Here is a 144,179-nt window from a genome sequence, read left to right as displayed (position 1 = left end):
CTTTCGGGAGAAAGGATGATTGTGTGGCAATCAAGTGCAAGACACTGGCCTCCACGTGTGGAGACTGTGGCAATCAAGGCGATTATAAACAGAGTTAACGAGGCCCCTTCTCCTTCCCGACATGAAGAGCCTGGGGAAGACACGTGATGCCAGCCTGCAAGCAGAAACCCTTGACTCTGCCTCACGCGGCGAGGCGGCACAGGGCCACAGGGCCACGGCGTCACGAGGCCACGGAGCCACGGGTTGCAAGCTGTAAGCTAAAGAGACGCACCTGAAAAGGCTGGCGTCCGAGCCACTGGCAAGGCCGTTTGTCCCGGGTCTTCAGACTCTTCAGGTCCCGTATTCTGAGCAGGATGGCTATGGGGAATGGTGCTTGCTGTCAAGCCTGGAGAACTGAGTTCAATTCCAGGGGCGCATGTCAAAGACAGAATTGAGGGCAGGCTGGAGAGATGGCTCAGAGGTTAAGAGCACTGACTGCTCTTCCAGAGGTCCCGAGTTCAATTCCCAGCAACCACATGGTGGCTCACGACCATCTGTGATGAGATCTGGTGCCCTCTTCTGGCCTGCAGATAAGACACTGTATAATAAACAAACAAACAAACAAATAAATAAATAGCTTTAAAAAAAAAAAGACAGAATTGATCTCCAAAAATTATCTTCTGACTTCTATGTGTGCCCATACTCAATACACTGTCCAAGTTTGCATTCTGTCGATGTGATATCACCAAAAGGAGTTGGGAGGAAAGGGTTCATTTGGCCTACACATCCCCATCACACTTGATCACTGAGGGAAGTCAAGGCAGGAACCGAAGCAGAGGCCGAATGCTGCTTCCTGGTTGGCTGCTCACGGCTTACTCGGTTTACATCCATCGTTGGCCAGGCTCAGCCCTGTTCCTGGGTTTTCTGGTACACCATAAGCTATGCAGAAGCATCTTTACTGGAATTCATTCGCTGGATTGGCAGCTCTCTCAACTTGCTCTTGCACACTAATTAGGTGTCACATTCGTCTTTTTAACAAATGGGTCCAAAGTCTAATGCAATTCTAAATTTGGAAGGATTTTCAACAAGATAGAAAATTCTAACTTTTAAAATGCCTAGATCAAGATGGGTGCATTTTTGACATGGCGTAGACTTCAGATACATAAGCACTTCAGACCAGACCTCCCTGAGAAAGCGACGGCTTAAGTGTTCGTTTGTTTTTCTTTCTTTCCTTTCTTGGTTTCCCCAAGAAGGAAAGGGTTTCTCTGTGTAGCCCTGGCTGTCCTGGAACTCACTCTATAGACCAGGCTGGCCTTGAACTCAGAGATCCACCTGCCTCCGCCCCCCGAGTGCTGGGATTGAAGGTGTGCAGGTGTGTGCCACTGCTGCCTGGCTAAGTGTTTGTTTTTCTAAAAATAACTATCAATGGCTAAGCGGTGGAACCTGCTTAGATGTCCATCAAAAGGTGACTGGGTAAAGACAATGTGATGCAGGGCTATGGAATTCCATACAACCGTGAAGGGCTCAGCCCTAAATGGGACATCTCTATCACAACCCCTCCCCTTAATACTCAGGGATCATCTCAGAAAATGGAGGTGCAAGACTGTAAGAGCCAGAGCCAGAGGAGGGTTACCTCAACAGTTTGTCTGGCACGGTGGTGCTGTCATGCACATGAACTCACAGTAGCTGTGACTGCAATACATAAAGTCAGGTCAGCCAAAATGCCAGTGGAGATACAAGAGGGCTTCACAAAAACCACCCGTAGCTGAGGCATTATAGGCAATGGACGGCTGCGGGGGGAGGGGGGGCGGGGGGGGGCATCAGTTTTCTTTGAATGTGGCCCCCGAGAGGCCTGTGCACATATTGGCAGCAATAACTGGACTTGGTGGGCTTAAAAAAGACGCCACAGGAGCTGGAGGGATGGTTCAGCAGCTAAGAGTGCTTTGCTCTTTCTGAGGACCCGAGTTCAGCTCCCAGCACTCACATGCTGGCTCACAAAAAGAGAGGACATGAAGTTGGAAGGGGGAAATGGTAGGGAGGATATAATGGGTATTTTTAAAAGAAGAATGAAGTGCTTTCGAGATGGCTCAGCAGTTAAGAGCATTGGTTGCTCTTCCAGAGGACCCAGGTTCAATTCCCAGCACCCATGTGGCAGCTCACACGTACTTCAGTTTCAGGGGGTCCAACACCCTCTTCCAGCCTTCTCTGTCATCAGGCACGCACATGGTGCACAGACATACATGCAGGCAAAACACCCACATACATACATAGATCTTTATTTTTTTTTAATGAAATGACATTTATAGGACAATGTATGGAACTAGGGATATTACACTGAGTGTAATAAGCCAAACTAGCCAGGTGGTGGTGGCACACGCCTTTAATCCCAGCACTTGGGAGGCAGAGGCAGGTAGATTTCAGTGAGTTCGAGGCCAGCCTGGTCTACAAAGCGAGTTCCAGGACAGCCAGGACTGTCACACAGAGAAACCCTGTCCTGAAAAAAAAAAAAAAAAAAAACAAAATAAATAAATAATCAAGCCGGGCGGTGGTGGCACACACCTTTAGTCCCAGCACTCGGGAGGCAGAGCCAGGCGAATCTTTGTGAGTTCAAGTCAAGCCTGGTCTACAAAGTGAGATCCAGGACAGGCTCCAAAGCTACACAGAGAAACCCTGTCTTGAAAACTGCCCCCCCCCAAAAAATAAAATAAATAATAAAAAAAAACAAATAAATAAATAAGCCAGACTCAGAAAGACAAATACCTCGTGTCTTCTCTCACATGAGGAACCTTGATTTAAAATTCTCTCTCTCTCTCTCTCTCTCTCTCTCTCTCTCTCTCTCTCTCTGTGTGTGTGTGTGTGTGTGTGTGTGTGTGTGTGTGTGTGTGTGTCCCAGATGAACCTTAAGGGTGCTGGCAGGAAAAGAAGAGAGAGAGAGAGAGAGAGAGAGAGAGAGAGAGAGAGAGAGAGAGAGAGAGAGAGAGAGAGAGAGGAAATGTGTAGACCATGGAAGACATGTGACGAAGGGACACGGGGACAACTGGTAGACCAGCCAGAGGGTAGCAGGGGCTGTGGATAAGAGCAGTGTACATAAGAAAGTATCATAATGAGCCCATTGTTTCAGATGGTAACTTCAAAATAAATTTAAAAAAAGAAAGAAAAATAAGTCAAAAGAACCATTAAGAAGCAGAGCAGTGATGGTGCACACCTTTAATCCCAGCACTTGGGAGGCAGAGGCAGGTGGATCTCTGTGAGTTCATGGCCAGCCTGGTCTACAGAGCGGGTTCCAGGAAAGGCACCAAAGCTACACAGAGAAACACCTGTCTCAGGGGGGAAAAAAGAAAAGAAAAAGAACCATTAAGGTAACCTATTCCTTGGTAAAGTGCATTCTCTGCAAACGCATGGCACAGCTTTCCACTTCACAAGGGTTCTAATTGGCTCTAGCGTGGCACAGACGAGGCCACTGTGAGCCTCACTACTCACAGTCCCCGTGTGGAAATTTTAAAAGCCACACTTTATGCCTGGCCTCCCTTTCCAGATAGAGCTTATCCACATAAGCCTGAGGCGGCTGTTTTAACTGCTGTTCAGAAAGACATTTGTACCTAGTTAGAAGTGGCCATAGAATCATGCAGATTTACCTTGAACCACTTCCCCTGGGGGTTTCCAACTACAGTACAGGAAGTCCTCCTGACTTGAAGCTGCCATGTGGAGAGGGTACAAATGGCAGGGAGAACCAACCTTGAGAGCCGACTGCGCCATCCCAGATGTCCAGCCTTTCCCGACTACCCTTCCGATGACAGCAGTGTCCTGGACACCCAAACCGGAAGAGCCTAGCTGAACAGCTTGCTCACCCACCACAACTGAGGGATAATACATAACGGTTTTATCAACTAAGCGTCAAGGAAATTTGCCAGGCGACAATAGATATGACATATAAAATTAAGTCATTTCATTGTCACAGTAACCCAAAGGGTTGCTGTCAATCTCTTTTCTAAAATAAGGAGATGTTGGCTGTGGTGGTGCACACCTTTGATCACAGCACTTGGGAGGCAGAGGCAGGTGGGTCCACCTGAGCTACCTAGTGAGACCCTATCATTAAAAAATTTAAAAAAATAAAACGAGGAGACCTGAGGCCAGGGATAGCAGTATGGGTGAGTGGGTGTGCTGCGCAAATCTGGCAGCCTAATTTCGGTCCCCGGAACTCACAAACGTGCAAGAAGAAAGCTTGGACTATTCCACAAGGCTGTCCTCTGACTGCCACACTGCTCCTTAGCACACATATTTGCACACCCAGAAATAACAAAACTTTAAAAATGAGATTAGAAACTGCACAAGCAAGGCCCAGAGCTAGGCAGACAGGAAACACAGGACCATCAGCTCAGGTCTGTGGTCTCTTAGGTCTTATGCCCTGGGCTGAGACGTGTATGACTCCTTAGCAAAATATGTCTGGCTTGACAAATATTGACACATTGAGATGAGAACTAGAGACGTGGACAGAGCCATGGAAATGTGTTTGCATGCATGCTGGCCAGGGCGGTGAAGCTGAGCCAGGCTGAAAGTCTACCTAGCATGGCCAAGGCATAGGCTCCTGCCCTCGGCACTCAACAACTAAGTAAAATAATCATTCCAAATATGAAAATAGAGATTTTGACGTGTAGCTGTCTGCTAGTCTGTGCCTCGTGCCATTCAGTAAAGTATGGGCCAATGGTGAGGGGATGCAGGGAGGTGGTAACAGGAGAATGGACCTTGTGGGCAGCACCATGTTAGAGGACTTCGCAACACTTCTGGAGACATGTTGATGGCAGGTCCTGGGTGTCACCGGTGCTGAAGAGAACAGAAGTGACAGGGGACGCAGGCGAAGATTCTCGTGGCTGCTGCTGTGCCTGTATTTGCCACACCTACTTTCCTGGGTCTACCTAATGATTATGAAAGCTACCCCAAATCCTCTAAGCCCTTTGTTCCTTTTTTTAAATGTATTTATTGTGTTGGGGCACAGGGTATTGAACCTAGAGCCTCAAGCATCCTGGGCAAGTACCATACCACGACACAGCACTATCAACCTTTTAGATTTTTATTAATCCATTCATTCACCCATTCAGTTTTGAGATAGAATCTTAACCCAGGCTGGCCTCAAACGCACTGTGTAGGCAAGGATGACCTTTAAATTCTGATCGTCCTGCCTGCACCTCCCTAGCACTGGGATTCTAGGTGGACAGCGTATTCGGCCAGCATCTCACTTAGAGCTCTGTCTTCTAGGCTATTACAGTAAGTCGACTGTCACCATGACCTCATTTCCACATACCCTTCACGGCCACAGAATTCCCAGCATAAGTGTGATGATGTCGCTACCCTGCTCAATGGTCTCATTTGTTACCCACTTACGGTAAGGCTCAAATGGTTCTGGGAGGCTGTCACAGCTCCTTCTTTTTACTGCCTTACCCCAAATTCCTTCTCTCCTGAGATGTGAACACTGCCTCGTTTGTTTATTTATTTATTCATTTTAAGATGATGGCCTTGGGGCAAGCACCTGACTGGCCAGGCCATTCAACAGTCCATTCTAGAAACTTCAACTCAGGTCTGACAAATCAGTTCGTCTCTGTCTAGACGGTTGCAGTGTCCAACATCAGAAATGGTCGGTGACCACATTTTCCTCCCTACTGAGCCAGGAAAATGGAGAAAGTTCAGTGTGGGGTTCAGAAAGTCAAGGTCAATCTCAGCTCCCCTCTAAGTCCAAGGAGACGAGTCAGACTGAGTTTGACTCTGTCTGAGTTGCTTTCCCCCTTTTTTCTTCTTTTTAGTTTTTATTCTTTAGGCAGGCTCTCATGTAGTCTAGGCTGGCCTTGAACTCACTAGGTAGCCAACGATGACACTGAACTCCTGATCCTCCTGCCCCCGCCTCCAGAGGGCTGCAGTTCCAGATACCCTACCGTGCCTGTTGGGTGTGGGGCTGGGACTCTACCCCAGGGCTTTGAGCAGATTAGGCAAGCATTCTGCCGAGTACATCCCAGGCCTGCTTTAGACTGTGTGATACCTGTCCCCAAGAGTCCCCAACCACCGTACGGAACCCAACTCCCCCGAGCCATCGCCCCTTCTTTCCCTTGAGTTAGAGAACACCTCGCGTGGACCTCAGGCCACCCAGACAGACGTCCTTGCCGCTGTGATGCTCCAACACTGCTCCACTCCTGCACACCGTCCTCTGGTATGTGCTTATCCCATCAATCACTTACCCCCCTGGGACGGCGTCCTGCTTACCTATGCTGAAGTGCTTTCTGAAAATATCTCTTGCCTTCAGGGAGACTGAACTTTTGCTAGACCTTGCAGCCAAGTTAATACTATGCCTGGAGGCCATTTAAGACTGTGTGCTTTGCCTGCTGACCTACTGTGTGCTCATACTGTTTAAGCTGCCTTTAGAACAATGTGACCAATCCGTTTTTTTTTTTAAAAGATTTGTTTATTTATTATGTACACAGTGCTTTGACTGCATGTATGCCTGCACACTCTTAAGAGAGCACCAGATCTCACTATAGATGGTTCTGAGCTTCCATGTGGTTGCTGGGAATTGAACTCGGGACCTCTGAAAGATCAGCCAGTGCTCTTAACCTCTGAGCCATCTCTCCAGCCCAATGTAACCAATCTTAATATGCTTTGGATTTTCCATGCAATCAGCTTTTACAACCTAAGCTACATGCATAGTTTTACTCTTAAAAATTATGTACTAGTCCATGAGCCAGGATAGTGTGGTGTGTGTGTTTATCATTTACTGAAGGCAGGCAACAGGTTGAAAGCAACCCTAAACAAAATGAATATCCATCATATGTTGGAAGCAACATGTGATATGGGTTGATAAGATGTGTGAGGTTTTGAGTGTTACTGTGGGTCAGCTGAGGTCAGTAGTTTCTTCCCATGTAGACCTTTGAAGAGTTCTGTCAAGAAGCCCTCATTCCTTACCCATGCTATGTTTCCTGTACTGTTCAGTAAATACAGAGCAAAGCCCTTTGCTAGGACAGGTATAACACACAGCAGCACAGGCAGGCAATGGGGGCAGATCAGACACACAACACATGGGCTACAGGCCGGTCAGAAACCACAAACTCCAGACGGAAGACACAGGGAGAGAACTGGGGAATTCACATTTGGGCTCACTCTTGGTCAAATTATGTGTATGCAGGTGCTTGTAGAGTCCAGAAGAGGGTATCATATCTCCTGGAGCTGTAGTTATAGGTGGCTGTGAGGTACCCAACATGGGGTCCTCAGGAAAAACAAGCACTCTTAACCACTGAGCCATCTCTCCAGTCCTTCACCTACATTTTAAGCTCTTCAAAGACAGTTCTATTTGTTTATGTAGCTCCACAGCCTACCGCCACTGGGGAACACATAATAGGAATTTGGTAAACAACGGATAGACGAGATTATTTCAATAAACCAAGTGAATCAACATGTGCCAGCTCTAGCAAATCTAGACGGCCATGGCCAGTTGATGACCCAGAAGACCCAAATTAAGTCCCCAGTGCCCATGTTGCATGCCTCACAACCACCTCTAACTACAGCTCCAGGTGATCTGGTAGTGTCTTCTTGACTCCACAAACACCTGCATACATGTCTGAAGGACATGGCCAACTGATGAACCCAGTATCTGATGAAGACAGCTGTCTCTGTATATAGTTCAGCAGTTAAACACAAGAGTAACTTAGGTAATACAACTGACCAATGGGAAGCAGTATCCACTTAAAAGCCATACTGCACTCTCCAGAGGGGTCCAGGTTACAATCTTGTGCCTGAAACACACTCTTCTTTCTCCATCTCTAGTACCTGTGTCCACTCTGCTAGAAACACACCAGTTGTAGCTGGAGTTATCTCCAGTCCCCCCGGGCCTGCAGCCACTCAGACCCAAATAAACACACAGACGCTTATTTTATTTAAACTGTTCGGCCATTAGCTCAGGCCTACCACTGACTAGCTCTTACACTTAAACTCAGCCCATTTCTATTAATCTGTATGTCACCACGTGTTCCATGGCTTTACCTGTTGCCTTTACATGCTGCTCCCTGGACAGCAGGCTGGCATCTCCTCCTCCGCCTTCTGTTCCCACAATTCTCTCCTCTGCTTGTCCTGCCTCTACTTCCTGCCTGGCTACTGGCCAATCAGCATTTTCTTTATACAGAGCGATATCCACAGCAACCAGTCATTTTTAGAGCATGTGCTGTGTGCAGTGAGTAGTCTTGAGAATTCCTTGTTTTAGACTTTGGACTTGTTTTTTGTCATCAACATCAACTTCATTGGTTGAGAATACCTAATCAAAAAAATTCCCAATCCAAAATGATCTAAAATCTGAAAGTTTCTAGATGAAATAAATATCAGATTTGGGATTTTCAAATTAAGGAATCACAGGGCATATATATTTTCTAAGAACTACAGCAGACAGGGGAGGAGGTATGTTCTTTAATTTTATATTCAACCCAGAAAACAAAGGAAACAAAACAGCATTTCTTTGTGGCAAAGATGGTTTATTGTACTTCATGGGAGAAATGTAAGAGGGACACTGGTTCATAGCAAAACTACTGAACTTGTCGAGGAAATATGAAAGAGCAGTACAGACAATCAAGCAATGTGGAGGTGACCACAACAGATTCTAAAGTAGTTTGCTTTGGTGTTCTCAAATTAAGATCTTAATAAAACATCTGATACTTCTGAATAAATGTCAGTTAAAATAAATTCACAGAAGTACAAAATGTGTGATTTGTGCTTAAAAAATTAATAACTAGATGTCAGTTCACCATCATTTTGGAAGTGATGTCAACAGTCAGTAAGTGCTTTATAAACACTTTGGCTAAAGGCCTAATCTTGCTCACCTGATAAGTATCTTTTTAAAATAAAGAATTAAAAACTAAAGTGGTTTTTAATTAATTAATTAAAAACTAAAGTGATAAGTCATTACAAATAAGATACAAATGTTTTAATTAATAAATACTAAAGTGGAAAAAAAAAACGATGCTTTTCACAGAATTGTAAAAAAATGCTCATTTACTCCTTATAAAAGAAATAGCCTGCTAGGCAGTGGTGGCGCACGCCTTTAATCTCAGCACTAGGGAGGCAGAGGAAGGTGGATCTCTGTGAGTTCGAGGTCAGCCTGGTCTACAGAGCAAGTTCCAGGACAGGCTCCAAAAAAGCTACACAGTAAAACCCTGTCTTGAAATTCCAGCCCCGCCCCCCCCCCCCAAAAAAAAGAGAAACAGTCTGTTACTTTAAAAAGAAAAGTAATGCATTAATAGTACTGAAGAAACAGAGCTGAGAACAGTAAGGAGCAAAGCAGAGCTGGGCTGGGAAAGCCTATCTGTCCCTCCCCAGTTGTACAAAGTGTTGCAAACAATGAACAGAGGCTCCCTTCTGTAAAACACTTGTCCAGCCGCCAGTTACTACAGCCATTATGTTTCTCCAGAAAAATAGTTCACAAGTCAGCGTTAGTTTAGTCATTAATCCTAGTGTGATTGAGAAAAATGTATTAGGCTAGTTCTGGTGACACAAGCCTTTAATCCCAGCAGTTGGAGGATGAGGCAGGTGGATGGATATCTGTAAGTCTGAGGCCATCTTGGTCCCAGGCCAGTCAGGCCTATAAAGTGAGACCCCCCCCCCGTATTTAAAAAGAAGAAAAAGAAAAATCTCTCTAAATGCAAATAAAGCCAACTTGGGCCCTAATATTTAAAATTGTGCAATCATTTCTTCAAAGTTTTATCTTCATTTAGTTTTTATTAAGTAGAAAAAGTTTGCATTTGTAACTGAATTTTCCAATTGGGACCTTCAGAACAATGAAACAAAAATCTGAAACTAGGTCAGAGTACCTTTATTTCCCACATTCTGAAAATATTTATGTAAAATCTATTTTGGCATAATTTTCTCTAAAACTGCCCAGGGCTGCAAGCTGTCAAAATGAGGATGTGCACGCTTAGGCTAAACATGCCTTACACTCCATTCTGCAAACAGCTTCATATGCAAACGTGCTATTTTCTTTGTGCAAAGTCTTAAATTCAAACTAAAAGTATTTAGGGCAAAAAAAAATTTTAAACTATTTCTTTCACCACTGAGGGACAGGCAAGATATTTTTCAATATTGAATTCATTTTTTCATACCAAGGAACAGTTTGTGGCCATAAAATTCAAACATTTAGAAAAACTGACCCAACAACACTATTACAGGAATACATGTAGGCTCAGCAACTCGAGGCGTGCTCTCAGCTCTCCGCCATATGGATGCTGACTGAATCCAGCCCCGGGTCAGCCAACTGTCTAGGAGCAGGGGACAGGGGGCACCAGGACCCAGCTTGGTAAAGATCTGATATTTCAATTAAAAGTCATGGCTAAAATAAACTCCCGTCAGAACTGTCTGGATTCCTCTGATTGGTTTTTAGTGCTTAGATGCCAAGGAAAAATAAAAGCACCTTAGTAGCTCGTCATTTGCCTTTAGCTCTACGCAGCATTTCTTCGATGGTCCAGGGACACTTGGGCCGCCTTCACCGGGCTGCACCGGAAAGACGGCCTGGCTCATCCCGCTGTACACGGGCCCTCTCCCCGCATTGTCATGGTGACAGACTTGTTAAGAGGATGCAGAATACAAAAGGCAGCATAGCAATGCCAAGAACAGGACGCTCCGTTGTATTTCAGATTTAATCTTACAGACTTAATTACACTTATCAGAAGCGTCCCTCCGGTCAGCCCCGGGACGCGATACCTGCGACCTAGCACCAGCACGGCACCGCTGGCTTTGTTTCCGGTTTCAGGCTAATTCTGTTATCAGGTGGTTGGCTGAGCATCAACGGCTTGTGGCTCTTCAGCTTATGAGCCAGTGTCATAAATATAGCTTCTACGTGGTCATTATCATTGGGATTTTTAGCAGAGGTCTCAAACAAAGGCATACTGTGTGTGTCAGCAAACTTCTGTGCCAAGTCTGTGGGCACCTGAATGGCGCTTCTCAAGTCACATTTGTTTCCAACCAGAATGCGAGGTATGTCGCTTGCCAGCAGGTGTTGTTTGCATTCCTCGATCCAAGATGGCAGGCTGTGGAAGCTGGCCATGTTGGTCATGTCATACACGAAGACGACAGCATGCACATTCCTGTAGTAGTGCTGAACCATGCTCTTCCTGAACCGTTCTTGTCCTGCAGTGTCCCACAGCTGGATCTGGAGCGTGGCAAACAGAAAGCAAAGTCCACAAGTTCAGTCCAATGACACACGTATCAAGCAACTTAACCACCTCTACCTGCTCCCTAACAGCGTGACACCTGGGAGCTTGGCTTTTCTGAGTGGGGTCTAGACTTCACCAGGCTAGTCCAGTCACCACGTGACTACTAAGTATGACTATAAAAATCTGAGCAGGTAAGGTCTTAAAAATGATTTTTTTTGAAGAAAATTGAGGGAAAGGGATACAACACATAAAACACCCAGAATCTTCATAGCCTGGAGACAGGAAAGGCAAATGCTGAGTCCAATGTACTAAGTGAGTGGTTTTACATTTCTTATCCTGCATGCACACACATGCCATGATGAGTCCACGCAGGCCAGGTCAACTCAGCAGTCGGTTCTCCACTGACACTTGGTAGGATGCAGGGACCAAGTACTCCCAGCCACCAGGCCATCCATCTAGCCCTCAGTATTGACTTTGAAATCTGTCAGCTCTTTAAATTCAAATTTCTTCATCTTATCCTTTTTTTTTCTTTCTTTTTTCCCTTTGATATAGGGCTTTACTGTGTAGTTCTGATGGCCTAGAACTCTCTATGTAGACAGAGCTGGTCTCAAACTCACAGAGATCTGCCCATCTCCAACTCTGGAGCTCTGAGATTAGAAGCATACATCACCATGGCCAGCCTCTCCATTTTCTTAATAGCCTTCCTTTTTCCTAATTAATATAAGTCTAATTTTATTCAGAGTAGAAATATAAGTACTTACAAATCGTGATTTTTTCTGATTTTCTGGTATTTAGGGGACCCAGTGGCAGAATTTGAACCACTAACATGAAGGCACTCCAGGAAAGCTACTGTCTTTAGGATTGAAAACCCAGGGCCTGGGGAGAGGATAAAGTGTTTGCTGTATGTGGTAGCTTGAATGTAATGGCCCCCATTAGCTAACTGGGAGTGGCACTATTAGGAGGTGTGGCTTTCTTGGAGTGGGTATGGCCTTGTAGGAGGAAGTGTGTCACTGTAGGAACGGACTTTGAGGTTCCCTATGCTCAGGATACTGCCCAGTATCACAGTCCACTTCCTGTTGCCTTCTGATCAAGATACAGCCAGAACCAAGTCTGCCTGCACACCGCCATGCTCCCCTCCATGATGATGGACTGACCCTCTGAACTGCAAGCCTCCACCTCAATTAAACGCTTTCTTTTATAAGAGTTGCCGTGGTCATGGTGTCTCTTCACGGCACAGAAACCCTAACTAAGACACTGAAATTTGAGACCCTGAGTTCTGTCTCCAGTACTCACAACAGCCAGGTGCATCAGTCACACCTCTAGCCCCAGCAATGGGGGGTGAGGACAGGAGGATCTCTGGGGTGTGCAGGCCAGCCGGACGAGCTGGACTGTTCAGTCGCCAGTGAGAACCCTGTCCCAGAACTAAGGTAGAGAGCCCTGGGGAAGAATGCTAGCCTCCATGCATGCCTGCACACACGATCCTGAACAGACACAGGGAGAACATTGAGAACACGTCATGTGTCACAGCTCACTCTGCCCCTTGTTGCCCGACAACAGGCATTTATAAGAGTGAGAACAGCCTCACGAGGAAAGCACAGTACAGAGTTAAACATAAGCTTGGCATCCTACTGTCGAGCTGGGAACCCGGCTTCAGCTCCTCTCCCTCCCCCTCTCCGTCTCTCTCTCTCTCCCGGGACCCCACCCTCAGAAAACCCACCAAACAGCGGCTCCTCCCCTGGAGCTGCTCAAGACCAAGCCTACAAGGCATCTAAGCTCTGGTGCATAGTTGTGCCACGTGATTCCTCTTCCTCCCTGCTGTCTGTGGTACTGTGACTCGGAAGACTAGGGCAGAAGTAGCTGGAGTCTGAGAAAAGCCTGGGCAACTGAGAATACGCTGTCCTTAAACTTAAAGATCCAGAGGCTGGAGAGCCAGCTCAGCAGATAAGAGCATTTGCTGCTCTTAGAGAGGACCAGGGTTTGGTTCACAGCACCTCTATGTTGGCTCACAATGGTGTGCAACTCCAGTTCCAGGAACCCAACCTCCTCTCTGGCACCTTGGTGGGCACCAGGCACACACATGGTGCATACACACTCACCTACATAAAATAAAGATAAATGAAAGCTTTCTTTAAAATCCTAAGAGAAGATGTTGTCTCACTCTCACGACCTCTGCTCCTGGAGTTCTCACCTCCAGTTACCACGCCTTGCCTTGGTGGGCCCTCTTTATCAACAAAAGCCAGTTACTGAAACCTTTAGCTTCAGAGTCAAAAGTCACATAGGATTTTGTTCTTTGTCACCTGCCTTTTCATTAGCTTTCTTTGTCACTTGAATTTGGGAATTCCAGGGTAACCTACCAATGCCCTGTCTGCATAACCGAACACTCAGCTCCTACCCCTACTACAGGGATTGCCAGGCCAGATCCTGCCCTAACAGGGAAGTCAGACACACGATACGATAAAGATGATGATGGTGTGATGGAGGGCTAAGGGGATTTCCACAGAAGGAAGCAGAAAGGCTGGGATTCTAGGAGAAGCTGAAAACCAATCTTGCGTGGAAATACAGGAAGGAGGGAGGCTCTTCAAGGCAACAGTGAGAAACCAGCAAATGACTGGGCTGAACTACGGGAAGATGAAGGAAGAGGGCGGCATGCATCCACCAGAGGAAGGCTTGTGGAAACTGTTTTTAAATGAGATCAACGGAGCTGCCATCAAAGCTCAAAGGCAGGTCTGAACTGTTTCCCAGTACTAAGGATGAAACTCACTGTCCTGACCATGCCCGACAAGTCCGCCATCACTGAGCTTTACACATCTCTCTCCCCTCAAAGGGAGGCTTGAGGGAAAAACTGCAGCTAGGGTTTTGACGAGAGGAGTAACAGGAAAACTGCAGGAGGAAGCTGGCTGGATGTAGGGAGGGAAGGATGAGGATTACATGAGGATGACCTGGAAGATTCCGAATTTCATGTCATTTTCATTTACCATGAAATCTCATTCTTAGACTCATTTTCTCCAACCACCCAAAAACACAGCTGGGGTACAGCTTGGAGCCGTGAGCACTGGCTTGTGTAGCACGTGACGAGGCAGCCCCGCGTTCAAGCCCAGCACAGAGAACAACACAAAACTCATTCTTAGACTGCATGTCCCACAAAAACAGGAAGTAGAGCAGTGGACTGTCACAGCTTGCTGCTCCTTACACCGTACTAGCATTCTTTGTGCTTAATATATTTGATCTAGGGGGAGGAGACATCTTGGCTGTTTTTCCTTAGTTAATATTAACATCATTCTCTCTTCTCCCGATATAACAGGAGAGTCACCGACATGTTTAAGTAGTGACTGCTGATCCCTGATGGAAGACTGGATTAAATCTCAAAATGACTGTTGAGAGAGGCACCCAGCTAGACAGTCAAGGGGGAGCATATGGATCAAGACTGGGACAGTCGATCTGAAAGTCAAATGCATTTTTATTTAAGGAACTCATTTTTATTCAGCTGCCAAAATCCTGTGAACAAGATTTTCCTCTTTCAAGTTTATGCATATAGCACTCAGAAATCAATTAGCAAGTACAGCCTTCTGGGGTTTTGTTTTCTTTCTTTGGTGTGTGTATGTTTAGACAGGCTCTCACTATGGCGCTCTGGCTGGCCTGGAATTAGAAAGGAAGGCTCTTTAAAGCTACCAGACGGCTGGTGGCCGTGGCCACGCTGGCCGAATAGCCTGAGGAGTCCTTTTCAGACAGATCTATGAATGCTGGGAGCGGAGGGGTGCTATCATACCTGACTCAGCCTTCTGAGACGAGGAGGCCTGCAATCCCCTGCAGTCAGGCCAGTCCTGAATTTAAGACCACCCTCCTGACTCAACTTCACATTATGTAGCTCCGGCAGGCCTGTAACTCACATAATCTACCTATCTCTGCTTCCAGAGTGCTGAGAACAAAGGCATGAGCCACCACACCCAGCTTGAGGAAAGGTTTTCAAAGATTTAATATACACAGGGATGGGGACAGAGCTTAGGCCACAGAATGCTTGCCCATTGTACACACAGCCCTGGATTCAGTCCCCAGCACTGCATAAACCATGTGTGCTTGCCTGTAATCCCAGCATCCAGGAGGTAAAGACAGGAGGTTCACAAGTTCAAGGTCAGGTAGCGGAGATGAGGCCCCATCTCAAAATACACAGGAGCAAAGAGCAATTGAGAGAGACATCTAACATCAACCTCAGGCCTCTACACACACACACACACACACACACACACACACACACACACACACACACACACACACTTTAAGGTTATCCTTGAATATATAGACTTTGAAGTCAGCTTTGGGTACATGAGACCCTAGGACGACTGTGGCTTATAATAAATTTCGGTTTTACTCAATCATTGAAAAAAAAAATAGCCAAACGAATGGAAACACATGAACTATGAACCAAAGGCTGAGGGGCCCCCAGCTGGATCAGGCCCTCTGAATAGGTGAGACAGTTGATTGGCTTGATCTGTTTGGGAGGCATCTAGGCAGTGGGACTGAGTCCTGTGCTCATTGCATGAGTTGGCTGTTTGAAACCTGGGGCTTATGCAGGGTCGCTTGGCTCGGCTTGGGAGGAGGGGACTGGACCTGCCTGGACTGAGTCTACCAGGTTGATCGCAGTCCTCGGGGAGGCTTTTCCCTGGAGGAGGTGGGAATGGGGGGGAGGCTGGGGGTAAGGGGAGGGGGTGGGAGGGGGAAAACAGGGGAACCCGTGGCTGATATGTAGAACTGAATGGTATTGTAAAATAAAATAAAAGGAAAAAAATAAAGGCATACAGGGCTGGAGAGACAGCTCAGAGGTTAAGAATACTGGCTGCTCTCCCGAAGAACCAAAGTTTGATTCCCAGCACCCACATGGTGGCTTAAAACCATCTGTAATTCCAGTTCCAGGAGAACCCAATGCCTCTGTGGGTACTGCATACACACGGTCCACAGACATACACACAGGTTGCACCAGTACACCTAATATAAAAAATATTTTTAAGTGCCAGGGATGTAGCTTAGTTGTGGAAGTGGTAGAGCACTCACCTAACAGGCAGGGTTTGGATCCCAGCCCTAATACCACCACTACTGCCACCAATACACACTTCTCCAGAAGAGGACACCAAGGTGACCTGTCAGATGAACTGAACAGGTTGACAAGATGAAGAGGGTGTGTATATATGTGCGTGTGCATGTGTGTATGTGTTTGAGACAGAGTCTCATTGTTCCCTGGCTGTCCTGGAACTTGCTGTATAGATGAGGCTGACCTCAAACTCAGATCTGCCTGCCTCTGCCTCCTGAGTGCTAGGATTAAAGATGGACACCACCACACCCACTACGGCTCCATAACTTTGTGAGATTTTTTTTTTTTTTTCAGGAAAGATAGTACATTATTTTAAGCCAATGATTGACTTACAAACAGATCCTAGAGGTAAGGGACTATTCCTTACACCCGCAGATTTTCTTTTTTCTTACTTTTTTTTGGTCTTGTGTTTTTGTTTTTTAAGATAGGGTTTCTGTGTAGTCCTGGATATCCTGGAACTCATTATGTCAGTGGTTCTCAGCTTTCCTAATGCTGTGACCCTTTAATACAGTTCTTCATGTTGTGCTGACCCCCAGCCATAGAATTATTTTCATTGCTACTTCATAACTGTAAATTACTTCAAAAACTGTAAATAGGAATCATAATGTAAGTATCTTTGTTTTCCCATAGTCTTAGGTGACCCCCATGAAAGGGTCATTCAACATCCCCCAAAGGGATTTCAACCCACAGGTTAAAAACCACTACACTCTGTAGACCAGGCTGGCCTTGAACTCAAGAGATCTATCTACCTCTCCCTCCCAAGTGCTGGGATTAAAGGCAAAAGTAGGTGGATCTCAGTGAGTTCAAGACCAGCCTGGTCTACACAGAGGGTTCCAGAACAGCCAGGGCTACACAGAACGACTGTCTCAGGGGTGGAGATGGCTCAGCAGTTAAGAGCAGTGGCTGGTGGCGCACGTCTTTAATCACAGCACTCAGGAGGTAGAGGCAGGCGATCTCTGTGAGTTCGAGGCCAGCCTAGTCTACAAATCGAGTTCTAGGACAGCCAGGGCTGTTTCACAGAGAAACTCTGTCTTAAAACAAACAAAAAGAGCACTGGCTGCCCTTCTACAGGACCCAGGTTCGATTCCCAGCACCCAATTCAAACATACATACAGGCAAAACACCAATGCACAAGAAACAAAAATAAATTTTAATTTAAAAGACTCTTAAAATTAAATAAACAGATAAATATAATTAAAAAAAAAAAACCAGAAAAGCAAATACCTTAGTCTGTTTTCTGTTGCTATAACAAAACTTTCGAAGGTTGACTAATTTAGAGAATAGAGGCTTATTCGGTTCACAGCTTTATAGGTGGACAAGCCACTCCCAAGAACCCAGTAATCCATAAATGGGATTAATTCACTAACTTATGAATGAACTAATCCCTTAACCAGTCAACAGATTAATCTAATTAATCTATGAAGGGATTAACCCATTTGTAAGTCCAAAGGACCCAATCACCTCCCAAATGTCTCACCTCCAAGTCTCATTACTTTAGGAACTTGGGAATTAAGATAACTTAGGAGACAAATTTAAGCCACACCACAGCCTGAAGCTTTTCATCGGCTCACACTTGCACCTGAGTTAGCTGGGCTCCAAAGTCTGAGCAACTTCCCACAATTGCTCACCCCATGCTTGCACATGCACACACCAGACGCCTCATCTTTTCTACCATCACCAGCGTCTACACCTGACCCAGTTTAGCTTGAAAAAAAGTTGGCCTTCCACCCATCTAGCTCTTCTTGCAGTGTACACAAATCTCTTTCCTCAGCTTCTGCTAGGGATCAAACACTGGGCCTTGGGCATCCCAGTAAGCACCCTATCACTGGGCTGTGTATACCCTAGTCCCATAGACCTCCCTTTACTTTACAGTACCGTGTACCCAAACCACCAGGACTGGCAGCGCTTGCCAAGCTACACTTGACCCTCAGCACCTGCAACCCCAGCCGCAGGGAAGCAGAAACAGGAGGATCCTCGGGGCTTGCTAGTCAGATAGTCTCATGGAATCAGGGAGCTCCAGATTCATTGGGACACTGCCTTAAAAACATAAGATAGAGAGCAACTTCGCAAAGCTGACATGAACATCTAGAGTCTGGACTAGTCTGGACTTACCACCACCACCACCACCCCGCCCCTGCCCACACGAGCGCGCACGCACACACACACACACACACACACACACACACACACACACTTATGCACACATGTGCACCCACACACATAAATGAAAATGGAAAAGTCAAGGGGCATAGAGAAGGTGGTCCCCTAACTCAGATGATTGCCCCTTATCTTTACTGGGGGTGAAAATTCTTTGAGGGCAGGGAGGGTGCGGTGAGTGAAGAAACGGAAACTTCATGCCTCAAGAACAGAAAGGGAAGAGGAGCAAATCAAAGCTGTTCCAAGGAGACTGAGGTAGAAGACCGCCAACATAGGCCAAAGGAAAAGCAGCTGCTGAAGGAAGTCAGGGTAGTTCCTGGGTTTCGTGTGGGGATTTTGATTTGTTTGTTGTGTATTTTGAGATGCGGTCTCGCTGAAGTCTCCCTAGCTATCCTCGGACTCACTATACAGAACTCCCAGAAACCCACTTTCCTCTATCTCCCAGAATTCTAGGATTAAAGGCATGGGTGGGCCTCCCCCACCTCCATTTCACAGGTTTTAAGGGACGGTATTAAGTAAACCTAGTGATTTTGCAATAGAGTGTGGAGGTTCACAGCATCAGGCGGCCCCCGACTTGTCAAGAATCTTTATTCTGCAATTCCAGGAGTCCAACCCTTCAAATCCCAATCCCGGCTGTCTTGGCCTTCCCTACTATGATGACAGCATCTGATGTCTCAGAAGCCACCTGGGAGAGGGTCTGTGCTTGCATGAAGAGATAGGATTTTGGCAACCACTTAAGATCCACTGCATATATAAAGCTTCAATGGGAAAATAGATTTTTTTTTTCTAAACAAATTGGTTATCATACAGAAACCGCCTCAAACGCAACAGGCTTTATTTCCACAATACTTAGCATTTATGCAATGCTCTTCGAAATAACTGAGTTTTCTATGCTAAAGAAATTTCTGGGTTTGTTTCCTTCGGTCATATTCCCCAGACTCCCAGCACATAACTCTCAGGCAATTGGGGGGGAGGGGGATGACTGCCCCCTACACCATTGACACTCCAAGTGTGATCCACAGGCTCGTTACAAGTGCGTCATATGGGAGCTTACCAACTCATAACGCGCTGTTTTGAAAAGCAAGATGCCCAAGGTAAAGTTGGTGCACGTTAGAGATGCGGGGCGGGGAAACACTGCCTCCGAAGTTTGCTACATACAGACGCGCTTTCCACACCAGCGTGGGGAGCAGACGGGGCCCCCGCACACTCCCGCCCAGAGCCCGGGGTGCGGTGCACACCCCTGCAAAGCCGGGGCAGCCCTCCGCAGCCACACACCCCCTCCCCCATCGGCGCACCTTGATCCGCTCGCCATCGATCTCCACGGCTCGCTCTCGGAAGTCCACCCCGATGGTGGCCTCGGTGCGGTCGGGGAAGCGGCCGGCGCAGAAGCGGTAAGTCAGGCACGTCTTGCCCACGTTCGAGTCGCCGATCACGATGATCTTGAAGATGCGGGAGCGGGCGGGAGGCAGACACCCGGGCGCCCCTGACACCGCACAGCTGGACGAGAAGCTGACCTCCAGGGACGACTCCATGTCCGAAGCCATCCTCCCGACTCCCTCCGAGCTGAGGCGGCGGGAGGAGACAAGCCTCGGGAACGGCGTCCCCGCAGCGACAGCGTTCCCCGGCGGCACCCCACAACGCCCGGCTCCCCAGGGCCCGCAGGCCCCGCAGCGCGCCTGCGCGAGCCCCGCCCGCCCCTGCCCTCCCAGGTGTGGCGCCCGGCTCCGGCCTTCTCCGGCCCGCCGGCGCGGTGTACCTGCAAAGGCCGGCCGGCGCTCCCTGGCTGGACTGCAGCACGGAAGGTCCGCCTGGGGGACCTCTGTCTGCGGCACTCCCGACCTGGACCGGCCCTGCCACGTCCGATGTGCCGGGGACTCTGGAGGAAGCGGCGCAGCTCCTCAGGGGCGGGGAGAGAGACAGCAGAGAGGAAGGAGGTGCGGCCCCGATGCTGTCTCGCGAGAGGCGGCGGTGCGGTGGTGGCGGCCACCGGGCAGGGCGGGCAGCCGGGTCGGAGCAGTGGGGGCCAGGGCATCGGCTGCGCTCACCAAGTCCTCCAGCCTTTGCGGAGCGGGACCGAGTGGGCAGGGGAGTGCGAGGATGCTCGGCCTTGCCTTTCCCGGCGCCGCCATGGCCCCTTGAGGTTATCCTCGGATCTTGTCGCCCAAGCCTTGTTTGCTTTAAATACCCCCGATCGCATAGAGCAGATCACCGTGGGACTCTTGGGAAACCCAAACCCTTTACGCAGCTAGGCGTGCGGGTCCTGGAACGCCTGCTAGCGGGAGCTGAGGCAGAAGGATGTAAAGTCGGAGTCCTCAGAGGAGGGAGCCTAGTTTTTAATCCGAGCACTCAAAAGGCAGAGACAGGAGAATCTCGATGAGTTCAAGGCCAGCCTGGGTTACATCGCGAGCTCCGGGACAGCCAAGACTTTTAACAGGTCCCCACACCTTAGCACAGGATAGAAGTACCATTCAGACCTTAGAACCCAGCACTTAGGCAGCAACATCTGCCGAGAGAGAGAGAGAGAGAGAGAGGGAGGGAGGGAGGGAGGGAGGGAGGGAGGGAGGGAGGGAGGGAGGGAGGGAGGGAGGGAGGGAGAGAGAGAGAGAGAGAGAGAGAGAGAGAGAGAGAGAGAGAGAGAGAGAGAGAGAGAGAGAGAACAAAGACCTAATCCATCAACATTCATAGTTCTGGGACAGTTCCTAATCTAATGACCTTGCTTTTTGGCTTCTGTGGTCCTGCTTCTGGCTAACTATTCTTGTTAATTGAAGTATGTCAACCAATGTGATTTTGTGTGTGTGTGTGTGTGTGTGTGTGTGTGTGTGTGTGTGTGTGTGTGTGTGTGTGAGAGAGAGAGAGAGAGAGAGAGAGAGAGAGAGAGAGAGAGAGAGAGAGAGAGAGAATTAAAAACTCATCCTGAGAAAGGCTGGGGACTGCACTTGGTCCGAAATAAATATTGCTAGAACCCATGTCCAATTGGTCTTCTCGAATGGATGCCTCACAACTAGAGTATAGAGACCCTCTCTTCAAAAAACAAACAGGGTTAGGGATGTAGCTCATTTGATAAAGTGCTTTTCTTGCATATAGGAAACCCAGTTCAAATCCCAGCACCATAAAAAACAGGTGTACTCAAAAAGTTGACAATCTAGCTTGTCCTGGTGGCAGAAAAACAGATTACTCGGAAGTAGAAAGGAATTACCCAATGATAAAAGGCTGAATTTAGTAGAATGAGTAAACTTGTTTAAAACTAATAAATTGGACCTAAAATATATAGGGAAAAATTTGTAAAATACAGGGCTAGCCTTGGCTCTGAGATTCTGCCTCACCAAGTGAGATGGCATACACCTTTAATCCCAGCAGGTGGATCTTGAGTTCGAGGCCAGTCTGGTCTACAGAGCTAGTTGCAAGACTGGCTACCAGGAGAAAGCCTGTTTTGGAAAAACAAACAAAAAACAACAACAACAAAAACCAGAGAGATCCTATCTTAAAAACAAAAACCACCCACACAGAGAATAAACAATGCAAACAAGTATAAATCAATAAAATGACTTGTTTGTTTGTTTGTTTGTTTGTGACAAGGTCTTTCTGTAGTCCTGGCACTCTGCATAGACTAGGCTAGCTTCGAACTCACAGAGACCCCCCTGTCTCTACCTCCCCAGTGCTGGGATGAAAAGTGGGCACTACTACGCCCAGCTCAATTTGTTTAAAAAAACATTGGTTTGGCCTGGTCCAGGTGGCATAGACCTTTGCTTTAATCCCTGCACTTGGGAGGCAGAGGCAGGAGGATCTATGTGAATTTGAGACTCTCCTCATCTACATAGAGTTCTAGGACATTCAGGTCTATACAGATGCTGCCTTTAAACCCAAAACAAACTGTTTTCTTCACATCTTTGTCAATTTGGTGACTCTTTCCCTTCTTCCCTTCTTTCTCCTTTTCATGTGTATGTACCTGATGAGTATGTAATACATGTCTGCATAGGAGGTGGGCACATGTATACCTACTCTTTCTCACCTTATTCTGTGAGGCAGACTCTCTTAGTCAAATGCAGAACTCACCCATATAGCTAGTCTTGGTAGCTAACTTGCTCTGGGAATCCCGTCTCCATCTTCCAAAGTAAGAGTTACAGGGGGGCTGCCATGCCCGCTCTGCATTGCCCTGAGTTCTGGGGATCCAAATTCGGAGCCTCTTACTTGCTCAGCAAGCACTTTAACCACTGAGCCATCTCCTCATGCCCTGCCCCCAAAAACGGTCTCATGTTGTAGCTAAAGCTGGCCGAGAACTTACTATATACCCCAAACTAGTTCTGAACTTGTGAGAATTCTATCTCAGCCCCCTGAGTACTAGGGCTACAGATGTGAACACTATGCCTAGCTGAATGTTTCCATTGGCTTCAAACATGTTACAGAAGTTGAGTGTTCTAGCATATGCCTATAATCTCAGTTCTGAGAAGGCTGGGGTAGGAGGATTGAGTTCAAGGCCTGCTTGGGCTATGCAATGTTAGAGGTTACATGTAGATTTTTTAGAGTCAAGAACTCTGAAGGATATGTTAACTTTGTAAGTTAACACGTTTTGAGTGCCAATTGATGAACAGGAGACATGAGACCCTTGGGTGAGAAAGGAGGGGCACCTATAACAAGAGGCAGAGTGTCAGCATGTATGCCTCATTCCCAGCATGACGCCATGAGGCCCTGGAGGATGCCTGACCCATGTAAGTCATGACATTACAGGACAATAGCCTGCAGGAAAATGGTCTTCATAAGTGGCAGACGAATCTGCCCAACTTTATCCTGAAGAGTGATAGTGCCTCCCCCACCCCCCATCCTGGAGAGCAAACAAAACTCCTCTTGGAACAAGAAGAGGTAATTATCTTCAGCATACAAAGATGATTGCTATACAAATATCCCTGGGAAAGACAGCCCAGGAAAAAAGCTGTTGATCCCTTTGCCTGAACCTGCAGACGTGAGAGAACAACGAGGATTAACCTTCACTAAATGGTTAATGCTTCATGTTCAGGGTTGGCATCCTTGTTCATTTGAGAACTGAGATTTTTGTCATCCTTTGTATGCTCAGTAATTTGGGGTTACATCCTGGACATTTTGAACATTCTGTTTGGAGGCTTGGATCCTATTTAAATTCTATTGGAAATGTAGATCTGGATATGGTAGTGCATGCCTTAATCCCAGAATTTAGGATAGTGAGGCAGGCATTTCTTTGGGCCACCAACCAGCTCCCAAATAAGGACATGGAGACTTGTTATTATGAATACTCAGCTTTAGCTTAGGCTTGTCCCACTAGCTCTTTCAAGTTAATTTAACCTGTTTCTTTTCATCTACATTTTTGCCTCAGGGCTTTTTTCCCTACCTTTCATTCTGTATGTACTGTTTTCCTGCTTTCTTCATATCTGACTGGCTGGCCCCTGCCATCTCTCTGGTGTCTCCTTTCTTCCTTTCTTTCTACTCCAAGCCTAAATTCCTCCTCTTACTTACTCTCCCTGCCCGGAAGTTCCACCTATACCTCCTCCCTCGCTATTGGCCATTCAGCTTTTTATTAGACCCATCAGGTACCTTAGGAAGGCAAGGTAAAATAGCAACACATCTTTACATAATTAAACAAATATTCTGCAACAGAAAATCATGAATTTGAGGTCAGCCTCCCTGCTATCATGACCATCATGGATTAACCCTCTGAAAATGTAAATATAAGCAAGCCCCCAATTAAATGCTTTATTTTATAAGTTGTCTTGGTCATGGTGTTTCATCAGGGCAACAGAACAATAACTAAGACAGAAGCCTTCTCTCTCTCTCTCTCTCTCTGGAAATAAGCTTACATTTAACATAATGAATATCTTTTCCCTTGGGTGAGAATGAGTGGACACCAACGCTTTGATAAAAACAAAAAATCTCAGAATCTTTTTTTTTTTTTTTTTTGAGACAGGGTTTCTCTGTGTAGCTTTGCGCGTTTCCTGGAACTCACTTGGTAGACCAGGCTGGCCTCGAACTCACAGAGATCCACCTGGCTCTGCCTCCCGAGTGCTGGGATTAAAGGCGTGCGCCACCACTGCCCGGCCAGAATCTCTTAATTTCACAGCACTTCTGTTTGGCAACTATATGTGCTTTAAGGAAACATCTGGCCCTTGTGGGAACTGAGGCATGAGGAAGTGATACAAATACTGTTTATAACAGTGTTGGTCTTGCACATGTCATATACAGTCTCAGACAGGAAAGGTTGACAGGAAAGTGGCAGGATATGAAGGTGTCATAGGCAGAAGCAAATCCTGTAGGATCCCAGTTTAGCTAACTTGATGGATGATGCCAAGGACGATGATGGAGAAGACAAGAGAGCATGTTCTCAGCTCCTTTCTCGATGGTTTATACTAAAAGCCTTTTTTCTTGAAGAAGAAGAAGGAGGAGGAGGAGGAGGAGGAGGGGAAGAAGAAGAGAAGAAGAAGAAGAAGAAGAAGAAGAAGAAGAAGAAGAAGAAGAAGAAGAAGAAGAAGAAGAAGAAGAAGAAGAAGAAGAAGAAGAAAAGAAAAGAAGAAGAAAAGAAGAACCTGGGCTTTGCCTAGGCATTCCAATTCTGGAAACACTCCTGAATGTGCAACTAGATAAAATAGCAAAGGGTTTTTTGATTCATATATGCAACTAGATAAAGTAGCAAAGACTTTTTTTTAATCATATCTGCAATGCCAAGACGGTGGTAGAACACATGCTTAACATATAAAAGGCATGGGGTTCAACACATTGTGTTAAAAAAGAAAAATCTGATAAAGTTTGTCAGCCAGGTTAGGTGGCACATAGCTGGGAACCCAGGTCCTTGGAAGGGTAAGGCAGGAAGATCCCAAGTTCAAAGTCAACCTGCTGAATTTAGCAAGATCTGCTCTAAAATAAATGAACAGTATACCTAAGAGTGTCCACATGATAACAATATACCTAATGTGTCTACATGATGTCAAATTTAAAAAAATGTGTGTGTGTGTGTGTGTGAAGAAAATGTCAAATGCCAACACAGAGCCAGGATGTACTCAGTGGTAAAGCATTTGCTCCACAAGGCCCTGTATTTGATCCCCAATACTGAAGAAAATGCCTTAAAAATGTCAACCGTCTTAGAAAAACGTTTATGAATGACTAAACTCGTTTTTTCCCTACAGTGGATTTGGAGAGTGAAAAAAGTGATTTCTCCAAAATAGGACGATGGGGTGGCCACCAAGCTCTTCACTCACACCCTCTGGTGGCTACACAGGTTAGATGTTCTATTTTTCCCATTGCCATCTTTAGTAACACTATAGAATTGCAAAGTAATACCGGGCTGAATGATAGAGCACGTGATCCACATGTGTGAGACACAGAATTCTCTCTAGTACCAGAAATATTTTTTTTTAAGTCAATAAGTAATTCAAGACACTTACTCGGCTGGGGATGTAGTTCAGTCAGTCCAGTGCCTACAGAACATGTCCAAAGCCCTGAGTTCGATTCCTAATCCCAGCCCTTGGGAGGTGGAGTCAGTCAGATCAGACATACAAGACCATCCTCTGAACTCTAGCCTTTCCTGCACCAAGCCCCTTCTCATACTTCCTTCTGGCTGAACCTTCCTTTCCTCTTTACAATTCACATTCTTCCATGTGTTTAACTACAATTTGAGCTACAAATTATTCCTCCTGGGATATTTTGTTTGATTATATTTTTTCATTTATTTTACATCTTGACCGCTGTTCCCCCCTCCTCTCCCCACACCCATCTACTCCTGTTTCTGTTCAGAAAGGGGCAGCTGGGCAGTGGTGGCACACGCCTTTAATCCCAGCACTAGGGAGACAGAGCCAGGCAGATCTCTGGGAGTTCGAGGCCAGCCTGGTCTACAGAGCGAGATCATAAAAGTGTGTACCACCACTGCCTGGCGACCTATAAATTTTTAGTACAGTGTTTGAAAGATTAAAGTCAGTCTATAACCTGATTCTAACTCACCTACAAGCTGTTATAACTCCATTATACTGCTGTGGTACTAAACCCCCGAGGGTTTCTACTAGTACTTGACAGCTGAGTCACAGGATCAAAGAAAATTACCTTACTAAGGAGGACCTTCTGTGAAGACAGATCGGAAGTGTAACTTCCAGGTGTGCCAAGGTGAGGAACAAAAGGCATAAACCCCAGAAAGGCAAGAAATATCGTCAATCCCACCACTTGTCCAATAACTATTAACCAGCAGAAAACACTCCAAATATAACTGAGGCTGGCTGACAATATTGTCTTCTTTTTATTAACTAAAAATACTGGCTAGATTTGAGAATCCTACCCAGAATGTGTTCAACACCCTCAAAAAGTAAGTTTATTTGCTGACTCTGGACCCTGTCAACCTCCTTACCAAACACTCTACTACAAAAATTCCTGTCACTACTAAGACTTGTAACAAGGATTCATTTATTTATAGTAAACGCAATCTTGTAGGAAAAACAAATGGTCAGATTCAGTTGTTTTCAGGAAGAACTAGATCTACCTACTTAAAAGCTCAAGGACTTGCTCGGCATCCACTTAAAATGCTGCTAGGGAAAGTTTAAAGATGTTTAATGAAGTCAATGGACGGTTAGCCATTTCTTTGTTCTCTACTCGTATCTCGGAATAGTTAACAGGCTTGAAGTATCAGAAGCGTGGATGGGAAAGCAATTAGAAGGCTCTTAACAGAGTTAAAATTCTGGGCTCATTTCCTTAGTGTAAGAGAGGTCACAATGTCTGTACTTCCAGTTTTTCTTGTTTTTAGAGACAGCACTTCTCTGTGTACTCTTGGCTGTCCTGGAACTCATTCTGTAGATCAGGATATCCTCAAACAAGAGATCCACCTGCTTTTGCTTCCTCCGTGCTAGGATTAAAGGCATACACACATTTGACTGAGACAGTACCTCTTAACTTTGCATGTACTTTAAAATCTCTAGGAAACATCAGGGTCAGGCAGCTATCGATACTGATTAATACTAATTGCAGATCATTTTAATCATTTCCTAGTAGGCCTGGGAAACAACAGGTGTTTTCAGATTTCTCCTGGAACTTGAATACAGAACCAGTGTTAAGCTTATATTTTCAAGGGCTGAGCTGTCTCCTCCACAGAGAAAGGCACTGGTGGACTGGAGCTGATGGCTATCATTGACTCTGATTCCATAGTTGGAGAAGCCAGAAGATTAAAGATGCTAGGCCATTAAGTCTAGGGATGTAGTATGTCTGTCACCAATGTCCCTATATTGTTTTAAAGATTAAAAATTGAGTGGCATCCTTTGTCATAAGTCAGTTCCAACAGGCATGGCAGTATGTAGGAAGAGCCTGCTAAAGATACAAGATGAGCCCATTCACTGCCAACCAATATCACAACCGACAGTGGAGAAAATTAGGCATGGTACTTCCAGCACCTGTGTCCTACAAAAAAAAATGACACAACCATTTCTGACAAACTACAAAAAAGAGCAAAGATTACATGTGGGGAAATATAGTGATAACATCAATAAATATGTATCTGTAATATTTTGGGATGATTACTTATGGCCAACAGGTAGGACCAAGATGAATTTTCTATAACCACAGACCAGGGATAGGAAATTTGAGATTTTGCAGATGACCTAAGTTCACAGTCATTGCTACTTCCTACATTCTGTGGGGCAATGACATTCACACACCACTCTCAACAAGGGTACATTGCTTTCATCCCTCTATCTTTTAAGAGTTCACAGATTACAGACAGGAGATGACTAAGGGGGTAAAGGCACTTGCCACCAAGCCTGATGATCTGATTTCAGATCCTGGGACCCACATGGTAGGAGAAGAGAACTAACTCCTGCAAATTGTCCTCTGATCTCCAAGTTCATACTCAATATACAATAAAAACAAATTTAAAAATGGACATACAAGAATTTGAGCCAAAGCATGTCATGTAACTTCATGCTACAATTGGACATTTCACTCACACAGTTCTAGCAGGTAAGCTGAAAATGCTATGTTCAATGGAGTGCTTAAAACTTTTTCAACTATATAAAAACAAACAAGTGAAGCAGTTGGCTTATTCCTAGGTCCTTTTTAAAGAACTTCTGAATAAGTAATGCCAAATAAATGTTCCTAAATATGTCTATTTCTTACTTTTTTAAAAACTAAGTTAACCAATAGAAGAGTTACTAGTATTTGGTATTCCAGAATCCAGGGGATAGTCTCTTTATCATCTACTTTAACTGGCAACTTTTTCATTTTAAAAGACACAAAGCAGCAATATGATTACTTGAGGGCAGCTAAGTACAGCTCCTAAGAAAAGCCAGTTTTGGAAGAACAATGCAGCCAATTACAAAGGAAACAGGTGGCAAACTGATTCAGGAGCAAACAATGGAAAGCCCAGAGACAGCACAGAGGGTCCCTGTGCCCGTCATGTACAGGTAAACATAGGAGACAAGCACTATTAGTTGAAATCAACTCGAGATCTATAACACTCAAAATCACCTCACTTCTTGTTACTCCTAAATGAGAAGACAAGCTTGTCCTCAGAAGAGGCCAGACATCTTTACATTACAATGTGATTTCCAACATGTAGAAATATGCCATCTGCATGAAATACAGGTTCTTGGACCAGAGACCAGGGCCTCACTTATGGGCCAGTGAAATGTCCCAGCAGGGGAAGGTGCCATGCAGCCTGGTAACCTGGGTTTGATCCCTGAAACACATTTAAGGGTGGAAGGTGAGATTCCTATGCAAGTTGTCCAGCCTCCACACATGCTCTCACACAAGTGTGCCCCCCCCCTCATCATTTTAAGCCTTCATAGTTAGGCATGGTGTTTAATCCCAGCACTTAGGAGGCAGACCTCTATGTTTGAGGCAAGCAATGGTACACAGTGAGATACTGTCTCAAAAATTATGCAGAGCTCAGAATGGTTTTGCTATACTGCTAGTTAACACCCTTACATTTGGTATAAGCAGCCCTGAAACAAAGGCTGGTTTAGGTACATAGAGCACTGAGGTTGTAACATCAGTAAGTTCTAATTCATATTGTACCAAACTTCTTTCTTCTAGCTACTATACCAAAATGATGGTGCCTCAGAGTCAACTGCATGAACAAGCTCGAGACGTTTAGACTCTTTCCTTCTATAGCTTTTCCCTATGCTTTCTTTCTTTCTAGACTGGCCCTCAACTCCATCTCCCAAGTGCTGGGATTACAGGCATGCACCCTCAAACACAGCACCCTTTGCTTGTTTTTAGTATTACCAGGAGTATGTCTTCATGGAAGCAGTTGTTTTACTACATGAACTACAGTATACATAAAAGATATTCTTTGTTAAACACAGCATTCTCCAGAATCTCCTACACACTACAAAGACATATTCATCTTTCCATATTCATCTCAGCTGTAGAACAGAAAAGTGAAACTTGATAAATAACCTTTTCCAAACTTTTTATTGCTATAAATTGTAATTTCCAACCAGCAAAAACTGAAACCATTTCTGCTTCCTGTGGTGTGACACAGCTATCTCATAGGGTTTGTCTTAGACTTAACAACTGGTTCAGCAAAGCTTAGACAACAGCAAAATGGTATTAAGAATCTTTCAATTAAAAGACCAGGAGCATGAGGCAGAAAAGGAAGACTCCTTCCATCAAGAAGGTTGGTCTGAATTCTCTCAATATCATTATCTTCAGAACTCAAGGATAATAATTATCTAAAAGAAATGCCTACCATGTTCAACACTCTGTGTTTAAGCTTTCCCCCAAAGGATGCTGCTATGCATGGCAATGGGAATAGTCTTACCAACTGATCAGAAGGATTTCTCTGTTTGTTACAACCCACCTGACTCAGGACCATGGTTCTCTGAGCTCTTCATACAGTCACAGCTTTCATTCCGCAGCTCAGAGCAGTAGAGCATCCAATACAATCATGGTGAAAAAACAGGGCCTGTAGGACCCAGAAAGCTTTCCAGTGACATCGGCACTACTTTTAGTCATGCTATTAGAGATCATTTTATTGTTGTGCATAATAAATACAGAAAAAAATAGTGAAAATGTATGACTCAACTATCTAATTAAAGCTAAGTAAACTAAGCTAGTCAGAGTTTAGCTTTTCAATGAGAAATGACAATAGTGAATATAAAGAAAAACAAAAGGATCTTTACTTTCCTATATTAATTAATACAGGCCGAGGGAACCCCTTCTTATTAAAAGGGTTGATAACACCAGTTCTTAGCAATAAACATAAGGCACTTGTTTAGATTACAACATCACACTGCATTTTTCCATCTTGTTTATCTAACCCTGTTTTCCCCCACAGTATCACTGGAAATTAACTGAATATGGATGGGGTAAATGTGAAATGATCCAGTTGATATACTCAAGAGAGTACAGTACAATGTTTTAGGTGAACCCAGTCAAGGTTCTTTGACACCAGACAATGTATACACTATCAAGTAAACCTGAAAGAAAATAAACAATTTATTCAATAGTTCCAGTAAAATTGGGGTGGAATACAATATACATGATAGGAATTTAGCTCCTCTCGGGTGGCATCTGCATTAGTTCTGAGTACTTCTGAGTATTCATCCTAAGACAATCTACATCGTTTGAACATTGCCAAGACAGATAGATTTCATTGTGATATACAGTTGAGTTTAGACAAGTCCACACATACACGCCTACTATATGGCTGGTGCTTCCTCCAACACTGAATTAGTGGCAGAGGTAGCACTAGTGTTTTTCCATACAATAAGAGCCTCAGTTGCCACTCACAGGAGAAATTTGTTTAAAGTTTATTTTATTTTATTTTATTTTTTTTGCCATCTGTTAAGATGTTCCTGAGACAGGGCCTGTTAAAGCAAAGCACTGGAGTTCAGACTGTAATTATCTTTGTATCACTAACGTTAGACTGGGATGTGGAATGCAGATCATGTACTATGAAATAAAAGAATTTGATCTTCTGAAAATTCCCTTTAGCGTATGAACTATCTATAACTAAAATACTACAAAAGTTCAATTTTATATACACTTAATTCATTTTACTTAAACTTAATTGCTCAGACCTTGCAAACATAAAGAGAATATTGAGCCTGAGGCTAGTTCTCAGTGTACAGGTTTGACGTGTTTAAGGCTCGTTTTCCCAATCAAAATAGTCGTGTTTAGTTTTCCTTTCAAATGATTACATTCATAGGACCTGCCACAATCCTAGCCCTCAGTGAAATCTGAACAAAGGAGCAGCATTCTACTTCATTCTGGAACTTTCCTGACACCATCCTCTAGCCCACTCTAAAAAGCTCCCCTCTGTACTAGCCCTACAGTGCATTGCATTGCCTCTGGCTTGCAACCTCTGTTTCCACCTGTGTATTTCACAGAAGCCCAACTCGGATTAGTGGAAATATTCACACAACTGTTTTTCAAAACAATTTATTGCATCATATTTGGTACCTTATGTTTGACAACAAAAGAAGAAATTACATTTGTAACTGCAGGAGAAAGAAGCTGGTCTGTTATTGAAAAAAAATCTTGGGCCCTTTAAAAATTACAAAGTCTTGGGCTTGCCTGAAACAACTGAGCAAGAAATATATTCTTAGAAATGAAGGGCTTCAAGTATTACAAACCTGTGACACTGTGGAAAAGTTCCAGAGGTATCTAAACTGCAGCACTTTTTTCTGCATATCGTGAACAAGGCCTGCTGAGGTTTTTAGCTATTAGTCTCTTGATCAGTCATAGAATGGTAGTCAGGAGTTCTGCTCTTTAACTTCAAGCCATGGTAGATTTTCTTTTTTTCACTCTCGGGTGAAAATTTCATGCTTGCTAATTAGTTGGTGCCACATCACAGTGCATTTGGTTCTTGCATTACAGTTTTAACAAGTTTGGCCAAAACAATGCTAAAGGTTTGCATTGTTATTTTAGTTCTTCAAGTTTTAGTTAAAAATTGAGATTGTTCCAACTGGTTCCTTCGGTTAAAAACTGTGGTACAAGAACACCAAACTGATCATGTACAGCAAATTTTGGAAACACAACACGCGTACTGAACACCTTCTAGGTTTCATATAATCTGCTTGGTAGCTATGCGTCCCAGGCTCTACAACGTCAAGCATCTGTTGTAGATGGCTCTGTACATATTGATTCACATTGCATACTTCCTATGGTCAAGAATCAACCCCGTAACAAAATCAGTCAGATGCTAAAGCCCCAACAACTCTTTGTGCTCAGTGAAAGAATCCAGTGCTAAAACAGCATTTATGCTGTCTGAGATATAGTAAAATCTCACAAGACAAATTTAAAGTAATATTTCTGCCACACACCTGCTATGTTAGCTGTAATAGCCTCCAGATTTTATATAAATTAGTTTAAAAACATGGGCAGGGAAGATAGGAGTAGGATATGGAATTTTTTAAACCCTTCAATTTTAGCAGCTTTTAATTTTTAAGAAACTGAACCTATATCCTGTAATGTTAGATATTTTATATATAGTTTTCAGCAGGATAAAAAACGTAAAAGACTATTTGAAGGCAAGAACATTTACTCCTCTCATTCTGTGTAAGTTAGAGCAATGCAGCAGGTGCGTGACAAAAATATTATATACTAATATGGTCCAAAGTCATTCCATTTGCTTGTTTAACGATGTTCAAATCTCATTGGCCAGTTCTTCAGTTTCTGCAGAGCTATCTCCATTAACTGTGATCTTCATATCCTCTTCATATCCAGGGGGCATGAAAGCCAAAGCATAAGGGAAAAGCTTATGACAATTTGCTCTATAAGCTTCAGCAGCGTCTTTACAGTCTCCTAGGCTACCATCACACAAGGCTTCCAACACCTCCATGCAGGTCTAAAGAAAAGAAAAGGTCATGTTAGAACTCAACACAAACCAGATCTTACCATGAGATACTTCAACCATTTCCAAAATAAGAATAAAACAGATATTTAAGGAAAACAAAAGCATTTCGTCCTGCTTATAAATCCCATTAGGATGGTCTTTAAGGCCTAAGTCAACCATTTCTTCAGAAATGGAGGGTTTATACCAAAATTAAACAAAAAGAAGTGTATGTTCATTTGATGAGATACATAAGGGATTAAAAAAGTACTGTTTTTTTTGTTTGTTTGTTTGGGGGAAGGGCTTTGAGAAAGGGTTTCTCTGTGTAGCCCTGGCTATCCTAGAACTCACTCTGTAGACCAGGTTAGCCTCGAACTCACAGACATTTGCCTGCCTCACAAGTGCTGAGATCAAAGGTGTGCACCACCACCGCCCAGCTAAAAGTAGTATTTTTAAAGGGGTACTTTGAACAATCACACACCTTATGAAGTAACATTGCCTCAGCCTAGTTTGGCCCTATGTATAAACATTAAACTTACAATGTCAATGCTGATTTCTGCATGTAGGACATGTTCTTTCCTTCTTTTAGGGAAGGAATGAGCAAGCAAAATCAAATACTGGCCTGGACATGGTGGCCCATATTTAATCCCAGCACTTGTGAGGCAGAAGCCGGTGGACCTTTATGAGTTCAAGGCCAGTCTGGTCTATGTTACATAGTGAGTTCTAGTCCAGCCAAGGCTACTCTCAACAAACAAACAAAACCAAAATCAAGTCCTGTTATTAAACTTCAAATTCACATTAAGGAATCATGAGGCTGGAGAATGGCTCAGCAGTTGAGAGCACTTGTTGCTTTTGCAGAGGCCTCATAAGAGTTTGGTACTCAGCATCCACATGGTGGTTCACAACCATCTCTAATGAGTTCTAAGAGATCCAATGCCCTCTTCTGACCTCCAAGAGCACCAAGCATGCATATGGTGCATATCCATACATGCAGGCAAAACACTCAGACACAAAAATATTTTTTTAAAAAGCGCAATCCTTGTTGCAGAGAAATCCTACCTTAACCCTCCCCCACAAAATAAATAAAAATAAAAAAGAGCAATCTTAAGGAATGTCCCAGAATTAAGTAAGCAAAAAAAAGTCTAGTAAAGTGATTAGAAAAACAGGTTCTCTCTTTCACACACACACACACACACACACACACACACACACACACACACACACACACACCTTTCAATATCTTCTATATTTGTATCTGCATTTTAAAATGTTTCATGTTATGTGCATTCCTCACATTTTTTAAAAAGATTTATTTATTCCTTGTGTATACAGTGTTCTGCCTGCATGTATGTCTGCAGGCCAGAAGAGGGCACCAGATCTCATTACAGATGGTTGTGAGCCACTATGTGGTTGCTGGGAATTGAACTCAGGATCTTTGGAAGAGCAACCAGTGCTCTTAACTGCTGAGCCACATTTCCAGCTGCCTCACATTTTCTTTTCAGTTAGACAACACTATTTAGTTTCCATATACATAGCACTCCAAAAAATCCTGCCAAGATACAAAATACACTACATTCACACTCCACCCCAATGGTGCATTACTTGACAACCTCGGGTTCCACGACTTTCACTCTTAAGCCGGATTGATGGATGGCTCAATGGTTCCAGCTGACTTTTCATGTAACAAGACGAATGTCCTGTAAATGCCTGAAACTCCAAACTCATGGGATCTGACACCATCTTCTGGAAGGCACACTTTCACAAATGCATACACACACATACAAATAAATCTTTAAAAGAAAAGATATATTGCCTTCATTTGTATTGAATAAACACATTAAGCTACTTTTCAGCAAGCACTCTTTCTTTAGCCAGGGCCTTACTCTGTAGACTAGGCTGGCCTCTAACTCAAAGAAATCTACCTGTCTCTGCCTCCTAAGTGCTGGGATTAACAGCCTGGGCAACACCAAGTACTCTCTTTATTGGACCAATCATAATACAATGTAGCTATCTTTTCTTTATAGTTTAAATTAGAATTAACATGATCATATTCTCATAATGTTACTCTAAAAATTATTTTGTTTTTTAATTTAGTCTATGCTAAGAACATCTTATGTTTTGTTTTTTTCAAGACAGGGTCTCACCATGCAGCTCTGGCTGTCCTGGAACTCACTATGTAGGCCAGGCTGATCTTGAATTCATGGAGATCTGCCTGCCTCTGCCTCAGCCTCCTGTATGCTGCTGGGATTAAAGTCGTGCACCACTACATTTGGTTCTAAGTACATTGTAAATCTGTCAGAATCCTCGGTGAGACTAGTGGTTGCAAGATATATAGGTATCCCAAAATATAACTGAAATCCAAAAATAACCATGTTTTTAACTTTCAAAAGATTTATTTACTTTTAAATAAATGAATGGGTGTATGGATGTTTTATCTTTATGTGTGCTCAGTGTCCATGGAAGCCAGAAGAGGGTTTTAGATCCTCTAGAACTAATGTTACATTTCTGAACTGCTATGTGAGTGCTGGGAATTGAATCTCGTTATCCTGGAAGAACATCCAGTGCTCTTAACTGCTGAGCTATCTCTCTAGCCTGAGTACATGTAATTTCATCATAACATATTTCTAAATAAAGTTATTTCAAGTTATATACATGAAACTAGTTACTAAGTACCAACTAACCTGGTATACTTGTGTACAAGAACACAAAGACAAACATACGCACACAGCCCCTCAACACCTTTAGAGAGAAGTGGAAGAGAAGGTAAGTTTCTCTTAGAGAGTGATTGCTTAAAATCAGTAAGTAGACCCCATTACCTGAAGGTTTCTGTTGGTGAGGGACCCATCAAGTGTTGTTGCCAGCTCTACTGCTCGTTTCTGACTAGAGGAATCTAAATAATACACCATTTTGGCAGCTAAATGGAAGAAAGAGGTCTTAGTTTAGAAACCTTGAACGAGTCTGGGCATCTATTTATTCAGATATAAAACAGAAGGTATGGTCAAGCAATGCAACACGATATAGCCATGGCAGACACTGTTATTGCAACACCTCCCTGAGGGTTGGATGGTCTAAAGTAGGAGAAAAGACTAAGGTACATAAAAGATCCACCCAACGGAATAAAATGTTAGTAAACCATGCATAATAAAAAACATGAAGCAATACAAATACTCAATACTGTCTTGGTGTAATGAGATTGTGAACCATTTTCCTACTAAAATAAATACAATAATTGGTAGCCAAGGGGAAATGGTTCAGTAATTTCACGTGGGAAAAGGCAATGAGAGGAACAGCCATGAGACTAAAGCTGGCATTCGTGCCACAGTGACATAAAGCTTCTAAGCCTTAGCCAGGTTTGCCTTGTTTTGTATGCAGGAGAGCTCACTGTGTAGCTCACTGGTCTGGAACTTGCTAGGTAGACCAGGCAGGCCATGAACACACAGGGATCCATCTGCCTCTACCTCCAGAGTACTGGGATTAATAGTGTGCACCAACAGCCTTAACCAGATATTCTCAAAGCACACTAATAAAGCCCAGACTTTGGTGCATGGTGACTGAGGCTTCTGGCCTCACACTTTCTGAAATGTAGGATGTTTTCAGGTGCTTAGCTTACCAAGTCTGATAAAACACAAAAGCATGAGAAATCAAAATCATATTAAGTGAGCTTTCTAATCACAATAATGGAAGCATGAGGAGAACACAAGCTCTACCGGCACAGTGTTGGAGTATACACTTAAATGCACTTTGGGGTGGGTGGGGACTGGAGAGAAAACCCCTTAACTCTTGATGTACTTCTGGGCGAGGTGCCACATGCACTTGGAGGCAGAAGCAGGCAGATCTCTGTGAATTAGAGGCTAGTCTTGTCTACATAGTGACTTTCAGGTCAGGTATGGGTACACAGTGAGTCCTTACCTGCCCCCCCCCCCCCCCGCCCCCGCCACACATTAAAAAATCAGTTGTATTTATTTATTTATAATGTTGGTTCTGAACTAGTAGAAACAATGTATCTGGTTTTACTATAACAATTCTGCTACACAAAAACTTTAAATATATAAGAAGCAACTAAATGCTGCCTGTTTTCCTAGTATTAAAAAAGTACAGTGTAAATTGCCATTTTGAGCAAAATCTATACCATACATTGACAGTGATTCACTAAAGCACTAAAGTTGTTCAAGAAGCCTACCAGAAGGACCAAATAAAATGATTACCTGATAATCTATGTGGCAATGAATCCGAATTCCTTTTCAGAAAAGTTTCATTAAAATTCTTTGGATTTGTTGCTCCAAAAAGACGATGCATTTCTTGTTTTAATACTGTTCTAACTGTTTCAGGTAAGTCTTTACTTTCACACACTGTTAAGAAATTAAAAAGACAACTCTCTTAGCAGTTAGATACTCTGATAAAGCTTACAATAGTTCTTCGCCCAAGGAGCCTTTACTAGTTAAAGCAAAAATGAAATATGACCAACCTTAATCTTCAGGAACTGTGGATGGAGCTATTCACTTTAAAATAAACTTAAAAGTGGGTAAGAAGTAACCTAGAAGATTCCTTAAGGAAAAGCCACTGTGTGTCAAAGTTCTAATTATGTAATTGGTATTCAATAAAGTATACTTATTATTTTACTATACTTTTGAAAACAGTAAGTAGATTTTCCTCAGTTAAAAACTCTGCTGATTGCCGGGCAGTAATGGCGCACACCTTGAATCCCAGCACTCGGGAGGAAGGGCCAGGCAGATCTCTGTGAGTTTGAGGCCACCCTGGTCTATAGAGCGAGATCCAGGACAGGCACCAAAACTACACAAAGAAACCCTGTCTGGGGGGGGCGGCGGCGACTGTTAATCAATTTCAAATTTTTACTGCAGCTAAACATATATGTAACACACATATATCCCATATCCTCAATCTGTGCAATATATACTGACATTTTCTATGTATTTATTTCTATTTGCTTTTCAAGTGATAGTAATGCATTCCATTAATGAATTATTATCCTGAGTTTGAAAGAATTGAACACTAAGAAGTTAAGAGCACTGGCTGTTCTTCCAGAGGTCCTGAGTTCAATTCCCAGCAACCACATGGTGGCTCACAACGATCCATAATGAGATCTGGTGCCCTCTTCTGGCATGCAATCATATATGGGGGAAGAACACTGTATACATAATAAATAAATCTTAAAAAAAAAAAAAAGGAATAGCCTACACATAATCATAAACCAAAATAATTCACCGATAAGCTATTGGTTGGTTAAAGAGCATTTATTTTATGAAGCTAAGTGGCTCAATTAAGTTACTAAAAATTTAATTTGCCCTTAATTATAGTTGTACTTTTAACACTTTCTTACCACTTATCAAGGCTTATTTTTCAGGAAGGAAGAGCAGAAAAGGAATAAAACCTATTAAAATAGACTTAGCTAATTTCTATGAATACTATCTTCTGTAAGATAAAAAGTAATTCCTAGCTAGGTGATGGTGTTGAAGGCCTTTAATCCCAGCACTTGGCAGGCAGAGATAGGCAGATTTCTCTGAGTTAGAAGCCAGACTGGTCTACAAATCAAGTTCCAAGACATCCAGGGCTGCTACAGAGAGAGACCTTGTCCTTTATATACAAACAGAAAGCAACTGTATAGCCTGCATTACTTCTGGAAGGAGGGTTAACTATTTTCATTATTGGTTTTAACTTATTTTCCCTCAGGGGGAAAAAACTGGAAGAAAACAAAACACACCATAAAATTTAAGATGTATTATCTATACACATAAAAATTACCCTATCTTCAGGCCTGAAAGATGACCTGGAGGGTAGAGGTGCTTGTTGCAAAATTAACAACTTAATGATTCTCAGAGCATAGACAGCTCTCACATTGTCCCCTGACCTTTGCATGTATACTATGGTGCTGGCATACATGCACATAAATTTTTAAAAGTAAACCCCTAACCTGACTAACAGCCATTTGCAAAAACTATCCTCACTTAGTAATCTCTCTCTCTCTCTCTCTCTCTCTCTCTCTCTCTCTCTCTCTCTCTCTCTCTCTCTCACACACACACACACACACACACACACACACACACACACCAAACAAATAAACAAACAAACCTTGAGGTCTCTTCAGTTTTAAAATTAGTAAGCTAGGCATGGTGGTGGCCAGGAGGTGGAGGCAGGCAGAGCTTTGTGAGTTCAAGATCAGCATAGGAAATTCCAGAAGAGCCAGAACTACCTAGTAAGACCCTGTCTTACAAAAAAGGCAAGAGAAATGAGAAAAACAGAAAAAATGACTCCTGTACACTGTAGCTGTGTTCTCCACAAAGGGACAATTATCTGTTCCCTCACACACCAAACTATGAATAAACCAAAGGACACAAACTAAAGGCACCAGCAGCAACAAAATCCCAGCTACTGAGCAAACTTAAACTGTTATTTGAAAGCCAGAGAGATGGTTCCATGGTAAAGCGCTCTTACTGTCTTGCAAAGAATATGAGTTCTGTTCCTGGTGTCCTCTTCTGGCTTCTATAGGTACCAGGCATGCACACAATGCATATACATACTTATGCACACATACATGCAAAACACTCCTACACATCAAATATAAATAAATGAGTAAACAAACAAACAAACAAACAAAGACAAGTGGCACATGCCTTTAATCTTAGGTAGGAGGATCTCTGTGTGTGTTTTAGGCCAGCCTGGTCTACACAATGTGTTCTAGGACAGCAAGGAATATTAATTAATAAAATAAATATTTAAAGCAACAATAACAAAAAATTCTATGAATTCTATGTAATGAAATTTTATTGATATCTTAGGTGAAATCTCAATCATTAGACTTACTATACAACAATTTTATTGCTAATGATTAGTGGACAGAATATATATATATATAAACTCTGATTACCTTCCATGGTAGGATAGTAAATCTCATGAATCAAGGAAAAGTAATCACCAGTAAGATGTCAGGTAAAAACAAAAATAAACAAACAACCAACCATATTCTAATGAACTTTGATTTGGTTCCTCTAACACCCTAAAACTAAAATCACACTTGGTTTATGCCATTAGCTTCTCCGCAAATAGTAGAATTAAGTATCGGAGCCTCAGGATTGTTGGCAATGTTAATATGGGTAGAGAATATTCATATTTTATGTGGGATTAGTGAGTACTCACTTTAAGGTTCTAGTAAAAATATTAAATGATTATTGTTAAAAAGAGCAAAATAAGGCGGTGGTAGTGCATACCTTTAATCCCAGCACTCAGGAGGCAGAGCCAGGGGGATCTCTGTTGAGTTCGAGACCAGCCTGGGCTACAGAGTAAGTTCCAGGACAGGCACCAAAACACACAGAGAAACCTTCTCTTGAAACACACACACACACACACACAGAGGGAGAGGGAGAGGGAGAGGGAGAGGGAGACAGGAGACAGGAGGAGAGAGAGAGGAGAGAGAGGAGAGAGGGAGGAGAGAGAGAGAGAGAGAGAGAGAGAGAGAGAGAGAGAGAGAGAGAGAGAGAGAGAGAGAGAGAGAGAGAGGAGAGAGAGAGCGCTAGAGGTCCAGGGAGATGGCTTAGTAGATAAAAGCACTTGACAAACAAGCCTGTGGACCTGAGCTCAATTCCTGAAACTCAGGTTAAAGAGCCAGATATAGTCAGGCACATCTGGAACCCTAACATTTCTATCCCAGATGGATGCAAGGGGCTTCAAAAGTATTTTTTCTATGAATCTAATGCACAAAGACACTAATGTATTGATCTGATTGTCAAAACAACTGAAAAGCACACAATTGTTTTTTTTGTTTTTCAGATGGCTATTTTAAAGTAATAAAATTACTCATAGATAGGTTGCAACTCAGTAGAAGGGTGCTTTGTCTACCACACACAAGGTCTAGGTTCAATCCCCACTACAGAAACGGAGAAAGAGAGCCAAAAATCCTTCTCAAATACTTGAACCAAACAATTCTATACTATCACTATATAGCATTTAAGGCCTTAAAATAAAGATATTTATCACAAAAGAACCCTATTTTTCTCTCAGCTAACTAAATATGCAATACCTTTAAAATGACTTTGAGGTTATGTTCAGATTCTTTTTACTTTTAATATTTATTATTTGTTTTTATTTATGTATGTGTAGACATAGGTGCCACTAAAGGCCAAAAAATGGCACTGATAGCCCAGAGCTGGAGTTAGAGGTATTTGTCCTGTAAATCAAACTCAAGTCCTTTGGAGAAGCAGCAAAATCTCTGACCCAGTGACCACCCCCAGTCCTATACTCATTACCAACTACTAGTCAAATATGTGCAGTAGGGGAATAAAAACCTACCAGAATTAAAGAGTCGAATCATGCATTCATGAAGCCAGGGATGACTAGAATCAATAGCAAATGCCCGCTTTACTGATTGTAGCATCAAAAGAAACTTTTCTACAAAAAGAAAAAAATAGTATTTTGATAATTTCATAAATAAATTGTCCTTCCTGGAAGGGCCATGGACCTTAGAAACACAAAAAGTAGATTTAGACTCAATCACATTCAAGCTCTAACACCTTTGAAGCAAACACTTTCCTTCCAATTGGCTACATGTCAGTTATGTTCATAGGTCATTCTTTAATGACAAAACAGAACTTATACAACATTCTGTGGTATATGAACTAGTATCACATAAACAGAGCAACATTTCATTTCCAGCTTCCTTTAATCAAAACAGACAGACATGTTCCATTACTTAGAAAAACTCCTGTATCTCCTCCTTTCCTGTGTTCTGAGACATACCATTAATTCCACCTGACCATTCCTCTGCCATCCCTGACTCCTCTGCCACCTCTGGATGCATCTACCCAGGCAGGCTATGTTTTCTAATTGCTCTACACTATTCCTATTCCCTTCTGCTTACCTTTCCCAAGTCTCAGCGGTGTCTCCACCTGTTAAACAGAAACTTACACTGAGTCTTCTTGATAGTCACCTCTTTTGTTGAGACTTTCCTAATTTGGTATCATGCTTCAAATATCAAAGTATAAAACCCTAAGTTCTTCTAAAACAATTCCTTTCCTATGGCCTCAAAACTCAGAAAACACTAAAATTCCTGCCATGCTCTTTATCATTATCTACTAGATAGCACTGCAAGATGCTGAGGCCCCTTTGAGATTAGAACACAGCCAAGAAGCCAAATGAACAGAGCCCTTCACTGCCCCTTTAAACAGGGCAACTTCAGTGTATCTCGGGGTGCCACCTAACAACATTTTTGTTTTTTATTTACATTTTAGACACAAGGATCTCACTGTGTTTCGGCTGGCCTCAAACTTATGCGCCTCCTGCTGAGATCACAGGAGCAGCTGCTATAATGGACTAAGAATTGTACTGACTGACTGACTGATTTTGTGTGTGCTTGTGGAAGTCAGAGAATTGCAGTAGGAGTCAGTTTTCTCCTTCTTCCAAATGGGTTCTGGGGTTGGAACTCAATTGTTCAGCTTGGGGGTACCTGATAAGCCATCTTGCTGGCCCTCAAAGATTAATTTTAAAAAGAGCTGGGTTAGCCAGGCACGGTGGTGCACCCTTTTAAGCCTAGCACTCTATCACTCAGGAGGAAAAAGCACGTGGGACCGCTATGAATTCCAGGCCATCCACTGCTCATAGTAAAATCCTATTCCCCACACCTCCTGCAAAAGGGGGGGGGGGGGGACAGTTTAACTGTTACATGTGAAAATTACCTATTTAAAAAACTTATTTAATTGTGAAAAATAGGAAATATAGTTAAGATAAATTTTAACTACTTAAAAATCTATCAGGAAACAATTGTTCTCTTTTGATCTATTTCTTCCTAGCCATTTCTATATTATATATCTATATAAATACATTAACAGCTGGGCATGCTGACACACACACACCCATGATCCCAGACTCAGGAAGCAAAGGCAGAAGGATTGCTGCCAAGTTTAAGTCTAGCCTGATCTACAAACTGAGTTCCAAGCTAACCAGGGGAACACAGGGACTTTCTCAATAAACAAATAAACATTCAATTAATACTAAGTTTTGCATCCTATTCCAAAATAAAAGTTACATTACAGTCTATTTGTATTGTCCACACTGGCCTTGAACTAATGGGCCATAACCCTCCTGGCTCAACTTCCCAGTAGCTGGGACTACAAGTATGAACCTCATCCCAGCTTCATAACAACTACTTTTTGATCTAACAGCCTTACTTTGATCTAATAATCAGTTTCTATTCACTTCAATTCATACTATCATAATAAATTTCCCCAATGAACTGAGTTACATAAATTCAACACTATGAGTGTGTGTGTGTGTGTGTGTGTGTGTGTGTGTGTGTGTGTGTGTGTGTGTGTACATGAGCATTCTAAATGTGAAAGACAAGGCCATTCTCCTGGTCCCTCCAAAAAGTACAGACACCAACAGTGTTGACACTTCCTGGTGTTTTTAGTGGATACTCTTTCCTTCAGAATCATGAACTATCCTTTCAGATCCAGCTCAGAGACTCGTTTCCATTTATGACATCAACTCATAATAGCTAAAACTTATTGCTGCTCAACTGTGTCACCCACTCTTCTCCGCTTTCCATTTCTATGAAGTATTTCTATCACAAACCCCTCAGTTCTCTCCTTGAATCACACATGATGATCACTACCTCTGACTTCATACTAGGTGTGTACGTATGTACTGCTGGGCTTTGTGTTCCCTAAGAGGTCAAATACATCACGGCATTTCCCCACAACATTCTGTGCACAGCAGGCATTTCTATGAGGAATCTATACAGGCATCTGCCAAAAAATGCAACAGTGGTGGGTGACACTAACCCTAAGCAATGGAGTGACAGTTTGATCAGGCCACTGTACCCTAATAGCCTACCTTTCCTAAAGTAAATCTCAAAGGCAAAAAGATGAGTTTCTATCTTGTTCTTCACCAAATTCTTCAACGGTGTTAAAAACTTAATAGCTTCTTCCAATGGAGTTTCAACCTACCAAAATAAAAGACATTATACAAAAGGAAGTAAGATTCTTGAGGAATATGAATTTAATTTACACTGCTGTTTTCTTTTGCCAAAAGTAAAAAATAAAAAAAGGCACTTACCAGTTTACCCAGAAATATACTGTCAAATTTTAACCTCCCACAATCTACACAAAGGCCATTTTCAACTCTAGAACTCTTAATTTTTTAAAAATCTTACTATTTTTATGATTATTGGTGTTGTCTGCATGTGTGCCTGTACATCATATGTGTGCAGTACCCTCAGAAGCCAGAAGAGTGTGGGATATCCTGGGACTGGAGTTCAGACTGCTGTAAGCCACCGAATGGGTGACAGTCCTCTAGAAGAGCAGTAAAATGACTGACTAGGGCTGGAGAGATGGCTCGGGAGTTAAGAGCAATTGTTCTTGCAGAGGACCCAGGTTAGGTTCACAGCACTCACACCAGGGCCTATAACCATGTGTTAACTCCAGTTCTAGGGGATCCGACACCCCCTTCTTATCTCTGCTGGCACCAGAAACTTGTGTGGTGCACAGACATACACAAAAGAAAAATATTCATACAAATAAAACAAATCTTACAGAAGGGGTTTACTTATAGAGAAAGAACACTACAGTCTGATGGTCCTTGGAAAGTATGAAGAGAAATATGAACAGTACGCGAAGAATTCATGAATACAAATTACCAACCCATGCTAAACTAGAGAAATAATTTCGACTTCTTTTTTTGTTGCTATGCTGGGAGACAGAAAGATATACTCCTATACAGTATGTCTTACGAAGATTAGATTTCAAGGCAATTTATAAATTTGAAGATTGTATGCTGGGTATGGTAGCTCATGCCTGTAATTCTAGCATTTGAGTCTTAGGAAGGAGGATTAGCATAAGCTTGAAGATAGCCTGTGCTAGAGTGAGCCCCTGCTAAAAAGAAATAAACAAACTTTTATCAAAACTGATATAGATTTATCCTTAGCTGACTGAGTACCAAACTTATTAACTAATCCCATGCCATTTTCCATTTCTCTGTGGGTGGAATTACTGATTTAATGGTTTTTGTTCTGTTATACATATGAAACCTTGAGTTAATCAACACTAAATTTCTCACACACACACACACACACACACACACACACACACACACACACACACGTGCGCACACACAGCATTTTAGGCTATTTACCCAGATTTGGAAGTGACTTTTACAATAGCCTTCAAGTTGCAACTAATAATTATGATGGCTTACTGTAATCTGACCTTGCCACTACCAGGTAAGTGTGAATGCTACCGGATAAGGGCATCTTTGAGGTACTTAAACTAGGAAGAGAGGAGTCTTATGTTCCTAGCAGGTAATAATACTATGAAGTGAGGAACAATCTAGGAGAGGGTTCCTTTTAGTGTGTTTCTCTTAAACAACGCACTCAGAAACACTCAGCTCTGAAACTCTACAACCCTAACTACTAACAATCATTAGACCATATTGTAATATCTGGTACAAAACAACACTGCAGCCCAGAGTCAGGAAACCTTCTAAAGGAGGCCTGGCACAGCAGTCCTGCTTTGCAGGGAGCTCAGAAAACGCTGCTCCGTCCCAGTAGTTACATACTGGGAAAACATGCAAATATTCCCATGGAAGAGTCAAACCACACTGTTCTTTCTTATACCACTTTTGCTACGTCTAAGAGAAGGTACTGACCACTTGCCCTGTACAAATTCAAATCGTAGGGGCTGGAGAGATGGCTCAAAGGTCAGGAGCACTAGCTGCTCTTCCAGAGGACCTGGGTTCAGTTCCCAGCACCCACATGGTGGCTCACAACCATCTAGAATGAGATCTGGTGCCCTCTTCTGGCCTACAGGCATACATGCAGGAGGAACACTGTATACATAATAAATAGACAAACAAATAAATCATTAAAAAATTCCAAATGTATTCTCCAACTGTTCCTTTCATATCCTAATTATCTTACATAAGGCAGTGAAAAAAATGATTTCAGATTTCAAGTGATTAGTGATGCTAAAACGTGCTTATTCTATTCATTTAACACAATGAGTTATACAATTACTAACCCCACGGAATATTATTCCTGTGGTCAAAAAAAAAGTAGGTTATCAATCAAAATAACTCATGTGATAGTAAGTATATAGGTTTGGGCTCAATAGTTAAAACTCACAAATAGAGTCTGGTTTTTAAAAATAAAGACTGAAAAAGACAGGGTCTTGGTTAGGTAGCCTTAGCTGAGCCTGACTCCAAGTTGTCCTCTAACCTCTACAAGCACAGTCAGTCATATACACACACATACACATCTGCACAAAACAAACAAATAAACACATAACGATAACTAAATTTTCAATGCCAAAGCCTGCCATGGCACTCACTCACTTGTGCTAAACACGACTATGAAATACCTTGGCCAATTTCTCTGGGATAAGTTCTTCTTTGGGGCCTCCAATATCCTCATCGTCATCATCTTTTTTCTTTTTCTGATTTCTCTGCTGCTTTTCTTTTTCTGCATTTTTTTTCTCTTCTTCTAGCTGGGCTTTCTTTTGAGCTCTTCTTTGTTTATTACGTAGTTTCTTTAACTCTTTGTCAGACATGTTTGCTGTGTTAATAGAATTATAAACACGTTAACGAAGTACGTCGTTTTAACTACCTTAGAAATGTTCACAATTTCACTTTACGGGTGTAGGTGTGGTGGTTCGAGTAAGAATGGCCCCACAGGCACGTATACTTGGATGCTTAGTCATCATCAGAGTGGAACATTTGAGAAGGATTAGGAGGTGAGGCCTTATTGAAGGAAACGCATCACTAGGGGTGGGCTTTGAGGTTTCAAAAGCCCATGCCAGTACTAACCTCCCCCCCTCTCTGCCTGCTGCTTAAGTATCAGGAGATAGCTCTCAACTATCTCATGACTATGCCTACCGTCATACTCCCCACCATGATGATAACAGAGTAAAATTAGAAGCAAGCTTTCTTAAATGTTTCTTTTAAAATAGGTATCTTGGTCAGGGGGGGGGGGGGTGTCTCTTCACAGCAATAAAACAATGACTAAGACAGGATGTACTGTCTGATGTATGTTATGTGCACTATGTGTATAACCAATGCCCTCGGAGGTTTGAAGAGAGCACTGTAGCCCCCAAAACAGGAGTGGGCATAGGAACCAATCTCTGATCTTATGCAGGAGTAGCAAGCACTCCTAACTGCTGGGCTAGCTCACCAGGGTCTAGTTTTTACCCCTAAAGGTTTTAGTTATATAACTATTTATTTATTATTTAAAATATATGTATGTGGAGGGGGTGGGGTGCATGTCAATGCAATACCTACAAAGGCCAAAAAACATTGTCAGACACCCTGGAGCCAGAGACACAGGCAACTGTGAGCCACCCAACATGGGCGCTGGCAAGCCAACTTGGGTCCTCTCTAAGAGCAGCACATGAGCTTAACAGCTCCCTGCTCTTAATTATTTTATTTATTCTAAATCAACTTTATTTTGTGTACAGTAATATTGTTTACCTATTAAATAACACTATAATAGAATGTTCTGACACATTTTTGGTTTTTCCTTTTGTTGTAGTTGTTTCTTTTTGGAGCAGAGAGTGGTGGCACATGCCTGTAATCCTAGCACTTGGGAGACAGAAGAAGCAGGAATCTCTGTAAATTCAAGACTAGCCTGGTCTATACAATGAGCCAGGCTAGCAAGGGCTATATAGTGAGACTCATATAAAGAAAAAAGAAAGAAAAAAAAAAAAACAGAAAGAAAAAGAATAAGAAGGAAAGGGTAGAGAGAAAGAGAAATAAAGGGCCTCGAGGAAAAGCAGGCTTAAGTGAACATGGTGGGAAGCTTATCAATAGTGCTATAAAACATATCAAATAAATTAAGTGACCTAGCTAAAGTGATTTCTAATCAAAACATTGAGTATAACACCTGCTTCTTCTTGCTGTCCTAGAGAATTTGAGAGAAAGAATCTAAAGTACCAGGGAGCCAAGACAAAAGCAAAAGGTTGGACATTAAAATCCAGGACTCAGAGAGTACCTAAGAGGATCATTCGCCCTGAAGAATACAACAAAAAAGACGGTAAAGGTTATGTGTAGACTCTAACAACAAAATCTACACGAACAGCCACCGTGCTCTAAATAGAACCAACCGGATAGGTAGACTCACATTGAATTAGAACTCAAAAGAAAAGAAACCCTGTAAAAAATAAAGCGATCTTTAGACGTTCATATTTTTTTTGTTTATTTTTGTGTTTGTGATTTCAAGACAGTGTTTCTTTGTGTAGCTCTGGCTGTCCCGAAATTTGCTCTGTAGACCAGGCTGGCCTAGAACTCAAGAGATTCTCCTGCCTCTCTCTATCTCCCAACTGCTGAGATTAAAGGCATGTGCCACCACTGCCCAGCTAGACTCTCATATTTTTATAAGGAGAAAGATGGTGAAACCATTTAGTTGCAAAGAAATGTTGTTTGTTTATATGGGTTTTTGTTTTTTCCTTCTCTCTAAACAATCCCCCTTTGCAGCCTAAAAGAGATTTTTCAGTGAGTTCCAGAATAGCCTGGGCTACTGAGGTCTATCTCAAAAAAGCCAAAAAATAATAAAAATTATGTTGATACATGTAGACTTTTTCCTTTGTCTGCAGTCCCTAAATTAAAAAAAAAACTATTCATAGTACATCAGAAATGAATCATCATATTAAACCAAGTGAATGTGTTTTATGCAAATACTATGCCAATTAATATAAGGTATTTAAAATATTAAGGACACAGTAGTTAAAGAGGGCCTTGAAACAATCCTGACAGTATGGACAGACATTAGAAAACTAAGGATCTGGAGATTTGGGGGAGGCAGGGAAGTTAAAGGGACAATGAAAGACAAAGCAAGGATTTAGGCCTACTTCAGGCTGACTCCAGACTCTTAAGATTTTCAATGATGCTGTACATATAAGCTATAGATAATACTATGCTAACATCAGCACATTTTTCAGGCAGTAGGCAACATACCAATTATTTTCAATTTTGTAAGTAAAGCTCTCCTAACTAACCAGCTGAAACATGAAAGCAGCACAGATGACATTAAAAAGGATAGGTTTCATTATGCTCTAATAACATTTTATCAAAGCCAGATCAGAATATTTGATAGATGGGACTATATTTTTATAGTGCCTTATTCATGCTAGAAAAGAAATCTATCAACTGAGCTACGATCCAACTTTTGGCTCTTCTGGCACAGGGTCTATGTGTGGTAATTAGAATAAAAATGGCCCCAACAGGCCCATGGGGAGTGGCACTACTAGGAGGTGTGGCCTTATTGGAAGAAGCTTGTCTCTGTGGGGTGGGTTTTTGAGGTCTCAGAAGCTCAAGGTAGGTCTAATGGCTCACTCTCTTCCTGCTGCCTGGGGAACCAGATAGAGAGAGAACTCTCAGCTCTTCTCCAGCACCGTGTCTGTCTGCATGCCACCATGCTTCCTGCCATGATGATAATAGACTAAACCTCTGAACTGTAAGCCAGCCCCAATTAAATGTTTTCCTTGTAAGAGTTACCTTGGCCATGGTGTCTCTTCACAGCAAAGGAAACCCTAACTAAGACACTATGTAATCTAAGCTATCATTGAGCATGCTATAAACTAGCCTTGAAGTCCAAATTTTCTTTCCTGTCTCCACGTCTGGTTGTAGCCATAAGTATCTGCCATTATCTTGAAAGAACTCATGTCAGTTCACTACAGTAAAATTGTCATAAGTTAAAAATATTTATACATACAATAAATATTTATCATACTCATATATATGAAAGAGTACTTTTACTTTGAGATGGGATGACTTCTTCCTAGAAACCTTGATGATACCTTACTAAAAAATGGTTAAACAAAAATGAGTGAAAGGATGAGTCACAACAATTTTTCTAGGCTTCTTTTTTTTTTTAATCTTATTTTTTTCACCGGGTGGTGGGAGCACGCACCTTTAATTCCAGCACTCAGGAGGCAGAAGCAAGCAGATCTCTGAGTTCAAGGCTAGCCTGGTCTACAGAGTGAATTCCAGGACAGCTGGGACTGTTATATAGAAAAACCCTGTCTTGAAAAAACAAAACAAAAATCTTATTTTTTCAAGACAGGTTCTCATTCTATAGCCCAGACTGACCTTGAACTCCCCATGACTTTCCTGAGTCCTTAGATTGCAGGTGTGAACCATCTTTCCTGAGATTTTTTTCTAGTTTAATTCTAATTGGACTTTAATGTTCAAGCAAAATGTATCTTTCACTGGGTTAATTAAAAAAAGGAATGACTAGATCAAGTGAGGTGGCTCAGTGGGTAAGGGAACTTGTGCCAAGCCTTATAACTCACATGGCAGAAAGACAGAACCAATGCACACGCAAATGCATGGACCAAACCAATATAACTGGATTTTTATTTTTTTTAAGGAGTGCCAAGTTATACTAAAGAGTCAACACTAATGTAGAGTTTCCACTCTAATTATATGGCCAGAAAGTATAGTATCATAGTTATCTGAGTAAATCTGATATTAAATGTGAAACTTAGGCAATTCAAGCTCGTTAGATACAAACATCTAATCATAAATTAAACCCCTGGCTGAGGAAGAAGCTCAGTAATAGATACCTAATAGGAAAAGCCACTGGATGAGATCCTTAGTTGCCCCTCAAATACCAAAACAAAACTCTAAAATCAAAATCAAACACCAAATTAAGTCTTGTCTAACTTATTTTAGAAGCATAAAAGTGGAATTTTCCTTCTATTGCTTATACAAATTAACAAAATACCTATCATTTTCTAGTCTTGGATAACAACCTCCCACCAAGATACTCAATAAAATCTCTGGGGGTGGGAGGAACTACATTATTCATGAAGATAAGTACTCATAAAGAGTAAATAATGATAAATCTTTGAATGTTATACCTGTATCAGCTTCGTGTTCTTTATTCTCATCTGTAAGAGGGTTGTCATGAAGCTTCAAATAGATCTCAATAGCAATTCTTGCTGCTTTGAAGTAAAATGGATGCTGCCGAAGTACATCTTCTAGTTTTAATAAGTCCACATATGATCTAAGGGTAATCTTCCTCATACAGTACGTATGAAAATCAAACTGGTCATCGGTGATTTCTATAAAATGCTAACAAAATTATCTTTTTATTATCATACTGGAGCATAGCATTGTCTTAGAAAATAGTAAAAGCAAAACCTTGGAATTACATGCTTCATTAGAATGAAAAATTAATAAAAAGTATAAAATTACAATAATTTAATATAAATTAAAAAATACAGTTGGCAGGGGTTGAAGAAATGACTCAGTAGTAAGAGTACTGGCTGCTCTTGCAGAGGACCCAGGTTCAATTCCCAACACCCACATGGAGCTCACAACTATCTGTAAACCCAATTCCAAAGGAGCCAATACCCTCACACAGACATACATGCAGGCCAAACACCAATGAACATAAAATAAAAAATAAATAAACAATTCATTAAAAAAAATATAGTTGGCTACCACTTAGCAAAGAACATTCAAGAGGAACTGAATAATTTAAATGAAAGGGATAACACTTCAACTATATTAATACTTATTTCCTCCTTAATCATACTAAAGTAAAACTATTCTGACAAACTACCCACAAATTGGTATATATGATGAGGTTATATAGTTGGCACATATACTATAGAGATTTTATTTAGAAAACTTATGGCAGGGATTACAGCACATAGTATTTTGTAATTTTTTTGAGTCTCTAAATCTGAACTCTATGTAGCATGCCTTCTATGTAAATGAAAAATCAAGCAGCCAATAAGTCAAGAAGAAATCAGCAACCTCAGAGTTCAACCAAGCACTGATAATCTACACTTGATATTACAAATGTCAACTTAAGAGTAGAACCTGTTTATCTACAAAAACCATACACACACCCAACACTAGTCATGGAAATGAATCTACAGTAAAGACTAACAACAAAATGACTTTTATTTGGGAGGTGGTGGTGTGGAGTTCAGACAGGGTCTTACATAGCCCAGGCTGACCTCAAACACACGGTGGTAGTAGGCCTTGAACTCCAGATCTTCCTGCCTCTACCTCCCAAGTGCTGGGATTACAAGTACACATTACCATACCCAGGTTGAAAAACAATGACTTTATAAGAAAATTATTAACTGCACTCTCCACAGAAACACAAGAAAAAAGCTTCAAAGCTCAAATCTTTATCAAGGGTGGACAGACATCATGAATTAAACCACAACAAACAGGCCTCGACAATCAATGAGCTTTATGTATTAGGGAATAAGCAGCAGCAATCCAAAAGTTCAAACTGCACTAAAAGCATCACCAGGATACAAAAGTTTCCTCAAGTCTTTGAAAATGGTTCTTAAATAAAAGATGATACAGAGGATGGCTAGAAAAACAGTGCATAATACTTTCATTTTTAGAATCTGAAATATGGTATTTCTCATTCTAAAATCACATGCTGTGAATTATAAATGCCTGTGTGTGTGTGTGGGGGGGGGGAGATCATGGATTTCCTAAAGGCTTCCAGATCTAACCAAACAACACGAGAAGTTCACATATGTAAGATACTTACTCTCTCAATTTCGTGACACTTTTTAAGTGCTTCACCGAATCTGTTCATGGCTCTGTATGCCTGGGCACACTCTGTCTGGAACCACATGCACTGCATTTCATTCAGGTTCTCCACTGCTGATGTTCCTTCCTAATGAAAATCACACAGTGACTCCAGACGATCCCCACCAAAGACAGCTCGGGATTGTAAGATTTAAAAAGGAGTACTAGTCAATTTATCACATTTCTGAAATAATTTTCCAAGACAGGGTTTCTCTGTGTAGTCCTGGCTCTCCTGGAATTTGCTCTGTAGACCAGGCTGACCTCAAATTCAGAGATCTGCCTGCCTCTGCCTCCTGAGTGCCAGGATTAAAGGCGTGAGCCACTACTGCCTGGCTTAAGTTCTCTCTGTAAGCACTAGAGATAATAATTTTGTAAATGACGCCACAAAAGGTATACAACAATATATAGTCCCTGGCTGGCTGGGACTAACATAATAAATAACAGCATATGGCAGATAAGTAAAAACACTAGTCCCCTTAGTCCCTAACACATTCTTCTCAACAGTAATCATTACAAGCCAGTTGTTTGGTTTTGTTTGTTTTAGTTTTTTGAGACAGGGCTTCTCTATGTAACCCTGGCTGTCCTACAACTCCCTCTATAGACCAGACTGGCCTTCAACACAGAGATCTGCCTGCCTCTGTCTCCTAAGAGTTCTAGAATTACAGGTGTGAAGCACCACACCTGGCTTTTCTTTTCTTTTGGCATCTTGAGAAAGGGTCCCTCTGTATAAGCCAGGATGTCTTGGAACTCACTCTGTAGACCATGCTGGCCTCAAAGTCAGAGATCTGCATGCCTCTGCCTCTGGAGTGCTAAGTAAGCCTAAAGGTGTGTGCCACCAGTCAACTATAAACCAGTTTTAAAAATCATTGTCCAGAATGGGCAGTGCACACCTTTTTTTTAAAAAAGAAAAAAGAAAATTTATTTATTATTATGCATACAGTATTCTGTCTCCATGTATTTCTGCAGGCCAGAAGAGGGTGCCAGATCTCATTACAGATGGTTGTGAGCCACCATGTGGTTGCTGGGATTGAACTCAGGACCTCTGGAAGAGCAGTCAGTGCTCTTAACCACTGAGCCACCTCTCCAGCCCCAGGTGGAGCACACCTTTAATCCCAGCACTTGGGAGGCAAAGGCAGGTGAATCTCATTAAGTTTAAGACCAGTCTGGTTTGCAAATCGAGTTCCAGAACAGCCAGGACTGTTAAATAGAAACCCTGTCTCAAAAAACAAACAGCAAACAAAAAAATCATTGTCGAACAATATAAAAAGAAAATATTTCATCAAATGTTGATTATTCTTCCTCTAATACAGTAATTTAATAGCTGGACAACTTCGATACTGACAACAAACTTTAGGGGCTAGAAAAAACGTCTCAGTGGTTAAGAGATCTGAGTGCCCTTCCAGAAGACTCAGGTTTAATTCTCACCACTGATGTGGCTGCTCACGACTGTCTCCAATTCTAGTTCAAGGAAATGCAATACCCATTTCTGGCCTTGGTAGGCACCAGGCATGCACAGGGTTCACAGACACATATGCAGGTAAAACATCTATACACTTCAAAGAACTAACTTTGAAAGAGAGAAAGGTGAGTACAAAGTCAACTATATCCTGTTCACACTCCAGAACATTAGCCATACAAACCCTTGTAAACTTGGAGCACATTTCTTCAGCCTCTTTAATCAGATTGGCTTTTAACATGTATTTTGCACACTTGGAATTAATAAATCTGTCTGCTGTGTCCAGGGCCTGGGCTTCATCCATCCACCTGGCAGCTTCTTTAATATTCCCAGCATGCTTGAAGGTACAAAAACAAAATTAACCAGTAAATATGATAATTTTCCTGTGTTAAATCATTTCTGAGCTGTAAGTAATTAAAATAAACAAATGAAAGAAAAGGTATTCTTCTGACTCCAGATCTGGGTTTGGATCCCAGCATCCATGTAAAAAGCCAGTTGTGGTAGCTTGAGTCTCTAATCCTATTGCTGGGAGAGCTCAAGACAGGAACATTCCTGGAACTCACCAGCCAGTTAGCCTTGCAGAACTGGCAAGCCACAGGTCAGAAAGCTATTAATGGACATTCCTCCACTATCCTAACTATAATTCATTTATCTAATACATCTGGTAAAGCCACAAAACTGAGTAAAACTTGGCATTAAAACATTTGGGTAGCAAACAAGATGGCTCATTCAGCAGGTAAAGAGAAACTGCCTGATGACCTGCTCAAACCTTTCTACCCATATGGTAGAAAGAGAATACTCTAAGTTGTCCTCTGACTTACATGTACATGCTATAGTATAGAACACATATGCCGTCTCCATCAAAATAAATAAATGTTATTTTAGAAAATTTCTTAAAAGTTCTGGGACACAGAATGGTGGTACACACTGGTAATTCCAGCACTAGAAGGCTGAGGCAGGAAAAGTCCCATTTTTGAGGCCAGCCTAGACTACAAAGACCATGCCTCACATAAAATAAAGATAGTAATAAATAAATAAAACCTGCAGGTAGGTGCAACTCAGTGTTAATGTCTATGTAGTATGTATGAAGCTCTGGATTCAATACCCAGTATAGTTAAGAAAAGGGGGGATTGCTTTGAAATACTATTTAATTCCATTATTTTCTTACTAACTATATTATTAGTTTACAATAACTCCTTTAAAAGGCCTGATTACTGGACATATTGGCAAATAAGACAGAGAAGAAGCAAGTTTAAGATGTCAGAACACAGAAGATTCTCATGCATTCATGCTCAGGAATTGAGTCAAAAGATGGTAACATGTACATTCAAACACGACCATGACAGCTCCAAGAATAAATCAAACTGGTATTTCTCATAGAATATTATTTTACTTACTCTACCTAGAAGCTATAAAACAACAAAAATTATGATTAATATCATTACAAGAAAAAAGGGGGTAAAGGATTTTACCTTATAGATTTTAGCTTTTACAAGAAAGAGTTCAATCAATGTTGGTGTACTTTCAATAGCAGTATTTATATATTCCAGAGCAATAGATGGCTGACCAATTTTATCATAATGTTGCGCCAAATAGTACTGGACCCAAAGTAATGTGGTTGGTGGCTCCTCTTTTCCATCATCTTGAAAGGGAAGAATGAAGAAATCAAGATTAGATATTACAAATATTAAGAGAATATCCACTCCCCCATATTGTTCCCTCTATTTATAAGAAAAATAGCTTTAAAGTAGTTTATGTATCTAGATATAATCTAGGCTAAGCACATTAAAACCTACCAAAGCATGTTTTCTATTCTGTATCTTAAGTGCACTTTAGCACAATACCTTGCATATATTAAGATTTTAAAAAGAAAAGTGTGACCACCTAATTAGGTTTCTAAGTAATATACTAACCCACATATATATTTGTGATATGGGCATTTTATTTTTGATGACATTTTTAGGTCTTAATACTATGTTGAATATGTAAAGATCAATTAAATAGACTGAATAAAAGCTAATATCCAAAGAAAATAAGACAAACAAAAAAATAATTCTTCTATTTTAGCTCAAGATGTAATTTTTTCAAGATGTAATTTTAATATAAGAATGTGAAAGTTAAACACACAATTCACACAAAATTCTGTCCTTAAATATAAATTTCTATGGCCTGAGATCTCTATTTGTTCATTTTTCCCTAATAAAAACAGGGTGGCTCAGTGGACGAATAACAGGAGTGGAACTCACCAACTCCCCATCTGCTAGATCTGCAACAAAAGTGCTACATATTCGTGGGCATGTCATTGAGCCTCTTCCACATTTGTAACTATGTAGAAAAATGCTGATCATCAAAGGAATATCATGACAATTAACCAATGAAACCATGGTATGCCTTTTTAAAAGTACTGTAAAATTACTCTGAGACCTAGAAACAATGGCCAGCTTACTAGCAATGTGCACCCCAGGTCCCACGGTGGGCTATTCCACTATTGAAGCCAGAACTCTGTGGGAAAAATGATTCCAGATCTTCAGTGGTAGTGCACAAGATAAGTGCTCAAGATCTTGTCAGCGAGTAAGTTATCACCTACCACCACAGCACTTGAAAGATGGAGCCACGTAAAATTAAATAAATAAGTATCAGGCATGCTTAAATATAAATTATTCTCTTTTAAAACATTTATTATATTTATTTATTATGAGTGTATGTGTCTGGGTGTATGCCTGCCACAGTGCACATGCAGAGATCAGAGGACAACTTATTCAAGCAAGTTCAGTTCTCTATCATGTGGGATCTGGGGACTAAACTCAAGAGTCAACAGGCTCTTTTAGTTCTATCTAAAACTACTTGCCAAGTTTAAGGATGCAATGAACCAGTCCAATCTTTTGAAAACTGGTAAAGAACCAAAGTATAGCATAGGAAAAATAAATTGTGTTTTTCTCCATACAAACAGAAACTTTTGGAAATCAAGTGGTAAGTAAAATAAAATCTAGCTTTTAAAATAATAGTATCTGGGCTGAAGAGATGGCTCAGAGGTTAAGAGCACTGACTGCTCTTCCAAAGGTCCTGAGTTCAATTCCCAGCAACCATATGGTGGCTCACAACCATCTGTAATGAGATCTGGTGCCCTCTTCTGGCCTGCAGACATACAGGCACTGTATACATTAATAAATAAATAAATCTTAAAAAAAAAAAAAAATAGCATCTGCCTACTAATAGAAGAAAATCATTTTGGCTCACTCAGTTTATGTTTTAAAAAGAGAAAGAAAAAAGAAAGCCATATAATCAATCTTCACCAAAGGATTATCTAGAACCTGTGCATTAGAAGGTTCTGCAGCAACAGACAAGTTTCTCTACATGCCCTGTTCAGCAGAACAGACATTAGCTATATACATGTGGCTACCGACCAGCATTTGAACTGTACTGTAACTAAAGAATTAGACCAGCTGTTCTCAAGCTGTGGGTCACAACCCCTTTGGGGGTCAAATGACCCTTTCACAAGGGTTGCCTAAGACCATTAAGAAACAGAGATATTTACATTACTATTCATATCAGTAGCAAAATTATAGTTATGAAGTAGCAACGAAATAATTTCATAGATTGAACGGGACCACCACAACATGAGGAACTGTGTTAAAGGGTCTTTAGGAAGGTTGCAAACTACTGACATACTTTTTCTATGTAGCTAATGGTAAGCAGAGAAGACAATCTATTTCTACATCTAAGTACCAATTTAAAAAAAAATTTCTAAGGACAGAAAAATAGTATACATAACAATATATTCATCAGAGTCTAGACTAAGAAAATTCATTCGCCAATAAATAAATCACAGGTTCAAGAGATGATAGAACAACATGAATTAAAACAGACATAAAAGACAACAACCAAATTCTGTAAGTTACATGGATCTTCAAACAAAAGGAAAGGGCTGGGTGTGGTACAATCCAAGCACTTGGGAGACTATGGAAGGAGTACTGCTGAGCTGGCTAGTTTTATGCCAACTTGACACAAAATGAGTGATTTGGGAAGAGGAAGCCTCAAGTGAGAATACCCCCACCAGGCTGGCCTGTGGGCAGGCCTGTAGTGCATTTTTTAAATTAGTGATTGATGTGGAAGAGCCCAGACCACTGTCAGTGGCGCTACTCCCAGGAAGGTGGTCCGGAGGTGTGTAAGACATCAGGCTGAGTGAGCCCCAGGAAACAGGCCAGTAAGCAGCCCTGCTCCATGACCTCTGCTTCATTCAGGTCCTGCCTCCACACTGCTTGCTACCTTACTCCTTCCCGATTCCCTCAGTGATGGAGGGTGACCTAAGAGTGGTAAACTGCAACAAACTCTTCTCTCCAGAAGTTCTTTTTTGTCATGGTATTTACCACAGCAACAGAATTCTAACTAAGACAACTGTCATGAGTTCAAGACCATCTTAAATTATAAGGTTAAGCCCCTAATCTAAAAAATCTGGAAGGAAAAAGAAAAAAAAAGGATGGAGAAAAAAGAGGGAAAGGAGAAAGGAAGGGAAGGATGAAGGGATTGAGTTAGAAGGGAGGAAGCCAGTGCGCACCTATTTGTGTGTGACCCAGCAGCACACATGTACATAGAGGACAGAGGACAACATCAAGTGTCATTTCTCGGTTGCAATGGATCTCTCATTGGGATCAGAGGCCTGCTACCTAGTAAATAAATCCTCCCCAATACTGGGAATATAAACACATACCACAAGGCCTTGCTTTTTTTTTTTTCTAAATTGAAATCAAACTTGGGGGTCTTTACACTTGCCAACAAATATTTTACAGATTGAGCTATCTGTAAGCATAATGAAGGTATCATCCTGGTTTGTATGTCTGTATGTGGGGTTCTTTTGGGGGAGAGCGGGCATGGAATACTTGAGATTGAACTCTACTTCCTGGTAAGACACACCAAGCAAATACTCTACCACTGAGCTGTATCAGCAACCCTCTTTTTCTTTCTATTTTAAAAATTTGAAGCAGGTTCTCACTTGCCCAGAGGCTTTGAACCTCTTAAAATTCTCCTACCTCAAATACTCAGAGTAGATAGGATTACAAGTTTGTTTGTTTGAAATGAAGTACTTCACTTAAGATATGTTGAAAAATTCATGAAATAATGTAAAGCTTGGGATTTAAGAATAGAGGGAAAGCCAGGTATGATGGCCCACACCTTTAATCCCAGCACTCATGGGGCAGGGGCAGAGGCAGGTGGAACTCGGGGAGTTTGAGGCCAGTCTGGTCTACAGATCGAGTTCCAGGACAGCCAGGCCTACACAGGGAAACACTGTTTTGAAGAACTAAAAAGGAAAAAGAAAAGTAAAAAAACAGAGGGAATTAGTTAAGGCTATGATTAAATGTTTGGATATGGATTTAAAATTATTGCAGCCAAGTGATGAGTAAATGAAGGATCATTTTATTACTAAATCAAGTTTCATAGATCCTTTAAACTTGACATAGCTTTCCAATAAATTGATATGATTCTTAATAAAACATTATCATGACACTGTCTGTAGTTAATGGATCTTCATCATAATAGGAAAAGAAGTTCAATGCACCATACTTGCTATCAAAATAATGAAGACTAACCTGAATGATAATTTCATAATCTATTAAAAACATATGTACTCACCATTGGGGTTAAACAAGCGACAGCTTTTTAGAGAGGTTTCATAACCAACTACTAGTTCTTCTACGATTGCCACCTAAAGTACAAATATGAGCACATTTTAATGAAACAAAGTTATTGCTCTTATGCAAAATGTGTTCCTTATATAGAGGACTAAACAAATATTCCAACACATATCCCCTCCCTTTATGAATATTTGAACCTCTAGGCAAAAACCTAAAAAGTCTCAGCCAGGCAGTGGTGGTATACCAATTTAATCCCAGCCTTCATGAGGCAGAGGCAAGTGGATTTTTGTGAGTTTGAGATCAGCCTGGTATACAGATTGAGGTCCAGAACAGCCAAGGCTATACTGAGAAACCTTGTCTTTAAAAATAAAATAAGACTCCAAAAAAAAAAAAAAAAAAAAAAAAAAAAGCCGGGCGTTGGTGGCGCACGCCTTTAATCCCAGCACTCGGGAGGCAGAGGCAGGCGGATCTTTGTGAGTTCGAGGCCAGCCTGGGCTACCAAGTGAGTTCCAGGAAAGGCGCAAAGCTACACAGAGAAACCCTGTCTCGAAAAACCAAAAAAAAAATAAATAAATAAAAAAAAATAAATAAATAAAATAAGACAAAATAAAAAAAAAATCTAAAAATGAAGGTCCAATCTCCTAAAGCCTTACTACTAAGTTCCTTTCCCTGACAGAAAGTAAAACATCTACTAAACCAGCAGTCAGTCAATGTTGGACAAAGGCAATGCTACAGATAACTTACATCTAAATTAACTTTTGATCTTAAAACATATAATGAATACCAACAGTTATCATCTGTTATGATCAAGAACTAAGTGCCATAACCTAGCATGGCAGCACATGCATGTAAATGCCAGCACATATGTAGGAGGGGAAGGCAGAAGGATTCTGAGTTTGATCAAGGTCAGGCCCAACTATGTAGCAAGCCTGAAACTTGAGACATGAAGTCTGGCCTCAAATAAGTAACAAGAATTAAATGCTATGTGAAAAGGGCATTTTCCTAACTGTCTGGTAAATGAACTCTTCACAAAATCCAGGAGAAACATCACCACCCTGAAGCCCAGCAAAGTGGAGTGCTTAAAGTCCAGGAAAATACCTGTCTGTCCAGGTTGTACTTTTACCTAAATTTTAACTACTTCCTCAGAGGCATGAAGTACTTCTATTTCATTAATTCCCTAATTTAAGCAGAGCACAGTGGCAGATGTCTGCAGTCCTATTCAAGTGTCTGAGGCAAGAGGATCAAATGTACCCAGAATTTCTAGTCAACTTGGGCCATATAGCGCAATACCCACAACAAATCTAAAAATAAATAAATAAATAAATAAATAAATAAATAAATAAATAAATAAATAAATAAATAAATAAAAAACAAAACAGAAACCAGGATTTATTTATTTGATTTTCATTACTAAAGAAACTCTCTTAAATGGCCCACAGACAGATTATTGCTGTTCTCCTTGTGAGTGGACTACAAGCATGGAAGGGTCACAGCCATGTTATTCTAATATACCTGTGTTCTCCTCCCAAGTTAGGATATACACTTGTACCAATATGCGATATGTCATCCCCAAACTGTTTGAATTAGGTGCATTTAGTAACAACTGAACTATCATAATTCAGAATTTAATCCAATATTAGGTAAAGTTTGTAAAAGTAAAAATTTATTTCAATAAGTTGGATACTATTAAAAGACTAGAAGAAAATTATAAAAATATAGGACTGTAGATTTAAGACTGCTGCGCAAACAATTCTCACTACTCCAAAACTAGAATAGGTTAGATTTTATGGATGTGGCCTCTGGTAAGGGAAAAAAGAGAAAGGAGTGGCAAGTAAATGTACATCATGTGTTATGCATGCTTAATTTCTTTCACCTTTCTAGTTCTTTTCAATGTCTTTCATGTTTTTAACTCAATACATCTTTTTTTTAAAAAAAAATTAATTTTATGTGCATTGGTGCCAGGGTGTCAGACCCTTGGAACAGAAGTTACAGATAGTTGTGAGCTGCCATGTGGGTGCCTGGAATTAAACCCGGGACCTCTGGAAGACCAGCCAGTGTTCTTAACCACTGAGCCATCTCTCCAGCCCTAACCCAATATATCTTGATGACATTGTTCTGGCAAAGAAGCAATCAACATAAAGATTAAAATGCCCTCTTAAAAAGCACTTGAAGGCTGGGGTAGGGGTGGGGGGTGGGGATGGGGTGGCGGCACACGCCTTTAATGCCAGCAGGGACAGGTAGATCTCTGAGAGTTAGAGGCCAGCCTGGTTTACAGAGCCAGTTCCAGAATAGCCAGACCTGTTACACAGAGAAACCCTATCTCAAAAAACCAAAAGAAAAAAAAAATTCTTCTGAAGAACTTTTTTACTGAATAAAAATGGTGGGTTACAAGATTAAAATTTAGTTTCAAGAAAAAGAAAAACACTTCTGACAATAAAAACGGGTTAGAAAAACATGTTAGTATGAGCCAAGGGAAGAGAAGAAAGCAAACACTGAAGTCACTAAAGCACCACAGAGCAAACCGACTACAACGGAAGGTCTAGAAGCATTCCCATTGCAGGCCAAGAGACTAACAGGCTCACAAGAGGTAGTACTGGGCCCAGGTAATGGAGAGCACCGAGGACATCGTGGTCGACTTTACCTTCTCTTTATCTCTGTATAACGACCTCAAAGTATTGAAGACAGGTGGACAACCCTTACTGAAATTCATCCTTAGGAATCTATCCAAACACTCCTTGAACTTCTCTCCTGGAAGAGAAAGATTCTGTTGACAACTCTTAACAATGCACACATTAGCCTTCATAAACATACGTATTCATACTTAAATCATGATAGCATTTTCTTTCTTTTGCAATTAATCCACTTACCAGATAAAAAGTTTAACGGTAGCCTTCTTGGCACCAGTCCTCTGGGATATTTAGTCCAGGCCTCCTCATATATTTTTAGCCGTTCCAACATATTAGCTGTAGACCAAAAAAAGAGAGGGGGAAAAAAAAAAAAACTTTGTATTTGTAATTACAAATTGCACATTTCTACCCAATTACATTGAGTTTGAGGCCAGCCTGGTCTAACATAGCAAATACAGAGCCAATCAGAGCTACATAGCAAGACTGGTCTCAAAACAGAAAAATAAAAGGGAAAGTTGTACAAGAAAATTATATGTAACCTTACTAATTAAATTTAACAATAATTTTAAAGTATTTCCAATTGTTTTCATACTTTAAATACCCATTAGCCATACAAAGTAAATAATTTAAAATCTCAGGACCTGATTGTAAGAACCCGAGTCACTGTCCATGGCTTCTCTGTTCTGAGTTTCTCCTGTGATTTATTTGGAACATGTGTACCTGTCCCGTATTTCCATGTCTTCATACTTTGCTTTTACTCTCAGCACAAAGCCATTCGTTAGTTTAATCTTCCATGACCCTAATTTCCCTTTGTCTGATGTGGTCTCTGTCCTAACAGATGTTCAGATCTTTACTTCAGGAACAAAGGGATGGTCTGTGATCTAGAATTCTCCAAACTGAGAGCCCAGCATCCACTTCAGGCAGCTATGTCTCATGGCTCTAATTCCCTCTATCGTAGATTCCTCCATTACCTAACACGGAATGATGATGTTCCTATGAAAGTGTAAGTTCCCAGTTAAAGTTATCACCAGCAAGGTTTCTCCTGAATGTATCAATAACATCAGAAATGGCCCACTATACCAGCCTTAAGAGGAATTGAGTCAAACCAGATTGTGTGGGTGAAGTTTTCTGATGTAGTGTTTGTTTGTTTTTCAAGACAAGGTTTCTCTGTGTAGCCCTGCTTGTCACTCTGTAGACCAGGCTGGCCTCAAACCCAGATTTACCTGCCTCTTCCTTCTAAAACGTGGGATTAAAGGCATGCACTACCACACTCAGCTCATGCTTTCTATCTCATTATCATTTCTATGCTCAGTATTTGGAACAACTGGTTCTCAATTACCTGTACCCAATAGCACATGCTGAAGTCACTCAGCTGGCCTTTTAGATGCCTCTATACCTTTTTTCCTTTTTGTACTTTTTAGACTTTACCTGTTTTCTTCCCTGTGTGTCAGCTTCTGCTTTAAGGAGTATAGGTTATGCAAAGCTGTTGCTGATAAAGTTATTTGTTTTAGGCCATTCATAGGAGAGAGCAAGAGATGGAAATTTAACACATCTTCTCACAAAATCATGCTGCACGTGAAGCATGCCAACATTTATACGGCTGTAGGAGCTGCCCTGCCGGCTACAGCCACAGCTGACCAGAAATTCTGCTTGTCTCTATCCTCAGAGATAGGTCCATTCACAGTAAGGACAAATTTACACTTCCCTTTTATGATTTCAAAGCTACTATATATTTATCATTTTTTTTCCCAGAAGTTATTTCGGGCTGGGTATGATGGTGCATGCCTTTAATATCAGTACTCTCAATGGAGGGGCAGGTGATCCCTGAATCTAAGGCCAGCCAGGGAGATAGTAAGATCTTTTTCAAGAAATAAGTTATTTCAAATCATTTCTTTCTTTCTTTGAAGACAAGGCCTCACTACGCTACCCTTGCTAGCCTAAAAATCACTATGTAGACAGTCTATCCTCAAATTCAGAGATCTGTTGCCTCTGCCTCCTAAATACCAGGATTAAAGGTATGTGTTACTGTGCCTGGCAGTCCCCCACGCCCACCCCAGTTTTTTCTTTTTTTAACTGAAAAAATTTATGGACCTGGAGAATGGCTCTATGATTAAGAGCACTGGATGCTCTTCCAGAAGACCTGGCCTTGATTTCGAGCAAGTTCACAACCATTTGTAATCCCAGTCCAAGGCGGCCTGATGACTTCTGGCCACCATGGAGATCAGGCATGTTCAAAGTGGTGCACATACATGCATGCAGGCAAATCACTCTTATACATAAAAATTTAAACTTATGGCATTTACTTATTTGAGTGTGGTGTGGTGTGTGTTGGGGGTGGGGGCACCCACATGCATTAGCATTTCACTGTAGACTTAATTTTGAGGTCACAGGTTGGGAGTCAAGTCTCTTCTTCTACCATGTGGGTCCCAGGTATCAAGCTCAGATCACAAAAGTACCTTTACCCACTAAGTCATCTCTCTGGCCATTTTCAAACAATTCTATCATCTTGTAAAAGTAGATTTGAGAACATTCTCAATCTTTCATATGACTGAGAAGTATACTTATACATTTAGATTTTGGACCTACTGTTTCAATTGTTATTTCTGAGTATCAGTATATAAAATCTGACCTTGAAACTACTTTTTCAACCCAGGCTGGCTTCAAACTCAAGATTCTCCGACCTCATCCTCTCAAGTACAGAGGTTGTAAGCATGAACTAACAAAATCTAGCATGTTAGACTTGAACGAACTTCTGCTTCTTTTTATTTGTTTGTTTAGTTTTCTTGAGACATAGTCTCACTATATAGTCCTGGAATTCACTTCCTAGGTGCCAATTAAAGAAGTGTCTGGCTCCAGATTCTGTATGGCCTTAACCACTGTTTTTTGGTTGCACTTTACAAAGCGTTAATAAAACATACATTAAGAAAAGGATGAAGAAAAAAAAAGCTTGGCTGTGGTTGTGCATGCCTTTAATCTCAGCACTCAGGAAGCAGGGGCAAGAAGACGTCTGTGAGTTTGAGGTCAGCCTGGTCTATAGAATGAGTTCCAGGACAGCCAGGACAACACAGAAAAACTGTCTCCAAAAAAAAAGAAAAAGAAAGAAAGAAAAAAGAAAAGAATAAAAACAGTGACTATAAGGACACTACCTGGCTTCAGTGCTTTCTCTAAGCCTTTGTAATAGGCCCAGTTTTCAGGGTTCCGTTCTTGTAATCCTCTATAAACATCAGCAGCATCTTCCAAACGACACAGCTGCAACAGAAGTTCCCCTATTTAACAAAGAGACAATAATTAAAACACCCAAGGAAATTTTCCCACAAAAATTCTCTTTAAAGTCTGGTTTTGAATTAATGTTTGACACTGGACAGTGTTCTCCTGAGTTCCCAGCGTCCTTATCCTGCTTCGAATGATCAAATAAGTTACTACTATTTTCAGTATTATAAAGCAGGCATAACTTGAGTAAATTTGTGAAGGGTCTTTCAGAGTGTTGTAAAAATTAAGACTTTGAACCTCAACATGTGGCTGGGTTCTCAAAGTACATCTGACAATAATTAAAGACATTTTGTTTGCTCTTCTAACAAGACAAAGCTCTGAATACTATAAAACACCCTACAACGCACACAAGAGACATTCAGTCTTAAGAAGCCAGGCCAGAACACCAACAGAACAGCTGAAAAGGCTAACCTATCACAACATAAAAGGACGTGGTCTCCAATCAATCAATCAATCAATCAATCGATCGATCAATCAATCAATAAACTAACAAATGAATAAGAACTATAAAGCTCTCTTTTTCTCAGCCTAGGAATAAATGGTAGCATTTGGAGACATTTATTTAAGGACCTACCTTTTCTATCACAAAAGAATCCCAATCGTGTTCCTTTCCATTTAGAATTTATGGTTTTTCTATTTTTTCAAAGAAATTCAGATAAACCATAAAGAGATCTGGGAATTCTTTGTTTTAGTTTATTTTTGTTGAATTGTTTTCGGTTTTTTTTTTTTTTTGTTTTGTTTTGTTTCTGTTTTGGAGGGGAAGGAGGGGGTCTGGTTGAGACAGGATCTTGCTCTAGAATCCAGGCTGGCCTCAAACTCCTGACCCTGCCTTAGTCCCTTCAGTGTAGGATTGTAGGAGTGCACCACTACATCCAGTTTCCTCTACATATTTTAGTAAGGACTCATTTATAAATATATACTACTGGTAATAAAATCTGGCATACAGTACTTACACTGTAATTTTTCCAGTGAGTTATTTCTAAAATAGTTAACCTTGTTTTATAAAATTACAACTGTCTCCTGTGTTTTGACCAAATCCTGTAGTGATTTCTTTTCCTTTTTTTTTTTTGCAGTACTGGGAATTCAAACTCAAGACCTCATACATGCTAGGCTAGTAGTACTCTACATCTGAGCTATATCCCCAATGAAAAATCAAAAACAAAAACACTTCACCAAAGTCATTTTATTAAATGAATTTTTGTGGATTTTTCTCCTCAATCAACAATGTTCATCATTTAATGCATATTTTCCTACACCACAAATTATTCAAAATGCATGAATGATACACCTATTTCCTTATCAACAAACTGAATTATATGCAACTGTCAGCAGCAACTATGAATTTTCAGCCCACCCTTGGCTATAATTAAAAGTTAGTTTTTAAAATACCTTTGGTTTCTTCTACAGCAAGTTTATCACAAATTTGCTTTTCATAAGTACAAAGATGTTCCAAGGCTTCTCTATAGAGACCTGCTTCCCGAAGAACTTGATTTTGATATAAAAGGAGTTCACTATACTCATAATCCACTTTATCAGGAGATGTCTGCATGTAGATATAAGGAATGCTAACAATAAGAATTTTATTTTTGCATTAGAAAATTATTTACACACCCCAAACAAAAAGATACCCTGTTAACAGCAATACTTTAAAAATTCCTAAATATCTGTTTATGAAATGTTAATAAAAGCTTATAATAAATTGAATATAATAACCCACAAGTTCAGATATACAATAAATAAATGGAAAGAGGGAAATCTGTTAGCAACAGAATGCAAATAAAAAATCTAGAAGAAAATGATGCAGTCAAGAGAATCCCTACTTCATAGCTCCAATTTTAACAGCTGAGCCACGCAGTGAATGCTCAAGGCTAGTGGTCAAAATCTGATGACAGATGAGCTGTTTGGTCTTAGGTTGTTCATAAATAAAAAGTAAAACAAGTTTACAGTTGCAAATACTGTGTTAACAGCAATAAAATGGAATGGATAAATTATATACCAGTTGCTTCTCTGTGGATTTCTGTGAGAAGTGCAGTTTTAACTAACAACTGAGGGAAGGCAAATAAATCCAAACTAAGGAATGTTCCAAAAACATTACTGTATGTTCAGTAAAATAATTAATAGCAGAAAATACAAATCTTTTTTATTTATTTATTTATTTGTATTATGTGCACTGGTGTTTTGCTATGGGTGTTGGATCCCCCGGAACTGGAATTACAGACAAGTGTGAGCTGTCATGTGGGTGCTGGGAATTGAACCCAGGTCCTCTGGAAGAGCAGTCAGTGCTCTTAACCACTGAGGCATCTCTAAAGGCCCAGAAAATACAAATTATTTAAAATTATTTCATGTAGACTCCAGAGAAATGATCACTACATGACAGTTATGCCTCCAAACCAGACAATGGAATTGAAAAAAATTGTTAGAAAGAAAAAAAGAAAGACCATTTTCACTATGTACCACAGCTTAAAAATAACTCTAATTTTGATAATCTGTGATACCATCTGCAGTTATAACAATTACAATAATTCTTAGGAGCACTGTGAAGTACGTAAAGAGTATGTCTGTAATCATTAAGCACAGATATTAACTGTAAACATTTTAAAGTACACGTACCACACGTTTTACCATTAAATACAGGTGATTCCTACAGATTTTCCTACTACTCTTTTCATTGTGAACAGTTTGAAGCTATTTCCAAATAAAATGTTAGCTAAACTAGATAAACTTCTTTCTTTTAGTTATACTTAAAATCAGACACAATAAACTGGCTTGTTATTACCTGCTGTGTTTTCCTAAATTCTTCTAAAATTTTTGCTGCCATTTCATAGTCTTCTAATAAATGGTAAGCAATAGCATAACCAATCCATGATGCTCTCTGGGCAGGTCGAAGCTGAAGCAATTGGTATCTTGTTTCCTTCACAGGGTAGAAAAACAAAACGTACACTTAGGTTTACAGTTAAAGCAAACGCTTCTCCATTGACTAGCACACAAGGCCCTGAGTTTAGTCCTGGGCCCCAAGAAAACAAAAGATCATATTAATTTGCTTCATAATTATTCCTTCTGTTAACACAATTCTGATAACTATTTTAGAAAAATTTCAACATCTAATATTATATAGTTGTATAAAGACAAATAAATACTTTGAAGCCTCCAGTTCTAATCTTATGGTATTTTTCTTAACTTGAGACCAGATATCCTTCTTTATTTCCTGATCTCCTCAGCAAAAGCAGCAAATGAAATTCTTTAGAAAGTTCACCCCACGAATTTAATTAAGGCATGTAAAGAAAGCAGCTTGCAAGCACTACCATGAAGAAATAGAATATTAAAGAGGAAATAATAAACCTACTACTGATTTAAGGGTTAAACAGAAGTTACTGAACTGTATTAAATCTCAATGAATATAAAGAGACAAACAAAAAAATTTAAAACTTACTTTACAAAAAATGACAAAAGACTATAGTTATAAAATACTAATAGCAACATTCTACCTGAGTATTAATGTTTAACAAAATAAGTAACAACAAACACAGCAGTCCTACTCTAGCTCAAAACAAAATGATTTGTTTTTAAGATATAACTATTCCAATCACTGGTGTAATCACTAAGGGGAGCAGTTAGTTCAATTTCTTTCAAAAAATGGAAAGAAAAATTGATTTACCAGAATATTAAATGTTCTAAGTGACAAGATTATTCTCTTGTGATAAAGTAAAAAAATAACTATTTTACTTACCCTATAACCCTCAAGATCTCGCATTTGAATCTGTAGTAGGGAAAGATCTCTTAAGATCTGAAGATTGTCCTTGTCCCATTTCAGTGCATTTCGGTAGCACTTAATGGCTTCATCATATTTCTTGTCTGACCTCTGAAGAAGGCCATAAACATGCCAACCTAAAGGAACTTAGTTAAGGATATAACCTACATGTCAAGAAATACTATTCCCAGACAGGTGTGAAAGCACATGCCTTAAATCTCAGCACTCAGGAAGCAGAGAGAGACAAACAGACTTTTGTTGAGTTTTAGGTCAGCCAGGGGTACACAGTGAAACCTTTCAAACAACAACAAAAAAAATATTTTACACATACACACCAAACAATCTCCCAAGAAATCTGAAAAGCTAACATTTGTAAATTTCTGAATGTAAACGGAGACACTGGGAAAGAATACACAGATAAAAGAGAATTTAACGAACAGAAAAGAACACAGCATTTGAAGCCAGACAATTAGGTCTAACCTGCTTTATTAACACTATAACCTCAAAAAAATTAGCTTTATCTTGTTTCTCATTTACAAAATGTAAATAAAAATATCTACACAGGGCCGGGCGGTGGTGGCGCACGCCTTTAATCCCAGCACTCGGGAGGCAGAGGCAGGCGGATCTCTGTGAGTTCGAGGCCAGCCTGGGCTACCAAGTGAGTTCCAGGAAAGGCGCAAAGCTACACAGAGAAACCCTGTCTCAAAAAACCAAAAAAAAAAAAAAAAAAAAAAAAAAATCTACACAGCAGAGCAAAACAAGAATAACTAACTGAAATAATATTCATGAAAGTACTCACTGGCTGACACAAAGCAAACACCAAGTAAATGTAAAGAACAGTCTTTAGCATTAAAAGGAAAGAGAAGAACTAGGCCATGATGTGTAATTATATGATATCCTGAAGGGCTTTCCTTTGACTAAAAAGTCTTTAGGATAATGCTTCTACATGGCACAAAGATCCCAAAACTCAATCACATATAAAACCAAAACACTAACTTAAAGAATTGATACATATTCTCAATAATTGGGGTTTATTTCCTACATTCAGAGATCTTATAGTTTACTAAAGGAAACAAATAAGCAAGGAAACTGACAACTGGTTATAAGAATATTATATAGCCAGGCATGATGATACATGCCTTTAATCCCAGCATTCAGGAAGCAGAGGTAGGCAGATCTCTGATTTCAAGGACAGCCTGGCCTACAGAGTTGCAGCAGAGCTGAGGCTACACAGAGAAATCCTATTGAGAGAGAGAGAGAGAGAGGGAGAGAGAGAGAGAGAGAGAGAGAGAGAGAGGGAGAGAGAGAGAGAGAGAGAGAGAGAGAGAGAGAGAGAGAGAGAGAGAGAGAGAGAGAGAAGGAGAAGGAGGAGGGGGGGGGAGGGAGGGAGGGAGGGAGGGAGGGAGGGAGGGAGGGAGGGAGAGAAAGATCTCATCTAGTATAAGCCCTTTTTACTGTATCACTATAGATGCTCAATCCTACTACCCCTTTGGTCTTTTTTTTTTTTTAATTCTATTCTCTACTCTTTAAACCCAAAAAATAAAAACCAAAATAATGTGTCTTTAATTCTTTCTCCTAAACAGCCTATCATCTTCAAGGAGTTTAACTTTCTTAGAAAGTTCGTCAGAGAACTAGAGAGGCAGCTGAGTGATTCAGAGCACTTGTTGATCTTGTCGTGGACCTGGGTTCATTTCCCAGCACCTATGTAGTGGCTCACATCATTAGTAACTCCAGTTCCAGAGGATCTAACACCCTCTTCTGGCTCCCAAGGGCACCAGGCAGGCATGTGGTGTAAATGCATACATGCAGGCAAAAGATTCATACACATAAAAATTAATCTAAAAAATAGTAATTTAAGTGAGTTACATCTACTGTGAGTAAGTAAACCCACAGCAGAATGGGAGGGTATCTACAACTGCACGACTGAGCCCTGGCTTACCTTTCTAGTTCCTGATCACTCTTCTTGACACGCTTCTGCTTTGCAGGACTAGTGGTACTTCTTTGAACAATCCATGTTTTATATACACTCAAAATGTTCTAGGTAGGTATCTAGTACTTTCCTTCAACAGACTGTTTACTCCACCTGTACTAACCTAATAGACTGCTGAACACTTGAAAATGTGCTAAATGACTCAGCTCTTAAATTATTCTAGCCACAAAGCAAGGACAGGGATCCTTATTAGAGACGGAAAACTACCAAAGTACATTTTTCCCCTCTGTTTTCCCTCATACATTTCTACTCAAATACAGCTCTTATCAACCCCTTAACACAAATTTTGTTATCTATTTCAACATTAAGTCACCACAACCAGTACAGTATGAATATCCCCATTTCACAAATGAGGAAACTGAGTCATAACAGAAGAGGTTGAGTAGGGCTTTGGTCTAAGTGAAGTTCATCACACGCTAAACCTATACTTCACCACCTCTGCTCTTACTCAATATAGTATAGGTTCTTTAATATTCCTTACACTATAGCCTCTCTAAAGTTATGACCATGGTGAACGAAATCACTGTCTTGGACCATTTAGTCTGCTATAACAAAATACCTTACTTAAACTGGGTAATATATAAACAGAAGAAATCTGCTGTTCATACTACTTCTGAATACCCATTATCTAGTGAGTCTTGCTCTCCTTCATAGATGGCATATGCTAACTGTATCCTCATGTGGCAAAGAGGCTTTTATATGAAAGTACACCCTACTCACTTTTTAAACAACCCTACCTCTTAATATCATCACTCTAGTGACTAGGCTTCAACATGTGAATTTAGAGGGATATAAATATTCAAGCCACAGCAATAGCCCCTCCCAAAATAAGAAGAGCTTCCACAAATACAGTTTTTCTAACATGTATTGTTAAAATGCAGTGGTTACATGAAAAAAAGCTCCCTGAATCATGACGGTTGTTTTCAGTTTAAGAAAAAAAACAAAAACAACAACAACAAAAAAAACCCCACTTCCTCATGGTAAGAGGCATCTACATTTCTTGACTCAGTTTGTATTCTTATATCAAAACAGCCATTCAATCTTTAAATACTCTTCAAAAGGATACACACATGACTCTTCAAGTCATTTCTCAAACCTCTGCGAACCAATTCATAAGCTTCTTCCTTTTTTCCCAGACAGTTCAACGTTAATCCCTTCATAGCCAGCGTTTCTAGTTTAATAAGAAAGAAAGAAAAAAGAAGTAGAAGAAAGTAATCAATAAGAAATAGCTATAATCTCAAAAACAACCAGCACAAACATTTCAAGATTAATAAAATGTTTCCAGGCTTGTACAGAATTAAAATATTTTCAAAAACCAACAAGGCAACTAAGCAAAAAACTCTATATTCTGTTCTCATCGATTTGTTTTTTAAATGAATAAATGTAAGATAAAACCTAACCGGGTATGGTGGCATCTGTCTTTAATCCCAATACTCAGAAGGCAGAAGCAGACAGACCTCTTGTAAGTTTGAGGCCAGGACATACATCTACATATAAACTTTGCTGGTTGGCTAGGACAACATAGTGAAACCCTGTCTCAGAAAGAAAAAAAAAAAAAGATAAGAACACAAAATGCACCAACATCTGACTAGGCATACTATCTAGTAATAATCACTCTACTGGCATTCTTAGGGAAATTCACGAGATTGACTATATACCTATTCCTTTAAAATAGGAAATACTCTCTTGAAAACAGACTTCATTTTTATGAATGTAAGCTGTAGGAAAGCTAAATCAATTCTTCATTAAGACACACATAAATTATCTACAGTTCTGATTTTGTGTGTTTATGACTTGTGTATTTGTATGTGTTTGTATGAAGGCACTTGCATGCACCAGCACATGTGTTGAGGTCAGAGGAGAACCTTGGGTTTCTGTCCTTGCTTTCAATCTTGTCTGAAGCAAAGCCTTATTGTTATCTGCAACTGTGTATGCCAAATAGTTGGTCTCTCAGCTTCCTGAGATTCTCCTGTCTTTGCTTCTTATCACCCATAAGTGTATTGGGATTACAAGGGTGCACACTGCCTTTTCTAGCTTTTCTTGTGGTTTAGAGGAATTTCAACTCAAGATCTTCATGTTTGCTTTAGCAAGTATGTTACTCACTGCCACCTACACATCCCCTACATCTCTGATTTTCAGAAATTTATTATTGAGTCTTTAGGATTACTATGACGAATACAGTTAAAGATGTCAGAAGCTCACCATTTCCAATCACCAGTTTGAGAGCACAGGAAGGGAAAGAGGGGGCTGGTGAGATGGCTCAGTGGCACTGGCTGCTCTTCCCAAGGACCCAGGTTCAATTCCCAGCACCCACAAGACAGCTCACACCTGTCTGTAATTCCAGTCCGAGGGCTTCTGACACCCTCACACACATATACATGTAGGCAAAATGCCAATGCACGTAAAGTAAAAATAAAAAAAAATAGATTAAAAAAAAAAAGAAAAAAGAGTATTGTGGGAAATAGTAACTTTTCAAACAAGAAAAGGTATTCCAAATTTTTATAGTGCATAATCCTATGAGAGTTAAAACAAATACTGTGATTTGCCTAATTTTTAAGATAAAATTTTAGAACTATAGCGGGTGGTGGTGGTGCAAGCCTTTAACCCTAACAGAGGCAGGCTGATCTCTTTGAGTTCAAGGCCAGCTTGATCTACAAAGCAAATTTCAGAACAGCCAGGGTTACACAGAGAAACCTTGTCTCAAAAAAACCAAAAGAAAAAAAAAATTTAGAGCTCTATATAGGAAAGAAAGAATACAGATCTGGATAGGGCCAGGTGTCGAGTGCACCCGTAACCCTTGCACCTAGATGACGATGGCAGCACAAAAGACCGTGGGTTACAAACCAGCAGGAGCTCCGCTCTCACAAACAAAATAAAGCCCTAAGGTGTCATCTGCCTAGAGTATCTCCAGTGAAGTTGTGATACTTCATAACCAACCTAATTTCAGTCTGCTAAAATATCAGGGAGATGTTCTTTCTTCCTAAAATGTTTTAGAAAAAAAAAGAGAGAAAACTACTCTAAAACTATGAGCTATTACACTTTCTGATAATGAAACTATCAGGATTAAATTAGAAGCTCCATTACCAGAACGCACACTTCAGCAATGGAATAAAAAAGAGCCTACTATCGAGATAACAACTGAAGAAGGTTTTCAAGGAAAGGAGATCAGTGTAAGTCTTTTGACTCACTGTTTCCATCTCTAGACTGCAGCATGGTAAAAACCCAAGCACAGGAAATCATAGTATATGAAGAGAAGGAAGGATGAAAACTTCAGAGTCAACGGTCAATCTCTCCTCAACACACAATGTCAATTCATTACTAATGAGTCGTGGTTCCCAAAGCTATCGATATCAGACCCACAAAACGTTATTTTCCTTTTATTTCTTTACAAGTTTAGTCATATACTCACCAACTGTTCTACAAATATCTAATCACCATCATTATTTAGACAAAAGCTATACATCTGGCTGTAAATACAAATGTCTTAACCATGACTCAGTGGTGATGAGCTAATTAAGATACAACATAAATAAGAAACTAAATGGCCATCTTCTGACAAGCTTATGGTAAAGAATAAAATTCTTCCAGCTCAAAGTTCTAAATAAAATTTTCTTATAAACACATTAACTAAAACAAGCATCCAGCCTAAATGGGCTCTTCCGCCTTTCCATTAGCTCTAGTAGAAGAGCTAACACTGAAAATAAGAAGAAACCAAAACTTAAATTGAGTGTGCTATCATTTTCTTGGTATTTAATTCAAAATTCATTATTAAATTTTATCTTCTCATAAAGAGTTAATGATCTACAGCTGAATACAGAGCAAAATAAGGGAAGCCAGACAGCCATTCAATAATGCCAAATCTAGTTAAAGGTACACAGTATTTGTCCTTACCTCCATGCTCTGCAAATTTGGGATTGGAAAGGATTTGCTTACAGAACTTCAATCCATTTCTATACTGTTTATGTTCATAACATCTCTGTCAAAAAAAAAGAAAGTATGTCAGTTTGTCAATATGCAGAAATTTTCCAAGTTCATTATTAAGTTTTTATGCTATTAAGCAGAATGTTACTCTCAGATTCTTCTAAGTCCCACTAAATGGTCACCAAAAGGGGATGAAGATGTAATTCAGTGGCAGAGCACTTGCCTACAATACCCAAAGCTCTATCACCAAAAGTTGAAAGGATTCAATACAAAAAATTAAAAGCAGAACAAAGTGAAAGATAGACCTGAAAAAGCATAAGCTAATTTTAAAAAATCTAGTAACTGAGTCAAAGGAAAAGTAAGTATGATTTAAAAGGGACAGACCAGGCATGATGGTGTACACCTTTAATTACAGCACTCAAGAGGCAAAAACCGATGGGTTCTGTGAGTTTGAGGCCAGCCTAGTCTATATAGTGAGACTCTATATCAAAACACCATACAAACAACAACAACAAAGAAAGGAAGAGAGAGAGAGGGAGGGCGGGAGAAGGAGAAGGAAACAGGAATTATGTTTTTATATTACACTTTCTAACCAAGGGAGTCTTTTAAGCTAAGTGGACCAAATAAGTACATGCCAAATGACTGAAAAGCAGAACCTTCACCACAGTATATTGGGGTGTCATAGAGAAAGGGAGTAGAAGAAAGGAAAACAGGAAAGGAGCAGGAGAAAGGAGAAGAAAAAAAATCACAGGAAAAGGACTTTGATTCCAAGTCTATTTTGTCAGAAATAAATATTGCTACACCTGCTTGGTTTCTAGTTCCATTTCTTGAAATAACTTTTTCTGGCCGGGTGGTGATCCCTTTAATCCCAGCAATCAGAAGGCAGAAGTAGACAGATCTCTGTGAGTTCGAGGCCAGCCTGGTCTATTACCCAGAGAAACTCTGATTTGAATTCCACCCACCCCCCGACCTCCCCCACACACACCCCCGCGCGCCTCAAAAAAAAGAAGTATCTTTTCCCATCTTTCACACTAAGACAGTGTGCTTCTCCTCCAGTGAGATTTCTCTTAGACAGCAAACAGATGGATTCTGTTTTGTAACCTGGTCTGCTGATCTGTGCCTTTTAGTAAGAAACTGAAACCATAAGCATTCAGAGCTATGTATTCACACCTGCCACTGTGTTATGTTTGTATTGATACTTTCTTAATCCTTATCTGCTTATTTGCATTCTAGCAGCACTTTATTTATCCTTCTGTGTCCTCTAGGATGTGCTTATCTTTCTCTCTAATGTTTAGGATTCCTTTAAATATTTTCTCTGGTGCCACTAAATGGTCTTAAGTAAATTCCTTTAGTTTGTGTTTATAATAGAAAGTGTTATTTTTTTCCTTCAATTATGAAGGATGACTTTGCTAGATCCGCAGTTATTGTCTTTCCGACTTTGATATATATTGGTTTGTGCCCTCTAGATTTTCAGAGCTTCTGTTGAGAAATCCACTGTTACTCTGATGGATTTGCCTTTATGGATGACTTGAAACCTGTCTTTTGCAGCTTGCAAGCTCCCCCACCCCCACCCCCACCCCACTGGCTTTGAGATAGGGTTTCTCTATGTAGCCCGCTCTGCCCTGGAACTCACTCTATAGACCAGGCTGGCCTCTGCCTCCTGAGTGCTGGGATTAAAGGCATGAGCCACCAGCACCATGCTAGTTTTCAACCTTTGTTCTGTATGCTTACCATAGAATGTAAGGAGGCTCTTTTCCTGTCTTTTCTGTTGTGGTGCATCTTATCTATCTGGCCAGCTCTTTCCCTGGGTTTTATGCATTTCCTGCTGTGATTTTACTGAATATGTGTTCTATGCCTTTAACTTGAACTTCTCTCATCTACGCCCACAGTGCCCAGATGTCCCACACATCTAATACACCGTACTCTATTTTATTTGTGCCATTGTCTGACTGTTCTAATTCCTCTCCCTTGTCTTCAAGCCCTCCTATTCTTTCATTTTGCTTTGTTTTTTTCAGACAAGGTTTTTCTGTGTAGCCCTGGGTGTCCTGGAACTTACTACGGAGGCCTCAAACTCAAGGGATCTACCTGCCTCTGCTCCTGAGTGCTGAGATTAAAGGCATGGGACACCACACCTGGTATGTCCTCATATTCTTAAGTTATTCACTCTGTAAGTGAAGCTTTCTAGAATTTTTTTACTCAATCTACCTTTTCACTTCCTAAACTCCATTTTTTTCAGTATTTCTGTTCAATTCCACTTTCAGATTGTACTGGTGTCCTTATTCACCTGTCTGCTTCTGTTCTCTTTGAATTGATTCAGAAATCTGTGTACTCTGATTTTATTGTCTAGTCTCGTAATCGTTCTTTTCAATTATTCAGATTCCATCTTACTCTCACAGAGTATACTACTGTAGAATTAGTAATTGTGAAGTCTTATGTTCTGATTTTCCATGTTTCATGTGTCTCTATAGTGAGATTTGGTGGTTGGCTGGATTTTTTACTTAAATAACACTGTTGTTTCAGTAGAAGTATTTGCAATACTCAAGAGGGACTGGATTATAGTAAAGCAGAGTTCCTCCCCACTGGACTGGAGGTGCAGCTCATAACTAAACCCTCAGCTCACAATCAATGCACTAGGCTTGCTCTGTAGTATTTCTTTGAGAATACAATACCAACCAAAGGATAGTCTACTATGGAAATACAGTAAACATAAAAATTCATCCCTTCAACTCCAATCATTTGGAAGGGAGGTAAAGGACAAAAAAAAACAGTATAATGCATGCTAAGATACTCATTAACTAAAGTAAAAATGGAAAAGATACATACAGATTAAGTTCTCCCAGAGGACCCAGGTTCAATTCCCAGCACCCACATGGCAGCTCACAACTGTATGAAGCTCCAGTTTCAGGGGGTCTGACACCCTCACAATGGACATATATGCAGGCAAAACACCAATGCACATAAAATGAAAATAATAAATCATTTTTTAAAAAAAGAAAGATGGCTCAGTGGTTAAGAGCACTTGTTCTTACAGAGGATCCAGGTTTGACTCCCAGAACCCACACGACAGTTAACAACCATCTCTAATTCCCGTTCCCAGGAACCAAAGCCCTCTTCTGATCCCTGCAGGGACCAGAACCCATGTGGTGCACACATGTATGTATAGGCAAAATATACACATAAAATATTTTTTAAGGGCTGGAGAGATGGCTCAGAGGTTAAGAACACTTGCTGTTCTTCCAGAGGTCCTGAGTTCAATTCCCAGCACCCATATGGTAGTTCACAACCATCTGTAATGAGATCTGGTTCCCTCATCTGGCCTGCAGGGATACATGCAAACAGAACACTGTATACATAATAAATAAATAAATCTTTCAAAAAATATTTTTTAAATCTAAAAGAAATTTTTAAGAAAAAATGTGATGAATAATAAAGAGAAAGGGAGGAAATAAAGTAGATCCAGCTAAAGAAAGGATAAAAAGAGAAAGGCTGGAGAGACAGCTCAGTGGTTCAGAGCTCATACAGAACTTGCAGAAAAGCTGAGTTAGGTTCCCAGCATCTCCACTGGGTGGCCCATAAGCACCTGTAAACCCAGCTCCAGAGGTATCCAATGTCTGGCTTCCACAGGCACCTGCACTCACCTCTCCTTGTCCAACCCTCCCCAAATAATATTAATAAAAAACAAACATAAAAAGTCAGGTGTGCCGGGCAGTGGTGGCACACACCTTTAATCCCAGCACTCAGGAGCCAGATGTAGGCAGATCTCTGTGAATTCAAGGCCAGTCTGGTCTACAGAGCAGACGCAGGACAGGCAACACCAAAACTACATGAAGAAACCCTGTCTGAAAAACCAAAAACCAAAAATAAATAACTAAACAATAAAGATTTTTAAAGAGCCAAGTGTGAGCCGGGCAGTGGTGGCATCTTTAATCCCAGCACTGGGAGGCAGAGGCAAGTACATCTTTGTGAGTTCAAGGCCAGCCAGGGCTATTTCACAGAGAAACCTTGTCTTGGAAAAAAAAAAACAAACAAACAAAACAAAACAAAACAAAACAAAAAGCCAGGTGTGGAGGTACACTTTAATCCCAGCACTTGGGAGTCAGAGGCGGGCAGATCTCTGTGAGTTTGAACCAGCATGATTTATATTGTGAGCTCCATTTGAGCCAAGGATTACATGGTGAGACCTTGTCTCAAAAACATAAAACAAAACAAAAACCTTAAAAACAAAATCAGAGAGAGTGGAGGGGAGGGGAGATAAAGGAAGTATAACCAAACAACCTTAAATGATATCAGCACTCAGCAGGGAGACCCATTCCTAGTTCCAGGATAATCTGTGTTTGGGGCAGGACAAAGCCAGTTCATTAAACTGAAGCTAGATATTAAATAAAGCTGCCTGGCACAAGATGTACAAGATTAAGCCAGTCAGCACTCCAGCATGGAGAGGAAAGGGATTTACCAAGCCCCACATCTAGCTGAGGAACAGCAACTAAACACCACTAGGGGGCCATGATAGACTAACTATGCTCCAGTGCACAGGAGCAGCACTAAGTGGACTCAGTTGGGTATGAGAGGGAAGGGGGGGGGAGGAAGAGGAGAAGGAGAAAAGAGAGAAGGGAGGAGGGAGAGGAGAGAGGAGGGGAGGGGAGGGGAGGGGAGGAGGGGGGAAGGAGAGGGAGGGAGGATGAGACTATGATAACCACAGGAAAAGTGGGGATGGAGGGGGATACAGGACGGATTGAAGGAGTTGCTGAGGGAATATGTATGATCTAAATATATATTAGATCACTGTATTAACATATAAAATTAGCAAAGAGTAACATTTTTAGAGAAGGAAAAGAGAATGAGGTAGCTGTACAAACAATCTATGTGGTCTGAGGTGGTCAAAGTGTGCCTCTGCAGTCCCTTGTCAGGGAGCAGCGTGAGTTGATCCTATTTCGTGCAGTCAACAGGGAGCCAAGTCAATCCTCTCTCTTTCCAGTTCCTCACTTAGGCAGGGCACAGACACTATGCCTGTCTTTGTCCCAATCCTCTGGTAAACAGGGTACAAATGGTGGAACAATCTCTGTGGTCCACCCAGGTCTATAGCTCAGACCAGGTTTCTACTTCTTGGGCCACTGTATAGTTCTCAAACGCTATTCCCCTTTCTTTACCCAGAGGCATTTTATAGACCAGGTCTTAAGGTGTCCATGACACCTGCTCTGCCTTCTCAGACACGCAGTGAGGGACTTCTGGCTCTAAGTCACTACATGAGAAGTATCTGTTAGCAGCTGTTGGGACAAAAAACAACACGGACTGTGGGCTCTGAAGCGAAGTAAATCCCCTTTTTCTGCCTAAGAGCATTTTATTTTCCTGACTGCAGTTTAGGGTGGAAAAGGATTCAGCAGTGTCACAATCTGAGCAGCTACCGAGTGAGAAACTGCTTAACAGCTAGACTCTCTCAGAAAGAGCAGCACACAGAAGTCAACAGATACAAGCTTTAGAAATGTCCTTACGAATCTTTGCAAGTCCACACCACACTTAAGCCATGGAAAGGACAACTCCAAAGCAGTACAAGCCTACAAAGCCCATCTGTCTACCAAGAAACCCTGCCTCAAAAAAATAAAAAAATAAAAAATAAAGACAATCATGAAAAGAATAAGCTAAGGCACACCCTCCCCGCCCAAAAAAAAAACCTGCCTGCCAAAACAAAATCCTATTAATAAAGGCAACAGGATCCACACAGTCAACTGACTGTCCATCGTACCTAAAGTTATGAAGGGAAGGCAGTACTACTAGAAACAGAAGTACGTAGGAAAGTGACCCAGAGCCTGCAAGAGTAACAAATTAATGGCATCACACTCAGAAATAATGATGAAGGCAGCAAAGACTTTCAAATAAGTTTCTATTATATAATACCTAAGAATTAAAGAAAACCTGAACATTTCAGGAAATAAAAAAACTTCAATAGAAAAATGGAAATCCAGCCGGGCGGCGGTGGCGCACGCCTTTAATCCCAGCACTCGGGAGGCAGAGCCAGGCGGATCTCTGTGAGTTCGAGGCCAGCCTGGGCTACCAAGTGAGCTCCAGGAAAGGCGCAAAGCTACGCAGAGAAACCCTGTCTCGAAGAAAACCAAAAAAAAAAAAAAGAAAAAAGAAAAAAGAAAAATGGAAATCCTAGAATGAAAACTACAAAAAACAGTTACTTATAGAAACTAAAAACATTAGACATCACAGTAATGTTGAAGCCATTGTGATTATAAAGACACTACAGAAAACTTGAAGCCACAGTAATAGAAACTATCTAAATGGAAGCTTTCAATAGTTCAAAGTAAATGAAAAATAGCATTCCAACAACCTGTGGGAACAATATCAAGTATAACTCATGTGCAGAGAAAATAAAGACCAAAATGAATGAAAAAACACCAAAACTGGGCATGGTGGCATATTTATAATCCTAGCTTACAGAGTATGAGGCCAGTATAGGCTACAGGAGATCCTGCCTCAAAAAACTGAATGAATGAATGAATGAATGAATGAATGAATGAATAAAAAGCAACAACCCTTCAAATATTAAATAACTTAATATTAAAGCCAAGTGCACAGAACCAAGAATCTTAACAATTTTCAGGCAAAAAAAAAAAAAAAAAACACTAAAGTTCTATCACAATCCAACTGCTGGAAAGGACAGACAAAAAAAAATTGCAAAAGCACTGGCTATGGGAGCACACACCTTTAATACAGATCTCTAGAGTTCGAGGCCAGCCTGGTCTACATAGTAAATTATAAACCAGCCAGGGCTACATAATGAGACCTTGTCTTGAGAAAAAGAAAAAAAGGAAGGTAGGAAGCAAGCAAGCCCAAGAAAATAATAAAGGTTTACAGAGTGAGTTCCAGGACAGCCAAAGCTACACAGAGAAATTGTCTCCAAAAAAAAAAAAAAAAGTGTAAAAGCAATCAAGGAGGAAAAAAGCCTATTACCAAAAGTTTTAATTATCTCAGCTTATACCTTAAGAATAAAAGCAAATTAAACACAGAAAGCTTAGTATAGCAGTTGCACGCCTTTAGTCCCAGCACTTGGGAGGCAGAAATGGGTGGATCTCTGTGAGTTCGAGGCCAGTCTTGTCTACATAGTAAATTCTAGATCAGCCAGGGCTACATAATGAGACCCTGTCGAGGAAAAAAAAAGGCAAGAAGCAAGCAAGCCAAAGAAAATAATAAAGGCAATGCAGTCAGTAAAATGAAAAGGGAAATAACAGAAACCAAAAGCTACTTCAATAACAAAAAAATGAATTAACCTCTGGCCAGAAGCAGTCTCAAAAAGTACACCATACAGTAGACTAATCAAAGCCCAAGTTCTCTAGCCAGAGGGTGAAAAGAAGCACCACAACTCAGAAAGAACAGACAAAAGAACTGGGAAAGGCAACCATACAAAGTTGTTTATGAACTTGTAGGCTTACTTCTAAACTCTGCATGCCTGGATCTGATCCTATTTACGTTGAAGAATTTGAGCTGGAAGAACAGTATGACCATGAGGCAGGGAGGGGCATATGAGGGATAGATCCAAGCAGAAACATGAGGGTTTTCAAAAATGAACTGACATTAGAATCACATCCCATTAAGAGGTAGGCCTTGCAGTTTGAACCTAACTGATCTGCTAATAAAAATCATCAACATTCTCCACTGAACTCCAACAAGACTCAGTGAGAAAAGTAACCTTCAAACAGGAAAATCTCAACTTGGTTATAAAAAGGTAGTAAAAAGAAACCATGTAGAAGTGAGGCATCAAATTAAGACTTACTCACAGAGGGTGCCCACAATCTTTTATGCCATGACTGAACAAAACAGCAGTATGGTGCCTTGAAAACAGGGCATCAAAACCCACAATGTGGGCTGGAAAAATGGCTCAGTGGTTAAGATACTTCCTGCTCTCACAGAAGATTTCAGCTCAGTTCCCAGCACAACCCATATGTAACCCCAGTTTCAGAGGATCTGAAGTTCCTCTTCTGACCTCTATGGGCACTGCACACACATACATTCAGGCAAAGCACTCTGGCATACACAAAGTAAGTCTTAAAGCCAGGCACGGAAGCTCACCTCTTTGATATTAGCTAGCACTTGGCAGGCAGAGGCAGGCAGATCTCTTCAAATAAGAAGCCAGTCTGGTCTCAAAGTTCCAGGACAGCCAGAGCTGTTACACAGAGAAACCCTAACTCGGGGGTGGGGATGGGGGAACTTAGGCTAGGTATGTTGGTGCATGCCTTTAAAAATCTCAGCACTCGAGACAGAGGAAGGCAGATCTCCCTGAGTTCCAGGCCACCCACAGCCACATAGTGAGACCTTGCCCCCCAAAAGAAAAGACCCACTAAAGTAAGATTTAACAAGTCAAGACTATTTTACAGTACCCTTTTACTCTGAAGAGACCTTAAATCCCAGCTGTTGGAAGTGACCACAGCTCCTGCCTGATGTCAGCATTTAGCAAAATAATTTTAGGAACTGATCTAAACCTTTTAACCTCACAATTGAGTCTAGCTCTGTAAGATTTGAGTTTCTCCTCTCCCACCCTGCTTATTTCAACCAAAACATCTTTGTTCTTTTAGCTGTTCCTTATATAAAAGCGTCTCCTTAATTCTCTGGACCACTCTCTGAGGCTGACACAAAGTTCCCATTTTTTAAAAAGCCTTATCAAATTTCAAAAGGAAACTGAAGAACTGAAAATAACATCTTCTAATTTTTCTAAGCAGAGTTTATAAAAACGTTATTAGTATTTCATAAAATAAAATGCATCTTAAAATATATATTTTTTTAAGATTTATTAATTATGTATTCAGTATCCTGCAGGCCAGAAGAGGTCCCAGATCTCATGACAGATGGTTGTGAGCCACCGTGTGGTTGCTGGGAACTCAACTCGGGACCTTTGGAATCACAGCCAGCGCTGTAACCACTGAACCATCTCTCCAGACCCCAAAATGTCGTATTTTTGGAGACAGTCTCACTATAGAGTTGGCCTAGAATTCAATATTTAGAGCCACCTGCCTCTGCCTCTTTAGCCCTGGGATTAGGTGTGCACCACTGTCTTGATATTTCTAAAGCAACAAGTATATAGTCCCAGAATAATATAGGAGGATCTGTGGGAATTTTACACCAATACTTTTCTAGGATGATAGCATTAGGGAGTCTTTTTTTTTTTTTTTTTTTTTTTTTTTTTTGTCTCTGCAGGTTTGGAGCTCAAAAGTGAAAAACTACAGATCCAATCTTACTAGCAGCAGAAGTGAGGGCTACAGCTGTCACGGGCTTTCTGGCACACATTCCTACTCATGTATCATAAAACATGCCAGATTTCACCAGGCCTTTCTTTCTTTTTTCTTTTGGCATTAAATTATGTTATTTGGAAGAAGAGTCAAAAGAATACGAAAGAAGAAAGGAGGAGGAGGAGATGGTGGTGTGGAGGAAGAGGTTGGAGGCTCAGCAGTTAAGAGCACCAGTTACTCTTCCAAAGGTCCTGAGTTCAATTCTCAGCACTCAACTCATACGGTGACTCACAAATGTCTATAACTTTAGTCCCACAGGATCAGATGCCCTCTTCTGGTGTGCAGATGTACATGCAGACAAAACACCCATATGCATACAGTACATAAATAAATAAATCTAAAAAAAGAAAAAGTAGGGGCCGCAGAGACAGCTCAACGGTTAAGAGCACTGGCTGTTCTTCCAGAGGACCCAGGTTCAATTCCCAGCACCCAAATGGCAGTTCACAACTGTCTGAAACTCCAGTTCCAGGGGATCTGACACCTTCACAACAGACATATATGAAAATAGAACACCAATGCACATAACATAAAAATAAATTTTTTTTAAAGTAGTTAAAAAAAAAATGTCAGGTGTCTTGTAGTCATAAGTAAAGGAGAGCCATTCCTGACCTCACCAGCTGCAACACCTGCAACTTTGCCAGGGTAGCACAATAGGGTCAACATGGTTAGCACAGGTGTAGGTAAACCAGCCCCAAAACTGTGACCATGACAGAGTCATCCCCATTTCCCATCTGGTGGACCAACCCTTCAGCTGCCCAGGCCCAGCCCAGACCCAGGGTTATGACTTGGCCTGTCCCAGCATCCACCCCATCTATGATCTGCTGAAGCACCTGAAGGGACCTGACCCACAGACGAAAAGCTGCAGGATCTCCACAACACAGGATGCCAGCAGGATGTCCAGGAAGAGTCCTAGTGGGAGCCCAGCATCAAATGTGTAGTGGAGACCAGGGGCCTTGAACCAGACCAATGACTCTTTGAAATGAATACTTGCAAGTAGAGATGTATGGACAAAGGAATATACAGAATGATTGTTGGGTCGCACTGCAGCTTCTATGATGATTTTAATTCCTTCTCTGTTGTTCTGCTCTTTTGGCGGGCCCATCACCCAGCTCCCAAATAAATCACACACAGAGGCTTTTTCTATTTTTTTTTTTTAAGATTTATTTATTTATTATGTATACAGTGTTCTGCCTACATATATGCCTGCAGGTCAGAAGAGGGTATCAGATCTCATTATGGATAGTTCTGAGCCACCATGTGGTTACTGGGAATTGAACTCAGGACCTCTTGAAGAGCAGGCAGTGCTCTTAACCACTGCGCCATCTCTCCAGCCCCCAGAGGCTCATTATTAATTATAAATGCCTAGCCTTAGCTTGGCTTCTTTCTAGCCAGCTTTTGTTAACTTTAAATTTAATCACATCTATCTTTGGCCTTGGGGCTTTTATCTTCCTTTATTCCTGTATACTTTTTCTTTCCTTCTTACTCTGTGTCAGGCTGTGTAGCTGGATGGCTGGCCCCTGAAGTCCTCCTCCTTCCTCTCTCTTCCTTCTACTCTCCCTCTTTCTTTTCCTATTCATACTCTCTGCCTGCCAGTCCCACCTATCCTTCCTCCTACCTTGCTATTGGCCATTCGGTTCTTTATTAGACCATCAGGTGTTTTAGACAAAGTATCACAGCTTCACAAAGTTAAACAAATGCAACAAAAACACAACTTAAAATAATACTCCCCAACATTTCCCTTTTTTTATTTTTCTCATTTTATTTTCTTCTCTTGAAATAGTTTTATTTGGGGGGGGTGCGGGGACAAAGGGCAGATTCAAAGGCACTGGGAATGAATGGGATCAAGATACATGATATGAAAAACATAGAATAAAGAGAGAGAGAAAGCAAGCAAGCAAGCAAGCAAGCAAGCCTTGTGTGGTGGTTCAAGCCTTGTGTGGTGGTGAGCCTTGTATGGTGGTGCACGCCTTTATCCCAGCAGAGGCAGGCTGATCTCTTGAGTCCCAGACCAGCCTGGTCTACATACAGAGTGAGTGAGTTCTAGGACAGCCAGGGCTACTCAGAGAAACTGTCTCAAAAAAACAAAAACAAAAAACAAAAAAAAAAAAAAAAGGGAAGGGGGCAGAGGGGGAGAGAAAGAGAAAAGGCAAAGGCAAAGACAAGCCAAACACAGTAAGTGACTTAGAAGGCTAAGGAATAATAAAAGTGAATTTAAGGCCTGCTTTGGCTTCAAAATGAGTTCAAGGTCAACCTAGAAAAGAAACAGAGAAGGGCAGATGGGCAGGAGGGCTAGCTAGCAGAAGTGGAACTTATGATTTCTGCATAATATTAGTATTACCTACAAAACTCAGAGTATGACTGAAAGTCATAATTACATGAAAAACTTCATAATTACATGAAATTTTTGCAAAAAAGGTTTGAAGAACAGAGGACACAAAATCATTTAATTCAATAGTTATATACACTTCGATTGGCTTTGAAAATTTTAAGTTTATAAACTCAAGTTCCATTTGCTTTTGGGATACCATCTTACAAGGACTCCAGTTTGCAGTAAGGCTCTTTAAGGAAGGGAATGGCTCAGTTGCCTTTAGCCTACTGGCTATGGGTGGGATAGGACCTCTGTTAGTCTTTTCTGTGTCAAACACACAGATTGCAAGCCCAGCGCCACTTTGAGATCTTTGGCCGCAGTTAACTGCAGCTCACACACGATTGAGCCTATATGATAATGAGTATTCAGAGACGGGTAATGCCTGGGGGGCGCTCACCAACCTAAGACAGAGCGTCTGTGTGGCCTGGGCAGGCATCTCCATGACGGGTAAAGTGACCTGCTGACGTCCCATGCAACCTAAGTCAGAAGCTCATTTTTTAGTAAAAGGGGGACCTGTCGTGCCCTGGCCCCCATTTTGGGTAACTGTTGCCTTGCTTGCTGACCGTGACCTTGATATCCTCCCTATGCTAATTCCCTGCTGGGTTCCACCCTCCTGAATGCTTAAGGGAAGTTCCTTGTCTGTATATCCTGCATATTGGAAGTTAACAGCTTAGATGCAAGATTGTAAAACATCGGTAGCAAACTTCTGCCCTCTGGGGGTTCTCCCATTGTGCTCTAAGCCTGTATTTACGACCTCCTCCCTCCTTCAATAAACGGCATTCGGCATTAAAAAAAAATTATAAATATAACCAACAATTCAGTTATAGAGAACCTGAATTAAAGATTATTTTAAAGCCAATAGCACTGTTTTCAGGCAAAACATACAATAAAGATGAAGTCTAAGAAAAATTTTACCTTCTAATAAACATTCCATAAATCCTCAAAAAAGAACTGTCCAGGTGGAGGCTGGACAAAAGCTCAAGGTTAAAATGAGCTTACTGTTCTTGTCAGAATACAGTTCCAAGTCCCAGAACCTACATCAGACAGCTCACAACTGACTGTAACTTCACCTGTACACATGTGACACATATAAATTCATTCAAGTATACATATATCCTTGCAAATACATAAATAGAAATTAAAATAAATCTTTTTAAAACTATACAGATTGTATTTAAAACAAATACAATCAACCACATATTGTGGAATAATCTTTTTGTACACTGTGAAGACGTGTCACTTGAACTGGTTTAATAAAAAGCTGAATAGCCAATAGCTAGGCAGGATTTTTCAGGGCAGAGAGGATGCTGGGAAGAATAAAGAGGGAGATGCCAAGATGCAGAGCAAGCAGCATGGGCATTACAAAGTAAAGTTTATCGAGCCACGTAAAAGAATGCAGATTAAAAGAAATGGGTTAATTTAAGTTATAAGAGCTAGTTAGAAACATGCCTAAACTATCAGCCAAGATTTCATAATTAGTAAGTCTCCCTGTGGTTATTTGGGAACTGAAAGCAGGACAGAAGAAAGACTCAGTACAACCACAGCTGACCATACAACATAAATAAAACAACTAAAAACCTGAATTTTCAGGTATGTGTATATATACCTAAGACAAAGAAGCTTCAAAGGCAACTGTCCAAAGAACAATACAGCAGGGTCCTACATACTACGCCTATAATAGCACCTGAAATTTGCCCTCAAAAAGAGAGGTCCCCTATCAGAGAGGAAGAATGGACAGCAGATCTGACACACAACAGTGTTAGCTTTGGCTACTGGGGAGTCACAAAGGACTTTGAACATCTGCTAAAATAAAGGTTACAGCTTTTTAGCAACACATAGCTTCATAGAGAAAAGGAGGTACCTTACTTAAAAGGAAGGCTTGAGGAGGTGGGCCACAACTGCCTTTGAACCCAGCACTCAGCAGAGGCATGCAGATGTCTGAGTTCAAGGCTAGCCTGGTGCTACAGAGCAAGTTCTAGGACAGCCAGGACTACATAGTGAGGCCCTGTCTCAAAAATATGTAAATAAATGAACAAGCAAGCAAGCAAACAAAGAGACACATACAATTTTTTAAAGTCCCATGTAAAGAAGAAAGTGGGAACTGACCCTCAGTGGCAACCCACTTCGGACCTTCCTGCTCTATAGGAGCACCTCTTGCCAGCCTTTCACTTAAGCTTTAATCTAGAAGAAAACTCCTTCCAAGTCAGGCAATGGTGGTACATGCCTTTGATCTGAGCACTCAGGTGGCAGAAGCAGGCAGATCTCTAAGAGTTCGAGGCCAGAGCCTGGTCTACAGAGTGAGTTCCAAGACAGCCAGAGCTACACAGAAAAACCCTGTCTCAAAAAAGAAAAAGAAAAAAAGAAATGAAAAACTCCTTCCTAAAACTCAGAGGAAGAGAGGAAGTATTGCCTTATCATACATTGGCAGTGGCAACTAAATTAACAAAGACCATGAAGGTGCCTCATGTGCTACTTATAAGAGGGCAAAAGCCGAGCTTAGACAGAAGAGCCCACACAAAAGCCATGGTCTCTACAATGCTGTTAGGCAGGGAACAGCAAACTCTATAGTAATGTTTGTTTTGAATATACACATTTGCTACACTAGAATTAATATATTAGGGGATGTTTTAATATCTTCAAATTTTGTGTTTGCTTTAGTGGGATTTCAACTGCCAGAAAACTAAGTGAACACAGAAAACAGCCAGCTGAAACAAGTCCTGTGGGCACACACACAGCACACTGCTGCAAAAAACATCAAACATCTACCAGCTACCTCAGTTCACCCTGTGTGATCCGAGCCAAACTATGCCACATCTACCCACATCTGATGCTACCTTGTATCAGATTTCAAAAAACCTACCACTGCAGAGTAATAAGCAAACTATAATCCTTCGGATGCACCATTTACATTACAGTATTTATGTATCTGTTAATTATTTTACATATGTAAATCTACCTTTTCAAAAGATTTATTTTCATGTGTGTATGGTCTTGTATGATTGTTGTATGGTTCCTTGGAGTTAGAGGCAATTTGTTAGCTACCTGAAGTGGGTGCCTGGATGTGAATTCAGGTCCTGTGATAGAATAAGCGTCTTAACCACTGAGCACCTCTTCAGTCTCCATGTTTATCATTTTTATTAAAGTCCTATTTTGCTGTTACTGAGGACTTGATTTTTGAGATAAGGTCTTTCTATGTAGCCCAGGCTAGTCTGGAACTTGGCTTCCAGAGTAGATTGCTGACATTATAGACGTACTGCCTTGCTTATATTTGTGATACCGTGCCAGACCCATTTTTCCCACATACCTTGTAGTTTTTAATTCCAAACTTGCACAATACAATGTCTTTTAGGAATGTGCATGCCCTGATATAGATAGAACATATACAAAGCAATGAAAAAGATACTTTTAACAATGCAATTGCAAGAGCTACCTATCTTAAAAATTTTAAAGAAATGTTACAAGGTTTAGACCCATTAACATATAAAAAGAAAACCAAGGGGATGGATAAGAGCACTGACTGCTCTTCCAGAGGACCCAGGTTCAAATCCCAGCACCCACATGACAGTTCATACCTATCTGTAACTCCAGTTTCAGGGGACCCAACACCCAAGGCAAAATACCAATGCATGTAAATAAAATATTTTTTTAAAAAAAGAAAAAGAAAAAAAAAACAACTATCATTCTGGTTCAAAAGAGATATTCAATCAATACTTCACTTCATTCTTCATTTTGAGGCAGTCCTCAAACATTGACAATCAAAGGAGATCTCGTAATTGCCAATGAAATCTCTCTGAAAAACAAACAGTACCACTTGAAGTAGACCCTATCATCATGAAGGGAACAAAGATTGCTATTTAGTTACTTGGTATAACAGTGCTTGAAAGTAAAAAAAAAAATCCATCCTGAGAGTATGTTCTACTACCCTTAAAAAAAAAACACACTTTCATTTCTCCTTTTATCCAAAGATAAAACCTCAAAACACTCCAACACCTTTATAGTTTCCTCAGGAAATCTAACAGATATCCCAAATCACCTCAACTCAAGTTTTGTTGACTTTCTACTAACAAAAGAGAGTCACAGTAGAGAATATGGGAGGGGGTAGCCTTAGTCAGGCATAATGGCAAACACCTGTAACTCCAGCACTCAGAAAGATGAAGCTGGAGGGTTGCTGCAAATCTGATTCTAGCCTGGGCTAAATGCTGAGTTCCAGATCAGCATGAGCTATAGAAGACAGTCTCAAAAACCAAATTCAGCAGCTAGGAACACTGGCTTTGATTGCACAAGACCAAGGTTCTTCAATCAACTCCCAGCATCTACACAGTAGCTTACAAATATCTACAGCTTCAGTTCTAGAGAATCCAATGCACTCTTCTTGTTTGCATAAGCACTAGGCATGCACATGGTACACATGCATATATGTACACAAAACACTCATACATTTGAAATAAATCTTTTTTTAAATCAAGACCAAAATTTAGAAAACACCAGGTCCATCATTTATTTCTGCACAACTTCTGATTTACTTTAAAATAGGAAAAAAGGTCTAGGCATGTGGCACATGCCTTTATTCATAGCACTCAAGAGGCAGAGGCAGGCAGATTTCTTGAAGTTCGAGGCCAGCTTGATCTACATTGTGAGTTCTAGGCCAACCAGGACTACATAGTGAGGCCTTACCTAAATAAAAAATAATAATAAAAAAAAAAGTTTTAAAAGTTAAAAAATTGTTTTAAAAGAAGAGGTATAAATCTCTGGGCGGGCGGGCGGGCGGGGGTTGGGGGCTGGGGGTTTAGGGGTGGGGGGTGGTTCAAAATAGGGTTTCTCTGGGTAGCCTGTCCTATCCTGGAACTCACTCACACAGATCCACTTGCCTCTGTCTCTCAAGACTGGGATTACAGGCATACATCACCACCACCACCAGCTATAATTCATATCTTAACAAGAAGGGAAAGAACTATACACAACAAATTAAACTAGGTTTTACTTCTGGTGTTTTGTTTGTTTCTTTTTTGGCAGAGGATGAGGATACTACTATCTTGGTAGTGATAGAGACTGAAACCATGACACTGGAAGTGTGAGGTAAATTCTCTAACACTGAGTAACATCCCTAACCTTCGTGTTCTTGAGACAGGATCTCACCAAGTAAGTTAGAATGACTCTGAACTACCCCAGGGTGGCCTGCAACTCTCAATCCTTCCTCCACTCCCAGAATGCCATGACTGTGTCACCACTATTGGCTTAAAACTTATTTTTTTTTGTTTTAGATTTATTTATTTATTTTATGTATAGTGTTCTATCTGCACATATGCCTGCATGCCAGAAGAGGGCATCAGATCCCACTATAGATGAATGTGAGTCACCATGTAGTTGCTGGGAATTGAACTCAGGATCTCTGGAAGAGCAGCCGGTGCTCTTAACTGCTGAGCCATCTCTCCAGCCCTGTTTTGTCTTTTTAAGTTACAAATTTAATACAAATCTATGCAAAAGACAAAGCACAGTTAGAGTTTAGATACCTAAGTATACACTTGTTATTCCAAGGAAATCCCCCAAAGGTCAAGATTACAACCACAACATTAAGGTCCTTCCACCATTTTAACATCTCAAAACCTCTTCACTTGCATTTTTTAAAAAGATTTATTTATTTATTTATTTATTTATTTATTTATTTATTTATTTATTTATTTTGTATACAGTGTTCTGCCTGCACATATGCCTGCAGGCCAGAAGAGGGCACCAGATCTCATTACAGATGGTTGGGAGCCACCATGTGGTTGCTGAGAACTGAATTCAGAACCTCTGAAGACCAGTCAGTACTCTTAACCTCTGAGCCATCTCTTCAGCCCCTTCACTTGCACTTTTTAACAGCAGAACTACACATTCTTTTCAGAACAAACTTTCATAAAAATCAGTTTTCTCTCATCAACATGACATTGTCTACAAAGAGCAGTAGTTAGGTGAATGCTGATGATTGTCTCAACTCAATACTAAGTTAAATCAACTGCTTACTCTTGTTCCTACACCAACTTCACAACTTTGATCAATCCTAAAACCTCAACTTGATTTTTAAATTTTCAGAAAAACAATCACAAAGGAAGTATAACATAACATATTTGAGCCAGGTGGTGGTGGTGTACAACTTTAATCCCAGCACTCGGGAGGCAGAGGCAGGCAGATCTCTTTGAGTTCCAGGCTAGCCAGGGCCACAGAGAGAAACCTGTCTTGAAAAACCAAAAAAAGGGCTGGAGAGATGGCTGTGGTTAAGAGTACTGGCTACTCTTCCATAGGACCCAGGTTCAATTCCCAGCACCCACATGGCAGCTTCCAACTGTCTATAACTGCAGTTCCAGAGAATCCAACACCCTCACGATAAATGTGCACATAAAATAAAGCATATTAAAAAAAAAGAAAAAGAAAAAGAAAAACCAAAAACTAACAAACAAACAAAAAAGTAACTTACTTGAACATTTATATTCATGGTTAAAACATTACACGTGGTGGCCCTAGCTGTGTAAAAATCACTTGTAGAGTTTTATAAATCCATGGCCGAGTCTTACCCTTTAGAGACTAATTCATCAGACACCTAACAACAAATTCCGTTAAGGTTTTGTTTTTCTCTCTCTACTGCTAAAACAAGCAAAAATGAAACAATGACAAAGATTTCCTTTTATTATGCTCTTATAATAGGCCACGCAAATGAACTATGATTCATTCATTCATAAATGCAATTTCCAAGGTCTTACCAGACAAACAACACAGGCTCTGCCCAAGATCCTACAATTACCCTGTGTAATAATACAGTCTGCAATACCAAGGGACCAGCACAACTATCTTTTCCAAAAATACTCATGCAAACACAATCCAAAGAACCTTTTCTCTTCATCTGTAAATGCTATCTTAACACCTGTCTTATGCCACATTTATTTAGCATACTATAGTACTATATACATTACCCAATATGAACACAGCAATTAACAAAACAAAGTCCCTATCATAAAACCCACATTTTAATTGCAAAAGACATAAATTGCAAAAGATATGTGATAAATATACAGCTAAGTATATATCAAATGGTCATAATTATAGTAGAGAAAAATAAAACCATGAAGGAAGAAAGGAACAGGTTGAGAAATAAGTACTGATCAAATAAGGCTTGAACAACATTTAGAGGACTCCACCTAAACACAGGCCCAAGAAAAATGTGAGAACAGATCCATGCACTTTCCTGGAAGAGAAACTTCCCAACACCCAGTTTTTTGTATATGCTCTCATACAATGTGGACTTATACAAACGCACTTTTATGAACAGAAAATATATATTTGAATCAATCTTCTATCATACGTACATTTTCAGAAGCAGAAATAGTAAAGGAAGTAAGATGGCACACTAAGTTGAGACTGCTTGGTCAGCAGCACTCCAGACCTCCAATCCTGCAGGTTGCCAAGTGTTCCCCTCTGGGAAACTCTAGGTAGTGCTTCACAATAGCTGGGATGGCAGTTCTATTATCAATGAGTCTATGTGAGCACCCCAAATGACCCTAAACTGTATGGCTTTGCAGTATCTATGAAATGTAACTGTAAGTTCAGTTCCTATAAAGCTTTTGTCTGCTTCTGCAAGAATGCAATATTATTAGTAGTATTGAAAACTGAGCTGGGCATGGTGGTACACACCTCCATCCCTGCACTCAGCAGGCAGAGACAGACAGATCTCTGTGAGTTCCAGGACAGATAGCCAAGGCTGTTATACAATGAAACCGGGGGGGGGGGGGGGGGGGGGGGGGGGGGGGATCAGTCAAGATTTAATTTTTTTTTTAAAGATTTATTTATTTATTATGTATACAGAGAAGGGCACCAGATCTGATTATGGATGGTTGTGAGCCACCATGTGGTTGCTAGGAATTGAACTCAGGACCTCTGGAAGAGCAGTCAGTGCTCTTAACCTCTGAGCCATCTCTCCAGCCCAAGATTTAATTCTTGTAAAAACAAACAAGCACATCCATCTCATTAGTGTATGTCTTAATTTCATTTCCTGTTGCTGTAATAATATATATCATGACAAAAGCAACTTAGGAGAGGGTTGAACTCACAATTACAGGTTGTAGTGCATTACTGCAGGGAAGTCACAGCAAGAGCTGTCTTAGGGTTTCTACTGCTGTGATAAAACACCATGAGAAGAAACAACTTGGGGAGGAAAGGGTTTATTTCATCTTTTTTCCCTGAATAATGTCCATTTATGACACAGGGAAGTTAGGACAGGAACCTGGAGGCAGGAACAGATGCACAGTCCAGGGAGGAATGTTGCTTTCTAGCTTGTTCCTTCTGGCCTGGCTGCCTAGCCTGCTTTCTGATATCACCCAGGACTACCTGCTTATGGGTAGCGCTGCCCCCAGTAAACCAGGTCTCTCAAATCAATCATTAATCAAGAAAATGTACCACAGGATTGCCCACAGGCCAATCTGGTAGGGGCATTTTTCTCAACTGAGATTCTCTCTTCCATAATGACTCTTGCTTGGGTCAAGCTGACATAGACCAAGCAAGCACAAGAGTACTGGTGACATTACACCCATAAACAGGAACAGAGCAAATGAATTAGTTTTCATGTTTGCACTGGGTTGGAGTTAACCTTGCCTAGGGAATGATGCCACCCATTTTGGGCAGATACTCCCACCTCAATTATCAGAATCATAATCTCCCACTAGCTGCCCACAAGCCAACTTGATCTAAGCAGTCCCACCCACCTCGTTTGTTTTTCAAGACAGGTTTTCTCTGGCTGTCCTTGGAACTCTTGTAGACTAGGCTGGCCTCAAAATCAGAGATCAGCCTGCCTCAGCCTCCCAAGTGCTGGGACTAGACAATTTCTCATTGAGACTCCTTTCCCAGGTGATTCTAGATTGTCATGTTCACAATTAAAACCTACCATTACAGTTTACAAGCTACTTTCTTCTTTACTAACTGGTAAAATTAATGTGTACCTAATTTTCTTGACTGGCATTGGTGGTGCATGCCATTAGACCCAGCACAAAGACAGGTGGATCCCTGTGAGTTCAAGGTCATCTTGGTATGCATACCAAGTTCTAGGCTTCATAAGAGATTTTCTCTCAAAAAACAAAAACAAAAACAAACAAACAAACAAAAACAACCTTAGGGCCACACCAAGCCAGAAGGCCTGAATTGGAACCTTGGGACCCACATAGTAAAAGAATATACACCTGAAAGTTGTCCTCTGGCTCCACAAAAGTGTTGTGCTATACACCCCAAACATGCAAAATAAATAAATGTAAACATTTTTTAGATATTTCTTCAATTGTTTTAATGGAATCCATTACCTTGTGTAATTAACACATGCTAATAAAGACATCAAATTTTTTAATAAATGTCTTTATGATCAGTTAGTATCTGATCTGAATATCTACTTTACGTATCTCCATTAAGAGCTTATATAAAATTTCTCAGGCAAAAGGAGGTCACAAGTGGAAAAGGTTTCAGCAGCCCTGCTTTACATGCATGTATAGTGCAGGTAGAAATACATTAAAACAAATTTCAAAAAGCAAAAGCAAAAATTTCAAAGTCACTGTCTATACTCAAGTGCAAAACTAGAATAATGTAACATTGAAACTTAAATAATAGCTGAGTCTAGCATGGATGTACCATGGGTTTGATCTCCAACTTGGGTAAATGTAATATAAAAAAGGCAAGTGCCCTTTCCTGTGTATATGGAAATCAACTTGTTAATAATTCCTAATATGAATTTCATCAGCAACTAAAACTAACCTAATTGTCACTAAAGAACTCTTTCTTTTCTTTTCCTTCCCTCCCCCTTCCTCTCCTCTCCCCCGCTCCATCTCTCCTTCAAATAGTAAACACTAGATAAGTACGATTTAATTGCCCTGAAAAAGTGAAGTCTGACTCCTGAATCCTAGCTCTAGGTGGGCACCCTAATTTTTAACTTCAGTCTGTTTGCTTAATAAAAATATCTGCCTAAGGCCAGCAGGATAGCTCAGCGGGTAAAGCTGCTTGCTGCCAAGCCTGATGACCTGAGTCTGATCCCCAGAACCCACACGGTGGAAGTGGAGAACCAGCTCCCACAAACTGCCTCTGATCACCACATTCACTGCAGCATGTGTATGTGGGCATGCATGTGCAAGCGTACACAAAATAAATAAATAAATGCTTCTGAGATGAAGAAAGAACTCTCAAAAGTGCACTGCAAAGAAAGCCATGGTAGCACACACCCACAACCGAGTACTCTGAAAGGTCCAGAGCAGAGCCTGGGAAATGGACTATCACCAAGCTGTCACCATTCTCCCAACTCTTATCTTTTTGGTTGTAGGTCTAACCTTCAATAGCTGAACCATCTCTCTAGCCCACAATACCTTTTGTTTGGTTTTGGTTTTTTAAGACAGGGTTTCTCTCTGTAGCCCTGGCTGTCTTGGAACTCACTCTGTAGACCATGCTGGCCTCAAACTCAGAGATCCAACTGCCTCTGCCACCCAAGTGCTGGGATTACTCTGCCAGTTTCGAACCTTTTTCTAAGAAATATTCTGTCCTTGGAACTTAAATCACTCAAACTAAAGTTCAAAGCAACATTTATAACTTATTTTATTTCATGTGCATTGGTGTTTTGCCTGCACGTATGTCTATGTGAGGGGGTTGGATCCCCTGGAACTGAAGTTACAGACAGTTGTGAGCTGCCATGTGGGTGCTGGGAATTGAACTCAGGACCTCTGGAAGAGCAGTCAGTGCTCTTAACCGCTGAGCCATCTCTCCAGCCCCCAAACAACATGTAGTAACAGCAGTAAGTATTCCCAACTTGGATTTTATATTCTTATGACTCACATTAACATATAAAGAGCAAAAGAGAAGGAAGGAAGCAGCAGTACCAACAACCAGCTTGGTGATTTTAGGCATTAAGGAGGTTCCACTTTTCAAGTAGGCTAAAATCTGGAAGATGTTGAGTTCTGGCCACACCTTTCAAGCACATCTTTCCTACCATAAATCCAAATCCCAAGAAAGTGATGTAAAGCTGGGCATTGGTGGATCACATCTTTAATCCCAGCATTCTAGAGCCAGGGGCAGGCAGATCTCTCTGGGTTTGAGGCCAGCCTGGTCTACAGAGCGAGTTCCAGGACAGGCTACATACACAAAGAAACCCTGTCTTGAACCAAAAAGAGAGTGATGTAAAGCTCTAAGGCAATCCTCAAACTTTTTCAGTGTTTCTCAACCTGTGGGTTTAATGACCCTTTCACAGAGGTTGCATAAGACCATCAGAAAACACAGATATTTACATTACAATTCATAACAACAGCAAAATTAGAGTTATGAAGTAGCAACAAAAATAATTTTATAGCTGGGGATCACCACAACATGAAGAATTGAAGCATGAGGAAGATTGAGAACCACTGATATAGATGACCAAACAGCACAAAAGGTACACAGAGGCCACAATTTCTAATGACTTAGCTTTCTAAAATATTAAAATGATGTGAAATTTTAAAAGGAAGGACTAGTAAGCAATCAAGCAAAATCTCACATAATACAATGTACACATATTTGTAACATCAAATTTACCTTCTTTCTCTCTAGATGAACTAGAGACAAGATATTTTTATCAAATGCTAACAATACCTAGTCAGAAAACACAGCAATGTGGAGAAAGGGAGGGGCAAATACGCCACAAATGTTATTGCAGGCATCAAACAAACTAAACTAAGCCAGGTAATTTCACTGTAGGAATTATGAGATTGTGCAAAGTCATACTTGCACTAGTTTCCACTAAACCAGTAAGCCAGAAACATTTCGTCATTCTGAAATTAAGGATAAACGTTCCTGTAGAGTATGAACTGGCCTGTGTAAGTTTCCTAAGTATGGGACACCACAACAAGAGTGCTGCTGATGCCAACCTACCAACACTGGATTTCAGCACTAGAGTGTGCCCAACTTTCCCTTGACCAGACAAGAAAACGGGGAGGAGAGGAAGCTTAAAAATTAAGAGTACTCCCCAGCATGGTGGCCCACACCTTTAGTCCCAGCACTTGGGAGGCAGAGGCAGGTTGATCTCTGTAAGGCTGAGGTCAGCCTAGTCTACACAGTGAGTTCCAAGACAGTCACAACTATGTGAGACACCCCATCCCACTCCTACCCTGTCTCAGAAAAAAGCGAGAGCTAACACCATAAAAGCTGGAAGAGATGCACTTTTGAAACAAAACTATTATTTTGATTGGTAACATTTTCTTCATTCCTAATGCTTGTCAACAATAAAAACATTGTATCTCCTTTTCTTCTTTCACTTAGTGATTTACACATTTTCTTGTTTATGGTCTGGTCTTATCACGATAAATCCTTTACTGGGCTAGCAAAATGGCTAGGCTAGTGAGTAAAAGTGTTTGCCACCTAAAGACCTGAATTTCAACCCTGGGCCCCAGTGGTGGAAAAAGAAGCAATTCCGGAAAACTGTTCTCTGACCTATACATGTGTGCGTTGGCATGAGGCGCGCGCACACACACACACACACACACACACAATTAATAAAATGTTCTAAAATAATAAATCTTTTTGCATTGTGACTTTGGTAATAAAATTAAAGGTTTCTGTCCCACCATCACAACCAAGAACTGCAATTCTATAAATGGTTAAATCAACTCTACTAAGTCTATGTTGTGGATTATTACTTTGCAATCAAGTAGAACAGACTACTGATACAAGTGAAAACTTAAGATAAACTGTAAGGAAATTCTCCTGCACTGAAGAAATGTCAATCTGTAAGTTATATACTTTATGACTGTCTTTAGTAAACACTCTCTAAAATTACTCCAATGAGACACACTAGTCATGGTTGCTGGAGGATGAGAGAAGAGACAGGATGAGAAGGATATAGGTGGATGTGGGTCTAAAAGGGCAACACATGGCTCCTTTGTGTTGACATAGAATTGTCATATCTACACGTATAATAGCACTGCATAGAACTAAACACACACACTACTACAAGTAAAACTTGGTAAATATGAATAAAATTGGTAGACATTATCAGTGTTACAATCAACTATAAGATTTATAAGATATTAATATTTGGAAAAGTAGGTAAAATATACAAAAAAATCTCAAGCTATGTGTAACTTTATGTCTCTCTCAAAGTAAAAATAATTTTTAGGGGAGGAGTTATGTACTCCTCAGTGGTCAAGAGTATTTGCCTAGCATGTGCACGACCCTGGAGTCACAACCAACATGTGCATATACACAGGTGCACATTGATTTCGTCAGCATGGTGGCTTGCACCTGCTATCCAAGTACTGGAAGGCCGAGGAATACTAAGAAATAGAGGCCTGCCTGAACTACACATTAAGACTCAAAAGAAAAACAAACCAATAAAAAGGTGTCACTAACAGTTGGAAAACTTGAATATTACAAAAAAACTATTAATGGTATTACAACTATACAGAGCAATGTCTTTATTCCTAAGGAGTGAAGTGTAAGTATACAGTTTTCTTTTGTTTCAAAATATGTACAGAAAGAGAAAGTAATCTTGGCAATATGTTAAATATAGGTAAAAGACTTAAGTGTATTTCTGGTACTCTCGATTTTTCAGGTTTCTTTCCCCCTAGTCAGTATAAACAGGGAGAAGGGGTTGTGAGCATGGCTCTACTTGTATTTAGCACAGGGTCCAACCTCCAGCATTATAAAAATAAGAAGGAAAAATAAGGGGACAAGGGGGTGGGTGGGTAAACGTTGCAAGAAAACTGTGCTATAGTTCTACCTACACATCAATTGGTCTTAAAATAATTGAGTGTAGCTCAGTGGTAGATCACCTGCTTTGAATGCACAAACCCTGGGATAAATCTCAACACAGAAATAACAGCAGCAACTACTCTTCAGCTGATGAGATGGCACAGTGAGTAAAAACACTTGCTGCCAAATCTGTTTTTATTTTGTTTTTGTTTTTCAGACAGGGAGAGGTCTCACAACACAGAAAATAAAATAAAATAAAATAAAATAAAATAAAATAAAATAAAATAAAAAAACAACTATGCTATAATCCCACTTCAAACGGCCTGAAAACAAAATACCATTAAGTAGTATGGGACTATCTGATATGTTTTTCGACACAAATTGATTAATCTATATAATAACATGGGTATTTCTGTAAAATTAGTTACCTCGACTAATTAAATGGTTATTTTGGATTTATGTATTTTACGTGCTCTGTTTGCATGTATCCCTGCATGCCAGAAGAGGGCATGAGATCCCATTATAAATGGTTGTGAGCCACCATGTGGTTGCTGGGCATTAAACTCAAGACCTCTGGAAGAGCAGCCCAAGTGCTCTAAACCGCTGAGTTATTTAGAGACAAACAAAACAAAAACCTAGATCTCCCTATTTCTTTGTCAAGCAAGTGAATTCTAACTGCAAGCTGTAAGGCTAACACCAGCATACACGCTCCAAAATTCAAGTCAGTCTCTCCCTCTCCCCCCCTCTTCCCCTGTGTTTCGAGACAGGGTTTCTCTGTGCAGCCCTGGCTGTCCTCGAACAGAGGTCCGCCTGCCTCTGCCCTTCGAGTGCTGGGATTAAAGGCATGCGCCACCACCCCAATTCAAGTCTTAAATTTGGCAAACACAGTTCATTCTTTCACAAAGAAATGTTTGTGTAAAAGAAAGGACCCATACACCTAATACCAAACAACGACAGAAAAAAGTGCTACAATGTATTAATGACAGCTTCAAGACTACAGGGCATCGTTTACAATGTAAACAGGTTCAATCCAGTACCCCTACAAGTATCAATGCATGCCGTTTTCATGCAAACTGCAAACATCTGAAACACAGCGCCAGCGTCAACAAGATCCATCTCAGAAATGTCTTAATTATCTTCTACTAAGTTTTTGCATCGGTGTAAGAAAAGTCTGCACTAGAACTTCCTACCGGACCGCCCCCTAGAAATGAGTCCCACCTCCGGAGAAGGGTGGCGGGGTGGGGCTGTTTTGCTCTCCAACTAAGAAATGGGTGCCCCCCCACTCCACTCCCAAAAAGAGGCCCAGGGGCTGCAGAGTCAAGTATTGCAAGCGACTACATTGGAGGTGGCCGACTGCAAAGCTCCCTGCCCTGTTCCATCCTCCCCCGCCCCCCCGTCTCGGGTCCTACGGTGACCCCGGCCGGGCGGGGACAGGTGAAATCTCAGGTGGGGAGGGAAGAGAGGGAGGGCCGGGCCGCGGAGGGAGAAGCGCGTTCAAGCAATGAATGAGTCGTGCCTCGGCCACACCACCTGTTCCTTGCCAGGGTGCCACCCCGACCCGTCGGCAGGATCCCCGGCCCGAGCGGCCCGGTGCGGCCCGCTGGCCCGCCCAAGGCCAGGCTGCTACACCCCCCCCCCCACCTTCGCTCCAGCAGGGTAAAAGGCAGGCAGCCGTGTGGAAGCCGGGGCGTCGGGGCCTAGTCCGGAACCCAGGCCTCCGGAGCCCCGCGGTCCGCGGCGCGCGCGGGCCGAGCTGGGCGCCCCCGGGCGGGGGTGGGGGGGGAGGCGAAGGGACGCGCTCTGCCGGCCAGCACGACCCAGGCGGGGTCCCCGCGGGGCGGCCCGGTGCCCGCCCGGGCTGGGGAGTGACAGGCCCGGCTCCCCGCGAGCCGCTCCCCGCCGCCCCAGACTCACCAGGATCCGCTTGAAGAGCGCGTTCTCCTTGGGCGGGAGGCTCACGGCCGGCATGGTTCCGGCTCCCCCCGCGGCTCCCGCCACCGCCCGGCTCGGTCAGTCCGTCTGTCCGCCCGCCGCCGCCGCCGCCGCCGCCGCCGCCGTTGCCCAAGCTCGCTGCAGCCTTGAATCCTCCGCTCCGCCGCCGCTAGGCCTCGGGGGGGTCGCCGCGCCGCCCGGTCCTGACACCCCTTCCTCCTCCCTTTTTCCTTTTCCTCTTCCCCTTTTCTTCTTTTTCCTTTTTCCCCTCTCTCACTTAGCGCCGCCGCCACCTCCCCCCTCCCGGGTCTCCGTCGGCGGTTCACGTGGTAACTGAAAAGACCGACAGAGGCAGCCAAAATGGCGGACGCCGAGGGCTTTCCCACCCGGGTCACACCTCGCAACGCGCAGGCGCCGTGACCCGCTCTTCCCCACCCTCCCCGCACCGGAGCCTGCCGGGAAGGCGGAGGCCGGCTCGGCCGGCGGAACCGCTGAGTCCGGGCTTGGCTCTGGCCGGTCCTTCCGAGCGCAGTGCCGGGCGCCTTGGGAGGGCGGCCAACGGCGCTTCCGCCGCCGCCGCCGCCGCCGCCTCCTCGCCGCCAACAGCCTTTCTGCTCCTTCTCGCTAGACCGGCCTTTCACTCTTTGGGGTAGACTCGCCCGAGTTGGTGTGATCGTAGCTGGAGCAGCGGATGCCAAAATGCCAGGGGCGGGGTTTGAAGAACTGTATGTAGTCGTTCAGGGTCCGAGTGCCTCAATTGTGAGCAGGGGCGAAGGGTGAGATGAGAAACGCCTTCGCCTCGGTGGGGACTTGTGAACCGATCCGAAGAGGTGAGGGCTTCAGCGTCTTTGGAAAGCCTCAAAGAGCTTGACCCATGAAGTGGGCTCGGCTGGCTAGGGCATCTGTAATTTTGTTGACTGTGGATAAGATAGCCAGGATAGGTCGTTAGCCAGATCCGAAGTGGCATATTTGTACTGCCAAAGGAGCCTCTGAAGGTTGAAGTGTGTGTGTGTTTACTTCACTGCTGAAGTCATACAATGCAGGGTTGAGGAACAGGCTCTGTGAGTCACCTTGATGTAGTGGAGTTGAGGGTCGAAACTCCTGGAGTTGGCTTCTAGCTTGTGCTTAGGATGTAACTGTCGAACTGCTTGTTGCCAGAAATCTTCAAGCCTTAGAGGCCGACCGAACTCACTGAGCAAGATCAGACCTGAGTGGAGACGATCCCTGCCACCTGCAGACAGTTCATAACAGTTGACAATAAAACCTTTACAAAGTGACATGCTATTGAGTCACAGGAGTCATTTTATCCTTGGTTATCTCGTGCAGACCTTGTAGTCTGTGCATCATGAAGCATAAAGATGTGCGGGAGTTTGGCTTTTTTGAGGCTTTTTTTTTTTTTAACAGATACTTTGTAGTTTTCAAGTTGTTCTTTAACTTCCCTGGTCTACAGAATGAGTTCCAGGACAGAGAAACCCTGTCTTGGAAAACCAAAAGAGAGAGGGATTATAGCAAACCCTAGGGTCTCCTTGAATACTGGAATCTCTCTACATTTAGGGAAATTAGGTCGGTGAGATGGCACCGTGGGCCAAGGCCCTTACTGTGCAAGCCTGACAACCTGAGTTTGCTTCCAGAACTCGCATAAAGATGGAAAGAGAAAAAGGACTCCACAAAGTAGTACTGTGCCCTCCATGTTGACACACATAAGTAATAAGTGAAGGTATGGGGCTGGAGAGATGGCTCATTGAGTAAGAGCCCTGTTGCTCTTGCAAAGGGCCTGGGCTGGGCCCCCAGCACCTCATATGGCAGCAGGTGTGCACAGGATGCACATGCATACATGTACAAAAAACGCTCGTACATACAGGATAGAAGAAATTCCAACACATACAAAGACACAAATAAATAGCTGTTCTGCGAGTGTATGCTGTTGGAGCGCGAACCTGGTGCCTCATGCCTGCCAGACAAGCACTTCTACCACTAAGCTAAGCTACACCCACAGCACGAGATACCAACTTTTGCTTCTGAAATCCTACACATAATTTTTAAAATTGTAATGTTTTCTTAGCATGTTAATCATACACAATAATGGTTTTTGTCATTTTTCATATATGTACATAATATATTTCAATCTTATTCACATGCATACATAACTTTTTCCTCTCTTGTCTCCCTCTGCTACTGTTAATCCCCTTCCCACTAAATAGCAGTTTTGCTTGTTTGTTGGTCTTGCTAAGTAGCCCAGGCTTACCCTGAACTCACTTCCTCCTTCTCTGCTTCCCAAATGCTGAGCTTGCAGACATAGTGCCCCATCCAAGTCTAAGCAGCAGGGTTGGGGGGGGGGGGGGGGAACTTTCATTTGTTTTTTATGAAAATTTTGATGTTGCCAGGCAGCGGTGGCTCACACCTTTAATCCCAGCACTCAAGAGGCAGAGCCAGGCGGATCTCTGTGAGTTCGAGGCCAGCCCGGTCTACAGAGCAAGATCCAGGACAGGCACCAAAACTACACAGAGAAACCCTGTCTCAAAAGACTTTGATGTTTGCGCGTGTGTGTGTGTGTGTGTGTGTGTGTGTGTGTGTGTGTGTGTGTTCAGAAGAGAGTGTCAGATACCATGAAGCTGGAGTTACAGTAGTTGGAAGCCACCCAGGTCCTCTGGAACAGCAGTCAGTTCTCTTAGCTGCTCAGCCATCTCGCCAGGCCCAAACAGCAGTTTTTAAGGTTCAGTGAATACTGGCCTGGTTGCAACACTGATTCATTTCTGAGTTAAAATGCCCCTACAGATAATAGTCTGACCACAGTCAATGACAGGATTGCATGGACTCAGTAATAAACTGCGGACTCTGATCACACTACTCGACAAATAGAAATTGAACTGGAGCTGTGCTTGGAGTGCTCCCCGTATTTCCAGGAAGTCACAGCCGAGGCTGTACAGCACTGCAGCTGCTCAGGGCCTTGCAGCCTTCCCGTCTCTGTGGTTAAAGGGTTTCCTCCAGCTGGGTGTAATGGTGCACACATGTAATCTCAGTACTGGGGAGACTAAGGCAGAAGGACTTCAAGATCACGGTAAGCCCAGCACTTAGGAAGATGGTCTTGAATGAGAGACCAGAGGCCAGTCTGTGCTTGCATTTGATAGAAAAGTGACATTAAAAAAGCCTGTCACCCACACTTAACAAAACAACAAATAGTCACGTTTTTGGGATGTTTAATAAAAACTTATGTATATAAGAAGCCATCCTTCTTCAGGTCCTGAATTTGATCTATGAACTTACATATCTGTGGTTTTTAGTTGTTTTTTCTTCTTTCAATTCTTGTTCTTTACCCTCTCCCTTGGACATATCAGTCAAATAAGATGTTTCTTCATGGGAAAATCCAGGGCGAAAACTTGTTTTCTAGCTGCTAACTCAAATTGCCCTTTACCTAGGTCACAAATAAGGTTTTCAGCATTTAAACTCAGAACATGCTATAAATGGATGTTTAAAAAGACATCTACCAAACTATAATACCTATTAGCTCCTGGCTAGGTTCTTTTCAAAAAGAGTTTCATCTACAGCTGCCTCCTCCAACTATAGGGGTCCAGTGAGCTCCAACATGCTGAGAATGGTATACTCACACTTCATTGCTTTCCCAGATTATACACCAGTAAAAGGACACAGGGATCAGCTTTCCGAAAAAGAACAAAATGGACCTGTAGATCCTGAAGTTAGGGATGTGCTTACTGGCTCAGGACACTCTGACACACGATGGCTTCTGTCTCAACTTGTTGAGGACCAGCAAAAGCTGTGTCAGGACAAGCTCTGGCGGTGTGGTCTAGAAAGTGTATACAACTGACGCTTTGCTGAGTGGACAAGAAGCCAGGAAGCTGAGAGCCAACGACTGACTCAGCGCATTAGTAGGCTGGTTTGCTAACTTGAGCATGAGTCCAGGAGGCTCAAACTAGGTTACAAACTAAAGTAACTCACACTTTTAGTAATATGTTTAGCCACGATTTGCGTTTTAAAGTGAGCCACAAGCACAATATAATTATTTTGCCTTTTATCGGTTTTCTCTTTTGCCCTCTTGTTCTTTTTTAGTACATTTATTATTCATTTAGTGTGAGTGGATGTATATTTGTGCGCACATGTGTGCTTGCCAGAAGAAGTTTTCTTCTGGAGGTCAGAAGAAAACTAGTAGGAGACTGTTCTCTCCTTCCATCAAATGGGATGTGGCAATTGAGCTGAAGTCTTCAGGCTTGACAGGAAGTGCCTTTCCTCTGGGTTAGCTTCCTGCTCCCACCTTTTTTCTTTTCTAAGAGGGTTACTTATACTAGTCCAGGCTGGCTGGTCTGGGACTCACTATGAAACTCAAACTACTCTCAAAATGGAGGACTCCTGCCTCAGCTTACCAAGAGCTGGGGTTAGACATGAGCCACCACATTCTGCTAATGACTTTTTGTTTTAATAAAAAGATTTTAAAATAACAGAAAAAATGCTAATACTTATTTTGCTATTAAAGTGGACCTAAACAGCTGGCTTTTTTTTTTTTTTTTTTTTTTTTTTTTTTTTTTTTTTTTTTTTGGTTTTTTGAGACAGGGTTTCTCTGTGTAGCTTTGCGCCTTTCCTGGAACTCACTTGGTAGCCCAGGCTGGCCTCGAACTCACAAAGATCCGCCTGCCTCTGCCTCCCGAGTGCTGGGATTAAAGGCGTGCGCCACCACCGCCCAGCTAACAGCTGGCTTTTAAGGTAGGTTTGTGTCCTCTGCAGGCTGGAGAGATGGCTCAACTGTTAAGAGAGCATACTCACCTAACAAAGACCTGAGTTTGGTTCCCAGCACCCACTTGAGTTGGCTCACAGACCCTTATAACTCCAGCTCCAAAGAATACAATGCGCTCTTCTGATCTTCAAGCCAACTTCATTTATCTACCCCACCATCATATGCACACAGAATTAAAAATAATAAAACCTTTACAAAGCAAAAAGCATGTATTATCTGTTACCTATGCTTTTTTAAAAAAATTTTATTTATTTATTATTTGGTTTTTCAAGACAGGGTTTCTTCATGTAGTTTTGGTGCCTGTCCTGGATCTCGGTCTGTAGATCAGGCTGGCCTCGAATTCACAGAGATCCACCCGGCTCTGCCTCCCGAAGTGGAAGATTAAAGAAGTGAGCCACCACTGCCTGGCTACCTATGCTTTTTAAAAACATGGTCTTTGAACACCAGGTAGAATTAAGAATCCAGTGAAACAGAATCTCAGTCAATTCTGCAACATAAAAACCAGCTGATCATGGACTGGAGAGATGGCTCAGCAATTAAGAGTTCTTGATGCTCTTGCAGAGGACCCAGGTTTATTTCCTAGCACCCAGAGCACATTGGACAACTCAGAGTTGCCTGTAAGTACAGTCCCAGGGGGACTCCAGCACCCTCTTCTGGCCTCCAGACATTTGCAGTCACTGTCATGCACGTGACAAACAGACGCAGACACAGACGTGAAAAGGAACATGTTTAAACCAGCTCATCAGCCAGGGTGCTCCACTGCCTCTGACCTTCACTGGCACCTTCCAGGCACCTGTGCACATATACATATCACAATGTGAGCCTACACACAAAAATTATAAAAGTAAAATATTACAAAACAACCGATTAGTACAAAGTCTTGAACAGACAAACAGGGTATTTACTACTCCCAGATAGTTCCTAAGCTTCCAGCAACCCTAGAGGATAGGTTTTATGCTACAGATGTAAAACTGGTAAAGATTAAGTAACAACTAACAATCATAGTAATGAGATGTGGCAGACACAAATACTACTTGAGACACGACAGTTTGGGTCCTGTTCTACATAGACACACGTGCTTATAGGCAGTCCACCTTCTTAGGTGGGCTAACAGGACCACTATGTCTAGAGTCTGAGGACCACACGTGGTTCCCTTTGCCATCTGGATTCCCTTCCTGAACCAGTCAGAGTCTTTCGTGTAACAACTACAAGAATTCTATCAGGGCCTGGTGGCAAAGGTCTTATAATTCCAGCTTCTCAAGAGGCTGAGGCAAGAGGATCAAGTTCATGGCCACCTGGGCAACTGAGTGAGACCCTATCTCAAAAGTAAAAAAGCAATGTGGGGATATGCAGCTCAGTGGTAGGGCCCTTGACTAGGATATAGGAAGCCCTGTATTCCCTCCCTAGTGAATAACAAGAATTCTATCTCACAGGATTGAGAGTCATCAAGTAATCTTGAATATAAATGGATTTTGGCAACTGTTAAGAGGTCTTTGCAAATATTAAGTTCCCTTAGTCGACAAGTTTGTCTTTGAGACCATCTGTGAATTGATGCTAATAATCACAGCACGTCCTGTAGCCAACGCAGTGATAAAGTAATAACTGTAAACCTCGCCATGAATTAACTTGCTGTTCCTGAAACACTAAATTCAACCCAAATTTTATTCTTCAGCAAGACACTTCCGTTTTCAGTTTTCTGGCTCACCAAAGAACACTTTAGTAAACCTCTGACGGGCGCCCTGGGAGTGGACAAACTGCCTTCCCGACCCCGGCCCTCTTTCACGCTTGTTTTACAGACAGACCCCGGAATCCGGGTTCCAGGAAACCTGGTCCTGAAGCTAGGACTCGGGCGCACCTGCGAGTCCCGCTTCTGCGGCCAGGGGGCGCTGCGGCCCGCGGCACCTGCCGGAGATGCGCGCGCAGGGAGAAGGCGGTGCCCGCCCGACCAGACGCGCACGCCGGGAGGAGGCGGAGCCTGCGGGGCAAGATGGCGCCGTCCTCGGTCCTGCGTCCGCTCTCGCGGCTGCTGGCCCCCGCCCGGCTGCCGAGCTGCTGTGAGTGTCTCTTCAGGCCCATTCGGCCCTCGGCCTACTCCCCCTCAGCACGAACCTTCCTGGAACCTCCGGAGGAGGAGGAGGAGGAGGCTGCGGCGCAGGCCGTCCTGCCGTGACCTTCACCGGCCGCGGCCCGAGTTCTCCACTCCGCATCATCGGCCGTCCGCCCTCCTCCAAACTGCCACTTGGCCTCTGCGTGGATTTGGGGTCTTTTTGCCCCCGGCTCGACAAATGTGCCCGGGAAACAACACACGGGGGCTGCCTCTCATCCTCCCCCCTCCCGAGCCTGTGAGGCCCGGCGACACCTTAACGAGGCGTTGAAGGTGTCCTGAGTCCCAAGGACGGCCCTGTGGCTCTGCTGGTGGCCCCGGACGAGTTAGCTCAGTTCTCCGGACTGTGTTTCCTTGACTGTTTAGACTGGGGTGGGCAGATCGAGTATAAGTGACAATTTAAAGCCAGGAATGGTGGGGCTCGCCTGGAATCCCAACCCTGGGTAGGTGGAGACAGGCGATCAGGAATTCAAGAGCAGCCTGGTCTACAAGAACTCCTGTCTCAGAAGAGAGTTTCTTGCAATAGTACGTACACTAGTAAAAGTTAAGTGTTCCTCGCTGCAAGTCAATAAGGTATACATTCTCTCTCCTTTTTCAGCTTCAACGCGGTCCAAGTTCTACGTCCGGGAGCCGTACAATGCCAAACCTAACTGGCTGAGAGTTGGGCTGGCCTTGGGCACCTCGGTTTTCCTGTGGGTTTATGTGAGTAGCCTACCCATTGGATCCCCTGGAGCGGGAGTTACAGACATTTGTGAGCTGGCTATTGTTGGTCCTGGAAACCAAACTTGGGTCCTTTGTTAGCAGTACATGCTCTTAACTGCAAAGCCATCTCTACAGCCCCAATCTCATACTCATTCTTGAACATTTTTCCTGATGGAAGGCTTAATAGCTGCCGAGAGCATTAAGGATTGAAATTAGGTCTGAGTCCCATGAATGTCATCATGTATCAATCATTGTTCCAGTTACATAAGTCTATCAGACGGTGACTCTAAGAAAAGTAGCTGTTCTCTGACTTCTAGTTAACACACAGAGAGATGAGGGATGGGGTGGGTCATTCACTCACAGTGTCAGGCTTCAAAGCTTGGAAATACATCCTGCACGGTCGGATGAAGTGGACCTATGGCCTCTACATTAGCATACACAGGCAAACACAACTATACATAGACATTGCACACACATACAGGTACACAAAAGTGTAGCATTTACTGTGACACATTTGACAACTAGAATGTCATATTTTATAATTCTCTGTTATCATATGATTCCCATTGTATCGTTGTCAAATTTAATGTCAGGTTGTAGTCAACAAATGTACTCCACTAATGATTTTTGAATTTGAATTTCTTAGCTTTTTATTTCTAGTAAAATAGTAATTGTTTTAATCTACCCTATTTCTTTTATGAAACATAAGGATCTTTACTTGGTTTCCTCCTCTTTAAGCCACCAGGAAGATTACATTTCTACTTTTAACCATTAATTGTAGCTCATTCAACAACATAATGAAGATGTTTTGGAGTATAAAAGAAGAAATGGATTGGAATAAACTTTGGAAATGTTAATATAGTAAGTATATGTTTATAGAGTATATAGATTATGGAAGTTAATTTATCTGTTTGTGGCTGTGACAGGGTCTCATCACTGGGCATGCCTTTTTTAGTGCCAGCATTAGGTGACAGAGAGGTAGGAAAATCTCTATGAGGCTAGCCTGGTCTACATAGTGAGTTCTGGAACAGTCAGGGGTAAGTAGAGAGACCTTGTCTCAAAAAAAAAGAGATGGGGTCTTACTGTATATCCTTGAGGTCTCTATGTAGACAGGATCCACCTGCCCCTACCTGTGCCTCCTGAGTGCTGCGATTTAAGAAGCAGACCAGCACTCCTGGCCTGCAGCGAAACTCAATGCTGGATGAGGACATGCGTACTCTAGTGCCAATACTGTAGAGCTTGTGGCAAGGAGATAGTTAGTCTGAGGCTAGCCTGGTCTGCACAGCAAAACCCTGTCCCAAACAAAGAAAGAAGGAAAAAACAGTAAAACCAAAAATCACTCTAAATCATACCTTCTTTATGAGTACTTTCCACATTGTGTTCAAAGCACTGAGGACAAATTGGCATAATTTGTATGTGTTTGTCATGTCTTGTACCTAAGTAAGTTCTGTAATAGCAGAACTCTCATTTATTGTATTAATGTTATGTTCTCAACAGTGCACTGAATACCCAGCTATTCTAGGAATTTAATGTTGTAGAATGAATGAATGCATAGAATGAATGAATGTATAAAGGTGATAGATTCTGAATTTTTTTCTGCTTAACCATTTCATTATGATTGTCACTATAGCTAGCATCCAATTGAGGAATTCAGATAAAACCTAATATTAATGAGATATTTTACATGCTCTAATTTAAGAGAGAGAAGATTTGTGAGTATGTGTGTGTGCACATGTGTCACACACAACCTGCATATAATATGTATATTACACAAATATATGTAATGTATATACTTTATTTCTGAGAATTATTTGGAAGAAATCCTTTACCCTTTATAAAGTGAAAAATCCCTCATCAAAAACTCTTAGCCTCTGGGCTGGGAGATAGCTCGGTAGTTAAAGGAACTACCACACAAGCATGCGGGCAGAGCTCAGATCCCCAGAACCCTTATAAAGGCTGGCTGGGCAACCACTTGTAATTCCCAAACTCTGAAGGTGAGCAGAGGATCCCCAGAATAAGATGACTAGTTAGCCACTGGTAAGCTCTGGGGTCAATTAAGAAACCTTACCTCAATGAAGAAGGTGGAAAGCCATTGACAGAGACTCCCAGCATCAGCATGCATATCACACACAAAATACTTGTCTCCATGGATTAAATCTGCTAGATAATAAACATAGTGACTACAAAACACATTGAAGAATTCTCAAATGTAACACTTTAGTGTTTATTGTCCAAATCTTTTGCCTCTTTTTTTCTATTAATACCACTTTGTTCATTTCTATGTTTTTGTTACAAATTTAAAATCAAGTACTGATTCTATTGAATAGATATGTTTTCTAGGTTTTTTTTTTTTTCTGATACTCTAAGGTGAATTATTCAGAGAAGTCTGATTTTAACATCATCTGATCAGTGCATTGGATTCAATTTTTTCCTCTTCCTTGTAGGTCTGCTTCATATGATGATCATGGTCATTCTGCTGGATTCACCCATCTGTTGAGTTATGGTTATGAGGGGAAAAGTTATATATGAATGTGTATCAGTTAACGTGCATTTTACATTATTGAACAAATAAAAATACTTACGTTCTTCACATGTAGAGATGAATTTACTAATCACTGCTGATGGTGTCCTCTCAGCTTTTAACTGTTTTGTGTGTGTGTGTGTGTGTGTGTGTGAGAGAGAGAGAGAGAGAGAGAGAGAGAGAGAGAGAGAGAGAGAGAGAGAGAGTGCTTGTATATATGTAAGTGTACCATGTACATTTGGTGCTCATCGAAGCCCAAGCTGGAGCTATGGGAGTTTAACAAGGGTCTTGGGGACCAAACTGGGGTCCTCTGCAAAAGCACCAAGTGCTTCTAACTGCTAGGTCCCTCTTGTCCACTTCCTTTCTTCCTTTCTTCCTTCCTTCCTTTTTTTTTTTTTTCTTTTTTTTTCTCTTTTGATTCAAGGTCTCACTGTGGCTTTCTGGCTGTTCTAGATCTTACTGTGTAGTACGAATTGGCCTTGAACTGACCCCCCTGCCTCCCGCTCCTGAGAGCACCATTATGGCCTGCCCTTGTCAACTCTTTTCAAAATATTTAGATGCCAAAGTACTCAAAATACAAGAGAGCCCAAATAATAATTTGTTGATGAAGAGGTGATAATAAGTCGGATAGTAAAGATAAACCATGTCATCAGAGTTGCCTCTGTCTCCATTTACTTGAGTTTGAATGGGCTTTATTGACATGACTGGGTGTTTGTTTGTTTTAATGTGAGTGAGGAGTGTTTGCCTGCATGTGTGTGCACCGTGTGCACTCTTAGTGCCCTGGAAGGTCAGAAGAGGGTACAAATCCCCTGGAACTGGATTTACAGATGGTTGTGAGCCTCCATGTGGGGGATGGGAACCAAACCCCAGTCCTCTACAGGAGCAGCCAGTGCTCCTACCTGCCAAGCCATCTAGCCCCATAGTGACCTTCTACTCACTTTTATGGCCACATGAAGTTTTTCCATTGGCATTCATTCAAGTTACAGCAAGCTATAGGGTTTGTCTGTTGGTGGTTTCTTTTTTTGTTTGTTGTTGTGTGTGTGTGTTTTTCTGGAGACAGGGTTTCTCTACCTGTAGTGAGTAGCTGTTCCAGCTTTGACCTTAAAACATTTCCCCTAGTGTGGCAGCAAATAACTGCCACACCTGCCTATGACCTGCCCCTGGGGTGTGGCCAAGAGGAGACCCCTTAAGACCCGAGATGTGTACATGTTTGCCTTCTTAGCTCCTCATGGTCCTGGAGGTTGGATTTGTAAACCAAGTCAGAGTTCCCCAGAGAACTACGCTAGACTGTACCTCTTCTCTCCCGGATCCTGTAATCGACCCCTTATTTGTTTTAAGTTACCCCTGAAATAAATCTCTTTCAATTACCAGATAAATTATGTGGAATTGCCTTGTTAATTGCCACTATATCTGGCACCCAACATGGGGCTCAAACCCTCGACCCTGAGATTGAGTCTCATGCTCTACTGACTGAGCTAGACATGCTGAAGCCACCCCTACACTGCCCTTTCCTTCTGGCCTCCAGGCAGCTGAAGCTGTATGTGATGTTCAGAGAGCAGCAGGCCAGACAGACAGACAGGGTCAGGTGGTGGAGTGGCCACTGCAGAGGGATACCCCCTGGACCATTTAGGCACATGCTGCATGTAGACCATCTAGGCTTCACTTAGGAGCAGCAATGGCCACAGAGCCCAGCTTAGCTTGCACGGCCAACCAGCTCCTTGGCTTCCTCAAGGATTGTGGGGACTCCTTCACTTTTCTTGGGCACCTTAGCAGGACCAGCAGCCATGGAATCATCCGTGGTCAGCTCCGAGGCTAGCAGAGATGTGACTGCACACCCAGCTTTCCTGTTGATTTGATGGGGTCCTCTCTTTCATTGGAATGCTGCCCCTGACTGCAGAGCTTCTAGAAGATTGTCCATTACACCTGTCTCGTCGCCCTCTACATTCACGTCTATGAGCTGCTCTCATTTCTGCTTCTCTAGCCTCCTGGAGATGACATGTCGGGTGTTGGTTTGTTTTAATGTGAATGAGGAGTGTTTGCCTGCATGTGTGTGCACGCCATGTGTACTCTTAGTGCCCTGAAAGGTCACTGTTGGTTTTTTTTTTGGGGGGGGGGAGGGGGTTCGAGACAAGGTTTCTCTGTGTAGCCTTGGCTGTCCTAGAACTCGCTCTGTAGACTAGGTTGGCCTTGAACTCACAGAGAACAGCCTGCCTCTGCCTCCTAAGTGCTGGGATTAAAGACGTGTGCCACCACCGCCAGCAAGCTATAGGTTTTTGAAGAAGGGGGCTAAGCTGCAAGATTCTCAGTGGGGAAACTACTTGCTGGCCTGACAACCTGAGTAGGCTTCTCTAGAATCCTCAAAAAGGTAGAAGAGAGTTGCCTTGACCTGGTTGTCCACCGACCACAACATGCATAGTAGCAATAAACTAAAAATGGGTAAAGGTGAGGGCGCTGCATGGTGGCCTTGGGACTCGACCAGACTACATCACAACGTCCTGTCTCCAAAAGCTGGGGACAGCACAGTAATGAAACCCTTGCCTAGCATTCTTGAAGCCCTGGGTTTAATCACAAGTATCATGAAAATGTTAAGAAGGGAAGAGAGTTAGATATGGCTTCAAATTATTTCTCCTGTAAAGTCCATTATAATTGGTATTGCATGTGTTTGGGGGCTGGAAAAAGCATGGCCTTGTGTCTTCCCATGTCACTTCTGGAAAATTGTTGTTTTTTTTTTGTTGTTTTGTTTTTTTTTTGGTTTTTCGAGACAGGGTTTCTCTGTGTAGCTTTGCGCCTTTTCCTGGAACTCACTTGGTAGCCCAGGCTGGCCTCGAACTCACAGAGATCCGCCTGCCTCTGCCTCCCAAGTGCTGGGATTAAAGGCATGCGCCACCACCGCCCGGCATGGAAGATTCTTAATGATAGTATTTGAGAATAATTACACAAATGCCATGAAAAGTCAAATACAATAGTAACTTAGCTTGTGTGGGTTTGGATTCCTGCTAGAGTGGGAACACTTGGGAGACTGTAGACCAATTTCATACAAATGCAGTAACAGAAGAGCAGTCTGTCAGGAAGGAAGTCCAACAAAGTCATGTCCTCCCTAGAACACATGTATATGTTAGACTCCATGACAAAGGGGAGTTAAAATTGCAGGTGGAATTAGGGTTGCTAGTAGGTCAACCTTGAGATGAAATTACCCTGGAGTATCCAGTTGGGCCCAGAGTCATCACAAGGGTCTTCACAAGTGGCTTATGAAATCCAACCCACTATTGCTGGGGTGTGTGTTTCCTGTAGTGTGTGAGTGACAAATCCAGAGCCTTGCACCTGCCACTCCAGCACCCCCTTAGCTCCATCTCCACCACTCCTGGGTTTGAGGGTAGAAGGGGGCTAAGAGCTAAGGAATATCAAAAAAAAAAAAAAAAAAAAAAAAAAAAGTGAATGTTCCTGTTGAATGTAAGCCCAGTGCGACACACCCATAAAACTTCAAGTTAATAAATGTATGGCGTTTCAGGTTGCTTCATTTTTTAGTACACCTATAGGAAGCTGGTGCTGTCACATAAAAATTGAGGCCAGAAAGTCAGTTAACTCCATATTAATAGCACTTGTCACACAAGAAAAAGGCACTTAAAACCTCATACCTCTACAGAGTCCAGAAAACATTAGAGTCCACACATGTCAAGCTTTGAGGCTGCACCTACTTTGTATGAACCTTTCTCTTGAGTATATCCATTTTAGCTCTAGTAGGAGCCCTTCCTGATAACCTGGACTGTGGGGGGTAGAACCTTCTACCTTAATGGGAGCACTCTAAGCTCAGCTCTCAGCAGACTGATGCAAGAGGATTGTGAACTTGAAGCCAGTGAGACCTTGCCTAAAGAGGAAGAAAAAAAATCTCAATATTAGCTGTGCTAACTATGTGTCCGCATCACTCCTCAGAGCTACCCCCACCCCCACCCCCATGGTAAGGAGAAGCAAACAGTGCCAGGGTTTACTCCTCAAGTCAAGGGCTGATGGGCTGAGCAAGAATCATTTCATTCTGATCCTAAATTCTCAGAAGAACTTAGATCAAAGGATGTTTTCATTGTTTTTTTTGTTTTGTTTTGTTTTGTTTTGTTTGGCTGCCCTAACTCCCTGTTTAGACCAGGCTGGCCTTGCACTCACAGATCCCACTGTGATGATTATGGGCATCTACAAGCCAAAGGTTATTGGGAGACAACAAAAGCTAGAAAATTCAGGGCATGGCTCCATCCATACTGTGCTTTCAGACATCTGGTCTCAAAAAACTTATTTTCCTCCTCCCCAAAAATCTCTTCACTTGTTTCTAGCTTTAAAAAAAAAAATAATGTTTATGTGTGTGCATGTGTGTTCATGAGAGACTGTAAACTACCTGATGTTAGCTTTTTTTTTTTTTTTTTTTTTAAAGAATTATTTATTGGGCTGGAGAGGTGGCTCAGAGGTTAAGAGCATTGGCTGTTCTTCCAGAGGTCCTGAGTTCAATTCCCAGCAACCACATGGTGGCTCCCAACCATCTATAATGAGATCTGGTGCCCTCTTCTGGAATGTAGACAGAACACTGTATGTGTAATAAATAAATCTAAAAAAAAAAAATTATTTATTATGTATACAAGTTTTCTTTCTACCTGCATATATGCCTGCAGGCCAGAAGAGGGCACCAGATCTCATTACAGATGGTTGTGAGCCACCATGTGGTTGCTGGGAGTTGAACTCAGGACCTCTGGAAGAGCAGCCACTGCTTTTAACCTCTGAGCCATCTTTCCAGCCCAGATGTTATTTCTTTTTTTAATGTTTATGTGTGTGCATGTGTGTTCAGGAGAGATTGTAAACTACCTGATGTTAGCTTTTGTTTAATGTATATGTGTGTGCATGTGTGTTCATGAGAGACTGTAAATAACTGATGTGGGTTCTGGGAACTGGAAGATCAACATGCACTCATCCACTAAACCGTCTCTCCAACCCATTCCTAGCATTCTGTAGAGTTTGGGAAATGATTCTTTTTCTGCAGTACATGAAATGATTCTTTTTCTGCAGTCCATGTGTTTAGGTGGGGGTATGTATTTGCATACACATGCCATAGATGTGCATGTGGAGACCAGAAGATGACCTCCCAGAGTCAGTCCTTTCCCTTCCATCATGAGTTCAGGGACCTAACTCACGTCATCAGGCTTGCCAGCCCAAGACTTGCCCATCTGCCTGCCTGGCATTCTTTCAAAAATGCCTTTTTTCCCTTTTCTTTTTGAGACAGGGTCTCAGTATGTAGCATGTAGACCAGGCTGGCCTTGAACTCACAAGAAAAAATGCCTTGCCTCTCCCTCCTAAGAGCTGGAATTAAAGGTGTGCACCATCACACAAGGAGCTGAAATAATTTAAAATTACCCAGCACATAAGCCATGAAATAATAATTATTGTTGGCACTGGAGCCTTACAATGTTTTCCAAATTAGTATCTTTGTCAACAACTAAAGATTCGCTGGAGGTCATCTGAGTTAAGCCAATATATCTCTGACCCAAGATGTTTTTCCTAAACAGACCAGAAAAATGTCAAGGTTTCTCTGGAGGGCAGTGAAGAATCTGAGCCTTCAGTCAGCCACAGCAAGAACCTAAAATGCACGGGAGTTCTAGGGAAGCAGCAGGAAAATTCAGCAAATTTGACAACCAAAGGGCATGGGTTTTTGGAGTTTTGTTTTGTTCGTTTTTGAAAATAGCTCATTAAAATATGCAAAGAACCCACCAAAACTCACAGAGTGGAAGAGTAAGTAGAACATTCCTTTGCCGAGACGTGAGCCTTTAGGAAAAGCGTCTAGAGGAGGTGTACTATGTCACAGTACTGTCTCTCCCAATCGGGATGGCCATACTCGGCTGATATAACCAACATTGTCATATACCAGACTGAAGGGTGCGGAGGAATCGTGAGCTTCAGGCCAGCACTGCCCCTTCCAGCTGGCTGAGCACATTTCTCATCTACTCAGCTTCAGAGCTCTCCTCAGCCGCTTTACTCAGTCCTGCAAGATTTACAACTCTGACCCAGTGGTGGTGGCTCACACCTTTCATTCCAGGCAGAGGCAGGTGGATCTCCGAGTTTGAGGCCAGCCTGGTCTACAGAACAGCCAGAGCTACACAGAGAAAACCTGTCAGGAAAAAACCAAGATTCACAACTCGGACTGGAGAGATGGCTTGGTGTCCACAAGTGCTTGCTACTCCAGGGTAGCCTTTACCTAATTGTCCTGTAAGTGGTTTTGTTTGTTTTGTTTTGCTTCAGCCTAATGCTCTTAGTTTTTTGTTTCGTTTTGTTTTAGACAGGGTCTCGTATAGCCTACAGTGTCCTTGCTACGTTGCCAAAGATCTTGAACTCCTGATCCTCCTGCCTCCCTCTCCTGAGTGCTGGGATTATCTGCTTGCGCCAGCTCGCCTGGTTTTATAGCTGCTAGGTATCAATCCCATGCTAGGTAAGCACTTGACCCTGTATTTAAGGAAACAGTGGCTAGCTTAGAACTCAGCCATCTCCAGGGGGGGAACCTTTCGCTGCCTTTAGTCATAAGCCCTTGGCTTGTAAAGTCCCCCCCCCTCCCGCTACCTTTTCCTAGGAAAGCTAACGCAGTGGGTGAGATAAAGTGGCCTCCCACCTGGAGGATAAACCGCGTCTGCACAATGAATCCTGAATCTGGTGCGATTCCCTAACCGTGTCCAGCGTGTTCCGGAACAGAGTTACTCCATGAAACAGAGCGGGTCAGGCACGTAACAGCCACTTCTAAGTCCTCTATCCCTTCTGAGATGCAACCTGTAAGCGGCTGCCCGGGGTGCGGCAAAAAAAGCACTACTAGAGCAGGATAAGGGGACAAGATGCTGGCGACTAACTCAGACCCCCCCCCACACACACACACACACACACACACGTGCCCCGGACCCGGGAGGCTCGGGTCTGAAACCCCACCCCGGGGCGGGGCGATCCTGAGGCTCCGCCCTCTGAGCCTGGGTTGCTGGCTTCGCGGCTGCATCCCTGTGCGTCGGGCGATGTATCTCCGAAGGGCTGTGTCCAAGACTCTGGCGCTGCCCCGGAGGGCGCCCCCCGGCCCTGCGCCACTGGGGAAGGACGGTGAGTGCCCCGCACATCTCTGTGGGTCCAGGCTGGAACCAGCGCCCCGAACCCGCCAGCACCCAGTCACAGAAGCCTGGGCCAGGGGTGAAGGAAGTGAGGGAGGGTCTCAGGCAAGCGCTCCGAAGTTCTTGGAAACTTTGGAAATAGGGAACTTTTCCAGGTTGGCCTCTGAATCCAAATTAGACTTCCTGGGTTATCTCCGTCGAGTAATATTTCTTCATTTTTTTCAAGTGAGGTCCACGGTGGCTGTGAGTTGTAATAGATGTGGAGTGAAAAATCAGTTCGAAGAGGGTCTGGCTCACTCCTAGATTCCCACGTTGATTATTCAGTGAACCTCTAGGCTCCCCGAAGAGGTAAAGAAACAGGATAGGTAGGTGGGCATGGGGTGTCCACACGCTAGCAGGTGGGCTCCAGGCGCGGTCCGGTTCAGTGAACACTGGTGGTGCTGAACCCCGGGATCTCTCGGCCCTGAGAATCCCTCCGAAGGGGGTGGCCTCGGGTCATTCTTCCGACGTTACTGAGAAGCTCATAGCTCCATCACCTTTGGATTAGGGAATGCGCGAGGAAAGGGCTTTTGAAATTTTTCGAAAGAAGAAAGCACCAAGTAACGCCGCCTAGAACAGTAGGTGCTTGATAGATGTCACGGTGTGCATCTGCATCTGGACAGGTTTGCAGTTCCTCTCCGAGCCGCCTTTCCCGGCTCTCAACACCCCTCCCCCTCCCCCATTCTCCCCCCCCCCTGTACACCCTCCCCCCCCCCCCCCGGGCGCCCCTTGTCCATCACTCTCTGAGGCACAGCTCTTGAACTTACTTCACCCGACTCCCTGAGGCATCCGAGGCAGCATCCAGAGCGAGGATTTAAGAGGGAGAGACAGAAAAACGCCTGCAGACAATTCCATGAGCCACGGCGTTTTTTGGTTTGGTTTGTCCACTTGTTTTTACAGCTTTGATTAGGCCTGTGTTGGTGGTGGAGGGTGAGAGGAAGATCTGTCTATCTATCTTTTCTTTTAAATGCTACTTGAAAGAAGTCCCCCCCCCCACACACACACGTATTATGCTGCCTTCCCCTCTTTCTGTATACATCGTAAGATGGCAATTTTCATCACTAATGAGGTAGGGAGAAGCCGTTTAATTTAAACTAAAGATAATGGGGGCTGTTCTGATGTTCAGAAAAGGAGAAAGATGAGTCCAGTGACCACATACACACATACACACACACACACACACACACACACACACACACACACACACACACACACACGACAGCGACAGAGCCTGCATGGGTTCAGAGGACAGCTTGAAGGAGTCAATGGGTCCCAAGCACTGAACCAGTCTTCAGGCTTGGCTGCAGACACTTTATCCTCTAAGGTCTGCCATCTACACCACACACACCTTTTTACATCCCCTGTCCCCTACTCACATCACAATAAAGTTAGTGTTAACACTCTAAACTGCAGTTAGAAGTCCTGGGTGCAAGGGTCCTAATGACTTTCCATTTTTATGGTGCTGGGGATTGAATCGGAGGCCCAACATTTCACTAGGCAAGCCTGATTCTACCCAGTGCTGAGCTACAGCCACAGCCATAATTCTGCTTTTGTTTGTTTGTGTTTTTTATTATTTATTTATTTTTCTGAGACAAGTTTCTCTGTGTAGCCCTGATTGTCCTGGAACTCTCTTCGTGGACCAGGCTTGCCTCGAACTCAGAGATCCTCCTGCCCCTGCCTCCCAGTGCTAAGATTAAAGGCCAGTGCCACCAGTCCAGCATTGACTGGAATCATAAATTTGTCTTCCTTTGTGGGCATTGATTGATGTCTTATTGATAGATACTTCCTACTTTGGTAAAAAAAAAAAAATAAATTTGTTTCAGTTTGTTTGTTTGTTTGTTTTTTGATAGACACATTTTAACTATCATTAAGTTTTGTTCTCCATTTTGCTGCAAAATGTAACTTCTTGCCAGGCAGTGGTGGCACATGCCTTTAACCCCAGCACTCAGGAGGCAGAGCCAGGCAGATCTCTGTGAGTTAGAGGCCAGCCTGGTCTACCAGTGAGATCCAGGACAGGCTCCAAAGCTACACATAAAAACCCTGTCTCCAGAAACCAAAAATGTAACTTTTTTAATGAATAGGCTTAAAATAGTTTATTGAGAAAGTATCAGAAAGGCAAAAATAATATAAAAATCACTTATAATCTTCCTGTTCAGTAAATATCATTGTTTATGGTTAGTCTACTTAGTTTAGAGATTTTTATTGTTTTTGCTTTATGGAAACAAGGTGTAGCCACCCAGACTGGTCTGAAACACTTAATCCCCCTGCCTCACCCTCCCAAGTGCTGGCATTACTGTGTGCACCAGAACATGCAGCGACTACAGGCCTTTTTCTCTTACATCTGAGGTCTTCTGCCACGGGGTGGATGGTTATGGATTTTCACATAATGTGTGGTAGACTTTTCTCAGCAGTTCAGAGCACTCCTTGCTCCTGCAGAGGATCTGGGTTCAATTCCCAGTACCCACAGATGGCTCTGTAACTCCAGTACCAGGCAGCCTGAGGCCTGCCCTGATCTTCGAGGGCACCAGGCATGCACATGGTGCATATACATACATGCAGGCAAAATACTCAGACACATAGAATAATAAATACATCTGAAACAATAAAATGTTTTCTCATATAGGTAAATCCTAATCTTCACATTGTATAAGTCTACTCAAATATGTTTAATTAATTCCTATTGGATAGTTCTTATTGCTATTTTAAATAACTCAGCTGAAATAGTCTTTAAGTCTGCTTGTATTCCTGGAGTTTTCTTTTCTTCCTTCCTTTCTTTCTTTCTTTCTTTTTTTTTTTTTTTTTTTTTTTTTGGTTTTTGGTTTTTGGTGGTTTTTGGTTTTTTGGTTTTTGGTTTTTGGTTTTTGGTTTGGTTTTGTTTGTTTGGTTTTCTCTGTGTAGCTCTGGCTGTCCTGAAACTCCCTCTGTAGACCAGGCTGGCCTTGAACCCACAGAGATCTGCCTGGCTCTCCCTCCCAAATGCTGGGATTAAAGGCCTGCCACATCTCATTGCTAATAATTTTCTTTATTTCTTCTTATTTAATAAGATCTTTCTGGAGTCCATGGGATGTAGCTTACCCAGAAGGCAAGAACCCCTGGGTTTGACTCCTAGTAGTTTAAAACAAAACAAAACAAACAAACAAAAAAGTGAATCAAATAAGTGTCAAAAGGTTGTGAGGTTTTTGTTTGTTTGTTGTATTTTGTTTAAATTTGGTTGGTTTGATTTATTTATTTTTGCTGCTGAGGATGGAACTCAGGCCTCCTGTACGTTAGACACACATTCTACCATAGGTTGGTTGTTTTAGCAATGAGATTCGGGTCAGTGAATTGGCTCAGAAGGTACAGGTGCTCATCACCAACCCTGATGACCCAGAGTCTTAGCTCCAGAACCCACACCGTAGAAGGAGAAAATTAACTCCCACAAGTTGTTCTCTGACCTCCACACACATGCTAAATAAAATTTAAGAAGAAGTGAGATTTTCATTATGGGATACAGGCAGATTCCAGACGGCCTCCTGCCTCAGGCTCCTAAGCAGCTGGGACTAGGAATGGACAGCCAGGTCACAGATCTGTTTGTAAGCCAACAGGAGTCTCACTGCAAACCAGCCACGCAGCTGTAAGCCTAGTGTTCAGGAGGCTGAGACAAGAATGGCCAAGAATGAGTCTGACTGGCCTCAGCTAAGGAGTGGGATGTTGTCTCGAAAAGTTTAGGGTCTAGTGCACTCTAAGCATGTGTTCTACCTATCCTTAATGCAAATTTTATCTTTAGGTATAAGTGTGCTTAATTAATTTTTTTGTTATTTTGCAACCCCCTCTTCCCCCCTCCCCCCAGCTGAGGACGGAACCCAGGGCCTTGCGCTTGCTAGGCAAGTGCTCTACCACTGAGCTAAATCCCCAACCCCTATGCTTAATTAATTTTTAAAGCAATCATTTCTTTCTTTCTCAAATGGACAGCTGAAAAAAAGAACAGAAAAAAGAAAAGTAATTATTTCTGATCCTCTATGTTTTGGATATATATGGAGGACGGTATTTCTTTCGCATCTCATTTGGCGGTTAACCTGGTTTAGTTTGTCGGTCATTTCTCCTCATCCACCTCTGCCCTTCCTGATGCCTAACACCAAGATGCCAGGCTTCACCAGCTGTCCTCAAATCAGACCCGAGGCTGCTGGGTGGAATCACTACCCCACCCCCAACCCCGCCTCTAACGAACGCTGTGTTCGCTGAACTGAAAATCCACTGTGTTAATAGGTTCCAAATTCACTGAGGAGAAAATGCCTAAAAAAATGTAATTCTTTATGATGCCTGTACTTCGGTGGTGAAGGTGACCATGATTAAATTTGTTTTCCTAGCATCTCTTCGCCGAGTGTCATCCAGCAAGTTCCCGGGAACATCTGGGTCCAATATGATTTATTACCTGGTTGTAGGTGTGACAGTCAGCGCTGGTGGATATTATGTAAGTGCTTAAAGACCTATTAGAGAATTCGTGTGCCCGGCTCGCTAGCTCACGCCTTTAATCCGAGTGCTCTGAGCCCAAGGTCAGTCTGGTCTGCAATCCAAGTGCCAGGCCAGCAAAGGTCCCTGATGGAGACGGGTCCTGTCTCCAAAAAGGGGGGTTGGCTCAAGCGGTGGGCAGGCGTAGATTTCCTCCTCTTCTGTGCTGCCCTGAAATTGTTCTTGAAACTTCTAGCCGTGGTTCCGTAGAGAATTAAACGCGATGAATCGTAGAGAGGGCTGAAGAAAGCTAAGCTGGCCTTTTCTTGCAGACTTACAAGGCTGTCACATCTAAGTCAGTCAGACATCCAGAACATGTAACGGATGGGAAAGAACAAAGGAAAGCAGAGCTACCGCCACTTCCGGGTAAAGTGAATTTCTTACTTTGCTTATTTATTAGAGGCAAGGTCTCAGGAATCGTAGGCAGGATGACCCCAAAATCTGCGGTTCTCCTGGCTCCTTCTTGAGCCTGGTTACAGACGGGCACCACCACACTGGCGTCTTTGTTTCTTTAGTCATTTAATCAAGAATGGCTATGTGTAAGGGTTCACTCGGGAAGCAAGATCGCAGTAACCTAGAGTTGCTAGTTTTGGATGAGTGAGTTTTCCATGTGTACCGCTGAGAGGCAGTTTTAATTTCTTTTTGTGGTAATCTTATTTCTACTGCTCAGACACCTATCCATGCAAACAGAATTTTAGCATCTGTCTCAGCAGTTTGACCTCTCGTTTCCCCTATTATTGTTTTAAATTATAAGCTAATTATTATTATTTTTTTCAGTTTTGGCAAGCACCCCCCACCCCCCACCCCCCACCCCGTGCTGTTCTCAAAAGCATGCTTCACAGGAGTTGACTCAGTCAGGCATCCTGAGTCCCTGAGCCTGGAAAATGGCCACTGGGGGAACAGAAACTTTACAGTTTCACCCAAACATCATCTTGCCTTAAACAGCTTACTTTAACTTTTTAAAGATTTATTTTATTGTATGTGTGTGTTGCCTGCATGTAGATAAGTATACTAGATGCGGTACACCCGGTTGTCATGGTGTCCCATCCATCTGCCCCAGTCTCCTCTCCTTCCTGCGGTTTCACCCCCACTCCCGTCCCCCTCCCCCACCTCCCTACCTCACACCCCCCTGCCCAGAGGTCAGAAGAGGGATCCCTGAGAACAGAATTACAGAGGTTTGTGAGCCACCATGTCAGCACTGGGCAGCAGATCCTGGTCCTCTGTAAGCCCCAAGCTAATTACTTTAAATGATACTTTTTTCTCTATCTCAACGATTATGTTATTATCAATTACTGTGATCACTATTTAGGAACAGAGATATTAGCAGCTCAGGAGTCAGGTTTTGCTTGTTTTGTTTTGGGGGGAGGTTGTTTTGGTTTGGTTTGGGGTTTTTTGTTATTAAGTTTTTGTTTAGTTTTATTTAGTTTTGGGGTTTGTTTGTTTGTTTGTTTTGACAGAATCTCACTATGTAGACCAGGCTGACCCTGAACCCACAAAAACTTATCTGCCTCCATTCCTGGAATGCTGGAACTAACAAGTATGCACCACAGGGCCATGTGGGCATCCAGTTTTAATTTTTTGTTATGACACTAGGAAACATTACTTGCAAAATGGAGTTGGAGGATCAGGAGTTCGAGGCCATCCCAGGTTACATAGCAGATTCATGGCTAACGTAGGCTGTAGTAAATGTCTCAAAATTTTTTCCCTTCAAATTAAAGTAAAACAAATTGATTGCATTTCTCCACTTTATTCCCATGTTCTTTTCATTAATACTTTGCTTAATGAACCAAATTTTAAAGGTGAAAAGGAGCATGTGGCAGAAGCTGAAAAACCATGTTCAGAGGCTGGAGAAATTTCTGTAAAGGAAGCTGAATTGGTACATACTGAGGAAGTCCCAGAGGCCGCAGCTGGGCCTCCAGAAGAGTCTCCTCAGGTCCCTGCTGAGGCTGCCCTAGTGGAGACATCCACACTGAGTGAGGAGCCTGAGCTGCAGATCACCGAGGCTTCCCCAGGAGAGACCACTGAGGGAGTCCCTGAACCCACAGCAGAGGCAGAGGCGGAGAGCACAGCTCCTGAACCCACAGCCGAGGCAGAGGCGGAGAGCGCAGCTCCTGAACCCACAGCAGAGGCAGAGGCGGAGAGCGCAGCTCCTGAACCCACAGCCGAGGCAGAGGCGGAGAGCACAGCTCCTGAACCCACGGCGGCAGAGAGCGCAGATCCTGAACCCACGACAGAGGTGGAGAGCGCAGCTCCAGATCAGGCTGACGGGGCTGATACCAGCAAGGAGGGTGAGGTTACCCCTGGGAACCAGAGCTGCCAGGAGAGTGCTGAACTAGAAGAAAGCCCTCCCTTAGGCTCAGAACCCTCTGCCCAGCAGGAATCTCCAGAAGAAACCGAAGTCACAGCAGAAGCGGCCTCACCCCAAGGCTGATCTGCAAAATTCCATAGTTGCTTTGTATTTTTAGCAACCTTTAGACCTTCTTTCTAGAATTTAATATACCTTAAAGAATTTGGCTTTTACTAATAGATATGTGGATTGGGATTTGGTATTTTACATGTCTTAATAGTTTTCTACCCACTAAGATCAAGCTGTGTAAAGAGCTTAAATAGTATTAACTTGGGATTTAAATTTTATGTTTTAGAAATTGAATTACCCATGCAACTTATATTCTCTTTGATTTTTGCTCTGCCTTTCTCTTACTATATTATATGTAAGACTGAATTATTGAGTTTGATGTGAACTCATTTAAATAAAATTAGAAAATCTTAAGTGTTTCTATTCTTTCTTGATGTTGGGGGAGGGGAACTTGTGGTTGGGATAAGGATGACTATCACCCAGGCTCACGACTTAGCCTGGGCTGGCAGCCTTGCTCTATCTTGGGCTTCTAGATGTTAGCCACGATCACACCAGGCCTCGGGGTTCTGTTCTTACAATGTACATGTAGAAATACACTGTATTACACATTACCACCCATGCATACATCCTCATATGAAGAAACCCAGCTTTGTAATATTACTGAAGGAAGATCAGCGCTCTGGAGAGCTCTGTCCTTTCCCAGATTGTTATGTAAGGGAGGGTGACAAGCTTTTCTGGTTCGGTTCAGTGTTTACTGAGGATTTACACTTCCTGCCAGGAATCATTCATGCACGTATGCATGCAACAAATATTCACAGAGTGCCTTGAGCCTTCCAGGCACTGTTTTAAGTAATCCTCAGTTTGTATTTTAGAGTAGGACTAGATAATACGACAAGTAAAATTATATATAAGGATTAGGTAGAGTTTGCAAGTGTCAGTTGGGAGTAACACTGTCATTTTTCATATGACAGTAAAACCAATCTTATTTTATTTTATGAGACAGTCTTTGTCTCATATTCACTATATAGCCCCAAGGCTAGCCTTCAACTTCTAATCCCCCTGCCTCAGTGTCCCAAATCCTAGATTTATAGATGTGTGCCACCATACCCAACCAGAGCAAGCCTTTTTACAAAGGTGTCATATATATATATATATATATATATATATATATATATATATATATATTATTTTACAATACCATTCAGTTCTACATATCAGCCATGGGTTCCCCTATTCTCCCCCCTCCCACCCCCTCCCCTTACCCCCAGCTTACCCTCCATTCCCACCTCAAAGGTGTCTTTTAATAAAGACGGATGACGCTGAGAGGAAGTCCTGCCAGGTGAGGGAACAGAAAAGCACAAATGATCTACAGCCAAAGCATGCTGGGAAATTCCAGAATTTTGAGTTAGCCAGTATGGGTGAAGAGGAGTAAGAAAGAGGGAGACTAACTGGAGGTGTCTCAGGAAAGAAAGGGAGTGGGTGAAGCCAGGCACAATGATGCACGTGTATTTTATCCAGCACTCAGAGACTGAGGGTGGAAGTTTGTGAGTTCAAGGTCAGCTTTAGCTGCATACGTAGAAGAACCTTGTTTCAAGAGAGCAGGCGGGTAGGGTAGGGGGAGATGGCCTAGATAACATGGAGTTATGCAAGATTTGGGGCATTACTGGAGTTAAATGTGGCCGCTGATGACGTCCTGTTTTGATCCCCTTAACTGGGAACATTTGCTCCCAGCTGCTATGACTGCTCACATCCTTCCCCAGCCCCCATCCTGCCCGGTCCTCTCTCCAGGCAGCTCATAGCCAGTGACTGACCATCATAGCAGTGGGGCTAGCTGAAGTACAGCGCTCCAGCGCTGCTCTACCTGTTCAGGACTGAAGCCAGCCCCTGGGAGAGACTATACCCTGCTCCTCCCTGCTTCCCTCCCTCCATCCTCCAGAGAACATTCCCCCAGTAACAGTGCTCAGGAACCTTTACACCCAGGCAATTTTACCTAGGATGATTGGCAGTGGTGATTATTGGTGTGTCTAGACGAGGAAGGAACAGATGGATGAAATCGACAGGCTGGCCAGCTAACGCCCCTGGGATCTGAGAGGTCGCAGAGCTCAGTCACGACTCTGAGGACAGACTGACACCTTGTATCTGCCTCTAATTTCTCTCGGTACCATTCTTCATGAGATCCACAGATCTAAGACTGAGTGTGGATAAGAGGTGCTCATTCACTGCATCCTCTGAGAGGAAACAGACGCACACACTCTCGTGCACTCACACACAGACACACTCCTTAGTGCACTCACACACAGACACACTCCTCAGTGCACTCACACACACAGACACACTCCTCAGTGCACTCACACACACAGACACACTCCTTAGTGCACTCATACACACAGACACACTCCTCAGTGTGCTCACACACAGACACACTCCTCAGTGCACTCACACACAGAGACACACTCCTTAGTGCACTCACACACAGATGAACTCCTTGGTCCGCACACACACACACACTCACACACTCACACACAGACACAGAAACACTACAGATACTATCTCTGTTATTTTTATTTTGTAATTAATTTACTTTTATTATTATTGTTTTTTTGAGTCAGGGTTTCTCCGTGTAGCCCTGGCTGTCCTGGATCTCACTCTGTAGACCAGGCTGGTCTTGAACTCAGAGATCCTCGTGCCTCCATCTCTGGAGTGCTGGGATTAAAGGCCACCACTGCCCAGCTCTTTGTCACTATTTTAGTTAGGATAGTTTCAGCTGCAAAGAAGAGACACTAATTGACAGTAATGATTCAGGGACAGAGGGGGTCCTCACATAATGAGGCCTCCAGGGCTGGATCTGTGACTCAGTCACCAAGAGCTGGGATGTTTATCATCATGCTTTTAATCAAGAATGGTTGTCTGCTGGGCCTGCAGAGATAGTTCAGTGGTGAAGGACATGTATTGTTCTTGCAGAGGACCTGAATTCTATTCCCAGCACCCACATCTGGCAGCACACAGCTGCCTGTAACTCCAGCTTCAGAGGATCTGACGTCCCTCTGTCCTCACTCATATGCAGACAGACACACATAAATAAATGAAAATAATAAAATATAAATGAGTGGTGGTGGCCCATGCCTTTAATCCCAGCATCTGGGAGGCAGAGGCAACAGATCTCTATAAGTTTGAGACCAGCTTCGTCTACAGAGTGAGTTCCAGGGCTGACTGGGCTACACAGAGAAACCCTGTCTCAAAACAAAAACAAAAACAAACAAATCAATTATATATATATGAACGTTTGGCAAGCCAGGCACAGTGGCACATGCCTTTAATCTCAGCAATTAGGAGGCAGAAGCTGCAGGATCTCTGAGTTCAAGGCTAGCCTGGTCTACATAGTGAGTTCTAGGCCAGCCAGTGCTTTATGCATAGCAAGTTTTCCTCATAGTCACGGACACATCACCAAAGTGCTACAGATCCTATTCACAAAGAGCAGTTCTCTTAGAAAGCAAACTCTGAATGCAGACTTCTCTTTTTAATATTATAGTGTAGAAAAACCTCAAACAAAAGTGGAATCGTGTAATAAAACTTCATGTGTCCTACATGAAGATTTCCCAACTGTAAATTTGTGGTAAACCTTCTGTTCATACTTCCCCCGTTGCTTTCAGCCACTCCGTCTTAGCTAATACCAGAAGTGGAAGCGGTTCTACAGTCAACTGTATAAAATGAAACCTATGCATGTAAAATGATAATGATCACGTGGCTGGGATGCCTGTATTCAGTCCCCAGCAGTGCACAAAGAGCGGCATTTAAATGCAGGTCCACTGAGGCAGGTCCCAGACACCCACTTCCTCCAGAGAGGCTACACAGCCTCCCACACAGCACCAGCAACAGAGACCAAGTGTACAAATGGGCGCTTCTAAGAGACAATTCACAAGCTGAAACCCCTCGTAGATCAGCTGAGAGATTCGATCACTGATGAGATACATACTAACACTGACACATTGTTAGATTATTATTTGTAGTGTTTGGCAATCACACCCACAGCCTTGCTTCTGCTAGGCCGGCTCTCTTATTATTGAGCCACACTGCCAGGCATAAAGCCAAACATTCCTGTGAATATCCACTGACCTTTATATGTGTACTGCAACACACCACACACACACACACACACACACATACACACACACATACATATCACACACATGCACACACACATACATACATACATGCATGCATGCATACACATACATACACACACACACACACACACACACACACACACACACACACACACACAATGTGTGAAGGTCAGATACAACTTGCAGGAGTCAGTTCTCTTCATCCATATTTGGATCCTGGGGATTGAACTCAGGTCATCAGGTTTTGGTCACAAACACCCTTACCTACTAAGTTATCTAGCCCAGAACTTCTCTTCACATGTTAGAAATGTTTTCACTCATGCACTGGGACAGAAAATTTGATTAAGGTTTGGTCAAATCTATCTCAAGCAGAAACCAACTAGATGGACCAGTTAGCCTGACTGTTAAGTTTGGTTTGAGCCGAGATGGGCAGTGACTGATTCCGTCCTGCAGTGACTGTATGGTGTTATGAAGATGTTTAAGGGCCTGGAGAGGTGGCTTAGCAGTTGAGAGCATTGACTGCTCCTGCTCACTGGCTCACACACCGTGACCTACCATTGTATCTGTCCTGTATCTGCTGTGCAGTTACTTATGCTTTGGGGTTCCTCATTGAAATGGAAATTGCTCAAGAAGAAAGACTATATTAAGGCCCTCAGAAATGATTGCTGAGGGCAGGTAAGCTGGCCCATCGAGTCAAGTTGCTTGCCTCCAAGCCCAATGACCTGAGTTCAATCCCTGGAACCTGCATCATGGAGAAAGAGGACTGGCCCCTCTAAGTTGTCCTCTGTCCTCTACACACGTGTTAGGACACATGTGTAAGAACACATCCACACAGACACTGAAACACAGATAAAAACATCTGTTAAATTGGGGCGTGATGGCCCATACCTATAATCTCAGCCCAGGGAAACCCCTGCATCTGAGGCCAGCATGGGCTACATAGTGAGATTTTTGTTTCCAAACAAGTAAACAGCAAAATTAACCCAAAACAAAACCTCAAGAAAACAAACAAGTTTGTTAAATGAAATTAGGAGGCTTAGTTTGGAACTGTGGTCTGCTATAGAGAGCTGAATAATGCTATCATTTATTTCCTACAATATCAGAACTTTCATAGCATCCAACACAAATCTATTTCAAAGAGGTAAATTTTGGAAAAAAAAATAACCACTAAAATAATTATAACTTCCTACATAAACTTTCCTCATATTATACAAGTGCTCAACTAAAGAAATTCTCAAATACAAATGTTTTGCCTTAAGAAGTGAGCTTGGGGCTGGAGAGACGGCTCAGCGGTCTCAGCTTTTGAGTGCGTGGGCTCCTCTTCCAGATGACCCGGGTTCAATTCCCAGCACTCACATGGCAGCTCACAACTGTTTGTAACTCTGGTAGCAGGAAATCTGGCACCCTCAAAACAGACAAGCATGCAGGCAAAACACCAATACACATGAAATAAAAATAAACGAATCTTTCAGAAGAAAGAAGAGACCCTACGTTTTCCCTCTCAGAACAAAGCCCACTTGTTATTCTAAGTGGGATTTTTCACTCGTTTTCAAGAAGCATGATATTTATTGGTGTATTATTCTGTTCTCCCCCCAGTCCACTGCCCTTCATGTCTCTTCACTAAACCAGAGAGGGCAAATGCAGGGCGTGGGCTCAGCTCTGAACGGTCCATCAAGCAGCTCAACCTAATCAGCTTACGTAAGAGCTGCCGCGGGCGCAGGCCAGGCGCATCCCAGTGTGAATACATCTGCCGCTTCGAATTAGTGTAGCTTCACTGTCCCTCAAGAGATGTTCCCAGCTATTTTCAAAACTGACTCTTCATATCAGAGTGACCAGCTCTCTCCTAAGCTGAATGCTGAACAAACACCCCGCGTCGTGGTATGTCTTAAAACTCACTCAAGAGAAATCAGTAAAATAAAGTTACTGTGAGAACTTACGTAAGTTCTTGCAAGGACACTGGTTTTTGTCCAGTGATAGGCGGTTTCAAAAGAGGATTTCGTGAGGACAGTAATGAGGGCTGGTTTCTAAGGCTGTCTTTCTTGCCTGTTGACTGTTTTTGGCTACCGGGGTATTTCCGGCTTTTCTCTAAAACTTAATTTCCTGTTTCCTTGCAGGTATTAATGGGAAGCAGAATTTCTCCTGTTTCTTTTTTCTTTCTTTTTTTTTTTTTTTTCAGCACTCAAACTTGGCCATCATCTCAACTGTCTGCAAATTTTTTTCCTAGGGGAGAATTTTCTAGCTAAAAATACATGGGGGAACATAATAGGGCCGATGAGACAGGCCAGCAGAGAAGGACCCTTGCCGCCGCCATGATTAAAGACCTGAGTTTGATCCCTGGGACCCCCACAGTGGGAGGAAAGTTGTCCTCTGGCCTCCACACATGCGCTGTGGCACATGTTCACGTCACACAGATGCATGCATACAAATAAGTAAGTGCAGTTAGAATTTAAAAACTAAATAAAAGTATGCTGGTAGGCGTCAGCACTTTGCACCGCTTTCCATTTTAAAGGCTTCCTAAGCCATCATTTATTTGTTGACTCATAGTCTATAATTCCAGTAGGTGTTCGTTGTCTCTTTTGGGGAAAGGAATGATAAGAATTGAATCCATGACCTTGCACATGCTACATATATGTTCTATCACTGATCTACACCTCCAGCCTACTTCCTTAGTTTCTTTTTCTTTCTTCTTCTTTTTTTTTGAAACAGTTTCATGTAGCCCAGGCTAGCCTTTAACATCCTGTGCAGTTGATTGATAGCCTTGAACACCTGCTCCTGCCTTCACTTCCCAAGTGCTGTGCTTACTACAGACACGCGCAGCCATAAGGGGTTAGCCTTAATTTCTCTCCGTCGTCACCGTTTCCTCCCACAGTCTCTCTCAATCCCCTCCCCCCTTTTTCCTCTTGGCCTTTTTCAAGAAGATATTCTGAATATTTGAAAATAAGTTACTCTTCTAGTGTAATCTACTTCTGTTCTTTCATTATTATCCCCCAAATAAGTAAAATAAACTTGCATTATATAATTATCATAGATTGCTTTAATTATTTATTGAATTTTAAAGCATTTGTTAGGTGTGTGTGTGTGTGTGTGTGTGTGTGTACCAAAGCATAAGTGTGCAAAAAGTGTAGAGGTCAGAAGGACAACCCATGGGTATGTAATATCTCTCTCTCTCTCTCTCTCTCTCTCTCTCTCTCTCTCTCTCTCTCTCTTTTCCCAGGGTCTCACTATGTAGCCATGGCTGCCTAGAATTTGCTATGTTGACCAGGCTGGCCTTGAACTCATAGAGCTCTGTCCACCTCTGCCTCCTGAGTGCTGGGATTAAAAGCGTGTGCCACCCCCATTAACAACCCTCAGGACACCCCATCCGCCCCTCATTCTCCGTTTCCACCGTGTGGGTCCTGAGGAGTGAATGCAGGTCCCCAGGTGTGGCAGCGAGGGCCTGACCTGCTGAGCCGTCTCACGGCCACATCCCACATCGTGTGTTTGTTGACTGAACTGGCGAGCATCTTCTGACTTCCGTCGAAGCTTTAATATTAAAAGTGCCTCTGGGGTGGTGAGGTGGTTCCAAGGGTAGAAAATTTGCTGCCCAAGCCTAACAACCCAAATGCAATGCCAAGAACTCAGGAAGGAGGGGAGAACTGACTTAAATATTGTCCTCTGATCTCCACACGTGCACTGTGACACACGTGCAAACCCGCCCGATACACACAACCATAAATTAAATTAAAAAATAATAAAGGAGCATGCATTTCCTTATCAATCAAAAGGAGAATGAGTCACAGCTGCCACATTCTAAAACCGTAGGACTTAGTAAAAGTTACAAAGCAGATTGGATGTGGATTTTTATTTTGGTTTAGTTTTGGTTTTTCAAGAAAGGATTTCTCTGTGTAGCCCCGGTTGACCTCAAACTCACAGAGATCCACCTACTTCTACCTCCAGACTGGTAGTCCAAGCTTTTAATCGCAGCATTTAGCAGACAGAGACAGGCAGAGCTCTATAAATTTGAGGCCAGCCTGGTCTACATTCCAGGACACCCAAGAGCTACATAGTGAGACCATCTCAATAAGAAAAAAATCGTTAAGAGAATCCTTTTCTGACTCAGAGAGAGAGACAGAGAGAGAAACAGAAGAGAGAGAGATAGAGATAGATAGATAGATAGATAGATAGATAGATAGATAGATAGAGTTAATGCATCTCACCTCCCTACTGCACTCTCCACACCCAGGACAGACTGAGGCACAGGGCCTGTGTGGAAGCAGAACGTGACAGCTAAAGTCAACTTCAAGGCCTGTTCAGGGAAACTAAGAAACTGGGCCTGGCGTTGCAGGCTTGCCAACCCAGTCACTCAGGAGGCTGAGGCAAGAGGATGCTAAGTTCAGGGCCAGCCTGAACAATTTAGTAAGACTATGACCCAGAGTTAAAAGCGAATGGAGAGCTGGGGCTGTAGTTCAGTAGTAGGGCACTTTCCCAGTAAGCAAGCAGGTTTTTTCTTTTCTAAGATTTACTTATTTGTTATGTATACAGTATTGTGCCTACATATATGCCTGCAGGCCAGAAGAGGGCACCAGATCTCCTTACAGATGGTTGGGAGCCACCATGCAGTTGCTGGGAATTGAACTCAGGACCTCTGGGAAAGCAGCTACTGCTTTTAACCTCTGAGCCATCTCTCCAGCCCCCAAACATGGGGTTCTAAGTTCAGCTGTGCTCTTCTTTCTCTTAAGAAAAAACAAAAACAAAAAACACAAAAACAAACAAACGAAAAACCTAAATAAAATAAAGACCACAGGAAGCCATCAACGTTCCCTCTTTTTGGTCCCCTGGACACTGGAGGTCAGAGGAAGCCCAGTTGTTCTCCCAGATAGAATAATAACTAGTCCTGCAAGGTGTCCAGACATGATGGTGTGGGTAGTTGAACAATAACTATTTCCTTTCCTCTCCTTGTTTGGGTGTTTTTGTTTTTGTTTTTGTTTTGTTTTGTTTTACATTCATAAAGAAATTTTAATCATTTTTTAAAACACTTGTTTTAAGAGGTTTTTGTTGTTGTTGTTGTTGTTGTTGTTGTTGTTTGTCACTGATAGCAGATCCCATCTCATATACACTTATCATCTAGGTCAGTTCTTTTTTTGGGGGTGGTGGTGGTGGTGCACACTTTTAATCCCAGTATTCAGGAGAGAGAGACATAGGAGTATCTCTGTGAGTTCAAAGCCAGCCAGATCTACATAAGGAATTTCAGTTCAGCCAGAAAGACAGGGAGACACTATCTAAACCCAACAAACCAAGCAAAACACTATAATTTCCCTCTGAAATTTCATAATCAGTTTTTGTTGTTGTTTTAAAATCTCCTAAACCCAGAAAAACTTGTTTGGGTTTTTAAGAATCAGATATTACTTGATTTTATTCCCCCTTTGGCCAATTTTAATCAACTTAAAAAGAAAACAAATTCCATTCCTTTGAATGGTTTGAACATATTTTCTTTTATTCCAAGGATTTCCTTGAAGTAATTTCCTGTTTGATCATCAGGAATGTAAAATATGGGCTAGGGATAAAGTGTTTTGGACAAGTAATACTCTTGCGTCTTAGTTTCTGTTGTGTGTTCTTTCATTTTTATTTTTATTTATATATTTAAAATTTTTTAACCTTTATTTTATGTATGTGGGTATTTTGCCTGATTTTGCCTGTATGCATATCTTTGTACCAAAGGTCTGCCTGGTGGCTGTGGAGGCCGGAAGAGAGGGTATCGTATCTTCTGGAACTGTATTCACAGAAGATTGTGAGCTGCTGTTGGAGTACTGGGAACGGAGCTCAGTCCTCTGAAAGAGCAGCCAGTGCTCATAACCACTACATCATCTCTCCAGGCCTAATTTATTTTATGTGTATGAGTGTTTTACTAGCATGTATGTCTGAGCACCACTTGTGTGCCTGGTGGAGGCCAGAAGAGGGCATTGGATCCTCTGTACCTGGAGTTGCAGATGGTTGTGAACCACCACACGGGTGCTGGAAACTAAACTTTCGTCCTCTGCAAGAAGAATAAGTACCTTTAATTGCGGAGCTATCCCTCTAGCGCGTGCGCACGTGCGCGCGAACACACACACACACACACACACACACACACACACACACACACACACACACACACACTTTTTTTAAAAAAGCAGTAAGTAGTCCTGGAGCTGGAGAGGTGACTCAGCACTTATGAGCACTGGCCGCTCTTCCAGAGGACCTGGTTTCAATTCCCTGCACCCACACAGCAGGTCACAACTGTCTGTAACTCCAGTTACAGGAGATCAGACACCCTCTTCTGCCTTTCTTGGGCGCCAAGCATGCACGTGGTGCACGGACCCCTGAAGGTCAAACATACACAAAAAAGCAAATCCGTAATTTTTTTTTTTAAGATTTATTTATTTATTTCTTACAGTGTTCTGTCTGCCCATATCCCTGCAGGCCAGAAGAGGGCACCAGATACCATTATTAGATGGTTGTGAGGCACCATGTGGTTGCTGGGAATTGAATTCAGGACCTCTGGAAGAACAAGCAGTGCTCTAACCTCTGAGCCATCTCTCCAGCCCCACAAATCAGTAAATTAAAATAATAATAATAATAATAAAGACAGAAGAGTAAGCCCTGATCGGAGACCACCGCCTTCCTGACCTCTCTGCTCTGCCTTTTGGACCCCGGTGACTTTCCCTTTCTTCAGAACATCCGTGTGCTGCCCATGTGCTTTGAACGTGAAGTGTCGATATAGGCTCACGGGGCGGGGCGGGGCGGGGCAGTGGGGTCAGAGCCACCTCCTCAAGGTAAGAGGAAGGTCCTGGTGAAAACAGATGCGTAGTCTAATCCCACTGTTCTCTGCTGAGGTGAGGGAGTGATCTAAGTGCGTCCTCCCCCGCCCTTCCCTCCCTCCCGGTACTACAGGCCAGCATCAGAGAAGGAGTCATTACATTACTCCTTTTCAACTTAATTGAAGGTTATTTAATACTTCATATCGTTCACGCATGTCAGTTGCACACTTCACTGACATACATGTATGTTCACAGTTCTACGCGTGCAACCACCACTGTACATCAGTTTTAGGGCATATTCGTTACTCACTGGGATTCCTCGAGAGCGTGCACTGTGGACCCCATTCCCAAGCTTCTAACCCTTTCAACTGGCAATTTGCTTTATGCCTGTACAGTTTTGTCATCTCTGGATGTTTCGTGTAAACATCCACCTCTTTCACTCAGCAGTGATACATTATTTTTAGAGATAAATGTGTATGCATGGGGAATGGGCTATTTAAAAATGATCTTTCATAATAAGAAATAGAGTAGAGCATTCTACCCAGTGCTACTATTACAGAAGAAGCTAACACCCGTTAGTTATAGGACACACTGCAAATCTATGGAGGACATCTGAAATTTTTCGTGTTCCACTCTTCCCCCTAGTGGCCAGAACTAAATTGCTAAAATAGATTTTTTTTTTTTAATGTTCTCATCTTTAAAAAAAAAACATAGGCAAGGTAAATAGTTTGATTGACTCTTTCTACCAAGTCATTACAGATAAAAACACACATTAGACCCCATATGCATACACAAATAATATTTCCAATTAAAAAGAAATAAATTATTTTACTTTGTTTTTTTTTTTGTTTTGCTTTTTTTGTTTGTTTTGTTTTGTCTTGTTTTTCGAGACAGGGTTTCTCTGTGTAGCTTTGCGCCTTTCCTGGAACTCGCTTTGGAGACCAGGCTGGCCTCAAACTCACAGAGATCCGCCTGCCTCTGCCTCCCGAGTGCTGGGATTAGAGGCGTGCACCACCACCGCCCAGCCCTTACTTTTTTTTTTTAAGACAGGGTTTTGGCACAGCCATATTTGAATGGAATGGCAGAAGTCATAAAGCCAGCACAGCTGCTTGACAAAGATCCAGCAGAGTTGAGCCATATGATGGCTGCCACGCCACCTTTGGTTTTCATCTCCACCTGTTGCATACTTGGTGCAGTTTTAATATTTGTACAATTTGGGGATATTGGGTTGATGGAAAATTCCTTATAAATCATTTATGCCTTCTCCAAGGAATACTGCTTCTAAACTTATCCAGGAAAGTCCTGAACATACTATTCCCCCCGCTTTTAGGGAGACATCCTTATCTACTTGAAGGTCTTCCTTACATGTTGGAGGCTGTGACAATAAAGAAGCCAGAGGTCTCTTCATGAAGCTATGAGATATTCTGGAAACATCTGTCCCTGTACTTACACAGGAACAATATACTCAAAGTAAACTCAAAAAGGTCAACAAGATCCGGTGGGCTAGAGGAGTTGGCCACAGTTCAGATTACAAGGCTCTTCCCACTGTACACTCAGACAATTACATGGCATACAACTCTGCCGTACACAAAGACATATTGATGAGGAAAGTATGAAGTGGAAAGATGATAAAAGTATGAGATGTCAGGACCTCCCTCTGTTAGAAAAGTTAGTTCATGCAGAGCCACTATAATGTTATATGACCAAGGAACAACAGAATGCCAGGATTAGACATATAGACAAATTCTATAAAGATATAAATATCAACATTGATTGTATTATGCCAGAATTTGAATAATAACTACAGCAGCTTTAGCCTGGGGATTTTTCCTGGGCACTCTGACCACTAAGAGTTAATAATACACTGCTTGAGACATGACAAAATGCCCAGAGTGGTTGAAGATTTTGTTTTGGTTTAGTGTCCTTGAAGCAACCAAAGTAACCAAGCCTGAGTACAGGCTGTCATATGCCTCTAGATTCTCAAAAATTGGGTTATGGGGTTAATGAGTAAGAATGATAACTGTGTTTATTAATGATGTCAAAACTTGAGGAAAAATGATTGGAATGATAACTCTGTTCTGTCATAATTTGTTAATGATGTCTAAAAGATGAACAAAAGTAAGTGAAACACATGTCAAAACCAAAAATGATATGATCTATGTTTGGAACACCATGAATATATCCCTGCTAACTAAATTCTGTATAAATAAAGACACACTCTGGCTGCTAGTCCGTCAGGCTGCAAGATTCTCCAGACCACCATGGCCTGGCTCACTTCCTTCCCCAGTGGACTCCTTACATCCTCTGCAGGACCGATCTACTGCCAGGGATGGCTCCTGGCAGGGTTTCTCTGTGTAGCTCTTACTGTCCTGGAACTCACTCTGTAGACCAGACTCACTCTCAGGGTGGTGGGATTAAAGGCCTATGCCACCTTGCACAGCTTTCCCTTTCTGTTTATTGGAGGTCTTTTATAAGGCAGGTTTCTTGGGAAGTATAATTTGTCATTCCCTGTAATTCTTCCATCACTAAAATCTACCAACATCTCTGTGCGAAGCGAGTTAACGCAGTGGTGACACTCCAGGAGTGTGGCGCCCAATTTCTTGTTTAAATCTTAGCTATTCTGATTTTATTATGTGTAGAAGAGGATGACCGGGAACTTCTGATCTTCCTGCTTCCACATCCTGAGTGCTGAGGGACACCACACCTGGTCTATGTTATGCTGGAGATCGAACTCTGGGCTTCATACATGCTTCTCAAGCACTCACATCCTACCTCACACCCCTCTTAGTAAATAAATATTATTTTGTTTGTTTGTTTGTTTGTTTGTTTTGAAATAGGGTTTCTCTGTGTAACTGTGGCTGGCCTCAAACTCAGGGATCTGCCGGCCTCTGCCTCTGCCTTTAGTATTTAGTATATTTAGTATTTAGTATTTAGTCTTGAGGCTACTGCCTGGCATAAATAAATATTCTTAAATGCAGGGATCTCTGTGGCATCTGTAGCCAGCAGAGTGATGATTCACAGAAGGCAGGAATGAAGTTCGGTTCAACAGGACTCAGTAGCCAGTGTTGGTTCAAACTTTGGAAGTCTGACCCCGAGTTGTTTATTTTAGGCCTGTTCAAGCACAACACAATTTGGTAAAAACTTATTCTGGTGATAATTAGCTCCATCCCAGGTTTGTAACAAAGCATACATAAATCTCTTTGGGAAACCAAGAAAGCTAAATACAAAGTAGACATGACTACATCGAAACCCTTTGTAAAGTCCATAAAGATGGGTTCTGTAGATTCTGGGAAAAATAAATTTTCAGGAAGAGTCTCAGGGAGGACTTGGTGCTAGAAAAGTCCCTAGCCACTCAGGTAGAGCAGAGGTCACCAGACTAGAGAGCATGTCCACTCCCAGCCTTCTGGGCAGGTAACATGTACTGCCTTCCTTCCCTCGAAGGAATAACCCTGAGTGTTTAAGGTTCCCCTAGTGCTCATCTGTAAGCACTGAGAGCCCTCTGCCTCCTACACCTACACATGGTGAAAGATACATGCATAAGAGTGTTTATCTCAGTGTTGCTTATGTAGATGTGAGAGTTATGACGAGAACAGTATCCTACCGTGGTGGTGCATGTCATTAATCCTAGCACTCAGAAGGCAGAGGCAGGTAGATCTCTGTGATCAAGGCCAGGTCTACAGAGTAAGTTCCAGGACAACCAGAACTATATAGTGAGATCCTGTCTTAAACAAACAAGGGGCTGGAGAAATGGCTCAGTGGTTAAGAGCACTGGCTGCTCTTCCAGAGGACCCGGGTTCAATTCATAGCACCCACATGGCAACTCACAACTGTCTATAACTCCAGTTCCGGGGAATCTGGCACCTTCATGCCAATGCACATAAAATAAATTTAAAAAAATTAAAAAACAAACAAACAAAATTGCTTTTAGGGCCTGGAGAGATGGCTCAGCGACTAAGAGCACCTGGGCTTGTTTCCTAGCAGAGCTAGGATCTCTCACAACAGTCTGTAACTCCAGTTCTAGATGATCTAATGCCCCCTTCTGGCCACCACAGACCCTGCATGCACTTGGTACACAGACATACATGCAGGAAAAGACATTTATAAAATAAAAATAAAAATTTTGAAATTCGTTGTATATATCTAGCCCACTGTGATGGCTATTCTTGGTTGTCAACTTGACTATATCTGGAATGAACTATAACCCAGAAAGGGAGGGCACACTTGTGATCTGGATCTTGAAGCCAGACAACATGCTTTTGGTCTGGATCTTGAGGCTGGAAGGCACACCTTCAATCTGGGTCACGCCTTCTGATGGAAGCCTATAGAAGGACAACGGGAGAAGGAAGAGTGTGTTCATTCTTGCCCTGCTTGCTCTTACCTTGTCGGCACATCCATTCCAGGTGAGACACCCAGCCTTGTGGGTCTGAGCAGCTACCAGATTCTTGGACTTTTCCATTCCCAATAGCCATTGTTGGACTGCAGCCTGTAAGTCATTCCAATAAATCCCCTTATCCGTATTCATTCCATAAGTTCTGTGACTCTAGAGAACCCTGACTAATACACCCACCAACCTTATAGTTTGTCAACACACAACATGCTTCAGAGCATCATTCATTCACCGTGATCTCATGCTGCCACTCAGCTTGGTGAAGAAGCACCATCACAAAGCCTGGTGCTGAGTTTGGATGCTGAAGGCCCCGGAGGGCCTGTGTAGTACAGGCTTTGTCTTTAACTTGGTGCTACTGAGAAGCCGTGGATATTTAAAGAAGTGGGAGTTAAGCAAGGGGGCCTTTGGGTTAGTGTGTGCACTTGAAGGGGGAAAAGAAACCAAGCCCCTCTTCCTTTCTTTTCTTCCCACCGCTAAGAGGATGGCTCTGCATGCTCTCCTTGCTGCAAGCCCGAAGCGGGAGGTCCTAATCAGACGTGGGCTGAAGCCTCCAGAATTGTGACCCAAAAATGAAACTTCTATATACATCGATGTAAATGTATAGGACTCGTGTCTTTTGTTACAGCAGCAGAAACCTAACACGATTTACAACCACAGCACCTTGAACATGCCCAGACTTGTCAGGAAGCTCTCACACCTGGGAAAAAGATCAAAATTCAGAAGTGGTCTCTGTTGAACGTGTATTGCCTTTGCACCATCAAATAGCTGAACGATTGTGAGCCATGAGTTGAGTATAATACATATTAGTACCTGTAATAGTTGCTTTCTGTTGCCATAACAAACAGTCTGACCAAAAGAAACCGTGGAGAGGACAGGGTTTATTTCAGCTCACAGGTTCCAGTCCATCACTGAGGGAAGTCAAGCAAAACTCAAGCATAAACTTGAAACAGAAACCATGGAAGAGTTCTGCTTGCTCACTCAGGCTTAGCTAGCTTTCTTCTACAATTCAGGTCAACTGCCCAGGGAATGACACTGCCCACAACGAGCTGGGCCCTCTTGCACCATTTAACAATCAAGACAATCCTTTATAGACATTCCCACAGGCCAGTCTGGTCTGGACCATCCCTCAGCGGACACTCGCTCCTCAGGTGACTCTAGGTTGTGTGAAGCTGATAGTTAAAGCTAACTGGGACAGTAGCATCACAGATTGGCAACAAACGGAACTGGGCAAATGAATTATTGTGGTGATATTTTATTTGTGCTCTAACCAATAAAGCTTGTCTGGGGATCAGAGGGAAAACCCAGCCACTATGTTAAACATAGAGGTTAGGCAGTGGTAGCGCATGCCTTTAATCCTAGCACTTGGAAGGCAGAGATTCATCCAGATCTGTGTGAGTTCAAGGCCACACTGGGAGCAGAGCCAAGCATGGTGGCACACGCCTTTAATCCCAGCTCTAGTTAACCATAGATGTCTGGAGGTCTGTACAGACAGACAGGAAGTGATGTAGCTGGGCAGAGAGAGGACATAAGATGGCAGGGCACAGAAAGGTATATAGGTGTGAGTATACAGGAAGTATCACTCTTGGGCTGAGAATTTCCTAGCGATAAGAACTTGTGGCTGGGGCTTGCTCTATTCCTCTGATCTCTTAGCTTTCACCCCAATATCTGGCTCTGGGTTTTTTATTAATAAGACTGTTTAGGAATCCGTGTTACAAATTATAATACATATTCAGAATTATATTGTTAATCACTTATAATGACCATGTTCCTCCCTATTTATTGACTTGGCATAATTCATGCTGTGCTTGATTACAATAGGTCACAGAATGAAATCATGAATTTATTTGTATAAAATCATTTTCATGTATCTATAATTAGCACAGTGTCTGGGTAATAAGACTAGATGACCTTTATTTTGAATTTTGTGCTTTTTTTCTGCATTCAAATTTGTTAGAATGGACACATATCATTCCAGGAAGCCATTATGAAGTATAAATGCTTAAATAAATTCCAAGCATCCTTTGATGTTTCCACTCTTTATGTGCTCCATTAATAAAGAAGTCTGAAAGATGTCTGTCGCTGTAAGTGCAGGAAACTGAGCCAACTCTAAAGCAAAGGCATGGGGTCTTCTTCTTTCAAAAATAATTTATTTAATTTCATTTTACGT

At 42.1% G+C, this 144,179-nt stretch overlaps 4 protein-coding genes across 4 annotated transcripts; 2 read left to right on the top strand and 2 right to left on the bottom strand.

The window, feature by feature from the left end:
• Positions 1-8,459: 8,459 nt before the first annotated feature.
• On the bottom strand, positions 8,460-20,276 carry Rab33b (RAB33B, member RAS oncogene family). Its single transcript, XM_006977590.4, has 3 exons — positions 20,147-20,276; positions 19,686-19,953; positions 8,460-11,146 (listed from the first exon to the last, which is right to left on the bottom strand). Exons 2-3 carry the CDS (start codon positions 19,932-19,934, stop codon positions 10,706-10,708), a joined length of 690 nt encoding a protein of 229 aa, XP_006977652.1. The 5' UTR covers positions 19,935-19,953; positions 20,147-20,276; the 3' UTR covers positions 8,460-10,705.
• Positions 20,277-30,798: 10,522 nt separating this feature from the next.
• Positions 30,799-102,780, bottom strand: Naa15 (N-alpha-acetyltransferase 15, NatA auxiliary subunit). The gene is made up of 20 exons (XM_076574058.1): positions 102,642-102,780; positions 75,330-75,414; positions 72,505-72,609; positions 69,428-69,585; positions 68,477-68,611; positions 67,090-67,243; positions 65,577-65,696; positions 62,671-62,766; positions 62,445-62,551; positions 59,802-59,874; positions 55,646-55,815; positions 54,358-54,510; positions 52,677-52,805; positions 51,013-51,226; positions 46,519-46,712; positions 44,000-44,108; positions 41,462-41,560; positions 37,366-37,509; positions 35,977-36,074; positions 30,799-33,175 (listed from the first exon to the last, which is right to left on the bottom strand). The coding sequence occupies exons 1-20, from the start codon at positions 102,693-102,695 to the stop codon at positions 32,975-32,977; spliced, it is 2,598 nt and encodes an 865-aa protein (XP_076430173.1). The 5' UTR covers positions 102,696-102,780; the 3' UTR covers positions 30,799-32,974.
• A 6,517-nt stretch (positions 102,781-109,297) lies between these two features.
• On the top strand, positions 109,298-112,799 carry Ndufc1 (NADH:ubiquinone oxidoreductase subunit C1). Its single transcript, XM_006977592.4, has 4 exons — positions 109,298-109,457; positions 110,106-110,209; positions 110,991-111,070; positions 112,654-112,799. Exons 1-3 carry the CDS (start codon positions 109,391-109,393, stop codon positions 111,048-111,050), a joined length of 231 nt encoding a protein of 76 aa, XP_006977654.1. The 5' UTR covers positions 109,298-109,390; the 3' UTR covers positions 111,051-111,070; positions 112,654-112,799.
• Positions 112,800-119,718: 6,919 nt separating this feature from the next.
• Positions 119,719-127,054, top strand: Mgarp (mitochondria localized glutamic acid rich protein). Its single transcript, XM_015996365.3, has 4 exons — positions 119,719-119,834; positions 124,228-124,331; positions 124,642-124,735; positions 126,169-127,054. Exons 1-4 carry the CDS (start codon positions 119,753-119,755, stop codon positions 126,798-126,800), a joined length of 912 nt encoding a protein of 303 aa, XP_015851851.1. The 5' UTR covers positions 119,719-119,752; the 3' UTR covers positions 126,801-127,054.
• The last annotated feature ends 17,125 nt before the right edge of the window (positions 127,055-144,179 follow it).

The sequence above is a fragment of the Peromyscus maniculatus genome, chromosome 6, assembly GCF_049852395.1.
Source record: "Peromyscus maniculatus bairdii isolate BWxNUB_F1_BW_parent chromosome 6, HU_Pman_BW_mat_3.1, whole genome shotgun sequence".
NCBI lineage: Eukaryota > Metazoa > Chordata > Mammalia > Rodentia > Cricetidae > Peromyscus > Peromyscus maniculatus.
The sequence above is the reverse complement of the archived record's forward strand: the minus strand, read 5'-3'. Positions and strand labels throughout refer to the sequence as shown.

Excerpts from the sequence above, each read along its gene's own strand:
- Ndufc1 (XM_006977592.4), top strand. The coding sequence starts at position 109,391 with ATGGCGCCGTCCTCGGTCCTGCGTCCGCTCTCGCGGCTGCTGGCCCCC. Across the intron at positions 109,458-110,105 it reads CGCCCGGCTGCCGAGCTGCT|CTTCAACGCGGTCCAAGTTC; the intron begins GTGAGTGTCTCT and ends CTCCTTTTTCAG. Across the intron at positions 110,210-110,990 it reads CGGTTTTCCTGTGGGTTTAT|CTCATTCAACAACATAATGA; the intron begins GTGAGTAGCCTA and ends CATTAATTGTAG.
- Mgarp (XM_015996365.3), top strand. The coding sequence starts at position 119,753 with ATGTATCTCCGAAGGGCTGTGTCCAAGACTCTGGCGCTGCCCCGGAGG. Across the intron at positions 119,835-124,227 it reads TGCGCCACTGGGGAAGGACG|CATCTCTTCGCCGAGTGTCA; the intron begins GTGAGTGCCCCG and ends TTGTTTTCCTAG. Across the intron at positions 124,736-126,168 it reads AGAGCTACCGCCACTTCCGG|GTGAAAAGGAGCATGTGGCA; the intron begins GTAAAGTGAATT and ends CAAATTTTAAAG.
- Rab33b (XM_006977590.4), bottom strand. The coding sequence starts at position 19,934 with ATGGCTTCGGACATGGAGTCGTCCCTGGAGGTCAGCTTCTCGTCCAGC. Across the intron at positions 11,147-19,685 it reads TCGATGGCGAGCGGATCAAG|ATCCAGCTGTGGGACACTGC; the intron begins GTGCGCCGATGG and ends GCCACGCTCCAG.
- Naa15 (XM_076574058.1), bottom strand. The coding sequence starts at position 102,695 with ATGCCGGCCGTGAGCCTCCCGCCCAAGGAGAACGCGCTCTTCAAGCGG. Across the intron at positions 67,244-68,476 it reads AATTTAGGAAAACACAGCAG|ACATCTCCTGATAAAGTGGA; the intron begins GTAATAACAAGC and ends ATCTACATGCAG. Across the intron at positions 62,552-62,670 it reads ACCGTTAAACTTTTTATCTG|GAGAGAAGTTCAAGGAGTGT; the intron begins GTAAGTGGATTA and ends TTTCTCTTCCAG.